The following is a 142,801-nucleotide window of genomic DNA, read 5'->3' on the forward strand; positions in this document are numbered from 1 at the left end:
CGCAATTAAATAAGATCAAGTGCAGAGTGCTTGTTTTAGTTCTATCAGGGCGCATTTTTCCTTTTGTGCTAACGTGTATAATGGCAAGGCACACAGCCACGAAGCCGCGGTGGCGAGCAGTAACAGCAATGGATTGCTCCGCGTACTTCTTTTGCACTATACTGAGTTGCACTGAGTTAGCAAGCTACTTCACTCCAGATGAGTTTCACTGAGTTTACATCCGGGTTTTTTCCCTAGGCAATGGGAGTCGTACTACCCCCGTTCCTTAGGCAAAGTGAAATAAATTCGCCGCACCGTCACAGAAAGTAGTTCTCTTTTTCAAACACAATTTATCTTCACGACATGGTCGCCATCGAAACAAACATCATCACTTTTAGCTTTATTTTATAACCACTGTATCGACTGGAGTAGCTACCGATCAATTTTGTGTCTTTTACTCCACAGTTTTCCTACCCCCTGCTCGCTCCCTCTTCCTGCGCGCATTGATATCTAGTGTGCTCAGGCCGGGGGTGAATGAGATTGAAGAAGAGTTCTTGTTTTGTATCTCAGTTTCTCTCTTTTTAGACAAATTAAATAAAAATCCAAAAATAAAACAGGAAAATCTGATCATACTCAATGGAGGGTATTGAAAATTAATGTAATTAAATTGTATCGGGGTAGGAATTCGGCAGAGAGATACTGGGGTGTTTGTAAATATTTATTTAAATAATTTGTGTGTGAGGAGAGGGTGGACTGCTGCTCAAGTGAGTAAAAGAGAGGAGGGTAAGTGCACCTCGGGATCTTTTTTATTATTATAAGAACTTTTATTTATATTCTTGCGGAACTTTAATTGGTTTCGGTAGGGATTTGGCTGCCTTGAAAACAATGCATCTATGTTTCAAGCGTATCAAAGCGGTCCGTAGGCTACTGTTTTTGTTCATTTATCCTTATTCTAGGAGTTGAGTGATATTTTCTAAGTGCATTGCTATTGGAGGGCTGCGAACGTAGTGCAAAAAGGGGCAGATTCTAACTTGATGCCATGCTTCGTGCTCGTGTTATACAATGAAAAAAAACGTTAGATACGAAAATTATTGTAAAGCACAAAAGAAATTGGACTCGTTGCTGTTGTGTAATGAGAGCTTTTATTTTTAGTTCACGCCGTGTGTGATAATTCACAATCATTTTTAGCTACTTTCTCCGTTTTTTATTTGTAATTCTTTGTTGCTAGCTAGCTAGATATATTTCATTTTCATACAGGAACGCAACTGACCAGTTAGCTAGGTGGCTAGCTACTCCGAAAATACGTTAGCTGCTACCGAAGTTAATGTATTCTTTATTCTACGAGTGACTGGCTACTTGTATGGAACTAAGCGGATTCCTATTGGACGGCGAGTGTGTGAGCGAGGAGGCAAAACTCTAGCTAGCTAGCTAATGATCTTAGGGCAACTTAATAATCTCTTTGCACCAAGTCGGGACTTCAATTATTTATCCGTGTGGATAGCTATGTATGTATGCCGTTTTAAAAAGATCGACACTTATTTTGATCGCAGCGTTCACGCTGGCCTATTTCTTTTTATTTTCTTCATATATCGCTAGCTAGGTAGGCCCATAAGCTTATTTTATTGTTTAGTGTCCGAGAGAAAGCTATCCTTGTCGCCGACTAGCATTCCTCCTGAAAAGCAATCTATTGATCGAACGAGCAACGGAAATATTTCTTTGAAATATTTCAGTTAGCTGTTCCCATAAATGTTGTTCATATTTTCCCCATAGTTTTGTTTACGTTTGCAGGCTAACGATGTTGCACAAGGTGGCAAGATAGCTAGCTAACTGTAACAGTTACATTCCACTCTCTACGTTACAAATGTCATTTGAAAAATTATTTAACTGTTTTTAACTAGCTAACCATCTTCTATTTCCCCAGATTAGTTTTATCACATGCTTCCTTTTTATGCGTTAAATTGTTATTTGCTAAGTTCACTTGAGGGACTTAAGCACCTGTTTTGAGGATGCATTCCAAATAGGTTAGTCTGAAGTTTTTGGGGAACAAGAAAGTACTCACTGTTGCTCATAGGAATAAAACCTAACAGAATCTATAAGATGAAACCTGTAATTAGGTTACTCTTTTCTAATTAGGAACAACTTCACTGTTTGCCCATGTGACCAAATAGACTGTTTCAGGGACTGTCTGTTTTAGTATTCCATATCTTTAGTTTAACAACGTAAAGTAGCCTAAATACTTCAAACCTTGTGTGAAAGGTCACCAGGATAACACTGGAGAAAGTGGTCTTATGGCCAATTCAAGTTTAACTCTACTGGTTTTTGGTAATTGTCAATTTATTCGATTCCTCATTTTGTCACAATGAATTTGCATCCAGTCCAAAAACATGTTCTGGCATCCAGTACAAAAAAATAAATTTTATTTATCGAATTTTTATATTATTTTACAGTTTGTAATACAAAAATAATGGAAAATGGAAGTGGCACTTGCCTGCTTTTCTGCATATTGCCTCCAATATTAGTAGTGATTTGTTTAGTGCACAGCATTGCTTTAGGTTTAAGGTTTGTTCATTTATGCTGACTAAGCTGACTCACAATTAACTAGTAAAAGTTTTTCTGGAAAACTGAAGGGACTAAAATGTTCATATATGGCTAGTCGCTGGATGTTAAAGCAATTGCAGTTTAACCAAGGCCAATTAATGTGGCCTTATTTTTGGTTTGTGTTTTGTTTGTTTCTGTGGAACTTCGTCTTGTGTCAAATTTATAACTCTTTATGGGCAGATTTGAAAATAATCATTACTTTGAAGAATTTCAGCATTGAGTACCTGGTGCCCACTAGGCCTGGTTTAGACTGTGACAGGGTAGATGAATCTTGCCTGCTAATCTTGCACAGGTAAAAACTTTCACATTTCACTTGATGGTAAATTTAGACATGCCAGATAGTCTTCAAAATTTTTGCCAGATGAAAGTGTAGGCTATATTGTGATTTAATTGCTGGTTTTCTCATAAATAGTAGCAACCCTTGCATAGTATTTGAATGTGGCCTACATCCAAGTCAAACACTGGATTACCAATTTAGCCCACTTGTTACCAGGCTAACCTTCGTTCAACAAAATGGAAAAGGAAAAAGTTAACATACTCTTTTACTTTGGTATAATTTTGTCTCTGCTAAAATCTTGTAAGGTTTGAAAATGTATTCATGGAATTAGTAAACTTAGGTATTCGGTTCTTCAGGTAAAAGCAAGGTACTGTTCTCATAAACATGGAAGGGCACATTAGCTCTGACAAGTCAGGCAAGTGAGCAACATGTTTTTTATTTTGGCATGCTGTTCCCAGTACCCATTGCTCACAACAAAAAGTTGGTTGCATAAGGGGAAGTTCTGTATATGAACTGCCTCTTGTGGTGTTTAAACACAGAATTACTACAAGTGCAGGCCTCTCAACACAAGTGCCTGAGACCCCTCCTTCACACCCCAGGCCTCGGAGATTAGAGATGCTCTTGTTAGTCTGTGAATGGTTGTGCTTTCAGTGAATGCATCTCACTGTTTATTTTTAATCCTTTAACTAGTTGTCAAGCCTGGAGGGAGGAATTAAAAGTGACTTTTGTTGGTAGGTCAATCAAAGCTTGTGTTGTACCTTCTTCAGCATGAAATGATGAGCGCAACCTTTACTGTAGTCTAATGCTAGCTGTGTCATTGTAGCTGTCTTGGGCAAATATTGTGATCATCTGATTATTACACAGTATTTTATAACTCAATGGTTCTGTTTCAAATAAGAATTCTTGGTATTGTAACTTTGAATATTATTCAGCTTGAAAATGTGTTCAGATTTATAAGCAACAGGCCTAATCCGCACTATGGCCTAAAGTACAAACACTGGAGCTAATTTAAAACCCACGTGAATGTGGAGGTGTCCTTGTTAAGGAGGAGGAGGTGGACTCGCAAATTAATTTTGTTGCAGGCGCGGCCTGTACAGGAAGTGGTCCACAGTATGTGGCAATAATACATTTGCACCCCTCTAAAATTTGCTGAATAAAATGTGGTTGCTTGACAGTCAGTTCTGCTGGTCCAGTCCCCCTCACATTCTCCATTAATTCTCCAGACATTGATGTGTTGCCGTTTTTTTTCTTGTAGCATGTGGCCAACAAAGTTTATTATTGGGGTGGAACAGTGTTTACAGATAGGTGATGCTTTATTGTATTCTGTGATTATTGATAAAACATATAAAATGCTTTAAATGGCTAAATTAAATTACACTTTCCAACTTTCAGCAAGTTTTGCATGTCATTCAAGTGTGACCTAGTAGTATTGCACACAATGAGTAAAGAATGTAAACATGTAACGTTGAATTAGTTGCATTTTCCCCTGCTCTGGTCCCATTTTCTGTATACCTTTAGTGAGCTGATTGCTAAAAAATGTATTTCAGTTATATGAGGAGAATGCAATTTTGAGGGGCATGTTTGCACTATGGGAATTATAGTTTGGTACGGAGACTACGGTGTTTCTCTAGGGTTGAAAACCATTTAAATTTAACCAGTGTGAAACCAAATAGGCCTACATTTTCCATCAAATACATTTGGCTTGTAATGCAATCATATCATTGAGCAGCTCTCATTCAACACTTATGTATTACCATATGCAGCAGAGGTACACAACTCCAGTTCTGGAGGGCCGGTCTGCATACTAGTTTTTGTTCTAACCAGTTGCCTTAGTTTTCATTTTCTGACAGCTCTATAAACTGTGCTGGTTCAGTCCTGTACTTGAGCACAGTAAAATCTTTAGGAGATGCTTCAATTTTGTGGCTGTAGCTGGTAATTATACGAATGTAAGGTCAAGATATGATTGAGGCAATTTAATAATTAAAATCAGAAGTTGAAAAATGAAAAACTTATTGGCCCTTGTTGCGCACCCTCGTCGTACAGTAACATGGACGGCAAACCATGGGAGCCATTGATTACATTCTTGCTTTGGACTGTTTTGTTGAAAAGGATACGTGATAAATAGGCCTGTTCTTTTATATTCTGATTCCTGCTCTGCTTTGTGGTATTAAAAATTGCCTTCCCTAAGGTTTATTTTTTAAAACTGAAAGTGGTATTACAAAACACTGTCTTGCAACATTCAGAAGGTAGGCTAGGTAACGCTATTTGCCAAAAATAGCTTCCAAACTCCCCTTACTTGTGCACACTTGCAAAGCTCCTATAAAGCAAGTCGCCATGGTGAGCAGAGATTTTGAACCTTGTTCAGCACTGAGATAGTGTCATGTGAGCTGTAGTACTACTGGAAGTCCAACCTCTGAGGATGTCAGAATTATTGAGCTTCAAAACGTGTTCAAATAAACTGGCATAGGTTTAAGTGGAAAGTAGCCTATTTGTTTGGTCAATTTGAAGTTTGTTCTCTAGGATTTTAATTTCAGCATAGCCTGCTGTGTTTGGCTGCTCAGTCCCTGGAGACGTAAGATTTTGTTGCAGAACAAGGCTTACGATACAGAGCATTGGACTCTTCAGCATGTTTTTTGACCGAACAGTATGAATATTCATAAAATTACGTGGTTGTACCATTTGAAAGTTTTGGTAAACACTGTAGTACTTAGAATGTTAAAATGTAACTGTAGCCATTTACTTTGGAAAGGTTGGATGAGTCCATTGAGAGACAATTTTTTACTGTAGAATAAACATAAGGAACCAGTAATTCACTTGGGTTGACTTTTGTTGAGACTCAAAAAAAAAAATGAAGGTGCTTTAATATGTTAAACATGCAGCGGTTGTCTTAGGTAGAACCCAGTGTGTTTCCCTGGCTGTGTGGCTCAGCCACTTTCCTACCCACAATTCTGTGGGCCTGCTGAACTGGAAGAGCCAGTGGTGAGTGGTCCTGAGTAACGGGTGCCATGTTTCCTGTTTCGCAGGGCGCTGGAGAGAGGAGGACCAGTTATCCGGCCAGGTGGTGAGTTCTGTAATAGCCCGTCCTATGATTGTTCTCCTGGCATGCGGCCCCAGCCGGAAATCAGGCAAATGACTGTACGGCTGTAGCACTGCCGCTATTCGACTCTCTGACTTCCCACTTTGAATCGCTGTTTATCAGTTACCCGCAACCTGAAAATCACAGAACCAAGTCGGCAATGTTGACCCCCCCCCAATTTGGACAAGCCAGCATTGGCCTTGAAATGCCTAAAGGATTTCTTCTTCTTTTTTTTGACTTGGCTAAAACTGCCTAAACGTGCTGAATCCCTCTATTGTAAGTGTGTGAAAGTCCTGAAGGGCAGGCCAGTTTCTGCTTTTTATTCCACAATAGATGTCCCACTAATCTGATTGAAGCAGGAAGGATTTATTCCCTTTCTTGATAGAACCCCTCATATTTCCAGGGGTAAATCAATCTCGCGTTTGAAGATACAGCACCCACAAAACCAGAGGGCCGCTGCCATCAAACTGTCCCCCTATTCCATGGCATGATATGAAACGAGGCCCCTACAACCAGCGGCAAAGGTGAAGATACTGTGCCTCCTGGATGCATTTCATAATTACAGCCACTTTAGAGCTGTCTTGGGCCTTGAAGGCCACAGGGCTGGTAGAGCGCTAAGTGGATGGTTATATTGTCTGCCTGCTGTGTTGAGAGAGGCATGCTCTCCGACGTGCTGTTGGATGTCTCTCCGTTAGAATATCAAAGTGAGGCGGCAGTATTCCTGACATGATTGTCTTTTGCCACAGCTATACTCTTGGGCGTGAATTGGATGGTGTTCAAAAGTGGAGACGGTGTGAAGGTAAGACGCAGATGGTGCGCCAGGGAATATATGGGCCGTCGCAGGAGACTAATGGCAGAGCAAGACCTTTCTCTGTTTGTAGTAGGCTCGAATGAAGAATGCAGCACAAAGTGCAACAACACTATATTACTTATGTATTGCTTCTTATATATCTATATATCTAGGTGTGTTTATATATATATATATGTGTGTGTGTGTGTGTGTGTGTGTTTATGTATATATATATGTATGTGTATATATATGTGTGTGTATGTATATATATATATATTTTTAGTGGTTTATATATATATATATATATATATATATATATATATATATATATGTGTATATATATATACTTTCAAAGCTGACAGTAGCCTATGTCCTACATATTTGCCGTTCTGTTCCCTTGGTTCACAGTTCCAAGGAATTTAGATGCCAACCAAGAAGCTCTATATTACCCTGTTTTTAGTATGACCTGAATGGTCCTCTTTTTTTTTTTTTTGGTCCCTCTGTAATTTTGTGCTACCTTGAAAAAGTGAATTACCAGTTCTAAGCTGGAATTACGCTACACCCAGACACACAAGTCAAGGCAATTATCAGATAACGAAGCAAAATTATGGCAAGAGTGACTGTAGATGGTAAAATAACAAAATGCAAATAAATGAATTCTGCAAAAACACTCTTTGGTGGGGGAAAAACACTCTTTGAAGCTGTTGTGACAAATTGCACATGAAAACCTTCATTTATTTTGCGTTGTCTTTATTTGACATATTCATGAAAGGGTGACACGTGACTACAAGATTTGGCTGTGGATAATACTTTGTAGCATCACTAAAAACAAAGTCAAAAAGTCTTAAGAAGCCTTGTTTCAATAAATACTGATTAAAATTTTAAATCCTTACATGTTTTCTTAGCCTGCTTCACACATTACAGCCTCACGTACAGCCCATTGTTCGTTACTTCACCATTTCTCTGCATGTAAATTCCTGTTGCAGACGACATTGCTACTCATTAAGATCTTGATTGGTTACTTAAATGTATAAATAAAATCTCTATATGTTAGTAAAGCTGTATATGATAACCTTTTCTTTGCACATGAAGCTATTTTATGGCTTATTGTGCGGAATAAATAAATGTTCATTTTAGCGGCTCTCGTAGCATATGCTAACGGGCATAAGGGGCAGCTTCACAGTGTATCCCAGGGAAAACAAGCACACTAAAAATGTAAAATTTGAAGAAAAACGAACGTTTCAATAAAATGTAAGTGGTTCTGGGAAGCACCCTGCGTATGTTTAGTTGCTCACGGAGGCCATAGCTTTCAAATGGAGGGAAATGGTGGCTCCTCCGATTTAAACAGAAGTCCTTATTTTTAATTCACAGTGGAGATGAAGTGGCATATGTGAGAATGAAACCGTGTCGTTGAGTAACAGATCTTGGGAGTCCAGGCTGAGCAGCCTTGTGTAATTTGATACTGAACACGGGAAGTGCTTCCTCCTGAAGGGACCGTGAGCTGTTAGCAATAAGCGGTACATTTGTTTAAATGCGGGTGAATTGAGAAACAGCATTTGGACTCCCACATTTTCGCTGCACCGCCTACTTTCTTATTTTTTTTTATTTTTCCAAAGAAGGAAAAACACTAGCATAGCAGTGGTAGTGTCATATTTTACAATTACTATACTGAAGGTAGAGCCACTAATCCTGTGTATAATATAATCTGTGAGTGGGTTATAACTTCAAGATGTGGACATTTAATTTATTATTATGCATTTTACATTTTGTGGATGATTTGCAGGTAGCATTTAGCTGGTTTAGCATTCAGGAGAAGACTTAATGTGTGCTGTACCTGCAGAGTAACACTTTAGTTCTAAGTTCAAGCTCCTGGATGTGTCTGCTTCCTTATCCCCTAAGTATTCATTTGGAAGTAGCAAGTGAAAAAAAGTGGAAGAAACTAGTAGGCAAGTGACAGTAAAAGTGGAAACGGGCAGTATTATTTCCATAGATTTATAATTAAGATTTTGTTGGAAGATGAATATGTGCTGTAGCGCTTGCCAGCTAGGCTACTGAGTAAGTTACTGAGAGTCAATGAACAGTGGAGAACAAAAGTAAGGACAGAATTTGTGGTTGCGGTGTACAAGTGGGGTGAAGGTATCGGTCAGAAACCTGGCAGTTCAGCTGTCATGGATGGAATTCACATCCTACATCGTGGCACGTACCAAAATTGTAAGAGTTCTGTGTTCTGTGCTTTGAAAACAATTTGTATGAAAATGGCGCCCTTGGACCTGGTATTAAGGGATGGGTACCAGAAAATGTGAAATTGTAATGCAAACACACTCGGAACACAAAAGGGAATGAAACCCATATGGATTCACTTTGTGGGTGAGCCCAGCAGATAATTGCCTTTGCATGTTTTAGCTGAAGATGCACATCATTCAGGTGGGACCCTTTAAAAATCGAATAAAGGGTCTGTGTCCTACGGGAGAGGGACCCTCTATTTAATGCTTGAGCAGTGTCAACATCCTGTGCAGCTTCGGTGAAATACCCTGCTGTATAAATGGGTATCACTTTTAATAGTTTGTTTGAAATGAAATGGAATGATTCATTAGGAACTTGTGCTTGTCAAAAGTGATTGAATTTTATTTTTGGCCCTTGTAACAAAGTCCAAAGGGTTTTAGGGGTGTGCGCCTGTGCTCCTGTCTTAAGAGTTCCTGTCTTCCCGTCTCTCGTCCTGCCAGTTATTTTTGGATTTTGATCTAAAATTACACAAATGTTGTCCAGAACCCTATCAGTTCTGCTCAGAAGGTCATCAGAAACTGAAGGTCACTCATGTTCTTAACTAAGTTTGCTAAAGCACTGCTTTGTTGTAGTGATGAGCCCTATGGTCTAGTATTGAGTCTTGACTGTTCCCTTGTGGACCGTCGTCAGCAGCGCATGGGGTGGCACGTGATTGGATGTAGCATTGTCCGGGAGGGAGGGTTTCATTCCGTTCGACTGTCCCAGTCTCATCACTGAAGAACGACTCCATATCAGTCAGCTTCACACAGTTAATTTCATTTACTCAGAAAAGGCCTCACGGTTTCCTATTTTTAAAACAGGGAAATAAAACCTAAGAATTGCAGTACAGGTGCTTCTAGGGGAAGAAGGGTAAACTTTGGGCTTCTTATTTCTCCAGTAGACCCCATTTGTAGTGAAGTGAATGGTTATATCAGTATATTATGGTGAATATTCTTCATAATATTTATCATCGGTCAACTGGTCAGGCTCTAGTATGCATACAACTGAGAACATGCGTTCTGTCACTGTCCTGCTGTTTGTTGTGCTTACACAGCCCGCCGTGTGGCTCGCACCTCAAGTCCAGTGTGGGCTGGGTTACAGGGCAGCGCAGTGCCAGTCTGTGGCCTGCCAAACTATACAACTGTATATGTGCCAGCAGCAGCAGGGATGCAGTTTGCTGTAAACCTGGAGTCTCTGGGCGGGGTGGAATTAACACTGTGGGCAACAGGTGTTTGTGCTTAATGTTCTGTTGAGAAAGAAAATCTCTCCTGATGATGTCACTTCCAGTGCAGTAAGAACTTGTGTGTGTCATTGCTGTAAAAAAGCCAGTTTATCTTTGTGAAAATGTCATGCATGTACTTGGCAGAGCGATGTGCTCATAGGGTACTTTCCATTTTTGCTAATCTTACGTGCAGCTGTTTTTAACCTATTCATGAGGTTATGCTATGTCATCCTGACAAATTGTCACTAACATAACTTATAGCCAATCATATTCTTTGACAGTAAAAGAAAAAAAACACTGTGATATAAATCCATTTCTGATTGGCCTGTGATCCAGGAGGGTTTTTGATAAATACGTTTATTAGGCCTATTTATGTGCAGTTAGTAGATGGATGGAACATATCCACTCTGGTGACACCCAAAGACTGTTATCTTGAGCCTAGACCCAAACGTTACAGGCTATGCTTCCGAATGATTGTATGATTGTTAATACCTGACCTTGGCATGAACACGGTGTTCTGTGCTTCAGGTTAATGTTCAGATTAAGCCACTGCAGGTGCAAGTCATAAGAGATCCAGGGAGGTGCTTTGGTTTAAAAAAAAATTTTTTTTTTATCCTCCCTCTAATGGTGTTTCAACCAAAAGTGTCTACCTGCATTTTCCTGCCACTGTTTTGAAGTCCCTGGAAACAGTTAGATCAACAGTAATGGTACAGTCATCAAACACAGTTACTGCAAACAGAGATTCACATAAGTATTTAACATACAAGTATTTAACTATATAGATTCTTTTGCTTTTTTGACAAACATCTTTTTCTTCTTCTTTCCCTCCCCTGATCTCTGAGCAGGCTGACGGCTCTCCAGGACTGAGTTGCAGACAGAAGTTATTAATGATGGAATTACAAACATTACAGGAGGCGCTGAAAGTGGAAATACAGGTCCATCAGGTAGGTAAATTGCCAAAGGCTTTTCTTTCCTTTTTTTCCCTCTTAGTATTTGCATAATTAAGTACTGTGGAAAAAACAGCAGTGTGTAAAAAAAGAGGGAATGCAACAGATAAGCCTTGTCTGTGCACGCGCGTGGCTTCTATGGTCCAGTTTCTTTTATGCTTCAGTCCCGCCGTTGAGCTGGAGCCAAACTGATACGGCTCCATTGTTTTTCCATTGTATCGCTCACAAATGGAGCCGTGGCGCATTCTGTCAAGATGAAGGCAGACCCCTAACCAGAACAAGATGGCTGTCTGGTCCCAGTCTGCAGTCCAAAGCAAGAGAACTAGACTTACATTTTCTGCATGGTCTTTGATATGGTCCATGATATTAGTATCATGTTGTTCCTATTGGTGATTTCGGTGCCGATACTTATGGGAGATGTATGCAGCTTACAGTGCAGCTCACATCCAAGTAGGCCTCAGCAATGCTAGAGGGCTGATCTGATGTGCTGTATCACCGAGAAGACCGAACCACCAGGAGCCTGAACTGCGTTAGCCAGCCTGGTCACAGGTATAAAGTTGAAAAGGGGTATAATGAGCCTGGTCTGGTTCCCGCTCTGCAGAGGGAAGGGGTATAATAAGCCAGCCTGGTTCCAATTCTCCAGAGGGAAGGGGATATAATGAGCCAGCCTGGTTACAACTTTACAATGGAAAAGGGATGTAATGAGCCACTGTGGTTACAGCTATACAGTTGGAAAGGACTATAATGAGCCATCCTGGTTTATGCTTTAGAATAGGGATAGTCGTATTGCATCTTCTCCAACCCGCAATGAAACGTTATGCCACATGGTCCATCCCTTCTTAAAAAGCTGGGTGTCATACAACTAAAATTAATATTTGCATAACTGCCATTTGAAATGTAAAAACCCTCCACTTGGTTGGACTCACAGAGTGTAACAGGTGTAGATCTGTACAGGTACCCTTGAAAAAAGTTTTTGCCTCTGATTTCCCAGTACCAATCATATGCAGACATTTAAGTCCCTGCCACTATTTATTAGGTGGTACAAAGGGCCCAGCTGAGTGAGGTGCATGCTCATCCAGCAGGTGAATCTGATGGACCCAACAAACTTTGTGAGCTTCCTGTGAAATACCTGACCTCAACATTTAAAAAAGGGCTAAATATTTATAAATAGCCTTCAGTGCTACCTGCTTATTATTCATTTATTTATTTAATTTACATTTATTTCCACTTTTTAAAAATTAATTATTTCATTGAATCAGTTTACATGAATAAAATAGTAACCCAGCACACATTTCTGTTTAGTTTTTTATCTTTTAGTTTTACATGCAGTAGAAAATGTTTTTGCAGAACTTGCTGGGTGTGCCTCTGCTCTTCCCTGGATTTGTGCTTGGGCAGAAGCCAGCAAACTATCCTGCATCTAATATATGAACACATGAAACGGCTTTTTAAATGTTGTTTTTACGGTTTTAAATTTCCTCTCATTTGTCAGAAAGACTTATTCTTTGAAAATAAATTGGAGCAGTGTCGGTTAGCCAAGCTTTTGAGGTTCGCTTCTAAAGAGCAGTTTTTCTGAATTTTCTGTCAGGCCTCTCAGCTTGTCATGCAACACAAAGCTCTGTGAAAAACATGTGAATTTGCCGAACAGTACTCCAGCAACATTACGATGTTATTATTTTTAAATGACTTGTCCATTGACTGGCTATCTTGGCTGTGATCGCTTTCTAATTTTCTCTGTTGGTTTGTCCTGTGCACGCATTCATTTTTCACCCGCTGTGGTCATGTAAGGTGCTTGTAGTCAGAAGCGCTGAATGCGCCTTTCAGAACGTGTCATGTCAGATTGGATACGAGCGGCCCTGTGACTGCGGCCGCGTGGGGGAGGGGCGCGCGCTCAGCCCCTGCAGTGCACAGCTGCGCCTGTAGGGGCCGCTGTTTCTACAGGCTGCAGTGCTTTGTAGTGGAGCTGTGGGCCTCCTGCGAGTGTGATGCAAGAGGAGCTGGAGGACTAAAAAGGAAAATGAAAACACATTGTTGGTGCAGACTCCGTTTGCCGTGTTTCACTATATTTTACCGCCTCATGTAAAAATCTGGTTCTCAAAAAAAAAACACTCTTCTAATTATGATTTGTGTTGTTTTACTTTCTCTCATTTGAAATTAAATCCAGCGTGTTCTTGTGTTTCCCTTTTTACAGAAACTAGTTGCCCAGATGAAGCAGGATCCACAGGTATGAATTTTCATTTTTAAAAATCTGTTCTTTTTTTTGTGAAATCACCACTCGGTTTACTGCTTTGCCACCCTCACAGAAGTTCCAGTCCCACTGTGGCTTTGTCTGTACTCGCCCAATGCATTAGTCTCTTAGCCGCTGACACTTTTAAATCACACAGTCCGCACAGTGCTACAGGAGAGGAGCTGTACCCGCCACGCGTCCCTCTAGACGGCTGTGTCCCCTGGCCGCTAATGTTGCGATAAACATATGGAGCCTGGCTGATTCAAACTTACCTTAACCCTGCAGTACAGGTTCCTCCCACCATTTTGGTCTTTGTGTGGTTCAAGCTCCAGTTATACCGCTCTGTGTATGTGATCCACTTAATTACTCAATTGCTAAGCTATACTCCATTTGATCCTTGCCGATCTCCGACCAGCAACATGCACGACCAGCGCATGACCCCCTTTTGCTGATTCAAGAAAAAAAAAACCTCACAAGAACGACGGGGGCGGGGCGGTGGAGCCAATGACTCGATCTGACGGCGTACTGCCTGACACGTGTAGCGCGGTTTACATCTGCTCACAGAATCAAGGAGGCGAACGTTCATTTGCGGAGATCGGTTAGCGCTAGCTTCAGTGGGCGCTGCGGTTCCTCGCGGCTCTAATAACCGAAAGGGGGTTTCTGCCTCAGCTCACTGATCGAAAACGCGCTGCGCTACGGTCCAGGCGTGCTGTAGCACGATCTATAAATGCCATGTAAAAAAAATAAAATAAAATAATGACCTAATAAAAGGCCTTTTCATTTCAGATCTGTGTGTCATCTTGTACGGGCTCCCCCTAGCATCTCCCATAAAATGTTTAGGCAAACAAAATCAAATGAAATAAGCCTCTGTTCCTCAACGAGGCGGCTGGAAGAAAGGTTCTCTCCGCCAGTGAAAAATGTCATCCGCTTGTACGGTGTGACAGTCTGAGAATGAGCACGAAAAGGCACCGAGTCTGAACATCCCCTGTCTGCCCTGTCAGAACGCCTCAGAGGCAAAAAACCTCTCAGAATGACACGGGCTGAGAATGGATCTGAACCGGCGCCGCTATTTAGAACGCATTAAAGATGTGAAGGAATTGCCTTTAACACTGGACAGGTTTATCAATGAGAAATGTTCCTGTGTGATTCCCAAATCTCGAGATTACACATGTAAAGCTGCGTTCGTGTCTCAGAAGTTCATTTGGAAGCCACAGGTGTTTGGTCGTATGTTTAGAATGTTTGAAATCCAGCACCGTGACTAAATGTTTAAATGTGCTAATTGTATGTTTCATTGAGTGGACAGTGCTGCCATGTGGCCAGTATATTTTGTGAAATTCGGTGTCAGCATCGCATTGCGATTTATGTGCTACAAATTGCTAAGCAAATCTTATGAATTAGGGTTTTATTGTATGCTGCTGTTACTATTGTATTTGGTTATGGTCAATTCCATAAACAAGTGTGGCTTTGTTCATCGATAATACATCTCTGAAATGTGCCCGCAATGTCTAAATATGTTCTCTTTAAACAAATTCCATTCGAGTACATTCCGTTTCTGTCAACGCACTGCTTGTGGGATTAAAGTCTTCAGGGTGGGATGCTATTCTTGCAAGCGGTTTGCACTGTATCGGGTTGTTAAATAGATTTTAAAAGCAGCACAAGTTAAATCCAGGGTTTGTCTTTGAGAGTTCATCTGCAGAATGCACCAAGCGGTGAAAGGTGCCATTTTCAATCAGAGCAGCCATACAGGACGGTTCATTGTTCACGGTGTACATTTAACCAAACCCTCCTTTTGCTTTTATAATGTATGCAGACTTTCTCTAGGGGCCCTCTACAAGCAATTTATGTGCGTTTTATTGTCAGAATGGGTCTGAGGTTTTACTTAGGTGTAGCCTTTATTGTTTAGGCAGATTGACTGATGGCCTTCTACTGGTTATGGTTTAATTGTGAAATAAACCTTATTGTATGTTATTTTCGCACCCAAACGAAATGTGAAGTTATAAGGTGTAGGCAGCCGTGCTAGCATGTCTTGTCTCTTGGTGTAACCGCAGGACGAAATGTGCTTTTTAAAAACCGACACTGTATTACTTCTGCATTTTCTCTGAAATTAGTTTGAAGAATAAGGCAAGCAAGGTTGCAAGCAATGGGAACGTGTCATTTCCTGCGCGAGAGCGATGTTTCGGAGGGTAAAAGCAATCTTCCGAACCGCAGGCTTTGATTTGCATGGTGACCTGAAGCGGAGCGGTGTTGATTACACGGCGGAACCCGTGTCAACAGGGAGGTGCGTCTGCCAGACGTCTGCAGAACCCCGCCGGAGCCTGCGCTCCGTACGCAGCCCGCGGCAAATTTAGACGCTCCACGCCGCTCGACCGGCTCCCTAACGGCGGTGCAAAGACCTCGGGGCCGTACTCGTATGCTGCCGTAAGCCTTCCGTGCTGCAGTGCATAGTGAAGCACCTGTATGAAATCACACGCTCGTTTCTTACGTTTGACTCGCTGTCCACTTGCGCAGATCGGGTCATACCGGAACTGAATCCTACGGGATTCGGTGTTCGAATCCCCCGAATATAGCCTGACGTGCAGTTTTGTGATCCGGCAAGCATGTACACAGAGATGGGAGTGCAAATGGAGCATATAATATATATTTAAATATATTAAATACAATGTCTTCTGGAAAAGGGAGAGACAAAGGGTGAGTTTCATTTAGATTTTTGAATAGGAAAGGGCGCGGTGGCTGACATCAAATGAATCGAGTCCTGTCCGTAATGATAAATGATCCATTGGGTACAATAGCGCTGATTTTGTTGGTCCTCTAGCATGGGACCACGGTGTTCTTCTGCAATTTTATGCAAGAAGGCCTGAGCCCTCACCGGGTTTTTCCTGGCTCAAAATACGGCTTAGGTGGAGACCTTGTGTGACAGTGACTGCGGTTGGCCTGGCTTTATTCCCCCCATAAACTCCACACGTCGTCTCCCTATATTTAGCTATATCTGGAATGTAAAGTTGTGGTCTTCAAGAGACCACCTCAGTGCATTGAGATGTAGGCTATAAAAAATAAAACGCATGGAAAAGATAAAAGAAAGTGGAACAGTTAAAATATTTATTGAAGGGTTACATATTGTAAGCGCCAGAATTGGGGGAAAATACAGCCTACCCTGAAGGATTTATGCATTGTAAAGGGGTCGTTCTATAGTGGCACCTGGAATTGACGTGTGTTTTGAAATGCCTTTCATTTTTGTCACTCAAAACTTAGGGTGCAATATTAATTAATCCTTAAATTTAATGAATCCACACAAATGCCAGCTTGCTGTATTTAGATAATTTTTATACATTCACATGCTTGCACCATACTTGTTTTTGTCAGTGGTGTTACTTGTGCTCTGCACAACAGGCTTTTCAGAGTTTTATTTCTCAGTTCAGTCTGCACAGTGTCAGTTAATGCTGTAGAATCCACTTAATTGCATAACGGATAATCACATAATTTGGGTATTTGCTTACAATTGCTAAATCCCAATTTCCCATTCATTCCACTGTAAAGAGACTGTGTATTTCTGTTAAATCACGTAAACTTGAAAGCGGTCAAAACTTTAAAAACTTTTCATGCACAGCGAATCATTCAGGATGAAATTGTACCAATAAATTCGGGGACCGTTTCTAATTGTTTTACAGGTTTATATATATTATATATTTATTTGTTTATTTATTTGCGAGATTTCTCCTGTAGGCATCTCAGGTGGCTTGAACGAACATATAGGCGTGGTTCTTAACCTGTGTGAGACGACCACTTTCAATGCTCATTCACGAACCTTCTAGTAAAAATGTGAATATGAGACTAGATGAGGGGCCTCCGGCGAGGCTCCACGAACCTGGACCGATCGACCGGGTGCATACAGGTTTTAAACTGTTGGGACCGTTAGCTTTCAATCAGGATCCAGCCGTAATTTGTGACCGCGACATCTCAGGAACGCCTTGAGGGAATTTCTTCAAATTTGGCACAAATGTCCACTTGGACTCAAGGATGAACCAATTTGATTTTGGTGGTCAAAGGTCAAGGTCACTGTGACCTCACAAAACACATTTTTGGCCATAACTCAAGAATTCATACGCTAACTATGACAAAGTTTCACACAAATGTCTAATAGGAAAAAATTATGAAGTGATGACATTTTATATCCCAACTGGCTACTGATTGGTGGAGGCATACAACCGCGAGGCGCTATTTCTGGTTTTTTATAATTCTTTTTCATAGTGTTTAATGCTTTAATGAAAAAAAGGCTAATACTTTTTCACTATTTTCTGCATATTGTATTTAAAAATGATGGATGTCATAGTCAATGAATACTTGTGAAGATTCTCACATTTTGAAGAACTTTTATTGCTTCTGCGTTGACTAACATTAATTACACTATGAAAGATGTCTTGCGGACCCTGGTGCCAGTGTGTCTGCTGGACAGAAAGGTGCCTGGATCTTATCATGATTACAGTGGTAGAATAGCGACCGGGAGTGAGAGATTAGGAACTACTCAGGTCAGCAGACGTGCCAATTTAATCACATCAGGACAGCCAATGCACTGCAGCCTAATTGATAGGTGTCACACCTAATTGATGCCATTCGTGTGCTTTGTCACTGCTGGTATTGGATTGAAACCTTGTGCGTTACATTGAGTTCCAGAGATGTCCTTTTTTTTTTACCTTGCTGCCATTAAAGTTTTTTTCCTTTTTAGTTCTACAGTGTTTCCCTGTATCCTCTGGCCCTTCGTCTGATCCCAGGTTTACTGCACTGAAGCAGCATTTTGGCTGATTAAACTACACATAGCTGCTTTTTCAATGTGCTTTGAGTGAGCTTTCTGCTGCTGCGCCAGATTTCGTCGCCCGTTTTGTGCCCAGTTTACCTTCAATCAGGCCCTGGGCACCCCTCCCCCAACCACCAGCATTGTCACTTCTTGCTTCGATGGAATTATCTTCCTTTTGACCTTTCGGGCTCTCTTCAGCATTTTCAAAAATGGGTCTGAAAGAGAAATGGAGGAACGCGGGAGTGTTTATTGCAAAAACCCGTTTCTTAAAGACATCATTTTTAAAGAACGCTGAGGATGATTGGAGCTTCACAGAATAGGGGAATGTGGATAATGAAAATGAAGGGATTGGAATATCTCTTCCAGTGCTAAGCCCATATCTTTCAGCCAGTTTCTGGCATCTAACAAGTCTATCCTATTGTTGCTTCATTGTCAGATGAAATATTGACTGCTCGACAGTTTCCTGTTCTTCAGTTCCCTTAATGAAGAGAAAATACCCTGCAGATTTGCCTTCAATTTTTTGGACTGACAAGCATGTTGAATAAAGTCACGTATATCTTGTATTGGTCCTTTAAAAATTGAAAAAGTTTTTACAGTACTTAATAAAATCCGTCTATGGCTTTACTAGCATGCTTTTATTTGTATTCATAGTTGTTGTATTAATAAAAACCTGTTATGATACTGAACATGATTGACAGCCTGCCTGTCTCTTGTGGTATAAATGTGATTTTATTCTACTTTTAGGTGCACATTTTAAATACTGCCCTTTCCTGCTATCTGCGTTGTCTTGGATACAGCCGAGAGACGATAGTTAATAATAAGGGAGAAGACCACTCACAATTCATTTTAATTGCCATTATTTGCATTGGCTCGTGTCAGCAAGGGTGTATGAGGAGATGAGGCAAATAGATTATTGAATAATTGATAATTGTCAAATAAAGGAGGAATGCATGCATGGGAGCGAAATGCATTTTGTTTGTGGATCAGACTGATTATGCTAGCGTTTTCCATCTGACCGAGTCTGTACGGTTTAGGATGTAACAGGCTTTAATAGGCTTGCCTGCATGTTGAAACGTAGCGGGCCCATTCCACTGATCCCAAAACATCCTCCTGGCTCTTTAGATCCACCTGGCGGATGAGGGATGCATCCTCCCTCCCCCACCTCAGGGGATGAGACATTAATGATTTTTTGGGGGGGGTAAATTATGGGCAATCCACATTTGTCCATGAGAGAGTGCGCCAAGGAGACGCTCGCACAGAAGTTATAACATGAGATGCAATTTCAGATCATGCCTTAATCTCCTCGTTCTCTATAGGAGAGTGCTATTTTGTCATTTTTCTTAAAAATGTCTTTCTTTATTGGAACGACCTTTCGTCCCCATTTTTGTTTTTGTTTTTAAAAGTTCTTTATGGTGATTGTCAGACCGCCCCATCGCTGCAGTGTCACCCTGTCAGTCAGGGAGGCTGCAGATTGGCGTTCGCTCCTCCGAAACGTGTGCGCCTAGCCACCACTTCTCACTCTGCAGCCCAAAAGCCGAGCGACACAGTCATTACCCCCAAGGATTGCACCGCTTGGCGTAGCTTAGCATGGAGTGGAATAGAAAGGGAACGAAGGTTAACACTTCTGCTTGCACTGGTTCTTATTACTGCTGCCACCATTGTGGTGAACCGGCCCTGAGCCAGCCTTTTGTCAGGCAACGGACTGAAGATAAGGCGAGGAAATCTGACGCATCTGATCTGTTTGGCGGTTTCCAGTGGTCTACAGCCAGAAGATGCAGCCATTAAGACCTGTGAGGGCCTGCCACTGCCTTATCTTCGCTGGGCCACCGGACAGCCCCATTCCTCTGTTCACAGGAGCTTTATACAGAGGCCCAGGAATAGTAGCAGGCGCTAGCCAGATCCTCCCCCTGTGCTGCCCGTGTAGCTGCCCGGTACAGTGCCCAGTGTACAGCGAAGGTTAAGACCGCACTTTTGGCTCGCGGTCCCGCCTCGGAGTCGGACCCCTGGAGCCGCGCCAGTTTAAGTGCTTCCAGTCTCGGTTGTCAGGGCATACGGTAGTTCTCCGCTCGACCATACCGAGATACCCTGCCGTTGGAAGAGTAGGCTAAACCCGTGGCCCGTGTCTCCTGTTCAAAGATTTGGCAAACCCTTGAGTTTGACACGGTTTCTGCAGCAGAGGGCTGGAGAACCGCACGCCAGGCCCTTATCTACACGGTCACAGCCGTTCGGTCCTTCCAACCTGCAGCACACCCAAGTGTTGCTTTCCTCTCCGAGAAAAAGAACCTCTCCACCAGTTTAAATTCCACAGTCTGAAAGTTGTTGGTTAGTGGCAGGACCGACAGCATCTGTTCATCTGTCATCCTGTTAAGTCATACCCCCCAGAATCTGTTTGCCAGACGTGATTTTATTCCAAATGGATGATTTATCTGTATTGCACGTGATTCCAGGTTTCTGCCAATGTATTTATGTGCACTTAAGGCTTTGCTTATTGCAGTAAAATATGTTCTTAAGCCGGTTCACTGATACGGACTAGCATTCCCGGTTACAGGGGCATCAAGCATAGCGTGTAGTGATTTATAGTACCAAATGTAGTATTACAAACAGGCAATAAATAGATCGAAAACAACATGACTTCACAAGCACTGGTATAATTTTTTTTACTTCGGTCAGTGGAAGATGAATGAAAGTATCTCTGGTGCAGTAAGAACTCAATCATGACTCTGGCATTTATGGAGGTTTTCTGGGGAAGTACTCATCCACAACCGTGACTGGTCTGATACAGGGATTCACAACAAGGGCTGACTTGTTTCAGGACTTTATGCCAACTTCTGCTCTTAATGATTTAATTATATAATTATTTTACATTCAATTCAATTATTTTAGCTAAATAGTTTAGAAGTAGTTAATATAATTGATATTACAGTTAATAATATAGTGAATGAATGATTAATATAATTAATGGTTCTTTATTTATTCATTAATTGTTCATTGGTATTATTGTTAGGCATAAGTTTCATAAACCTCACACTTCTTTCGCATAGTTTTAGCTATGACTGCAACTTTGTTTCAGAACCAGTTAGATTTGTGGCAAGTGGTATTCTCTGCATGACAAATGTTTGGTTATTGTGTTTTACTGGGTGTCTGGTGGTCTGTGTTCAATATAGTTTCTGTTTATTGTCTAGTTCGGTGATACTATTAACAGTTAATACGGACTTCACTGCAGACCTCTCTAGCAAGCAATTGTTCATGGGATCTTTGTGAAAGGCAGTTTCTTGCAATTCAGACACAAGAAGAAACAAGGCCAGTCTCAAAAGCGGCAACTATACCAAACCTCTGACCCTACTGTCATAGTGAGTCATAAGCACCGCATTGTGGTGAGATCCAGTCCCAAATCACATCATCTCACCATACAAGGTCTTTGAGGTCCTGATGTGTGGAGACTGAACATCGGCAGGAGGGGATTAATCATTCAGTCTTACAGTTCTCAGTGGCACTTTATTTGTGAGGCAAAGTGTGAATGAGTCCAGAACCATGAAGGTGTGCGATCGTTCCCTTACAATAGCTCTGATTGTTTCAGCGTTCCTCCATGGAAAACCTAAGGAGGTCACGCTGTGTTTGGGGGTGTGTACCTCTTTGTTGGTCCATAGGTGTGTGTGTGAATATACATATTTAATATACATTTTCACAAATGTATATTGTTATTCTAAATTGTCTTAATTGCACATGTCCTCCAGCAGTACAGAAGGCACTACCCGAGCTCCACCTACCTCCTTTCTGAGGGGTGTATGATGGGTTTTGAAGTTTCTTGGGCTCTAACATGTCGCTTTTGTCCTTTGCAGAATGCTGATTTGAAGAAGCAGCTCCACGAACTTCAAGCCAAGATAACAGCACTGAGCGAGAAGCAGGTAGGGTCCTGAAGCGAATGGTTCTGGGAGTACACACACACACACACACACACACACACACACACACACACACCTCTCCCACACACACACACACACACACACACACACACACGCTTCGCTCCAATCACTCAGTCTGCCCACACATTTAAAATCTATGTAACCCCTTGTTCGGGATTTCCCTGGGGCTGGAGCAGTGGATCTCCGCTGCGACTCTGTACTTTCTCCCCAACACTCCCTTAGTCACTGTCAGCAGTATTCAGCAGGGCCTGCTGGTGAAGGAGTGGAGAGACGGAGCCGGGCGCCCGCAGTTTCCTTTTTAATTAGCTCACCTTTTCTCTCCACCTCATAATTTAGCGGCGCAGAGCTACGCTAGCCGCAGCCCAATCGGGCGCTCCGTTCGGGTCTGACAGGTCGCAGAATGCCAATCGAAACGCGGCTCCCGGCGTGAGCCAGCTGTCAATCAGACTGATGTGAAGTACCTGGTGCCTCTGACAGACATTCATTAACATTTGTCTCTCTTAACACTTCCTCCCGTTGTTAAATGGCCACGCGTGGGAAGGAGAAGAGCAAGACCTGTATGTAGGAGACTAATGCGTATGGCCAGAGGTGAATTTAAAGAGCTGGACTTATTTGAGGAAAGCAGCACCTGCAGGATTTTGAAAATGACTGCATGAATATGAGAACTGAGATATTCTGTTGACTGGATTGAAGCTTTTATCATGAGCGAGTTTGTATATCACAAACACAATATGGTCATCAGGCTGAGCACTGTGGTACCTTGCTTGCTGCATTATGTGAATTCTGAGACGTAAAACAAATTGGACATTTTTTGAGAATGAAATGAAGGAGTTTTAGATGCTGCTGGTCCTGTTGAGAAGTAGTTGCTGTTTTATAATTTGCTGTCATATACATGTATGTCATGTAGGAGGTTTTGGTAAATTTTAAGGGGTCTGAAAGTAGGTGCTTTTCACATAAAGCCAAATGCATGTTGAACTTGGTAGAACAGCTTACATTATTCTCCACTTGTACAGCTGGTTATGTGCCGAAACACTTCAGTTAGATACTACACTCAAGGGGACAATGACAGTCGCCCCATCTGGGATTTGACCTTGTGGTCGCCAGCGAAGTTCCTTAACGATTAAAATACTCTGACACCCTGTAATAACTCTAAAGGAGAGTGGAGAAGGGTGACTGTTAGCACTACAATACTGGTGATGGTGATCTCTGAAGTATGTTGCTTCTGCTTGGTAGAATTGAAATATTTGTTGTATTCTGTGTGTTATTTTTGTAAGCTGGTATGTTCCTCTGAATTTAGGGTTATTCAGAGTCAAAGTTGTAAAATCTCTTGTCAATTCCCCTGTGGCAATTTTTTTATTTTAACAGAGGATTGCAATTTCAGTTTTGTTTGTTCGTTCATGTAAATGTGTAGATATATGGTTCATTTCTGCCCTGCGCTTATATTGATTTCACGTTTTCTGTACTCGTTTGACTGAAGCAGCGCTTGAAATGTCGAGTTAATTGCGATCCGAAAGCCATATTTGCCTCCGAAAGAGACACGCTTGACAAGAAGGTCGTCTTAAGGTTGCCGGCTTGTCGCGCCTTAATGCTTTTTTAGTACCGATGGCTTCGAGTCAGAAACGCAGCACAACAGAAGCCCCTTCCAGCAGGACGGTCCTCACAGAAAAACGAGGAAAACAGAAAGGCCCATTCAGGCACGCTTAAGCCATCACGCTGCAGCTGCACCAGAAGAGACACTCGAGCGGGGAGAGCGAAGCAGATGTGCCGCTCCCGAAATGGTGTCCGCGAAAACGCTCACAAGACCCCGGCGCTCCTCTGGCATTCAGCGGAGGTGAACACGGCGCGGCTTATTTCTGGTGACATTCATTTATCGCCCGCGTCGGCTGCTGCATGCAGATGAGCGCTCGTTTGAAAAGGAGCCCTATTCTCTGAGTGCGTGGACTTGACACGCACATGTTGCGTTTAGTCAGGCTCTCCCCGAGACCGCGTTTGTTTTTGCGCTGCGGATGATGCCGCTCGATTCTCGGGTTTCCTCTGAAACTTGCGGGGCTGAGCGTGTGCTGTTAATAATGAAAAATAGTGTAGGTCTACGCGTATTTATTTACAAACATCCCTTTACACTTTGCTTTGTGCCTATCTGAAATGCCCATCCTGTTGCTTGGTCTTCCTCTGTCAGTTTGGTAGACTATCACGCGCGCGTGTTTGAAAGGTGTGGCTAACTGCCGCTCCTTTTCATTCTGCGGGCCATTAACTGATGGCCAGCTGAAGCTCCGCCTCCTTGGGCGACGCCACGGCCAATTGTGCGCCGCCCTGCAGGGCTGCCTTCCAGTCAGAATTGGCATGCGCAGACCGTGGGCAATCGTCACTGTCACTGGAAACGTGAGCTTTCTCTGCACATGCCCACCCGGCAGCCCCAGTGCAGATCGTTTTGTAGTTTAATTAATTTAATCGCGTCAAGTGAATATTTCCTGTAGGCCAATTCAACGAGCGTACATGCCAACTCCATACTGACGCCTGCTGCAGTTAGGCGTCGAAGTGTCCTTGCGCTCTTTAACGCAGCTTTTCCTGTCTGTAGCCCGCTGAAGGCGTTTCAGGTGTTTTTAAAGTTAATCGGTTTCACTTTCTCTTTGCGTGAGCTCGGTCTCGGCTGTTTGTGTGTTTCCTCTTAGGGGGCTTGGTTGTTCGGCAAACGGCTCGGCTGAAAACGGGACCCCAGTGCCCCCGCGACCGGCGTGGGAAGCTCGCGGCGGCAGCTGCTCCGTGTCGGAGACTCTGGTATATAAGCTGTGGAAAAGGCACCGCGTGACCCGGTTCTTTGCTATATTTTGGAGTTAAATCCCCTGCCTCCCCCGGAGAAATCTCCCTTTTGTCGACTCGGGTCATTTAGCGATCCAGCTCGCTAAGCGGCGCGACGCTCAGTAACGGAGCCTTCTGTAGCGGTACGCCATGGGTTTGGAATGATTTGCCTAAGTATATAAGAGACAGTTAAACTCTATAACTCTAGCAGCTTAAGATGGACTTTTACTAGATGCCATTTTCTGCTTAAAACGTCCAATGCGCTTACGGTGCTTTTAATATTGCTGCCGCGTTCTTGTACGAATTGTGCCGTTTATTTTTGAACATTTTTTATTGAATTTACTGTTCGTCCGCTTCAGCTGATCGTCACTATTATTTTAGAAGTCTGAAAGTATGAGCCTCGTCTGATTTCACATCGCGTTTGGGTTCTTCAGCTTCATTAGTTCGCAGTGCTTACAGAAAGCAGGTAGCGTCAGAGGCTACAGCTCAGGATGCTTAAGCGCAGGGCTCTGTTCTCCCGGTGGGGACGCGGGCGGAGGAGAGAGACGACGCCTCTGGGGCGAGGTGCGGAGCTTCGCTCTGTCCCGTCGGGCCGCCGGGGTAAGATGAGGATCGAGGGCACGGCGTCGTTCCCACCCAAGGCCCGCCCCGCCTCGCCCCCCCCCCCCCTCCCCCGGGCTCATAAATCTCCGGCTGATTGTTATGAATTAAAAGCAAGGGGGAACGGCGGCGGCCATCGCTGGGTGATTCATGACCGTCATTTTAATATTTATTGCGCCGGCGTCCTCGTGCGGGTCGAGGCAGAGCGCTTGCCCTCGTGCGGCTGGGTTCACTGGCTCGGCTACTGTAGCTACTGGTGCCGCACGTGCTCAGTTTGGCAGTAAAGCCTAACTGCATTGTGCCTCTGCTACCCCCCCGGTTGTATTGATCTGCCCGGCTCTGCCTGGACTCCATTTCCCTTCAGCGTCATGTTCTGTGGTAGCGGGAGATGTTAGGGAGTCAGAATTGGATCGTGTGAGAGAACTGGACAGTGAAAGTGAGAGTGAATGTGAGAGTGGTGGCAGCAGGGTGCTGACTATTTTCTCTTTTTTTCATGTTGAGGCAGGTCTAGACCCAGCCCTAAGCGGTAGAAAGGAGGAATGCAGTGCGGCTGTAGAATATAACAGGCTTCATTTCTCTCTCTCTCTGTGTCTCTCTCTCTCTCTCTCTCTGTGTCACACACTGAGGAAGTGGGACCTCCCGCTGCTCGCGAATAAGACCGGGGTCATCGTGCGAGGGGCCCGGAGCCCGAGTCCGGGCGTATTAATTTTTAAAAGTGTTTTTGCGGACCTGTGAGATCAGGCGATCCGTATTCAGCGGACTCCGCTCAAAGAATAGCAGACGTGGGAGAGCCTTTCTGCAGGGGTTTCCGCACGCTGAGGCTGCAAGGCCAGGAGTAGAAGAGCAAAACTGCGAAGGGAATGTAATGAAGAAAGAACAAGCAAATGTTACCGAACAAGTGTCTAAAACATTATGTTCCAATATCGAGGAGGGCCATACTTCCACCCAGATTATCTCTATGTACTTGAATGGTGCTATTCCATTGAAGTACATGGATTTAAGTGTTATATTGTTTTAAAATATATAACGTGTGTGTGTGTGTGTGTGTGTGTGTGTGTGTATATATATATATACATACATACACTGTATATGCACATGTACTGTATATATATTTTACTTAATTATTATGCATAAACACATATTCACCTATATATCAGCCGTACTCATTTGGTTGCTGGTTATTGAGACCAAATTAAATAAAAAAATCAGAACAAGAGCAAGTCATCGAAGGTCAAGCTGACTACTTCATACAAAACCTAGTGACTGTCTGAAAGGCCGTTAATGAACCCGGGCTTTTGTAATTCCCGTGTTTGACTCGACAAGGGAGTGCTCCAGCTAAATGAGCTCCATGGGCAGATGGTATGGTGCACGTTAATTGGACGTTTCGGATCAGTAAAGCCGTGGCTGAATCGCTAGGACAAAAGAGGAAACATCTGCATATCTTTAAAGGCATTTTTTTTTGTATTTTGTTTTCAAAAATGTTTTTTTGTGCAGGGTTTGTTTGACATATGTAACCTCTTTGGTGAGGTAGTCAGTGTTGTGATGCCTGATGTAGTTGTTAATGAGAGACTGGCACCAGTTGGACACTCCCACACAGTGGGAGTTCTTCATTTCCTGTCATGTGACGTAAATAAGATTGCAAGTATTCCAGATTTATATCAGTTTTAGATTGTGAAGGGTAGGTTTACATAGAAATCACGGTTTATTTGTATTGAACAAATTTACATGTACAATTTGTAAGTTATTTGGCAGATGCTAGTCATTCAGCAGGTGCTTTTAGCCCAGTGACGTACAATAGTTTCATTTGTAGAGACCCACCACTGAAGCTAGAGACACATGAAATCCATCAATCAAATCAGTGCCATCACAGACATTCTTGCTTACAAGAAATGTTACATATTTCTGTCATATTTTCAAGTTCACTACCTTTCAAACCAGCAAAGATATGCATATTTGAATGGGTGTTCTAGTTTTACCGTCTCTGCCGCAAGTAAGGAGAGCGTAAAGGCAATGCAGACTTGCTGCGTGTGCATACAGTTGTCCTGCATGCGTCAAGTCACTTTCAATGATGACATCACCATTCCTTAAAATTTTGCAGACGAGAGGATTTTTCCCACTCAGCAATGCATAGTTTTTGCATGGTTCAGGGCCTGATAGTGTCTTAGGGAACATTGAGGTTTCAGTAAGCTGGCTGAAAAAATGAGAAGCCTATGAACGAGAAGCATTGTAATGCCAAGAAATGTTATTTTATTTTTAGCTTGAACAATTCTGTCAGCAAAAATGTGTGCATCCTTGCATTCAAACTACAATAAGGATGAAGAGTAACATTTTATAAATGTAATGTAGGTGAGGAATGGGAGTGAGTCAAAGCCATCGCATAAATAAAAGAAAATACTCTGACTTTAAGAAGCTTCTGTAGGTTCTTGCATTTCCTGAGGGGGGAAAATGGAATTCGCCAAGCAGAGCGTAGGTTTCTGGCTGTTTTGGCCCACACGTCATTAACTCGATGAGCTGGATGAAACCTGAAAAAACCTTTTATTCATACCGTTTCAGTCGTGGCCTTGCGTCTGGTAGAGGCACCGAGAATTGGCATTCAACCAGGCTCTGCTTGTGTGGATTAAAATGAAATTAAAAGATAAATAAATAAAAAAATGTTAATGACAAAGATGAACTCGGTTTGGGCCCAGAGGGGGCATAGAAGTGCTGCAGCTAGACTGTACCTAATAAAACATGCTGTCGTGATTGAACAATTCATTAGAATTTTTTTATTTCTTGGTTAGTTTTTAGTTGCTTGCATAATGGTGTTGTTTGCAGCTGCTGGTCTTGCAGTTTACAGTGCTTTTTCACCTCTGGACATTTTAATTGGTGACGTCTGTAGTGCGGAGTTGTACTACAGTGATTCTTCATTTCATTAAGTGCAGAGAAGCCCAAAGCTCCTTTCTTCCAATTTCCCAGCATTACAAATCAACAGGGAACGGGAATTTGAATGTTTCCAAAAAACCGCTTGTTCTTTGGCAGTATGCAGCAAGAACACTTTGTCCAAATACAATTTCTCCCCGTTCTTTATGTATGAATATGTTTCGTATTAGTTGTCACTTTTCTTTTTTGATAGCTGGAATGCACATGACTATTTTCTGGGTGCGCCTGTGTGATTTGTACCCTTTGTTTTAGTGACACAGTACTGCAGGTTGGAGATACAGTGTTTTGTTTTTATATATCCACTTGGTAAGCGCACACTCTGCAGTGTGCTGACTTGGCTCTAGTTTTGTACTGTAGCGTAAATGTTTTGTAGTAAAAATGTGATTCCTCTACAGCATCTCAAAAATGTTTTAGGAGAGAGAGTATTTCTCTTCTGTGGTCGATATTGATTTCCAAATATGTGCTTAACACCAAATGCACCTCTTTTAAGCCACAATGGCACTGTACACATTGATGGGAATGGGAAATGACATGTACATTTCTTCAGCCCAGGCTAACAGAATGTTGTGAGGTTACTCGCAGGAAAAATAACGACTGTAGAGATCTGAGAAGGTTAGAGCTCAGCACTGTCAAGCCGGCCGCTCTTTTTCCGCAGTGGGTGATGTGCTGCAGTTGACAGGAGCTGATCATAAGCATCTTGCAGGGTGACCTCTGAACTTGGAGCAGCACTGGCCCCGCTGTCCTTGGCAAGCAAGAGCCGTTCGCCTGTTCCAGAGCCCGCGTCTCGGTCGAACTGCACTTCATTACACCTGTCTGGACGGATAACCTTTCTGGGATGAAATCAAGCCCTGTCCGTCCCGCGGACGTGTGCAGCACAAGGGCCGATGGGAGGAGCCGCCACAGTGATGGTTACCGTGGGGGTGGGGGTGGGGGCGGGGTGGGATAGTGTCGCCCTTGAACTGGCAGCGCCGTTCCCTGATTTACAGCCGCTCATTGAAGAGCATTCTCAATTAAAGGGAGATTTTCCATTTGCGCCCTCTTTCCTACCACGCGGAAGGCTATTTATTTCAGTTTAATGTGACACCTGGGGATTGAGCGCTTTCCAAACGGCCGCCCCGTGTGAATCGCGCCGATCTTTTCCCCCGCTCCATCATTTTCGACACACGGAAGCTCTCAGCGGCCCATCAGCCCAACTTTTCCCGACCGAGGGGCAGAGAGGGAGAATTTCTTCGCCGTCGCCTTCAGCAAAGAGGAAACGGGACCGTTTGATTTCTCCATGCATCAGCTAGATGCCAGTTCATTACTTCAGGTGGCAGGGTAATGGCGGAATGTGCTTTTACAGATCTCAAGCAGATGGGTGCGGAGGATAGGCATTATTAATGGAAAGGTTGTCGTAGCATTTTACAGCCGACATAGGTTATTTCCGTCACTGATATGGGTAGCGTTGCTCTTTCTGGTTGATGGCACTCGATACCTCTAAATTATTGATGCGTTCGTTTGGGGGGAGAAAAGTTACGAGCTGTTAAAACAGAGGAGGGACCTTAAGCCTCGTGGAGAAATTAGACTTCGGTTCTCTCGAGGGTGCGTGGGTGACGATGGCCTTTTTCATGTTTGGCTGCGTAGTTTTTTTTGCACTCGTGCGCGTGGTTCTCCCCCGCCGTCGCTGTGCCTGAGAAGGGCGGGTAAGACGAGGGCGTGAGTCTCGCCAGCTTGAGACAGTCAGCAGGACCTGTTTGTACGCGCGACCCGGCGGCCCCCCGCCCGCGGAGCGCGCAGCGTGGCAGCGCCAGCCGGTACGAGGCGGGGCCTTTACAGAGGAAAGAGGTGCCCCGCAAGGGCACACCCACCGATACTACACTAAACCGCTGCCCCTCCCGGGGGACCAGGGCCGCTAGTGTGCAATCCTCACTGCCCCCGCCCCTGCACCGTCTACACGCCTGACGCAACATAGGAGTTCTTCCTACAGTGCTTCTTCAGCCCCACGACGACACTGAACCTTCACCCCGGTTACACAAACGCGCTCTCCTGTCTTCACAGAGAAGCCAGACCCTCAGACCGTTGGGCCACCTGCAGGGACTTTCCGAGCGCTCTCTTTTGTTCTGAAAATATGAGCTGGGCGATGCGGGGGGAGACAGAGGGGGGCTGGACACAATGGCGATGCTAATGCTTCTCCTGTGCGACGGCCGTCAGCAGGACGGCGGCGTGGCGGATTCCTCCGGTGGCGGTTGCGTGATGCGCGGTGTGTTTTTTCCGGAGGTGGAGGCCGCTGGGCTCGGGCCCGTGCGCTGGCTGGCTGAGGCCCGCTCTGACGGCGGCGAGCTGGCGCTTCGCTGGCCCCGCATTGTTCACTTCCTCTAATGAGCGCCCCTGCTGAGCGGCCCAGATACGGCCACTGCTCCGCCATGCGTGACAAAAACTACAAAACTGAGACGGGGGTGGGTAGGGGGGGGAGGGAATACGGAATGGGGTTAGAAAACAACAAAATCAGAGAAGACAGATGAAAGGGGGAGGAAATCCCGACGTCTTTTGAAATGGCAGCGCGGGGTGTCAGGCCGTGGCATTAAGTTTTTGTTTGCGGCTCCATTTTCTCCCAAGCCGAAACCTTGGTGACCTAGATAGCTTGTGTCACCAAGTCACAGTTTGCCATATTCCTGTAAACAGAAGGCATGCAGATTGTTAGAGCTGCTTTGATTTCACTCCGTCTTCATCAATATGTGTTAGTTATGATGCCATCAAAAAAAAGAAATCATTGTCCTGTTTTATTTATTTGTTTATTTTTCCCTTTTTGGCTGGATATCCATTTTGTCCTGACAGTTTTACTTGTATTTAATTTGTCATTTTTTTCCCTCACTCAGCTTTATTAATCTATATATATTGAATTGGGACCAGCATGATTGGTTTCCTGCAGTTTTGCTAAGTTTCAAAAATGAATGAGGAATGTGCTGATTCAGGGTCCCTTTTGCCAGCGGTTGGGGATACGAGGAAGCCTTTAAGTCTTCCAAAAGAAAGAAAAATACATGTTTTCCCTTTGGAAACAAGATTTAAATGTGTAGCATTAACAGGTCATACATTTAGACCTGTAACAAATGATATTTGTAAGGTGCTAGTTTGGAACTCCTCGGAGAGCGGGGGGTGATCTCTCAGCACGAAGCTGACCTGCCATGTCAGTTCCAGCACTCTGTCTGCACTGCGGGAGTGCCCCCCGGTATGAACCTCCAGACAAAACAACCAGGCAAATAAACAAACAAGTAGATGCAGCAGACAAAACAACCAGCCGATTGCAGATATCCCCTACTGGCACTGAATCGTGGATGCTTCAGATATCGTCTCCATGTCCCCTTTGTCCGTCTGTCCATCCTCTCCTTTAGTGCTTCTGCACGGCTACCTTCGTAGTTAATGCTGCTGCTCTCTCCAAAGCTGATCACACAAAGCTGTTTGGAAAGGGAAGGTTCTGCTTTCCAGTGCAAGCCCCTTGACCCAGTCGCATTCATCCTTTCAAGGCTGGGCGTTCAAGTTGTTACATCAAGCAATCTTCCCTTTTAATGGAACCAAAACTCAGATGTAATGACAGTTTCTTTGATAATCTTTTCATAATGCATTCGCGTGGCACGCTAAACATAGCCCGTAACACACACCTTTACCCTTGTCGCTTGGTAACCTTGGTCAGACTACTGACCGACTGATGTGCTGGAAACCCCCTGTTCCATAGCAACAGATCTGACAGGCCATTATCTAATAGTCTTTCATTGTAGCTGGTTAAAACCTTTTTCATTGTACCTTTGCCTGTGACCCTCATTGAGTGGGCAATTTCTGAATGATAACACTTTATAACAGGTAACATCATTTTAAAATGCCTTTTAAATGAGCTGTGCCAGCAGGTGAAGTGCTGGCTGAGGTGATCCAGGACAGCTCAGGAAAAAAGAAAAGAAAAAAAAACTTGCTGATTTTGTTGCCAAGGATACTTTTATGGCATTCTATTTCTGTTTGAACATACGCCATGAAAGAAAAAGAACATTACAGCACCTACAGCACATTCATGCATGTGTGTAGGTAGGTTGACATACTCATACCAGCCATTTTGATAAATCGTCTATGCAGACTAAGCTGTGTCTGAAGCCTATAAGCACATACGTTATATGGTTTGTAAGGAAATTCTTACTGGTAGGCACACTATTACTATATGACATCCATGTTTGGTTTGAAAGGGTGATTAAAACTTGCTCTACGCTGCAGTGACGGTGCACCCGCAAAGCGATCGCTGAGGCAATACTTCACCATGTGGTGAATGGTTAAGAGCCAGTCAGGAAGATGCTGGTTTATCAATCGGGGGAGATGATGCAGATAGCACATTCTGAAAGCGTGAAACGCATGAGAAGTGTATGATGAAGCTCTTTATTTGTCAGAGCCCGTGATGGTTGCGGGCCCTGCACACCCTCCTGGGCATTGCTAGCTCAGGTCTGCCGTGGTCTGTCATGTCTGGTGGTCTACAGCAGCAGGACGCCGCCAGCCTCATTTGCGCCTGGTGGGGTGGGCTGAATCCAGCCAGGTTTCCATGGGTTACTGTCGAATAATCGCCTCTTCTGCAAGTGATTCGCCGGGCGCACAGCGAGGCATGTGGCTCTCACCCAGCTGGCGCCAGCTCCCCTGTAGTATGCGGTGGGGATTGTGCTGTGGGTAACGGCGGCTCGCCCCTGTGTGTGAGCGCATCTGAACGGGTAAAAACCCTCAGCTGCAGTAATGCATTCAGGAGCGCAGGTGGCATAGTGGAGCGTTGCTCTGCTGTCAAAAAGTTTAAAAATACATGAATATTCCAGAAGGGGGAGGGGGGGGGGAGCGCGGTGCGGCCCTGCTTGCGTTTGTTGTGCGGGAGACGAGCGGGGCCACCCGCACATGCCCGGCGGGCCCCGTCTTCAGAGGGCGGATCAGGCACAGACAGCCGGGAAAGCGAAAGCGCGCCTTCAAAGCGCCCGCTGAAAAGCGCGCGTCTCAGCCACGCCGCCGCCGCCAGAGCCCGTGTTTATGCGCTCATCCCCGGGAGCAAAGCGCCCGCTCGCAGGCCCCCTCTTTCCGCCGCCGCGGGGGGACGGCGGGGAGAAACAGACCCGGGGCGAATGGAGGTCTCCCGCAGACGGCTGGCTCTGCGCCGCGCCGCGCGCCGGGCCGAAGCGAGCGATGCTAATCCGCTCGGCGGGAGATAACGCCACCGGCGGGCCGGAGGGCTCGCGGGTTCAATTCGGCGCTGCGCCTCCCGGCGTCAGACGCCTGATCCTCTGTTGGGCACGGACGCCCCCCCCCCAGGCCTCTGCTCCGCCACGCCCCGGGAAGGCGGTGCTCGGAGCAGCGGGCGCTCAGCCGGATCAGGGAGGGGGGGAAAACAAGTGAGCAACCGGCGGGCGCACGCGTGCCCCTCTGGACGCTCCCCGCACCGCGGACGCGTCCGAGGGTCAGTTCGCAGCCGGCTCGGTTTCCGTGTCCCAGATGGCTCTTTTCTGCAGTGCCACAGGAGTCGGAAGCCAGTAGGGCGGGTCGACCCACCGTGTCTCCCATCTCGCCCCCCGCGCCCCCCCAGGACCGCCCCCGCTGATCGCTGCGCTCCGGTCGCGTCAGGTTTAATTACCTTAACAGCGGTGGGGCAACGCACTGTCGCTTTGGAAATTAGGCTGATACTTCAACTCTCACCCCCTGGCTCCCATCCGTGCCTGCTGACCCAAAACATAACCCAGCATTAATGTCAACTGACACTGAAATATATGTGTTCTATACATACGCATGTGTGGGCATTATAATTAATAATGTATACATATATATGTGTGCGTATGTATATTTTTTATTTATAAACTAAATGTATGTGTGTGTATGCATGTAAATTATATGAGTATACAGTATATCTTCTGTATTTGTGCTCTTACACACACTAGTGTGGAAGGCAGGAGCTGTACAGCTGTCAGCATGCATATTGGGAGCAGTGTGAAGAGGGCTTTGAATCCTCCGTGACTTCTGCTTGGAGACTCTCGGATAGCCTCAGGGGACAGAGCTGAGATCCACAGCGTGAGCCAGGAGAACACTAACCAGCTCCACCCATCTCCATCCATCACACCCCACCCTCTGACTGCCTCATGCTTCTTATGTGGGGGGGAGCTGTGGCTGTGGCTGTGGCATGCCTGCATGGCAGGCCGCTGTGCTTGCTGCTGGAAATGGTGTAGGGAGGGCACGTAGGAAACAGTCTTTCCTCTGGGCCAATCAGAACACCCAGTGTTCCAGGGCAATGATAGGCACACTGTGCTATACGAGATGCTGATGTTTTAGCGTAGCGTGTAACAATGATTCGCAAAGTAATTTATTGTTGAAACATGGCAACCTTTAGCAAATCAAGTTTTGTGCGAGTAAATATCCAAATTGGCAAATTTTAATGTATAGGCATCACAAATACTGCATTGTTACTTTTTATGATCGTGACAACAAATGTTTGGCCTTAATAATTAATTATAATTACTGTTTATATTGTGCATTAGCAATGGAATATTACTGCTAATAATCATACTGCTTTAAGTGTTACTAATTTTATCATGGACGATATGATAACCCAAGGCTGCACTAAACTTTAAGTATTTCAGTTAAAGCACGTTTAGTTTTGTCAGCACTGTTCTGCAATTGGCAAGTTTGTCACACTCCAGTTTGTCATCAGTGTAAAAGTAAGCTTTTATCAATGGACAATAACTGGTAAATTCTTTCAGCATTACTACAGATGATGTGCTTTATTTTATTTACTTAGATTTATTCCTACAAATTATTATTTGTTGATGGGGAAGACCTCGAGAGGATTGTGTGGGGATTGCAGCCCCGTGTTTTGAGTGGAGAAAAAAAAAAGCAAGGATGGAATTGCTAAGCATTTCTATCTGGCGAAGAAAAAAAAACGCAGGTTTGAAAGCACCTGGTGACAGGAACAGAGAGAGCCAGGGATTCCTGGGTGCGTCCTCGTGCGTTACTGCGAGCAGGTGCGCTGAATAATTGATGCCGCGTTTCACAGAATTTTTACCTCCGTTGTTAGCCCGGCAGTTTGCCGCCTTGTGGCTGGCCTGGAAGCTGTTAATCCCCTGGAAGTGCCCGGCTGGCTTTGGGGAGACGGGATCAGAGGACGTCTCCGGTTCAGGAGGAGCCGGAGGGGCTTCTGTTTCACTCGCGCTGAATCAGCGCTCCGAAACCGCCAAGCCTGAGGTCTGGGATCCAGCTGCGGCCACACCCATCGCTCCCCTCTTTGACCCACGGCTCTAGGTGGCTGTGCTTTTGTAAGCATATACAAAACAGTTTAGATTTCAGTAGCATAAGGGGTTTTTTGTTTTACCCCCTTCTTGTTGACCTGATTTAAACTCGTTTATTTGTTATTCATTCCGAAGCAGGCTTTTTTTTTTTTTTTTTTTTTTTACTGTGTTTATAAACAAAAAGGTGTTCAGTCACCTGCCAAATTCCTTCAGCGGCGGTGTTTTAGAAGGCGAAAGGTCCAGGAGTCGAACCCTCGGGAGTACTTCGCTGTCAGCGTTCTGAATGCTAGCGTTCCGCGTTCTGCTTGGCGAGAGCCAACGCCGCTGAATGTTCGCGTGTGCACGTGCCGTCACGCACGCACGCATAGCCTGATGGGAACGGCCAACGTCCGCTGAAATTGTTTAAATTCTAAATCCGTTCCCCCCCGAGAGGAACTTCAGGGGCAGTCCGATATGAATCAGTCCTCCAAATAGGCCTCTGGCTGCATTGTGCGGTCTCACAAGTGTTTCCAAAGCCAGGTCTTTAAAAGCTGAGGCAGGGGTGTTCTGTTTTGGCTGTAGTCGATGAATGGAATGGATTTTTTCCCTATCATTATTTTCCAGAGGAAATCATGCAGGAATGTATAGGGTGGCAGCAGAAATCCATTTTCTTAGCAATTGCACTCCAGCTGGAGTTTTGCAGCAGGTTTACTTTTGTAAAAAATTAGTTAGTAGCTGCATATTCAGTGCCCTGTAATTCCTTGTTGGAGCATATCTGCAGGGAACTGTAGGCTGGGCAGAAGTGTGTTTTTTTTTTTACCTTCATAACCCATTTTGTGTATGTATGTGTGTGTGTGCGTGTAAAGGGGGCGGGGAGGGGGACGTGAGCGGTTCATTGTGCCACGGGCATGCGTGTGTGCTACTCTCGGCGCATGCAGCTGTTCATACCTAGATCTGGCAGAGATGCTCACTGAATCAGGGGTGTGTATGTGGGTCTGTGTGCCCATGCTCGTGTGTACTTGCGTTTATGTTGGGGAGCTGCTACTATGCTGCATGTAACGGCTGAGCAAATATGGGGATCTGGCAATGCACCATGTGTGCGTTGGGTGTTTGTGCATGCTGTTACAGCTTTGTGTGTGCGTGTTTGAGTGTGTGTATGTGAAAGAGTGAGGGAGTGTGGAGGGTGTGTTCAGTCAGAATGGCAGGAGCGGGAGACTGGAGCCCGCCGGTGTAAGTTTGGGAGCGGGGCCTGACAGGGTGTGAAAACGGACCCTGGGGCCTGCAGCGGTGCTTTGAGAGAAACATAATCTCGCTAATGACCAGCCGTACGAGGAGGCCGTGCAGCTGCAGCTCTTTTTTTTTAAAAGGGCCGTGCGCCGTCAGCGCCGCCGCTGCCCGGTCCCCTGCACGGGTTCCCTCTGAACCCGCGCGGCTCTTTCCCCGCTTCCTTTAAAGCGCATTCATAAAAAAACATTACGCTGAGCGCGGCAATGTCCCGCGACGATAAGCCGGCGACCAGATAAGCGAGCGTCGCGTTCGTAATTCATTTTCGGTTATCGTTTTCCCTCCCGACGCTAATGCGTCGCTGAGACAGTGGCCTGAAGGAGAAGCGCGGCTGACGAGGCTGCGGTGCCATTCTTCACACCGCTGCGGTCCCGGGCGCGTCTGCGGGTGTCGGGGCACCGCCAGGGGGCATGCGGAGGCCTCTCACCGCCCTGGCGCTCAGCTGGGCCGTGCCCTCTTTGCCAGGATGACCCTTGTACAGAGAGAATGGCCACTGGCTGAATGAAGAGCCTTGGAGAGAGAGAGAGAGAGAATGAGCCTGTTGATGCCTCTGCATCCCGGCCGCTCCACAAACACATTTTTGGGTTCGGGGGGGGGGTTGGTACCCGAGGGTCTCCGGCCGCTCTTTCCGGTCCATTAGCCGTTTTGTCTGCCGCTGAAACGCAGGCCATTCATTCGCCGGGCCGCCCGCCTGGGCGGAAGGACAGTTGCACAATGCTTGCGTAATCTCACGCCGCCCCAGCCAGGGCCGCCGTGCAAACTGTTTGGGGAAACGCGGCGGGCCGGAAATCTGCAGGGGCCGCCGTCTGGGGGGACGGGGGCGGGGGCGGGGGTCATCCCGATCGGCTCTCCGTGGGGCACAGAGAGAGTTTAGCTACCCTCTGCCCCTTTTTGTGACTTCGCAGAAAAAAAAAGAAGCATTATTGAGTGTGGACGCGATCTCGGAGCGTCGGAGCTCAAGATTCCATTTCTTGTTCATGCGCACGAATTTGAATTGTGGCAGTTGAACTAAAGCTCTCCTTTTGTGTGCGCTGCTCTGTCAGCCCGCCAACTTCCTCCTCGCTGGGTGCCGGGAACATTCTGCATTAAAGCGTGCCGTCAGCCGGCCGCGCTCGCGCTCTGAGGAGAGAGACGCGTGTTCGCGAGGCACACCGAGGGCCTCGGCTTCAGAAGAGGCGGGTTTAAGAAAGTTTATTCCGCGGGTTTATTTATTATCCAGGGAGAAGTCGTACTGCCCTGAAGGAGAGTTAGATACGGGTGCTAAAAGAGCGCGATGTTTTCTCGCCTTCGCGCTTTTTGGCTCATTGGGAAGCTCGCCGCTGCGGCGAGGTGCTCTGTCATTTATGAGGCCCTTTTTTTTCCTTCGGGCCACGACTCCGCGCTTTTACTCTTACTGCACAACACGGTATTCCAGTCAGACTGCGCGGGCTGAATTGGAGCTTATTTCTTTTTCGTTTTCCCCCCTTTCCATTCAGGCTTGTAACAATTACTGTCTGAGGGGAAAAATGGCTACTTTCAAAATCTGATAACCTGAAATTACTTTTGTAAATGCTGAGGGGGGGGTGTTATGCATTTTCACTTTTGGCACGAATTCTCTCCTGCTCCGCTCCGCCACCTTGACAGAGACAAACGAGGGGAGGCGGGCGTCGGCGTTTGCTGCGTATTTTTACGGCGACGCCGCTTCGACGGAATCGGACGGAATCGGACGGAACCGGACGGAACCGGACGGAACCGGACGGAGCCGCGCTCGGGGCAGAAGCTCGCGAGAAGCCCGGCGGGAGAGGCGGGAAAACTGGGCAGTGACGGAGCGCCCCGGATAGCGGGTTTTTCTCAGGAGCGGGTCCAGGAAGCAGGGAGGCCGGAATCGCGGTTGTCGTGCGAGCAGCATCCCTCCTGGCCACTTTCCCAAATTGAAAACTATTAATTTGTTCCCCGAGTAATGGGGCGGGCTTCTTTTGTTCTCATGCTCAGGCAAGCCTGCTGAAGCATGGGGCTAATTTACTAACCCTGCTTACCTGCCCTCCGTTCTCACGCAGCCCCCCCTCTCCAGCTCCAGTAGCCACGCGTCTGCTCAGCACACACTCTCTGCCATTAATTAATATTAATGATTATCCTTAATGATGCAACAACAGGCCGGGCGTCCCAGAGACCTAGTTGCTGTAAAATCCTCCCATTATTCACTGTCAACAAAAATTACAACCCCGGCGGTTTCGTAGCTTCAGGAAGGGGACCGCCGGTATCATCAACTCTCTCTCTCTCTCTCAATAAAGAGTCTCTGCTGTGAAATCGGGCCTGGCCTTCCGCGAAGAATGAGGAAAAGGGCCCTGTCACCACGGCGCTGATGGCCACCTCGAGGGATTGAATGCAGAACGGGGCGCGAGCTTTTACTAGGGCCTCGTCAGGTTGCAGCATAATAGCATGAATAATAACGTTAGCGGCTTCTGGTGCTCTGTAGCGGTACCTAGCAGCTGTCTGATCATTCTGTTCAAACGCGTTGTGATTTTATGAAGCAGTGACGCCCGGCTGCCGCTGAAATGCTCTTTCGGTAGCGGTGGAACGCATTGCAGCGCGTGCATTGCCTTAAAAAATCCCATAAAGCTCTGTTTTCAGCAGACTCCCTTCTCTCTCTCTATCTTTCTCTCTGTCTCGCTGATTGTGCAAGACATGCAAGAGCTATTTTTTTTATGGGTCGTCATTTGTATTATTTTCCCCCTCTTTCGCTATTGTGATTAAAGTTGGCGTCTGTTCCGTGTTGCCTGGAAGGCTCGGATTTAATTTGTTCATCCGTCGTTAAGGTTCTCCCGGTGGTTTAGCTTCGTTAGATCCGCTGCCTAGGTTTGATCCATGACCCATTTCTTACAGGAGAACAGCTGATTTTCAGTTTTTCCCCCTCAGAGCAGACTGAAAGACAGAAAAAGGTAGTGGAAACTCTGAACATTCCCCATTTGAAAGTTCTGATTGGTTCTCTTGGGAGTGTAAATGGGGGGTCGGGGGGGGGGGGGGGGTGGCATGTCAAAGAACAGCATGGCCCGAGTGCCAGAGCATACCTTAGTATCTGTTATGCTAGCATCATTAGCACGATTAGCCAATGAAATGGTCCGGCTAAGCCGTAAATACTAAACGGCTGTTTGTCTCCTGCAAAACTGGGCCGTCCGTTTCCAGGCACCAGGCCACAGCCGCCCATGTCCAGTCCCATCCCATCATGCATTTGCATTTTTTTTTTTCTTTTTTCTTTTTCCCTTGCAGAAAACGCCTGTCACATTTTATTCTCCCGGGCGTTGAGAGAGGACGGGTTGAATCACGATGACTAAGACGGCTAAAATCGGCCGCGTCTTGCTTAGCATAAATGTCGTCCCCATCATTTTGTTCTGGTGTCAGCGGCGAAGGAGAGCTGGCTGTTTTACGACGCTGCGCTGCCCGTGCGTTAAGCGTACACGGGGTGTTTGGGAATGGGAGTTCGGCACCAGCCCCTGCCTGCCTGCCTGCCTGCGTGCCTGTGCGCGTTTAGGCCCAGCGACTCTCCCTTGGATGAATGACTACCGCGGCGATAATCAGGACGATGATGACACGGGCCATAAAAGATGGGGCGAACGAGGGCGCCGTGGAGAGGGAGAGGGGGAGAGAGGGAGAGAGAGAGGGAGAGAGAGAGAGCCGGGCCAGCGCATCGGGCAGCGTGCGGGGTGAAGTGCGGTCACCGCCTGTCACTCGTAAGGCGATACGGGTCCTTCACCGGAGCCCGCGGACTTCGCGGCGGGGCGCGAACTCTCCGGCGAAAAGGCCTGCGCCGATTCCCTCTTTCCGGTTGATTTACGGCCCCCCGCCTGGCTCCGAGAGAAGCCCCTCTTAAAACTCCCGGGACGTAAATCTCCCTTCAGCCGAGAAGATGATCCGGGACGTCCTCACTTTTAGAACTGGCAACCGAAGCTCGCCCGCGTTGTTTGGCATTCTGTCAGAATTCCCGTCCGTTGTTGCGTCTGTCGGTTCTTTGTTTACATTTGCAGAGCCTCTCTAGTCATCGCGGGACCCTGTTTTGTTTGGGGTGGGGGGGGACTGGGCCGGCAGTTTGGGGCCTCCCGCCGACCCGTCGACTTTAAAGATGGGCGGATTCGCGGAGCGTCAGTCGGCGGCGGCGCGAGGCTTTTGAAAGGCCGCTAAGCCCCCTCTCTGCGCTGGCGGAATTTGAAAAGATGACGTCTGCGTGGGAGCGGCGGGGCGGGGAGAGGAGAGGCAGCCCTGTGCTGTGCGCCTGTCTGCAGGTTTTTCTCCGGGCTGCGGGAACAGAGGCACTCAGACGCAAGCTCTCTCTCTCTTTCTCTCACTCTCTCTCTCTCTGTCTTCTGCCGGGGCACCCGCCTGCCCGCCTGGCGTTTGCCACTGCGGGTAAACGTGTGCCAAAGACCCTTTAACGTGGCGCGCCCCCCCCCCCGATGCGCTGCAGGACCCTGCTCTTTACTGTCGACTCCAGCAAAAAGCCCCGTTCAAGGTCTGTCGCGAATGCAAGTTCAAAAAAAAAAAAAAAAGCGCCCTAAAATGGTGAAATAATCAAGATGTCCCGGATTCTTCGGAGAGCATGGAGGGTGCGTGTAAAACACGGGAGCAGCCGCCCCCCGGGCGCTGATTAGCTCTGCGAGCGGAGCGGCACGGTAGCCTCACAAAAAGGGGACTGCAGAGCGCCTCTGCCACCAGGGCTGGGGAAATAAATCCAGCACGTGCCCCTGCGCCCAATAGAAGCTGGGCTGCGTGCTGTGTGTTTGTGTTTGTGTGTGTGTGTGTGTGCGTGTGTGCGCTTAGTGTGTGTGTTTGTGTGTTTGTGTTATGTGAGTGTGTGCATGCCTGTACGTGTGTGTGTGTGTGTGTGTACCGGTGTGTTTCTGTGTGTGTGTCTGTGTGTTTATGTATGTGTGTCTGTGTGTGTTTGTGTGTGGGTTTGTTTTTGTGTGTATGTGTTTGTGTGTGTGTGTTTGTTTGTGTGTGTGTGTACATATGTGTGTTTGTGTGTGTGTGTCTGTGTGTTTCTATGTCTGTGTGTCTGTATGTGTGTGTATGTGTTTGTGTGTGTGTGTGCACGTATGTGTGTGTATGTGTGTTTGTGTGTGTGTATTTGTGTGTCTGTGTTTGTGTGTGTATGTGTGCGTGTGTGCATGTGTTTGTGTGTGTGTACGTATGTGTGCGTGTGTGTATGTGTTTGTGTGTGTGTACGTATGTGTGTGTACGTATGTGTGCGTGTGTGTATGTGTTTGTGTGTGTGTTTGTGTGTGTGTGTGTATGTGTGCGTGTGTGTATGTGTTTGTGTGTGTGTACGTATGTGTGTGTATGTGTTTGTGTGTGTACACGTATGTGTGTGTATGTGTTTGTGTGTGTACACGTATGTGTTTGTGTGTGTGTACGTGTGCGTGTGTGTATGTGTTTGTGTGTGTACACGTATGTGTGTGTATGTGTGCGTGTGTGTATGTGGCGGCAGTGACACAGCGGCTGAGGCGGGGTGTGTCTCTGCTCAGACTGAGGGAGAGAGCGGAGAGCTGTAATGTGTTAATGTGTGTCTGTGATGGGTTTAGTTCCAGCCCAGAGAGGTCTGTGAGGCAGGAGGCAGTGTGAGAGGAATTTCAATCAAGGGCTCTGCGCACCGTTTAAATACCGTCAGCGCGAGGGGGGGGGAGCGGGGCTCTGTCAGGGGGAGAAATCCGCCTACCTGAGAAATCAGATGCGGCGAAACACCCCCACCTTCCTGCTCTCTGCCGAGGGGGGCCCCCCGGTGAAGGGGGGGAGGGGGAGAAGGAGGGGCGGGGGGAGGGCGGGGGGGAGGGGGGACACACTCCAGATGTGGTGGCTGTGATTTATTCATTTAAGGAATGGAAAAAAAGGAAAGGGAATCGGGAAGGGGTGAAAGCCGGAATCAGCAGGTCTTAAACTACTTTATAAAGCTGCTCCTCTTCACTGGAGAATTCTCCGTAGTTGCTGCCAAATCAATAGTGTGACTACTCTGAACACACACACACACACACACACACAGGCAAGCAAATATTCGCGCACAGCCTATTCATCTGGATCTAAAAACCCTTCGCCAGTGGCTCACTCTTTTATCATTTGCATAAAATATGCAGGGAGGGGACTCTCGCCACGGCGTATGAATTTGTCATTTAGCGTCTTCCCCGCGACGCGTAGCGTGACATTTAGCGCGCGAGCCGCGCCGGTTGAGCCGCGCGGCTCAGCACAGAGTGTGCCGCTCCTGCCATCTGTTGTCCTCTTCCCCCTGAGATGGGAGATGGGTGTCTGCACATATAAAGAGCTGCTTTATTTGCAGGAGACCCTCCCTCCCCCTTCTTCCCTCGTTCTGCCCTTTTGAAACGGCATTGTAAGGTGCGCTTCGTGACACATAGTCATTGATGTCCCCGGAGATGTTCTCGGTGATGTGAAGGGAGAGGAGAGGAGAAGAGGGGGGTGGGGGGTGGGGGGTGGGGCGCGAATCGGGTGGGGGCGAGAGAGGCATGATTCTCACACGATACGTGCCGCTTTCATTTCGTCCACGCGCTCCTCTTCAAGGAGAACAGAAGACGGGGAGGAGAGCGATAAAAAAAAAAAAACAAAAGGGAGAGAGAGAGAGAGCCGGCGGTTTTTCGCGCACGGGCGGCCATGTTGGGCCGGGAGACGCGGAGCCGGCGCGACGCGGCGCGTGTTTCCGCGGCGATAACGACACCCGGAGCGCCCCGGAGGGGACCGGCGGCAGATCAAGCGCCGCCTCCCTCCGAGATACGGCAGAGCGTTCAGGAAAAGAGGGGGATGGGGGGGTGTGGGGGGGAGGAGAGAGAACCCTCCGGTCTCTTTGGCTCCGCTCGGACCACGCAGAGCACCAGGTGCATTCGTGAGGGGCAGGCTTGCTTAACGGGAGCCGCCACCGGTCCTTTACCCCCCACCCCCCCACAACTCGTCTGAGTGCTGACTGCGCGTCTTGCTTGCTGAACCTGGAACATTGCCCCCCCCCCCCACACACACACACACACACACACACACACTGTCGATTCTCTGTGTACAACATCAACCAGTAGAGGCGGGACTCTGCTTTTATAGAGCTACCTGGCTTAAATTGTTTTGTTTTTTTCTTTTAACTGCTTGCTTTAATTGTATATAGCTTTTTGTTTATTGTCACTGTGCATAGGCATATTTGTTTGACTTTCAAAGGGAAAGTCTTGCAGGTTTAGCAGGTTCCAATTCACAGTTATACTGAATTGACACCCTTCCACACCATATAGGAGCAATTGTCCTCGTGTTTGTGTGTGCATTTGTATTTGTGTGAATGTGTGGTGGTGGTGGTAGATGGAGAGTGGTTGCTAGTTGTAGGATGGCTGGCGTGATTTACTCTGAGTCTTATTTTTGTATTTAACTTTCACTGTGGCGCACGCCCAGATGGTGCGTTTTTAATATTTACTGAAAAATAGGTGAAAAGATTGCTCCGCTCGTCTTCTCGCCTGCGGGGTTAGACAGAAGGCGAGGAGGGAGGAGAGGTAAATGGGTTTGAGACGGTCGCAGCTGAAGAGAAAGAAGTGAAGTATTCGCCGCAGCTGCAGAAGCGTTAGCCCTGTGTCACACTGAGGCCTTCGGACAGCCTCTCTGTTAAAGAAAATCTCACACAAATACCTTGCACAATATGTATTTTTAATAGCTGTGGATAGTACAGAAAAATCACAGTACGATGCATGTGTTAACCTGCTCGACAAGGTGACACTCCCAAGGATTTAGACAAATTACTCACGACATGGTTGGGAAGAACTCTTAATACAAAAAATGTAGTATATGTACATCGGCATTAGGGTTGGACATTGTTCCTGAATATGGACGATTTTCAATTCCCGGGAATTTAGAGCGCCCTCCCGGGAATTCTGAGATTCCCGTACAAACCGGAATAATGTTTTAGAAGCTTTATTGCGGTTGGATAAATGCGTAATAAGCATTTCTGCCACAAGTAGCTACAGTTAGAGACTGGATTGTAATTTCCACAAAAAACTATAAGCCTATCAGAAGGTAAATATTCTTTGGAAAATTAAACTAACTGTACTCGGCACAACCAGCCAGGTGATAAATAGGCATGTGTAGCCTATTTCAGAAATGTGACTTGAATCACAACCTGTAAAATGAGGGGTTAAATAGTGTCATAAAAAATCCAGTTATTAAACGCACTTTATCATTAGCCTGTTATGAGAAAAAGTTTTCATCATGTATTCCAATAGCCTACTGCACCCTAGTTAAAAATTGCAAGTGCCCAAAAAAATGTACACTGACTAAAATACTTTAAGGAATTGTCTAACTTTTTGAGAAATTCACTTTTTTACCCATACTTGGATGAGACGGTCGATACCAATTTAATCCCTGTGAGTCCAGTCCAAAAATATTAGGCAGCCTCTTCGGACTGCATGCTGTGCTGCCTCTGTGAATGGCTTATTCTTTCACTTATTCTGTCAGAATCTCTCCACGCTGACGAGGTAGACATGTTTGTATTTTTCATGAGATCGAACCGGCCTATTTCATCCACAAACCCATGTGCAGGAAAACCAACGCGCAGCCGTTTAAATCCGTAAACGTTTCAAGTAGTCCGTTAGGAGAATACATTTTGCACCCGTTTTTTCAAACGTATCGTGTCTGTTTATTTGTCAGCTATGCATCGCGTATTGAGATTTCTTCCATTTCCAGGAATAATTATCTGTGGAGACCAGACTGAATATGAATCCTGGGTATCTGTGATCCCGGGTCTCGAGATGCAACCCTAATCAGCATCCATGCTCTTTGCATTATCATTATAATTTAAAGTAAATGTGCAGGTATCTGACAGTCCAGAAATTCACCATGTCAATAGAGCTCCCAGAGTTTATTGCAAGCATCGTCTACGACATCTATGAAATGTAGGTGAAAATCTTAATGAGAATTGCATTATAGTGCCAGACTGGAACTGCGTTCTGCAGAGCTCAATGTAATTTGAAATTATTTTATGTTTTATAAATTATGAAATGAGTCACGCCGTGAACAGCGAATGTTTCCTTTAAGGCGAGAGGCACTGCGACGGTTTGTCGGCCGAAACGTTCAAACACAACATGAAAGGAGAGTGTGCTCCATACAGCGCGTGCAGTGTTTTCATTCGCTTCGTTACGAGCGCGCTGATTTGCTGTGTGGCGTCAGCGTGTTCAGCCCTTGGGCTTGTTTTCGTGCGAAGGTTGCACACGCGTCAATGCGGAGCGCCTCAGACTGGGGCTCCATCGAGTCCTGGTCGCCCTGGCTGCCGCGCGGTCCTAATAAGGCGCACGTACGGTCCGAACGCTGGCTGGACCGGACCGAGGGTTCTGCTGGCCTTGAGTTGTGTATCCGTCTCCAGAGCAGTTATTTATCTTTTATTTCCTCAGGATATCTTTGATCTGCAGATGTTCAAAACATTTGCTGCATATTGATAGAAAAAGAATGTAAATATTTATTAGAGAATTTGACAATGGAAGGTGGGAAGGTGGGATCAATGTGGAGAGTGTTTGTTTAATTTGTAATATTTGGGCTGACATGCATTCGACCCACGTTTCTTCTTTGAACTAGTCACAATATGTCACAGAGTGCATCCCGACATCTGAACTTTGAAGGGTTGCGATGCGCTGTTTTCGGAATGGGTTCCTGGAGCCCGACGAGAGGGCCTGGTCTCTTAGTGCTGCTCGCACGTGCACGTGTATGTTTGCACACCAGCGTGCTCATGCATGTGGCAAGCTCTCCGAAGGACTGGCGCAGCAACGGTCGCAGAGAGGACTGGAGTGTGCCCTCTAGAGGTCAACTTTGGGTCTGCAGGCATTGGGAAAATTTGTGTGTTAGCCCCCCTCATCCAGGTCACACTCCTGCAGTACACTGCAGCGGTGGTTTTAAAAGATGCCCTTAAAATCCCTGTAGGGGGGGGAGGAATGTGTTATGGCTGGTGTCATATCTAGTATTTCATTTTTTCCCCACAAAGCTATTCGAAGCTGTTTAAGACATCATGTGCTGAAAAAGCTTTTGTACTAATATGTATGGAACCAGCCTTGAGAAGCTATACGCTTGAGAAATGTTGTGTGTCTGAACCAATGGGTTTGTGCAGTTTCTCTTGGCAACAGCTCTGTTTTTAGAAGGCGATTCATGCTTTGTGATTGCACGCGTGCTGTATGTGTGCCCTCTCGGTGGAGTCGTATTAATTTCTCAAAGAGCCGCTAATTGAAGTAGCGGAAGATCGTGCCCTTGGATTGCGCGCAGATCTACTTGCGCATTCAAATGTCTGCCTTTTTCATGTAAGAATAGGCTACATATTCAGCACAGGACTCCTGCAGACAACATCATAATATCAAGCCCAAGTTGTGAGAATGAAATGGAGTGATCCAATTAACGCTGTATCTGCCACGTGATTGTTAAAGCAAAGCCACAATGCGCTCCACAGGAAAGATGGAAATAAGCATTCGCTGAGTGGTGTTAAAAATAGCGCAGAGTGAAAGTTATTGAAAATGGGCTTTGAAATTTGATCGGAGTCTGACTTGACGCTCCACAAGTGCTTATTAGCTCAGTGCATTTTCTTTCTGACTTGCGTGTTGTCTTTGTTCCCGAAACGCAGTTCTGACTTGCGGGTGCCGGGAGCACAATCAGAACAGAAGGGTGAGGTGACATGCCGTACTGAACAATTCTGCAGGCCTTTCACACCATTTAAGTTTCTGGTAAATAAACGATCAAAATTTGCTTTGCACGGTTAAATAATGTGAATAGATATGAGGTGTGGGGAGGGGGGCAGACTGAACCTCAGTTTCTCAGTATGAAAAAATGAAAATGGAGAATCTGAAACACGCACAACACAAGTACACATACTGACAGCTCAGGAGGTAAGACCGATTGGCTGGCAGTCGGAAGGTTGCTGGTTCAAACCCCGCCCTGGGCGTGTCGAAGTGTCCTTGAGCAAGACACCTAACCGCTAACTGCTCTGGCGAATGAGAGGCATCAATTGTAAAGCGCTTTGGCTTTGGATAAAAGCGCTATATAAATGCAGTCCATTTACCATCTAAATCCCTCTGTCTCTCTCTCTCACATACACACATGCACACGCTCACTCACTCACTCACTCACTCGCTGTGATGCACACTCACGTGGAAGTAATCGGATATAACCTGCGTGGCGGCGCCTGATGCGTGGAGCGGGTTCCCTGTGACGGCTCGCCTCCCCGGCGCAGCGGGGCCGCCCCTCTCTGCCGCTCCGCCGTAATTCAGGCTGACGCTCTACCGGACTCAGCACCGAGGCCGTCATCATTCCCCGAGTGGGCGTGTCCCCCTTCGGATGTCACCCGCTGCAAACGCCGCTGCCCGGTCTGGCAGAGGTGCTTACCCTGTCCGTGGGCACGCTTCTTTCTTTCAAAAACTGAAACGGGTGGCATGGGCGTGGGGTCGCCAGGGGGGCGTCAGGTCGTCTTCGTGAATATTCATAAGCGGGCTCATACGCGCTTATACACATATGTGCTCTTCACGGGTCTTCCTGAAACCAAATGCCTTACTTAAACCGAGCAGGTGTGCGTCCAAAATCCCACCTTTTCATTGGGGTCTGGTTCGGATGTGATTTTGAATACGCACGTCATCCCTTTGAATAAAAGGATGATTGACTTTAACGAAATTGTAAAGTACCCATGTGTTCAGTTCACTCATAGTGGTTTGAGATGGAGTCAGTGTTAATTGTGTACAGTGTAAACTGTATAAAGAGAGCTGCATTATGTGAAGTGCTTTGCAACTTCCTTTTATGGTAATGCTTCTGTGAATGTATGCTCCGCCTTCCCCCCTTCTCTTACTTTCAATTCAGCTCTCTCTCTCTCCATCAATCCATCTCTCCGTACGCATCTTCTTTTTTTAGTCGGGGGCTTATGAACGAGCGCGGAGTGCGTCTCTGACCACCTGTACGGAAAATGAGATTTCTGATACTTTCTCTCAAACCCGCGCGATGAGGCGAAAGCCGTCTGACGGACGGGTTCGCGGGCGGCCGGGCGCGGCCTAACGGAAGAGCGGGCTGAGGCGCTGCAGCGTGACGGACGCAGTCCCGCCGCGCGGCCTAACGGAAGAGCGGGCTTTGTCAATGGCCTGCGTGTCACACGGTGTGATTTACCGCAAACCTGTGAACAGACACAGGATGCACGCCCTCTTTCTCACACACACACACACACACACACAGCTAGCACACGCACCTAACGCTGGCCCATGAGGTAATGCACTCCGATCTCACAACTCGAGATGTCATCGTGCGCTTTCTGTTCATTTAACGTACTTTTTCCCCGTGTAAAATACGTGACCTTATTCTTCCTGAAGGGTCGCTAGAGCACATTCCTCTCTTACTGCGCCTGCATCACAACTGTAGGATGGTGTGCTGCCGGAGTCGGCGGGCCCCGCCCCTGCCTCTCCTCCGCCAGGTGATTGGGCGTACGGGGGAGGCGGGACGCGTGACAAGGAGGCTGGCCCGACCTCCCCTAGGGGCCGATGCCACCGCAAACAAAACCCTCCCACGTGCGCTGGCTGCCACTCTCTTCACGGTCCAGATGTGCCCCCTCTCAATCTGGACCCCCCGCTCCTCTGACAGAGATGAACTCTGTGTCCCACTAATCACTCTGACAGGTCTGTTGGTTCACATCCGTGCTGGGGCACCACTGCGAGCTCAAATTGCTCCATTAAAATTACAGCTGTGCTAATAATTAGGAATATAAGGCTGTAAATCTGAATGAATATATATTGTGTTGCTCATGCACAGACTAGGGTGGTGAAGTCACCGGAATCTTCTGGATTTTTTTTGTAGCCTTTTCACTGTAAAACTCCAGTATTTTAAAAGTCTTGTAAGAAGAAGCCGTGTTTTTATAATTGCCTTCTGGTGGGCTTTGTATCGAGTCTAACGGATAAGAAGGGACATGATCATTTTATGACAAATCAGTGTAGTTTTCATGGGAGGAAAAGGACCTTTTTTTTACCAATCTATTTTGTTTTGAAACCGTTTTGTTGCTATGACAAGGTTATCAGAATATCAATGTTTGAACCAAGATATGCATCTCATTCTGCTATACTCTCACCGTTTTCTCAACTCTGTTGTGATATTCTTCAAGGTGCTTGGTGTTGGTAATCTCAGTCTTACAATTTCTTTCTTAAAAGGGTAGGAAGCCATTCACAAGTCCATGGTCGCCGGTATGGCTTTGCATTATGCTGGTGTTGAAGCTGTTTGACAGTCGGAGAGAATGAGCTGAATGAATACTCTCCAAACTTTTAGTTTCTGGGGACCTGTGACGCCTCTCCCACGCGCTGTGGCTTCGGTGGCCGAGGTCACGCGCAGTTCAGCTGCAGATTAGATTCAGTCGAGTAGAATCACATTTTGAACACGGTCGCACGCTGCGAGGAGAGGAAGCGCGGCTGGCTTTGTGTGCCTGTCCTCGGCTCGTTTTTACCTCACTTCCTCTCGCCGTGCCAGTAACGGCCTTTCTGTTTGTCTGTGAAAACCGAGATCAAAGCTCGCTTACGATCGTCCTTCGGGTCGGTTAGCCGTCAAATAGGACCGGGTCGCGCCGCGACAGCTCATTCAAGCCGAGCCTGCCCATCTGTGTCAATTTACGTTCTGCCAGAAGGTCTGGCTGGAGAGAATCATGCTCCTGGAGCGCAAAACTCATGGATAACACTTATGGGCAGGACCTGCTCCCCTTCAGGTGTATATATACCCTCCCCAGATATCGTGTGTGTATCTTCACCGAGCTTCAGTATGTATCGAGAGGGCGTTGTGTGTCTGTGTGGACCCGTCTGCATGGCAGCGTCTGAACAGGAGAGGTGCTCTACAGACCCGGACTCGGCTCGCTCTTATCATAGGCCGGCAGCGTGGAGCTCAATGGATTGTCCTTGGGTTCGCTGAAAGGTTAATGCACTGAATTAACGAGAATAATAAACTGTCCTCTCATTGTGCTGCCTCCATCAAGTGCCCGGGCACTCCTAGCTGGCAAAGAGATGGCCCACAGGAAGCAGGTTAGTCGCACGCTTCCCAGGTCAAGGCTTTGAGGTTGGTAGGGAAATGGGTAAACAACGGCAGCAGTTTAGATTTGGAGGAGGGCATGCATATGACTCATATGTAAATAATCTACCCCAATTTCCCTTCTCTACAGCTGAAACATTCTGCAAATGATACAAGATGTCTGGAAGTTAAAAAAAAAAAAAATACAAATCTCTTCCAAGAGGAGAATCGTGAATAATCAGAATATTCATGCTCAGGCTTGTTGGACTGATCTGCGAAATGAGTAACATGAAGAGAACAACCCTCAAGCATTAAAATGAGTCCAGGACCTTTAAATAGTACTGAGTAAATGTTGAACCTAACATTACAGGGTTTCGGTAGATTTAAAAGTGAAGTTTTCACTCGTAGAGACACCATGAATCTCTTTTGAATGGTAAATGGAGTTCAGAGGCTTTGTGGTTAGTTCTTCCACTGGTGAGCATGTGGGTGTAGGCTATTTGTTTCAAGAGTAAGAAGGGCCAGTGGTATGGACATGGCAGCTGAGAGGGTTTCCTTGTATGTGTGTGCTCTCTGAGGGGAAGAACTGCACTGCATCATGGGAAGTGTTGGGGGTCAGAAGATCAACGCTGCACTTACAGATGGGATGTATGTCACCAAGCATTTTTGAAGAAGGGGGATACAAGTTACCCTGGGACTAAGAGGCATCACATGGTCTAGGCTAATCTGTTGGCTAACTGGGGTCCATTCTGTACTTAGAACATGTTAATCTTCAGTAATTTCTTGCTGAATGCTGAAAACTGGAAGTAAGAGGAATTCAGTGAGCTGCTCTGTTCTCGGCTCACATCAGTATTGATGTCTGTAGTTTCTGGAGAGTGGGTCAGATTTCGTAAGTAGGTTGTAAGTAGGTTGTAAGTAGGGAGGAGTGGGTGTTTGGGTGGGTGGGTAGAAGGGATGGGGGGGGGAGGAATTGGCATGACTTCAGTGGTTTAATTTCCTACCCGCATTTATGTATTGCAGTCCTATATGTTGTTGAGATGACTCCTGAACCTTTCCAAAGTTATTGCAAACATCGAATTTAATACGACGAGCGTGAAGATGTCCAGAGACGCGGTTGTGTGGCATTTCTGAAGTGTGGAAAAAGGCGGCGAAGTGAAATCTTTGTCGAGTAAAGCGGTATGCTGCCTACTGTGCCCCAGGAGTGTTGTCATTCAGGAGCTATCTGCATAATTCGGGGCGCCAGCTGTCCCAGAACAGATGTGCAATGGGGAAAGCCATTGTGCGGTACCACCGGAGGGAGGTGCTAAACAAGTCAGGGCTGTCTGAAGAGCACTAAAAACACACTCCCGCCTCGCTCAGAACTTGTTCCCTTGTAAAGTCAGAATTCACTCCTGGTTAGTGCTGCAGAGATGGGTGAGGCCCACAAACCAAATGGATTCCGCACACCTTGCCCAGCCCATAGTCCCCAAACACGTGACGACTCACAAAGTGCTACTAAAGACCTGGGACTAAAAATGTTGTTGCTGTTATATTGTTGATGGGAGAGAACTTTCAACAAGGTGGTGATTAATAGTGATCATGCCAAAGTGTGGTGGAACTGACATATTTTTCTCTGATGTTCCCGGATAATGTTCACTGCGCTCAATGGAAACAAAATGGAAACCGTTTTGGAATGCAGAGCAGAATTTGAAAGAAAATGAAAACCGTTTTAACAGGGGTTCGAGACTTTTCTTCCCCTTCTAAAGTGCAAATGTACATCCTTTAATATGGCATAAATGCTATTCCTCTTCCCCTCCCAAACAAGCCCTGCACTGAAGTGCTATGAATCTAACTTTTCAATACATGGATGTTCAAAATTTATATTGCATCACCTCCCTTCTGTCCTCTAAGCACTGAGCAAGTGCAAAGGGATTACGAGCCAATCCTCAGGCTTTGTAAAATGTGGCGAGCAAACAGCTGGGAGCATTTCTGTTCAAGGTTAGCCCTTAGGCAGTATTTCCCCAGGGCTACCTCATCCCTTTCTCCCGAGCTCTGAAGAACGCCCCCCCTCCCCTCGCACACGTGCCTCTCATACAGTCTGAAGAGTTAGACAAGAGTTGGGCCCTACTTTTGTACAGAACGGTAGTTTGGTTTTCAAAATGCGCTAGTGGACTGACTCAAATTTGTTTTGTTTTTTTTATTCCTGATTTGGAAACAATATGGTATATTTTCCAAAGATATGTGTAAAAAAAAAAAAACCTAAGCGTTTTCAATGTGAAGTGTACAAAAACTTTTAAAAGTAGCCTATTTCTGAGCAAATCTGTGTCGGAAAACCAGGGAAATGATTATCCCCACGCCGTCAACAGTTTTCCTGTGGCAAATCTGGCAAATGTAACATTTCCACACAAGCAGCTTTTCTGTGGGGGCGGGGCCGAGCGCGTCTGTCTGCTGTGATTCTGCTTCTTCTTTTTTTTTTTTTCCTTTCCCCGCATCCCACTGTTTGATCCACTCTCTGACCTCATAAGAGGATTAACTGACTGTATAATTTCAGCCCACTCCTTTGTTTTCAGGCAAGGCAGTGATGTTGGCCTAGTGGCTGGGTGAAGCCAAACAGCACTTGCATACCACAGAAATTTCCCAGGCCGGCGTGGAGCCGAGAGCGGCCCAGTTTGAACTGCCGCCTCAGTGTTCCCCGACCCCCGGCGTTGACTGAGCCGGCGAGCCGGGTGTAATTTGGACACGCCGGCCTGTAGCCTTTCGCTTTGGGGACTCAAACCAATTATGTGCTGGATTGAGAGATTTCCTGTGGGTGAAGCATTCACTGTGGTGTATTCTTGTGTAGTAGGGTTTACTGCATGTGGATTTTACATGAAAGGCCTGTGAAAAAAAATGTGTCGCACTGAACTTGCAATCATGCCAAGCAACAAAAAACAGTGTAATCACAAAGATAGGTCACGGTTTTATGAGTGAACTTCCCCCCCCCTCTATCCGTGACTCATTTCAGAAGTCTTGACTTGGGGCAGGTAATGCCAGTATCTGCCTCCGACTGTTAAAACAGCGCCCCCTGTGGGTCAGTCTCATGATGCAATCTTGTTGATAAATGAATAAGATAAGGTGCCCTGGTGCTATGTGCATGGAGGGGCTGCGTGCTGGGGGTGTGAGGACTTCGCCAGTAAAATGGATGCAGGTGGCATTGGGAACAAACAGGTGTCCGTTTCCCTTTCCAAGGAAAGAAAGCGCATTATCGTTTTTTGTAGTTCAGTAATGAAGAATATGGTGCCAAGCTGCAAACTGTGAATCCCCTACTGTGAAGCCTGTATCTGTATATGTGTGATATAAGGTAAGCGCCTGTGTGTGGGTGTGGGTGTGTGTCTATGTGTCTGTTTGTCTCTGTGCCATTTCTGTGTTCTATTTCTGTCCTCCTGTGCATTGTCTGAATTTTTCAGTACTGTATCTGCTACATTACAGACTCGAGCCCACATGCGTTATGCTGTGCTAGCTCTGTGCATGCGACAGTATAAAAAGACGGCTTGTTTCATTTGTAGTCAGGCTGTTGTGAAGTTTTTGAGCTCCTGGTGAAAAACACCTGTCTGCTGTCTCCAACTTTAGAACTGCCAGTCAAAGTATAACTTGTAGTTGCAACACCATGAATGCGTGTATTTTTACCCACAGATTGAATAGGCCTGTGTTCAGAGTAGCCTAATGGATCCTGTGCCTGAATTCTGTTAGCAAAACAGCAGAGGTTCTCAGCAATGACGAGGATGTGAAACTACTGTAGATGTTCTCTGAATGTCTTTTTCCGGGGCACTCAAAATAATCGTAACCACAACCAACCGTGTCCTGAAAATGATATACTGCCTTCAATTAGACCAGTTTTGTTCTATTATATATATACTCTTCATTGGATATTTGTTGGTCATAATTGGGGGGAACTAATTGGGATGGCAGGCATGCCATCCGTCCAGTTATGTTGGGAAGGAAAGTCGAGCAGAGTTGTTTTAAAAGCCAGCTACTGCAGTTGGTCATCTCGCTACAGTAGGCTATTTATTTAATTGTAACCAATTTAGAAAATGACAGTCCCTTGGTCACCTGCTGTGTTCAAAATATCCAGCTGCGGTCTCAATGTCATACGAGTAACGCAGATATATTATCTTTATCAAACTAGTTGAGACCTAATTTGTGGTCACACACCAGTTTCTCAAATCAAACATCAAGTCTGGTGCAGGCCGGTGAGGAGAATTTTTGATTTATTTTGGAAGGCACTGGAGGCCATGCTGAGGGTTCTTTTGGCATTGAAACATGCATTAACGTTTGGTGCATCCACGGCACGTGAATGTCCTGGCTACATTCTAAATGTGTAGCTGTGCAAGCCATGAAATACGATGTTGTTCTATTCATGGTCTTTGTTGCACCTTCTATGGTCATAACCACAGACCGATCGCCATATTTTGTTTACATCAGGGGTGTTGTTTTTTGAATTTTCCTGTCTTGTTGAGAGACATTGCTCACTAGCGTCAGTGCAGTTGGCTACAGTATAGGTGTTTCAACCACCCATTTCCATGTAAGTCAATGGTAACAGTACGGTCAAAATATGAAGCCAGTCATTTTTTCCCCACAGGAAAATGTATTCGCAATAGGTGTTTTTTCTTTGTGTAATGTCTCCCCATGTACCGATTTCTTAATGTGTTATTTGGACAAGATTTTAATATTTTGTGGATGAGTCGGGGACAATTTGCATCACTGCTGAGTCACTGTATCTCACACACTTAGTGGATGACCCCGACTTGGCCGGACTTTATGCCCATATAAGTATATGGCTTAGTGGTAGGCAGCACACAGTGTTAAGGCAAGTGCAACAGTGGCATACTGTGGGATGTAGCTACCTAACTTAGCTTTTGAAGGATAACTCTGAAGTTTTCAAGGATGATAACTCTTAACCTGTTTTTATTTATCTATTATTATTATTATTATTATTTCAATGAAGAAATGAACTGAATAACATATCAATAAATATGTGTTTTATATATAGCATATATAGTATTTTCTTTGTGTCATTAATTTGTGTAGTATATGTAGTGGTGGCCAGAGCACTGGAAATAGGAGGCGTAAAGCATTACCTTTAATTTAAACACTACCCTTAACCTAGCTGTTCCTATATATTTATTTTATTTTATTTTATTTTTTTTTGATTAACAATCAAACAATTAATTTTCTGAATAATCAAGGTGAATATGTAGACTAGAATATAATGATAAAGAAATGACAATGGCAAAGAGATGACTAACGTGAGATTGTTAGTCAATGGTAACAATCTGAATAATGGGCAACAAAAATTCCAACGCTTTCTCGGAATTGTATTCCACGTTCTAATGTTTTCTTCTCATTATGTTACAGAATGTAATTAATTTTAGGATGGCACATAGCCAAAATTATTTATAAATATTTATACATTAGACATTTAAAGAGGAAAACCTAGAAGTGTATCAAACCAACAATGAGCGCAATACAAAATTCAGGATAGAAAACCAATTTATGAAAATCTGTGCTGTTTCATGGGCATTTAAACTGCGGAATCTTCATATGATATATTGCCATTTTATTTTACGTCATAAATGTGAATGCAGGAAATGGCCTACTTCACAAGTTTATGATTCAAAGAACAATAATGCTATCTCAAAATAAATTGGTATTCATTGGTTGTTGAGTGAATCAAGGCTAAGTAAACAGGAAAGCGGGTTGAGAGTGATCATCCGTTAAAAGGTGTGGTAGCTAAAGGCCTGTTTTAGATCCGTACTGGAAACCTAAGAAATTCCAAATAGCTTCCTTTTTGGAAAATTCGCTTTATCATATAACCCTAAAAAACACTTTTCCCCGTGTTTTAGTGACTAGGTAGCGTGAACTGCGTAGGCTACTGAGAATCTGGGATGCGGAGAAGAATCCCAGAAGAAAAATAGGGGTTTCTTTATTTATTCAATTTATTTGACAGGGACAATGTACAATTTCAACATAAATTTCAGCAATAGAAATTCGATGCATTTTAATTTAATTTAGTTTAATTTAATGGGAGTCGAGGAGTCGACTCCAGCGATTCTGAACGATAGAGTCGGAGTCGTACATCACTACCTAGGCTACTGCTAAACTGAACAATCAGACAGCATTCGCAACAATATATCGAGAGTGACGTCAGATATTGTTCTATTCCGGCCATTATTTGGCCCATATTTCTCTGAATAAGTAGTCGTTTATAGATGGGTTTATAGCCTACTGTCTTTATTTAGTAATTTTCTAGTTGTAACTGTGTTTAAATATAAACAATAGTAAACCATTTTAAACCCGACTTTTTAGAATTCTGATGGCTGTGGAAAATGTTGGTTGTGTATGTCATTGTCGTCCTTATAAATCCGGAATAGGCTGTACTTTACATGATGATACTTGTTGAAAGAGTAGTCTTTCGCAACGTTTAACTCCCTTTGCCCGAGATGTTTACGACGCTATAACACAGTCTGTCAATAACAAAAGGATGTGTTCAGTTTATTAAGTGCCTTTTTCTGTGAGCCGATGGGAGGCAGTGGTACGCTTGGATGTCAAAAGGACTCGACTGCTAGTCTCGAACGATTTCCGCTGTCCCCACGCAATTGTGCCACAAGAATGTCTCTATTTACATCATAAGCTACAAAAGCTAAACTTGGTACTGTTTGTCAGCGGTTCGTAGAAATTAAAAAGCGGTATTGCTTTGACTCCTATAATTCATAAATTGTGTCTTAGACCGTCCTTTGTAAATGTAACTGTCAAACGCAAAACGCGCGATTAAGTGCACAGCTTCTAAGAGAAATAATATAAAATCTAGGAGAAAGGTTGGTTGGCTACACCCAGCAGAGAAAAAAAAAAGTAGGTAGATTTATCAAGTAGATCACCGAGTTCCATTCTCTCGCGTTGCGGATGGTTTTAGTTAGCGCTGGCTTCTCTAACTGGGCGCTTTGCACTCTAGAAATGGGTTGTATTTGCCTCCACGTTCAAACCCACAGGGGTAGCGATGCTTATCCCTCACTCTCACACAGCTACTTGTGATTGGTGGATTCTCTTGTGTAGCCAGATGGCCGTGGCCGCTCTGCCCAATACCCCTCCCCACCTCCCTTTTACTATCTACAGAAATATTCCACTGGAGTTTTTGTTCAACAAAATAAGCTAGCTTGCTTGTCTTTTTTCTCCGGATTCTTGCAGTGTGGATTTTATTTTCCGTCGTCTTTGGAAAGGGAGAAAGGGCTCCATCGTCGCTTTTGTGCTTGGTAATTGCTTTTTTCCTTTAAGGCCTCCAACATAGACTATTTACTGGGTGAAATGGAGGCAGGTGCAGTTTTCTCCGTTTTCTCCTCCACTATACTCCCCTCCCCCACGCCAACTCCTGCCCAACTGTGGCTGGGATTCTGCCTCGCCTGCGTTGTTATGCATTTATAGTCTATTAAAGGGAGCTTAAAGTCAAAGATTAGAATCGCGTTCCTGGTTGTTTTACGAGAACAATTGTGCTACAGTGTCAGAAACTTACACCGTACAATTTCACGGTTTTGTTTAATTTCGACGATATTTGCGCTTCTTGAACGGCGGCTACGTGTCTTTGGTTGTGTGTGTGCGCGAGTGTGTGTATGTGTGTGTACGTGCGCGTGTGTGTAATGTCTTGACCTTGCTGGTAGCTGAAGGTGATGGTATACTGTAGCTGACAGCATTTTAAAGATGAAGTGATTCTCTGTCAGGGCTGTTAACTTTTTGTCACATCAGGGATGTTGTTCATTGTGAATATACTACTTTGCAAAATGCCAAGAATCCAATTTAGTCTTCCCTATTTTATCTCCCAAGAATATCTTTCTATGACCCAGTTGTTCCCCACAGTGTTGAGCTTTTCTTCCTGAAAAATATCACAGCTGGACATGTTCACATTTGCAGTTCTCTCTCAGAATACCCTCTCCTCTTTTGATGTCTTCTTAAATCTTTCCATGACCTTACAAAATGATGTAATGTAACATTCTTGGTAAATTATGAAGCTACAATCAGACGTCTTAAACAATATGTGGATTAGAGGACTAGTTTAATGAGAAGAGAAGGCATTGCTTATTTTGCTGTGCTCATAGCAGAGTTTAATAAAGGGGTGGAGTCCTCTTCTAGTATGACTATGAGATGCTAAACCTTTTGGCTTCTGATGGCCAGGGACTTTATTATTTGCACAAGGGGAATCCAGAAAAGCTTATGTTGTTGTTTTCTTTCCCCCCTGCCCAGTTTTTTGTTTTCGCCCCCAAGGTTACCTTGTATTTATTTAAACTGTAATGGCAGTAATACCAAGTAGTAGCGGAATGTGAAGGTGACATTTGTCAGGTTGCTAGGTTACGCTCTGTGTGAGGCCTTTGATGTTTCCTCTGAAGCATAAGTGAGTCTACGCTCCGCCCTACAGGGAAATTCATGCAGTACATTCCTCTCGCATCACTCAAAGTTTTAGAATGCATGTATACATTCATTTAATTTCATTACTTTCTTTTTGTCATCTGTTGATTTGTTAATTGCACCCTCTGTTCCCTCATCTGTCTGCAAATAATAGTAGTTTTTATACTTGGTGTTGCCAAGGACTGTATACAATGAAACCATTTTCTGTTTAAATGTCATTGTTATATGATGCTTGAATTTTCTTTTTTTTTTTCTTCCTTCTTTTTGGAATAACAGACCATTTACTCTTTAAGCAATGCATTCCAATAGTTTTTAGCTTTTGTTCTTTTGTGAGTCTTGGATTTATGTGGTCACCAGTGTTTCCAGTAATCTGGTCTGAGGACGGCATTTCTGATATATGCTGCCTTCTGCAGTGCAGCGCTGTGTTTGTTTCTCTGCGAAGGGTTCTGCATAAAAAGCGAGTGGTGGGTGGAACGAAATGGTGCATGTGTGCAGTGTGCACGGAAGTGTAGTAACGCAGCCTGCGTCTCCCTCTTCCAGAAAAAGGTCGTGGAGCAGCTGAGGAAGGACCTGCTGGTGAAGCAGGAGCCGCCGGAGATCAAGGCGCAGGCGCAGCCGGCGGAGAACAAGCATACCGCGCACACCGCGCAGCCGGACAGCAAGGCACAGGCCCCGCCCTCGGCCCAGGCCCCGCTGTCCCTGCCGCCTCAGAACCTGAGCGCCCACCAGGTGAGACGCGCGGTCGACCCCGTCGCTTCCCGTTCGTTTTTAACCGCGTCCCGTGGGCTTCGCCGCAGCGCCCTCCCAAGTTTCGCCTCGCTTTACCTCGTTTCCCAGCGTCCCGTCTTCTTTTGGCCTTAGTTCTTCTCTCTTCCTGTCTGTATTCTGGATCGCGTCCCAGGGTTCTGTGTTCTTTGGTTGCGTACGAGTTCTGTATTTTCTCCACGCGGTTCTGTTCTTCATTTGTGTCTGAACCGTGCGTCTTCTCCTCGCGGTTTGTTTTCCTTGGTTCTTGCCTTACATGTCTTCCACGCCAGTGGGCTATTTTCACAGGTTTAATAAACGAAGCGGCCGCGTTTCGCCGCAGCCAACGGTGTCTTCTCCACCTCCCCCGCTGTTGCCACGCGACTTTTTCCATTCTTGCGTGAAGGCCCGGCTCGGTGTTATTTCCATCTTTTCACTTGCCAGTTTCTTACCCTGCCGGGGTATGAATTTGGTCAGCCACAATTTAAAAGCTCAATTTTGTGCCATTTGTTCACAAACAAAACTTTTAGGAGCTGAAGCTAAGCCGTTGTTGCTACACAGTATGTCACCTTGCCAAAGTTCCTCAAGAGATTTAAAGTCTGTTTGGTATTTTCCTCCCTTAATAAGGCATTGGTGTAGCACTGCAGTTGCAAAGCTTAGAAACAGTTACTTCAGTCAGTGTGATCACCAGAGTAACCTCATCCATACAACACAAGAGCACCTTGTTAAAGTTCTCACTACCTAGCTTGTTCAGGTAAATGTAATCTAATTGTTTAGTTTGACAGTGGTAATATGTCATTTTAATATGTCATTTAAGGTCCCTGAGCATGGAACAGTCCCTACCCAAAGTAGTACTGGTGTCACCCTAAATTGGGTGTAATTTCAGGTTGACCCTTTTGTGAACTTAATCCTGAATACTTTTACTGTTTGGCAGGTACTCCAATGTGGAGTACCTTACAATGCCATTATGACACAATAAGTAATGTACAGGTAGATAGCAATTTATTGCCCTGTCATTTGTTGGTTAGTGCTACAAAATGTATGTTACTCTGCTGGTATTCAAGCAAGCTTTGTCCCGATAGCTTTCTAATGAAGGCATTTTTAAAAGTTGTGTTCAGTGGGAGGCATTGAACACAACTAAGCATGTCGTAATCAGTAAAGGTGCTCCAGGCAGAACAGCACCCTTCCTCTCCCAGTGCAGCTGCACTAAACATAGGCTGGCTGGCTGTTAACGCAGCTGCTGCTTGTACAGTGATCTAATTAACCGAATCTACCTGTTCAGGAGCCCGTGATGGACCTTTGCGCTGTTCTGGAAAAATGATTTTAAAACTTGAGCACTTTTCAATGTTGTCCCTTAAAGTACTTGCACCATGTGCCAGGTGGCCTTCCACAGCAGTTCAGTAGCTCTCTCTGCATTGCTCTACTGGACACGCGCTGAAAGAAGTGCATAGGAGATCAAGGGAGTACCTGTGGGCACAGAGGACAGTGATGAATGGTGGAGATCTCCCCCTCGTCTCAAACCGGTTTCCCAGAGTTCAGCGGGCCGTTGAGGAGGCGCGCCGTGAAGCAGACGCAGAGGAGACGGCGGCGTCTCGAGGGGAGCCTCGCTCCTGCACATCAAAGCCGCCGCTTCCTCCATGGCGTCAAGAGAAGACAGGACGCGGAAAGGCGGAAGATCCCGGCGTCCCTCTCGCAGGACACGAATTGGCTTCGTATTTTGGCTCGTCCAGTCGGGCGCAAACTGCTCCCTGATTGGCCACGTGCATTTCGGAGTTCTCAAAAGGCACAATGGAAGCTGTGGAAATTTTCTGAAGTAATGGGATGTTTTTCATTGTTTTTTCCTCCGAAGCTTGAGGGGAGGCTTTGCGAGTCCCAGGCATGTCGCCATGAAGCCCTCGGAGGACAGCGCTTCCACCGCTGAAAGGAGCGGGAGTCGTTTGGACCCAAAGGACGCTGTTGAACGCTGCAATTAAAAGCGTTTGAAAGCACAGGAGGCCCCAGGCTGAGGCTGGTTGAGGCTCCGGGCAGAAGGTGGAGAGCGGAGGGATGGGGGTAGGGCCATCTTTCTGCATCAGTATGTTCCTCTGAGTGCCTCTCTCTGGGCACGGCTGTTGGAACACAAGCCCCTCATCCAGGGAAGCGGTTCAAAAGGCCCCCTTTTTTCTGCGCACGAGGAGACGGCGATGGGCACCGGCTGCTAAGCCGCGCCGAGGACAGATTTTGGAACGGGGCGTGAAATTAGCACGCGGCGCGGAGCCCATGAATGGGCGCGACTGTGTGGAGGCGCAGCTGCATATCGGCGGCGTCTGATGGCCCGCCGGGCTGCGGCTCTCCAGGGGCAGACGGGACCCTGCTTCTCCTCCAGTGCTTCGCCTCCCTGCTTCGCCTCCAGTGCTTCGCCTCCCTGCTTCGCCTCCAGTGCTTCGCCTCCCTGCTTCGCCTCCAGTGCTTCGCCTCCCTGCTTCGCCTCCAGTGCTTCGCCTCCCTGATTCGCCTCCAGTGCTTCGCCTCCCTGCTTCGCTCATCTCCGCCTATGCCCAGCTTCTGCCTCCATGTTCCTCGCCACGCTCTGCATCCCTCCTCCGAACCAGATTTTCATCTCTCCCTCTCTCTACTGCCTGGAGCGCGAACGCGAGATTTAATGAATTTGTCTGCTTATTTAATTTGAATGTTTTTTGTGTTCATTACAAATTGTAAAAATACAAGTTTTTCGATGCAAGGCCGTAGTTAAAACTAGTTTTCATCTGCAGTCCCTTCGGTGGCTAAAGCAATAAAAAGTGAACCCAGTCGCAGCACCGTAGAGAGACCAATAAAATAAACACAATACAATTGCCATATCATAGGCTGAGCCAGAGCATCAGTACATACTGTGGATTTCCATAAAGATATTAAATTATGGATGGTCATAATTCAGAGGATGTGCAAAAGCCTTTTTCCAGACTTGGAGTCGTGGTTGAGTATGGGTTTTATAAACCTGGCCGCATTGTGACCGCTGCCGCAGTTTCAGTTTAGCACTGTAGACATGAGTGTCAGAATCCTCCTTATTCATTTTATTTCAATGCTTTTAGTACACTTGGGGGTTGTAATTTGCAAGAAGGTCGGTGACCATTTCCATCTTCAAAGGGTACACCACTAAATAAGATTTGGTTAATATTTTACAAGCCGCTTTGTTCCCCCAATTTTTATTTATTTTCCAATTTGAAATGCCAGGGAATTCTAAGGCTATCTGACAGTCTGCAGTGTTCTCCTCTTGAGTAAGGAAGCCACAGACTAGAGCGTACTTTCTCCAGAATGTTCTGCCAGGCGCTGCCTCTGCCCTCCATCATCTGAGCCGCGCAGCTACTGCGTCAGCGCAGCACTCTGCCTGCGCAGTTCCTGCGGACTGGCTGCAACCTCTCCGCCCACCAGAGGAATCCTTACCGCGCGACGCGGCGGAGAACCCGCCGCCGGCTCTCCCTCGGCAAAGCCGCGGCCAAAATCTGCAGTCGTCCCACCGGATTCCCGGCAGCAGATGGCGGCGTCAGGATATCGCTGCTCCAGAAGCCCGCGCTTTCCCTGGATACGCCACCAGAGATCCCCTAGATTAGTTCGATTTGAGCAAAGGTGACCCAAGGTTTAGTTTTTCACGGTGGGGGGGGGGAAACAAAAGATTTACTGTCGACGGCTACCGACAGCAGGCCCAGTCCTCCCCTTCGTAGGTGCGTCGTAGCGTCGCAGGCCTGAGATTTATGGCCTGCTCTTAGCGGAGATGAAACGCTGCGCTGGCTGCCTCCCGGAGCACTCAGACGCAGGAAGTGCTTGCGCAGGGGAAACGTCGGGGGGCTGCTTCCCGAACCGACAGAGCCAGCAGAACGGCTGATGAAGTGCTGTCCCTCTGACCCACTTGCTGGGTGTGGGTCAGTGGTCCAGGAGCCCGGGGGGGAGAGGGGAGGGAGGGGGCGAAGGAGGGGAAGGAGGAGTCCGTTTTCTTTCAGGCCTGGCCCTGGCGTAAATCCTCAGGCCAGATTGAGCCTAACGCCCCAGACAGGTGCAGACTCTGCAGGGGCACACGGCACACGTGCCCCAAAATGTGACCATCCCACACCCCCACCCCCACCCCCACCCCTGCCACACCTATCCACTCTGCCTCAGAGCCAACTGTATCTCATTTGGCCAAAAATCCTGTTCCTGCTCTTTTACTGGTGTGGTCTTAAAAAAAAAAAAACCCCAAAAAAACTTACTTTAACGGAGCTTATCCTCGCCCCCTTTATGCAGCTAATTAGAGATGGAAAAGTTCCCGCCACAGCCCTTGATGAATGGATGGAGCATGGTCAGTTTATTCCCCCTGCATATGATGACTTGAAATGGCTTCCTGGATTGGACATCTGTACATATCTCAACTCAATGTGCAGGCAAATGAAGGGCTGAAACTGTAGCCGAAGACAACACCTTTTTATAATCGGGAATACAGCTATAAAAGAACCACTTAAAGTGTACTTAAACTGCAGTTTAGTAAATGTATGTGCTGCTCCTCACCTTAATTTAAGCAAAACTCTTCGCCAAAGAGCCCTTCGTTTTTTTTATTAAGCGATAAAGCAAGCTAATTTGAAATGTTACTGTGGTTCTGTAACTGGACCTACAACAATCAAAGTCTTAAAAACCTCTTCACCATGTCACCATTCTCAGCACTGTGTACTGAGCAACCTCACAGTATGTTGGAAACTGAGGGCAGAGAACGGGCAGTGTTGAAGGAGTCACTGTCCGTTTCCACAGAACATTCGCTGAATAATGTCCTTCCATAATGAATGTGGGACCGTTGTTCCACAGCATGATTTGAGGGCTAGTATTCAGTTTAAAACAGTCACAACATAAAGGTATTCCGAAGGGAGTAGTAACATGTAATTGGCTAAGAGGGAAAATATACAGCGCCCATCTGAAATTGTCTATTCCCCTTAATAAAGATGAGCAAAAAAGCCTGTATAAAATAAGCAATGCAGATAATGAGATATATTTTATGCTCAAGTATATGTATATGTATATGTATATATGTGTTTTTTTTTTTTTTTCCCAGAAAAGGTGTCAATTATTCACACCCTTGTTTTCAGTACTTTGTGCACCCTCCCCTTCCAAGGATAATACTACTAAGTCATCTTTTATAGTGTTTAATGAGATTGGTGAGCTTGGTGTGAATAATTTCAGAGGCCACTAATGCTGAGACATCAGAACCATTAAATCTGGACGCGTGAAAGCTCTCTTCCCCCGAGACAGCTTTTACATTTTTTATTTTGATGCCCGCTGAAGGTACGGAAGAACTTGGAAAAAGCCTTCGCTTTGCGGTTTAGTTTCTTTAAGCCACGGTTTCAGCATATTTCCGGCACCAGAAACGACTCGAGACGAGAGCCAAAGGAAATATGGGGAGGCCTCTGCGGACACGCCAGGGAGGATGAGAGCATGGACAGGGAGGTGGAAAAGTTCAGCGGATAATCACATTACCCGCGCGCTTTGGGCCTTCTCACAGGCCGGTTCTTATCATTCTTACATGGAAGTACAGACTGTTAAAAATAGTAAAAAGAGCAAGTCATTACTAGCTCAGCTGGGCTAAGATCTGAAACATTAGAGACAGCGGTCTAGACTAGCAGGCAGGGGTCTTTAGAGCCGGTGAGCACTTGCGTGACCGCTGTGCCTGTCCTAATCTTGGCTTCCCCGTGTGTCTCTGCACAGAGGACCGTGACGGTCACCCCGGTCATCACCACTAAGACTCTACCTCTGGTGCTGAAAGCCGCCACCCCGACCATGCCCGCTTCCGTGGTGGCGCAGAGGCCCACCGTCGCCATGGTGACGGCCATCACCAACACGCCCAAGCCCAGCGTCGTCAACTCCGACTCGCAGACGGCGCCAATCAACCTCCAGACGTCCGGCAAGCTGACCAATCAGGGAGCCGAGTCCATGCGGATCGTCTCCAAGAACGCCGTTGTCGTAAGTTTCCCTCCCGCGCCCCCCTGCCTTCGCGCCGTCTGTCTGCGGAACAACCCGGAACACTTTCGAAAGGTCACCCGAGGGAAATCCACGACCTGAAGAAAACTCGCTTTACATCTGTCTAATGATTTGAGTGTAACGCTGCCAGAATACACCCTGAGGCAGTTCCAGGAGAGATGTTTGTCTTCTTTGCATGAACTGCCTGCCATACAGGGTGAAAAACATTTTTTAGCAGGCTAAAATTAGTCCTGCTAAAAAAGAATATGGCGAAAAGGAAAACGTTTTTAATTGAGCACTGGTGAGTTAGTGGACGGAGTACTGCAAGACTGGAGGGCACTTGAATTATTCCAGTACTGGTGTAACTGAATAGCTAAAATCATGTTAGCCTGAGATGTGAAATGATGTAGTGCGTTTAGTGTGCACGTGCCGGGCGATACAAACGGTGCCTGCGTGTTTGTGTGTGTGTGTAATGCCCCCAGTGGAGGTGTTTGGTTGGACTCTGGGCTGTCTGTAATCAGGTGGTTTTGTCACAGGTGCAGGCCACCGCCACCTCCGCTGCCCAGCCAATCAAAGTCCCGCAGTTTATCCCTCCCCCCAGATTGACGCCTCGGCCCAACCTCCTGCCGCAGGTGAGTGCCCGTGGACCCGCCCACACCCGGTGGGCAGTGAAGCGGGAGCTTGCTCCAGGGTGGGGTCCCACTGTGGGAATACAATTCTCCTTGACCCAGTTAATTCATACACTGCTGTGCAGGGTAACATTATACTGTTCAGGTAGGCTTTGTTGTTAACAGTTTTGTTTGGAAAAACATGGTGGCTAATTTAAGAGACACTAATTTTAGAGATGTCTCTATTCAGTGTGTTCATCGGTAGAGAGGGTCTGTGCATTCTAGGACTCAGTGTTCATAGTTGATAGAGTCAAAACAAAAGAAATGTTGAATTTTAATGTAGCATTAAATTACATCCAGTATCTCCATATTATTATTGGGGAAGACCATGGTATATAATGGAGCAGTGTCCTGTAGGCACGCTAAATCTTTTACAGAATCATCAAGTGATTCTGTGGTTATTTCTCCACGCTTCCTTCCAAAGAAATGCACATACATTTTCCAGAATTATTGTGTTGTCAGGCATTCATGAAGCAAGGATTATGTTGTGGCTGCATGTGAATTTCATTTGATTTATGTCACTAGGCATTCTGAGACCCAAATTATTGCTCACATTTTATGCTAAACTTGCAGCATATAGTGTCCTTGTCCAATGCATGCAGTAGTAGAGGAATAGAGTTAGTAAGGAAGAATTTTATACTCTTGTGTATGCGTGTGTGTGTGTGTGTGTGTGTGTGTGTGTGCGTGCGTGCGTGCGCATGTGATGTTATACTGGATTATTGATAGGTTTAAACTTTAAACATTTAATTTCAAGGTTTTACTCCAAGGCATTTTCCACAAGAGCAGTTTCTGCAGAGAAGATTAAAGGAGAAGCCACAAATATTATTATAGACTAACCAGATGGTCAGTTGCATATGCTTAACATTGGGGTTAAATCATTCCAGTTTGGTGCTTTTAAAACATTGTGAAGGGACATGACAAAATTACTCTGCATTTGCCATGGACATTTGCCAGCAGCGGCAACTGTCGTTACCAACCGGAACCTGCTGTAGTTACGAAACAACTGCACAGAAGCAGTGTAGGAGCTGGCCATTTGGTCTGTTAGAAAATCTGCATAAGAGCAAAGCTGAGAGGTGTTAAGTAATTCAGGACCAAAGCAAGATTTTAGATTTAGATGTAGATGCACTGGCAGCACAGACTGGCATTAACTGGGTCTGCAGCGTCGGTCAGTTATGCTACGGTCTGTGAGACGCGGCCAGAAAGCCACCCGATGAGCCCTGGGGTCGACCCGTGCGCTCCTCCTCACCCGCGACCTCTCCCTCCGCCAGGTCCGGCCCAAGCCCATCACGCCCAACAACGTGCCCATCGCCCCCGCGCCCCCGCCCATGATGGCGGCCCCCCAGCTGCTCCAGCGGCCCGTGATGCTGACCACCAAGCTGACGGCCACCTCGCTGCCCTCCGCCACCGGCCCGATCCACCAGGTGCGCATCATGAACGGCCAGCCCTGCTCCACCGTCGCCAAGACCCTGCCCGCGGGCCAGCTGACGGGCATCGTCATCACCACCCCCGCCACCACCCGCCTGGCCAGCCCCCAGACCCTGCAGATCAGCAGCCTCAGCCCTGACACCAAGGTAAGTACAGCGGGGAAGGGCCCGGACAGTAGCACTAGGCCTCAGGCAAGGACAGTGCACAGGGAACCTCCACTAAAAGGTTAGCCTTGAAAATTAGCATAATTTGAATCCATTTGACTGCATTCACTGTACTGTACCAGCATCACACTGATCGCCCTATTCAAATGAGTTGGAAATTAGCAGTAAGCCTATCTCTGGCACCCAGTTATTTCTATAGCAGGTATTGGGGTGCATAATAAGTAAGCTCTGGTTTAGAGGCCAAGCTGGGTATCGACTAAGAAGCATTTCCAGATGCACCTAATTTTGTTTATGTGAATGTTTTTCTTCTTCTGTCGGCATGAGTGATGCATATTCTCCAAGGAGCCTTTCAAGGGTGAAGATTTCATTAAAAGATTATCGGTGGTCAGAAGTTGGTGCTCTTGTGTTTAAATTTCTGCAAAGATGTACATTTATCAGAAGTTTGGGGTAGTCTTCCATTTTCCCTTTCTGAGCAAAGCTTGCTTGTGAAGTCTATAATTCTTTTCTCCGCGGACAACGTGCTCCTTTGAGTTTTCTTTTCATATATTGAATTAGAGTGCTTCGCCAGCATATAAATCATTAAATGCATTTCCTACCACCTCTCAGTAATAGCACTGTTTTAAAAATCTCTGCAAATATTTAAAAAACGCTTTGCGGGGAAACATTCTTTTTATGCCGGACATTAAATAGATTGTAAGTAAATATGTGCAGATTTGCATTTGGAACGCCTTGTTAGCTGGTCGCTGAGCAGGCGAGGTGCTGCCGTTTCCCTTCCAGACTGTTAAAGCGCAGGGAGGGACAGATCGAAAGGCATCGGCGACCACCCCGTCCTCCCCCAACACTCCGCCTCCCCCGCCACCCAAGCCCAAACACGAGGAGAGCCCCCAGGTAGGGCTGTGCAGTACCCCACCCCCTTAAATAGACCACCGGCTGCAAAAACTCAAATGTCATTCTGTTACCTGCAGAAAAATGATAACAAAATCTGTAGCGATGTAATCGGTATGTTAAAAATATGATTACCAAATTAAATTTTATGTTCCTGCGTTACATTGTGAGTAGTTGGCATGCAACTACAGATAAACACAATTATTTGCTAATTTTTTAAATGTTCGTCTTCGAAATATTGTTTATGTTCATAGTTTATAGGAACTCCACTCACTGGAAAGCATTCATTTATAGATGTGCGTTTTATTTTGCTTGCATGAGAGTGTTCGTTACCCTGGCTCAAGGCTAGGCTTGTGCAGATATGGTTGAGCAGTTATGTGAATATTAAATATTTCTGGCGTAGTGGGTGAAGAGAGCACAGTTAACAGGTGGTACCCCTGTTGTGGATCTTGCTTCAAATAATACACCTAAGTCAGGGCTGGTCAATCATATGTTCATATGGATGTTCATCCATTCAATCAAGTAGTGACTCTGATGACTGAACCATCCTTGTAATCTCTTCCTCAGAAACTTGCCTTCATGGTGTCTCTAGGGCTTGTGACACACGACCACTTGGAAGGTAACAGAATTTTAAGTGAATCCCAGTCTAAGTGAATCCCAGTCTAAGTGAATCCTAGTCTAAGTGAATCCCAGTCTAAATGAATCCCAGTCTAAATGAATCCCAGTCTAAATGAATCCCAGTCTAAGTGAATCCTAGTCTAAGTGAATCCCAGTCTAAATGAATCCCAGTCTGTTGTATTCGGCGGCGTTTTGAAACACGTTTTCTGACCTCGCCCATTTTCCTTCACGGCGGAGCAGAGATCCAGAGCCGGAGACAGGAACGCAAGCGGAGGACGACGGCGAACCCAGTTTACAGCGGGGCGGTGTTCGAACCCGAGGTACAGTCTCCCGTGGGGTCCGTGCTCGAGAATGGACGGAAAAGTGTCTTGCATCCTCCCTGTCTCCCATGAATGTTGAATGAATCCCATCAGTCTAGCGTAAATGAAACTGGCCTTCAAATTAACCTCAGTTGAATCATGGTTGAAAACCATTGCACTTTATGTAGAGTATGGTCAGGTATTGAACATCAGGCTTATGGGTTTGTTGAATCCTGGTGACAAAACATTATTGGCGAACATGACCGTTCACCTGCAGCTAAACTGTGAGCTGCAGGCGAACGTGACTGAACCTTAGGCTATTGCAGACGAGCATGTCTGCCCGCTCTAACGCAGTCTCCCCTTTTGCGCAGCGCAAGAAGAGCGCGGTCACCTACCTGAACACCCTGCACCAAGGCACCAGGAAGAGAGGTCAGTGCAAAACCACGCCCGCCGCGGCTCGCCGTATCCCAGCGCCACCGCACCGCGTCGGCATCGCAAGAGCTCTGGCGCGCGCGCGAAACGCAATCGCTTCTCAGAGGCGGCGCATTGACGAAAGGGGCCGTCCTTCAGATAGCTCCGGACTGCTTGCAGCACTGAATCATAAAAAACCGAATCACACTTACGTGGGGATTACTTCCTCTCGGCCGGTGTACAGGCAACCATATAGAGCAATGGCGCCATGTATTATGTTGAATTAAATCGTCGCAAAGTTGTTAATAGTTTGTTTACATCATATTTAGTGCCGCATGATCGGGGTGTAATTGGGTGCCGGTGCACTAGGCATTACCGTTTTATTCGCCGCACGCGATCGGCGGTATGGGCGGGCGGCCGCTGGCCGAGCCGGTGGCGATGGGCACAGTAATCGTATCCCTGTTTTTTGCCTGCAGCTTCTCGTGTTCGGTGCCACGGTATTAGATAAGAGGCTAACTCTCTCGCCTCTCTCGCTTCTTCGGGTTCCACTGACCAGCTCTTCCCGGCTCTCTGCTCGCATCGCGTCCTTTCCCCCCCTCCGCCACCTCGCGCCAGGACGCAACGGGCGTGTCCTTCCGCGAGAGACGGCCTTCACCTCCCCAGTGCATGTCGCTGTGCAGTCACAGTCTGAGAGCAGCCACAGGCAGGCAGTTACAGAAGTCTCTCTCGTGTCCGCGTGACTGAAAGACTAAAAATAATTACCTTTGGTGGAACGGAACTTTTTTCCTCAGATAATTCAGAAATTTTCATTTGCATTTTTTGCACAATTTTATGAATCACATAGTATAGTTTTTTCCCTCAAAAAAGAATCACGTTGATTGGAAAATGAGGAAACATTTACTTGTTGGTGTGACTATTTTAAGGATTTATTTATTTAAAACGTTTCACATTTCACAAATGCAGGTAAGATTGAGGGACAGCTATAGCGTTCCTTGCCCTGTCCTGTGATTGGCTGTCGGCTTTGCTCAGTAGCTCCTCCCATTTGCAGTGCATGCAGCAGCTTTCTCTCCGCCCCTTTGCACTAACTCTGCCGTCTGTGCCTCTCCGCCTGCTCTTTTCCCCCTCCACGCTAGCCAATGAGGATCCCTTGTCAAAGGTATGTCAGACAAATGTTTGTGTTTTTTTTTCCCCCCTCCCTTGTTTCCATCTTTTCTTTTCTTTTTCTTTTTCTTTCTTTTTTGTTTTTTTTGTTTTTTTGTTTTTCGTTTTTGTTTCTCGTCTGTCTCATTTCGCTCAGGTCGCCCTCCCAAATACAGCAGCGTTCCGGAGCTGGGCTGCCACACCCCGACCTCCCCCTCCAGCAGTCATCCCGCCTCCCCGGCCCCCGACAAGCTGGAGACGGGGGGCTTTCACTTCCCTGCCCACCCCCACACCCTCCCTCTGCCCAGCCCCAGCTCCGGGGATGTAAGTAGCTGCTGGAGTTGCACAGTAGACCAACCGGGAGTAGCGGAAGCCCTGCTCCAGTCCCGCCCACTACCCCCCCCCCCCCCACCCCAACCCCCACCCCCCAATCGGACCGCCCCCTCTTTTTCTGGGAGAGGCTCTCGTTATCACAGAGCCTCCACGTACACAGTTCCCTCCCAAAAGTAAGGGCCGAACTACACACCTTTATTGATTTTTTTTTTACCCCCCCCCAGTCTTAATGTACCATTACATCCATTGTCCATTATTTTTCATTATTTTTGTTTCAATGGAGTCTGCAGCCTTACAAAGTGAACAGTCTTTCCCCTCAGGGCCCTTAACTGAAGATATTTGTGTCATCGTCCCTGTGTGATTGAAGCAGGCTCTTGTGCTGGAGGTAGACTCACAAGGTTTTATTTCTGCCCTTTCTGATCTGCCCGTGTTCGCAGAACAGCTGGCTGTTGGACAGCAGCGCTCTGTAAAGTCGGTTATAAGACGGTAATAAACCCGGTCTTTAACGGTTGCGTTCAAAGCGAGCGCCACACAGGCCCAACCGCCGTAGAACAAACAGACGAGCCCCTAAACAAAGTTTTTTTTTTTTATTAAAAAAACCCTGGCACCTGCCCTCCCAATTCCCAGCCACGCCTCTCTACCTCTGATTGGTCTGGGCTAGAGCGGCAGTAACACTGATTGGTGCAATTCCTCCTGACAGGGAGACATCCATGAGGATTTCTGCACTGTGTGCAGGCGCAGTGGCCAGTTGCTCATGTGTGACACGTGCTCGCGTGTCTACCACCTGGACTGCCTGGAACCACCACTGAAAAGCATTCCAAAGGGCATGTGGATCTGCCCCAAATGTCAAGACCAGGTAAATACAGCACCTGCTGAGGTGACCTTGCTTGCCCCTGTTACCCCCTCTTCCCGAGCCCCGCCCAGCAGTCCAGTGTCCCACGCAGGCCTATTCATTTTTGGGGTGGAGGCCACCTACCGATACCCGTTGTGGATGTGACGAAGCTGACCCTATAATCCCCTGCGTCTTTGAAGGTGATAAGAGACTGTTCCGTGCTTTGTAAGTTCCAACATGGTTTTCCAAAATCTGTTCTTTTTTTTTTCTTTGGCTCGTTTGTTTTTCAGTTTCGAGGGTTCATTTGTTCTGTAAGTGAAAGATGGCATTTCATTCATTTGTGTTCATCCTCACCCTGGCAATGGGTGAATGTTGGGATGAACACGAGGGGGGTCAGTCCCCTTGTCCATTCTGTGGTTTTTGGGGGAGAATATGGAACGGGTTCGCTTTCCTTTCATCTTGAAACCAAACTGTCACCACGATGATGTTGCTTCCTTCTTTACGTTCTAGATTTTGAAGAAAGAAGAAGCCATTCCTTGGCCGGGAACCCTGGCAATAGTCCATTCCTACATCGCGTATAAAGCAGGTAGAAAACCCCAAGCAGAAGCCGTCGCTCTCGGCTAATCTTTCTAGGTGTTCTAATTCAGGCGTGCTGATCACCCAGGAGTCATTTTTCAACCAAGAGAAGGAGCTTGTGTTACCAGCATGAAGCGGACGTTGTTCATGTCCCCTTCTTCCTGTGAAACCAGATGCAGTACTTGTGCGATTTCACCCCCTCTCTCTCTCTCTCTCTCTCTTTGTCTGTCTTTCTCACTCGCCCTCCGTCCCGGGCAGCTAAAGAGGAGGAGAAGCAGAAGCTGGTGAAGTGGAGCTCGGAGCTGAAGCAGGAGCGTGAGCAGCTGGAGCAGAGGGTCAAACAGCTCAGTAATTCCATAACGGTGAGCGTCTGCCCGCGTGCGCCTGGGGTCACGCAGCCTCTCTCTCTCTCTGCGGTCAGCTCTAACGTGTTATTGGGTACCTGCCGCTGAGATGGACGCCCTTAGAGTGTTTGCGACCAGGGCTGACACACTGCTGGGTTGCCTTAAGACAGGGAAAATGATGAGCCCCATAATAAATCCTCACCCTCAAATGTTCTCAAGTCTTATTTTGCGTTTCCTTAAAGATATGAAAAAAGGTGAACAGTTCACATGCATTATGGGGTTCTTTGTTTTGAATAAGTGTGAATTTGAGGTTTAAACTGTAGGGCATTTGGGCCCCGGCTCTCCCAGCCTTTGGTAACATCTCTCTTTTCTTCGGCCCATAGAAATGCATGGAGACCAAGAACACCATCCTGGCCCGGCAGAAGGAGATGCAGGCATCGCTGGAGAAGGTGAAAGGCCTGGTGCGCCTCATCCAGGGCATCAACCTGGTCCAGTCCCTGCAGGCCCCAGAGGGCGTGGCCAACGGCACGACGGACTGCACGAGCGGCGGCGGCAGCGGCGGAGGCGGAGGAGGCGGCGGGGACGAGGGCAGCGGCGATGGCGACGGCGCGGGCGACAAGGACGCGGAGAGCGACGCCGTCGCCGAACCCAACGCCGAGGACCCGGAGCAGGCCGAGGAGGACGAGAAAGCGGACGTCACAAACAGCAGCAGCAGCAACAACAACAACCTCAAAACTTCAGAGCCTTCCCCGCCCCCCCCGCCCACCCCCGTCGACAGCTCAGACAGCGCAAAATAACACCTGGCCCTCCCCACACAGGACAGGAACCCCCCTCCCCCCCCCAAAAAACATCGGAGAGACAGCCCACTTGCACCCTGGAATGGTGCCCCAAGTTGCCAATCAATATATATGTACATATAAATATATATATATATTTTTTGTTTTGGTTTTTGTTTTGGTTGTTGTCTCGTATTGTTGGACTGTCAACAGTAGATCTGCATCCAGAGTGCCAGCCTTGGGAACAGGAGAGGACCCAAAAGAAAAAAAAAGAAACAAAAAAAAGGGGGCGGCTTTTGTACCAGCGTCATGCCAATTAAACACAGAAAAGAAAATGATGAATAATAATAGAGATGATGATGATGATGATTATAATAATAATAATAATTTAAAACATCACACCAGAGTGTGCCTGCAACAGTTGCCCCCCATTCCCCCCCTTCTCCTCCTCCCCCTACCCCAAGAGCCTCTTGCGTGGATTGTTTTTTTTTTGTTTTTTTAGGTCGTCTTCGATTCGGAGGGAGAGTTGGGTCTAAAGATGTCCAAAGACTGTTTGCCATGGAACCCTCCCCCCCCCCTCCCTCCCCCGTGCCTCCAGTGCGGAGAGTGAAAACCAAAATGACAACAGCACAGCAGCCCAGGGCCAGGGGTAAGCACGGGACAGGAGCATCAGTATTCTTCGACAGTGTGTAACTACCACGGTATTGCTGTATTTTTGAATCCCGAGTTGGATTTCGGGCGGTGACGAAAGAGGACGGTTTGCGATTTGAGCCCCCTCCCCCCCTTCCCCACACACACACCTCCCCAATACCACCTCACCCCATGAAAAAAAAAAAAACAGCCGGTAAATTTAGAAGGTTCCAGAGATCACACCTCAGGCACTACCAACATCCACTGTAACTTCCACTTCCTGTGGACCCAGACACACGGGACCGAAGAGGACAGGAGCTGGTGGCACAGGCTGCGTGAAACAAAAGGACCTCGGAAGTCAAGAGCGTGTAGCAACAGACCATGCATGGTAACTTCATAGGGAAAAAAAAATTGTGTCAGTCCAATGTAGTGAGTGAGTCATTTTGTGAGTCAGTGTGTCAACTTTCTGGGCAACAGTTACGAAACTGCAAGAAACGCAATCTCAACAAAAAAAAGGTTCAATTCCTGGGGAGTTGTATACAGGAAAAGATTCAGGTCTTCCTCATGTTCAGAAACATCAAAAAAAAATTGAAAAGTGCTTTTTCTGTTTGATAAAATCATTTCTAATAAAAGGTGTTAGAACTGGAATAGTTTTCTGTAAATATTTTTTTTAAGAGATGATATTTGCATATAAAGTCTTACTTATCTGTCAAATTCTGAACTGCCAAATGCTGTTGGACCCCAATCTAGCAGGGATGGATCTTCTTTTATTCAATATTAGCGATAATGGAGAATTTGTACCGCATAAAAAAGGGCATGAATGTTGCACCACCCTCAATTCAAATTAGCAAAATAAGAGTAGAATTCTTAATGTCTGCCCAGGATTTTAATATATAGGAGCAAATAATTGTTGGGGGGGGGATGGGGGGATGGAATCCTGGAATTAAAGCACAAGCTTGTTGCAGAAATTTGAGTCATATAACATTGAATAGCACTTTTTCAGCTTCTAAGCATTCAGATGAACAAGAATGGAGATTCTGCATGTGTGTACATGGTTAAATATGTCCATAATCGTTTATGGAGTGTTGAAGCCTGCCATTCATTTATGAAACAAAAGAAATCAGGAAAATGTTGAGTCACTCTTCAGACAGTTCCGCTGGTACAGAGAATATTGGTTAATGGAGTGAAGTGTACTGAGTAATAAGTTAAAACCCGCTTTTCTAAATAATGTCACAGAGAAGCTCTGAAAATTCCTTTTCACAAATGAGCAAGTATCCCTACAAAGCTTCCAAAAAGTTATTAGTGTTTTACAACTTTTGAAACTGGTATTTGTATTAAATCAAGATTTCAAAATGCATCATTGAAACACAGGCTATAGGTAAATTGAGCACCCCCTGAACTCTGTTATGCAACTGTACAAGCAAGCTTTCATCAAATTAGAGCTTGAGAAAATGGAGTGGGATTGTGGGATTTGAAGTTTAAAGTTACTGAGCTTTCGTTGATCTCTCTCCAGTTGTTGAGTAGCATTCCGTTTTTCATTTTCACATAGTGTGACCTCTATTGAACCACTCTTAAATGACCCGTAAGAGCGCTTTAAATTGGGTCACTGTCTATCGCTACTGCCCTGGACAGAGAGCCTACCACTGGTACCACAGATATGTTTTTATATCAATTTCCATGTCATATCTCCATATCCCATAGTAATCCTCATTATGCTCGGGCAGAGAAAGCGAAATGCCAGCCACCTAATTTCTGTCATCTTAAAGTGTGTGAGATTTCACTGGAAGTAAAATCCCTCACCTAAAGTGGAGCAACGTTTAGGCCTTGTCGTGTGATGAGAGGAACTGATTTTTTTCTAAACACAGTTCTGCGCCACAGGAAAAATTTTAGTTTTCCCTTTTTTAGACATTCATTTAGGAATACATTGTGTCCATAATAACAGCTGGAATGTTGAAGGAGACATTAATTTGTTTTAGTATCAAATTGTTTATGAGTAAATCCAGTACAATACTTCAGGACGTGTGGCCAAGAAAGACGAGGGAAAGGACTGGAGAACGTTTTATTCAGAGTCCAGATTTGTGTGTCTTAGAGCTTCACCATCTGAAACAAGGAAGAAGAGAGTGTTGTTTCAAACCTGTATTATCTTTCTGAAGGGAAGCAAACAAATACACATGAACAAAGTTTAAAAATCCAAGTGAATCACCGAGTTGCATAATACTATACGCGGTGGACTGCCAGACCTTCAGGCACAAAATGGAGTAAGGGCTTGTATTTAGTTTATGTAACCTGTCGGTACACATTTACTGTTTGTCTGGTTGAATTCTTTCCAAATTCAAGCTGGACAACCTATCCGAACTTTGAAACGTGCTGTGACTCCTCCTCTCCGTAAAGTGCATTGAAAAGGACATATCTTCACCCCCGAAATAGCAGCGCTACCTCACAGGATTTCCCCTTTGGTTCCCAACCTTCCCACATTTCGCCAGACGCTCAGGTGTCATAAGAATGGAGCACGTCTTTTCATCGATCCCTCTCGCCTTTTTTGTTTCTTTCCATTATATTGTTTATGCCGAGTGCCTTCTACCCACATCATACTCATCGTAGTGTTTCGATTTGCACTGTGGTTCTGATGCATTTCTCTACATATCCATAGTATACGGACAGGCTGAGTTTTTGTTCGTTTAGCTCATTTTGTTCACTTTGTTTTGGTCATTAGTTAATTTTGTTTGATTTCCAGTCTCTTGCCCGGTCTCAATCTTCCCGATGCTTCCCTACAATTTGCCCACTTTTGAGAAGGCCGAAAACAAATCGGACATTAAGCACAACTGCAGATTCTGAGACGAGACGTTCTTATTAACTGCTGAGAAATAATCGCAGGTCTGTTGTGACCTTTAGTGGCACTGATGGTGTGGACGTATTGCGTCCGGTGTGTCTTGCCGTTTTCATAGTAGTGTGGACACCACTCCCTCTGTCCCTCTGTGGTTTGATGCTATTGGGATAAATTGTTGTGTAGCAGTTGCCTTAAGACGTTTATACTTGTCATAAACATGTTCTGTGTTCAGAGTATTGTGGGTATGGTTCTTTAGTATCACAAGTGAGACGTGGAGATCCAGTGAATTCCTGAGCTAGGCATGTATGAATGTGTGTATAATTGCGCGTATACACATGCGCACATGTCTACCAAAAAATTCACGTGTTGCACAAAGGTGAAATGGTTCGTTGTAACAGGGCAGGGGGACTTGCGTCTACACTTAAATGGAAAGATTTGTTATGAATTTGTGTGAGAATCGGAGGTTTAAAGTTGTCAACTTTAAGGCGTAGTTGGTTTAGTGAATTTCTGCTTATATGAGTCACCTCTGGCTTCGGTATTGCAACTGGGATAGTGGCGTTGTAAACTTAATGATTCAAACGGATAGATAATGCACAATACATTGCAAATTAAATGCAAATTAATTAGATGCAATTGTTAGCATGAAATAGGTTTGATTTACACATGTTCTGATGCACTTTTTGTTGAGCGCATTCAAAGTATTATTTTGATTAGTTGGCCTCTGAAAGGCATCTCTATACACATATACATAATGTATGTTGTAGAAATCTGGGCAATTATATTCCTTTTCTGAATTGGACCGCCCAAACCTTTCCAGAGATTTCAATGAGCGATTACATTGTGTTAAATGCTCTAGATTGGTGATGTCCCAGTGGTCACGACCTTAATTTTTTTGTATGTTCTTATGTTCTGAATGGGGTCTACCTGTTTTCCATTTTGTAAACTCGGATACAGTTCTGATGTTCAGAGAGCCCTGGCCTGTCTGAGTTTGGGAGTTAAACTTCACAGTAACCCAATTAGAAGGCCTTCTCACCATTACTTCACCTCTTCAGTCAGTTTGAATGCCTTCTTATGCAAGTGTTCTGGGGAATTTAATTTACTGTTAAATATGCATTTATGTTCAAGTGTATTTTATTCAAAATTTTTGAACAGGAAATTTCAGTTTTTTTTTTTTTAATAGCAGCAATATCTTTTGCTAAAACTGTTTTAGAATATACATTTTGAATGATAATTTCCTAAATGAACAAACTGATAACTGGCACTTCCAGACCCCTATAAATGCTGGAAATTGTGCACAGAGAAAAATGTGTGTAATCTAATTTCATGAACTCTTGACTTTTTATTTTGCAAAAAAAAAAGAACGACTGAGCTCAAGGAAAATGAGAATCTTTGAGCTTTAGTTCATTCCTCTCAAATATAGGTACTCAAATTATGCCTTTGCTGATGCACCATGCTGAATGTTGATCAGCTTAATTTCTTTGGGGAAATGTGTTGGGGGTAGGGGAGGGGTCTAAGATGAATATTGTGAAGTACATTGTTCTGTGTGAAGATTTTTAAAAAAGAAACAAAAGCCACACTTTGTATAAATTCATGCGTTCATGCTCAGAAACTGATGTACCCAAAGAATATCTCCGTGTGTGTTCTGCTGTTTGAATCCTTAGCTATTTAATATGCATCATCATTCATGCCAGCCAAATTTTTTATTTGAGACCATGTGAATTTGTGCTTCAGCTGAGCATTTTAAGTCCCCATTCACTAAGGCTTCCCCCCCCCAAGGGAATTAAGCCTTATAGTGCTCTACATTCATTCTTACCATATTACAACATTATTGGTTGAATACAGATGATGTCCAATCCTAACTCTCCTGCTGGGGTGGATCATTTGATATTCTCAAATACTTGCAGCCATTGTCAAATGGCATACAGAACAACCCAAACTGTGTGTAGAGCATTACTATTACAATAAAACATGCATACATAAAAATGGTGCATTCTAAATTGCATAGGCACAAAGATGTCGTCCATAGACTTTAGCTCGTAATCTCATCGGTGCATTATATATCCTGTTGACACCATATTTCAGTATGGTCCCATTAGTTCTCATGATGTATCACGTCACACCTGTGGCCTTCTAGTTTTATTATGTCTCATCTTCACAATATTTGTGTGATCTCCCAGATGTTCACCACCTGCTACTTCTTACCTCACCATGATTTTGATTGGAAGATTCATTTTAAATGTGGGGGGAAAACAAAAAAAATTAAAAGGTACAAAAAATTATAATCTTCCACTTTGTTAAAAGAAAACAAAGACGCATTGTAGCGATAGGAAGAAGCAGAGGTACGCCTGACGTGCTGAACTATATGTAAATGAATTACACAATCTGCATATTCTCTTGTAAGATTGTTTTTTTTCATAATTATGAAAAAGGAGTGTGTTTATTTTTCCACTTTTGTTACAGATCTTTTTTTTTTTGTTCGTTCGTTTGCCTGACATTGTTAGTGAACCGCTGAGTTTCTTTGCCTCTCTCCTGTATTTGAGCCTTCTCTGTGATAAGTTATTTGTATGCAGTGTTTAGCAAAATACTCTAGAGAACATTGGAAGCAGAGGAGATTAGGAGCATTTGATCAATTTGTATTTATTTATTTTACCATTTTGCTAAATAAAATAACAAAAAATCCCCCCTGTGTGACATTGTTCTTTCACTTCACTCCAGAGGCTTGTGTTTTGTTTTTTGTCATATTGAACTCTTGCTGGAATGGGAATATCCCCCTGTTGAATGTCGCATTCTGCACTTTTAGCATAATTAGTACTCATCGGAATTTTAGTAACAGACAACGGACTTAATACAAGTTCTTCCTCTTATCATATTCTGGAATATTGTGATGGTATTCAAATTTTAAATATTAAATAACATGGGTCATTAAGGTAAGACTTTGGAATTGCAACAGTTACTCAATTAAGTTTTTTTTTAAGTGGCATTAACCCAGCTTTGGCACAGATGTCTTCACAGAGCTTTTTACTCAAACATTTCTAAATCCAAGAAGGGTGTCTACAGCAGTTTTAAGCTCGTCTTGATACCACCTGAACAAAAAGGGCTTCAGTCCAGCTTAAGCTATCAAGCCATTGTTTCATACTGTATAAATAACTGTGTTGCATATTATGTATGAAATCCAATTTCTAAATGAACTGAGGAGGAACCAACATAATACAGTGACAAGATTTGCAGGCATGTCCCCAATGTCAACTAGAACATTAGATGCCCTTAGTGCACCAATCTCCACCAGAGGAAATGGAATGGCAAGACTAGTCATGTCAGCAAAATAATGGCCACAGATGGCTGGCTAGGGCCTATCCTTCTGCCTGCTGTCAGTGAATTTCCAATTATAGTAGACGTATAATGCTTACCAAATGATTGCCAGAATCAACAGGAGCTTTGACCTAACTAGGCTGCTTCTTGGCGGGAGTGGGGGAGGTTGGTCCCATGGATTCATAAAAATGCACCACTATAAACCTCTGACTGACAAAGAGGATGAAGTCCACTTCACACATTGGCTGATTTTTCAATGCGATGGTATCTTGAAGGCCTACTTCTACAAAAACATGACTACAGCAAAGGGGATAGGAAAGCAGTTCTTCCAGCAGTATAATATATAGGAAAACTTAGGCATGCGTTTCACCAATTACCAACCCAGCCAGGGCCAAGTATTCAATCCCATGGCAAAGGATATTAAAAACCTCGGGAATTTGGGCTACCAAGTACAGTAAAGGCACTTCCTCTGAGCACAGATGATGTCACTGTATGACCAGAAACACATAGAAGTGGTGGAACAGAACGGTTTTGTCCCAGGGGGAAAACGGGCTGAAGTCTACTGACATTCTTAAGGAAGCTGTTAAATAAGCACCCTGGCGCATCCCCCTTACTAGGTGACGTGACAGTCAATTATGTGTTGCCTTACAAGGCTACCAGGCACAGCTGGTATTGGCACAATTCAGACTTCATATCAGATCATTAGACCCATTCACTTTGCCGTAACAGAACGGGTAGTGCATTATGCTCTTAGCACTCCTACTGTAAAGTGTCTAAGAGGTGTTTTAACCCAAGGTGACAATATTTCCTCTCTCCCTAATTCAGAGCATTACATCCCAATGCAGTGGTGCTACTTATGAAGGCTGCAATGGACCAAGTTTACATAGTCTTTACTAAGGGTCAGCTAGATAGCCAGTAAATCTGTTGTAGGCAGGAGGCAGAATCAAAACTGCACTGGCACTTAATAGAGAATGTGAAGAGAAAACAAAATTTTACATTTCACGGAGCTCTCCACCAAAACTTTCTGATACCTCACGTAATCCTTAAATGATTAAATGAATCCTAAAACAAGAAAGGTAAAGATGGTTTGCTTCCTGAGTACCTGAGTATATTTCCACTGTGCAGAGGAGTAAAAGTCGTCATTATCAAGTTCATCTGTAATTGAGAAAATGCATCCAACCCTGCATTATTCACAATTCTATCTTTGTGATAAGAAGTGGTCCTCACTGGTGAATTTACATCAAAGGGACTTACTCAATAATATGACATGCAAAAAAGGGTGTGTTTGATATCTGTACTCCACTTGTTAGTATTGTATTCTTTGAAGATCAAATATTTCAGGGCCTCAAATAAAAAATATCAACCAAAAACAGACCTTAGGATTCCACAAAAACAACTCAACATGTGGAATGGAATTGAATCCATAGGGAACCATAAAAATACCATGTGTACCCTGTTTAACTATGTACAAAACCTCACAATACCTGTAGGTCCCAGAAGCTGTAACCCTACGAAAAGATATGGTTAAATGTTTCTTCACACTGCACATAGCCATACTGCCCAATGAAATGCATGGTGATGAAATTGACATTAAAAAAATACTCCTTGTAAGTGCCTCAGACTAAATAACATTAATTCCTTGGTCAACTGTATGGTGGGAAAAGTTGTTTGAAAAATGAAGCCCCATACAGTACAGGACCAATGTGAAATGTATGTTGAAAAAACACCACAATGGAATTAGTAAGACTGCTGTGGGACTTTTACTAGAACTCCCTGACTTTCAAGCTTTGGCAGCCCCTTCAATTAAAATGGATTACAGTCTGCAATTTGTCCTACAGTGAGCTGCCTTGGGCAGCAACAAAACATAGTATAGTATTAGAATGGAGACCTCTCCCTGTTTCAGCGGCAGTGATTTGCAAGCAATTCAGGATGGCAATGAAAAGATCATCCAGAAAAGCATCCCAAGAACCGCAGGCCTCTCTAGCCACAGCTAAGGTCAGTCTTCATGACTCCACAATTAGAAAGAGGCCGTGCAAAACGGTGATTCATGGGAGAGTAGCAAAGCACCTGCATGATTCCCAAGCCCTTTCGGATCATGTTCTATGTACAGATGAGACAAAAGCAGAACTTTTTGGACGACACAGGCTCCATTATGTCTGACATAAAGCAAATACAGCATTTCACAATAAGAACATCATTCAAACAACAGTCAAACAGAGTGATGGCAGTGTGGTGGTGTGGGGATGCTTTGCTGCCTTGTGACCTGGAAGACTTGCCATTTTTGAAGGAACAATAACTACTGCTCTGTATCAGAAAATTCTTAAAAACAATGTCTGGTCACCTGTCCGTGTACTAAAGCTGAAGCGTAATTAGGTTTTCTAGCAAGACGATTAAAAACACAAAAGTAAGTCCACATCTAAATGGATGAAAAGAAACCAAATCTAAATTTTGGAGTGGTCAAAGTCTTGACTTGAACCTAATACAGATGGTGTGGCAAGACCTGAAATGAGCAGTTCATGCTCAAAAACCTACCAATATGTCTGAATTAAAGCAATTCTGCAAAGAGTGGGATAAAATTCCTCCACAGCGAAGTGAAAGACTGATATCAAATTATAGGAAGCGTTTGGTTGCAGTCATTGCTGCTATAGGTGGTACAACCAGTTATTAAGTTGAAGGTGGCAATTACTTTTCCCCCAACAGTGATATAGGGTGATAACGTTTTTCATTAAATAAATGAAATAATTTTTTTAATGTGTTTTGTGTTTATCAGCTTCCCTTTGCCCAATATTAAGCTACATTCTGTCTAATGATCTGAAACCATTCACAATGTGACAAAAATGTAGTACTAGAGGAAATCAGGATCAAATACTTTTTTGCAGCACTGTAAAAGGTCCAGTCAACCCTATATGTGTCAACCCTCAAATTGTAAAAAATAGCCCAAAGGCTTGTAGCACAGCTTTATCAAGATATCATTGATCCTGCAGGTCCAAAGCAAGATCAGACAAGATCAGACATGAGCAAGTGCCAGTTCTCCTGCCTCCTAGCAATGAACCAGCAGAGTACAGGCACCCTGTTGCCCAGAGAAGTCACACTTACATAATGAGGTAGGGAGTACCTGTCCACTGAAACTGTCCCTGTCTGGGTGGTGCTTTTAGCAAATTACATGTGCAGACTGCGCAGCTCTGTTGGTGGACTGGAGAAATGAAAGAAGTGGGAACAGGCTCTGTTCATTTCAGAGTTGGCACATGCTAGTATCCATGAAAACTTGTTTTTGATTTACTGTGGTAGACAGAGAGATGTGTACCTTTGCTGGTCTTTATGACTTTACCGGTCCTTAAATATACTTCAGTAAAGGCCAGTAAGAAAGGTTTGGCCCCACTGTATAAAACATTGTTTCTACCGGTTCTGAAAGAGAACAGCTTATGTCTATAAATCCTCAGGACACAATGTTAAAAATAAAATAAAAATACTCATCAAAAATATTTATTCGGGCTTTTTTGCAGGTTAAGCTACAGTACTTCATTCCCACACTGTGGGGGGAAATACTGTGCAACAGGACACAACGCACCCCAGATGGCACAGCCACAGACAACCATGCAGTGTCACGAGGATGTCTACTTAATTTGCATCAACATTCCTAACAAAACTCTGTTGCAGCAAAGTGCAACGAATTGCAATTAATGAAGGCGTCTCCCTTAATACCATGTGAAAAACAGTATAGCCCAGCTTACTTTAAGAATAATTTCATAAACTTTAATGATACTTTATTTCGAGTATGCTTCAGCACAATAGTTTTTCCACATGGGAATACACGTGATGGTTGATCACATACCAAGGACATGTTTTCGTGATCTGACCACACTGTGATGAACGTGTAAGATCCATGCTGTTTGCTAAAACTGAAGAGACTGGGATAGGTAAAATGTAAAATTCGGTTAATACCCAGCGGAGAAACATAATTTTGTTGACGATAAATAAATTCGAATAGTGGAGTGCAGCCGATGAAAATAAAAGAGCGTAGTCGGTTGTTTGAACCAAGTTTATGGACAGATGCGAAACTCGACTTGCCGAGCGTTGTTTTTCATACTAGCATGTTATTGTCACATACTACAGTTCGATTGAGTATTTGAGAAAACGTCCCCCCCCCCCCCCCGATCCTCTTCTGTACGGTCTCCGTAACCAATGAACCGTTAGTTAACGGTGTTTTGGTTTTCTTGAGTGATCCCCACCCTATATTAACGCGTTCAAAAAGCATGCAATGCATTTGATAACAATGAAGGTCGTAATTTCGGTAAAGCGCTAACTTACTTATCAACGATGGCTGGACAGTAGCATGCTCTACAGCCACGTCGACTATGTAATGTCATGCATGAACACGAGGTTAGCTATAAAGGCGAGGTAATGATTCGATACCTTTCGAGCATCTTGCAAGCCAGCTATATGACATGACTCCTTGCTTCCTGGCCAGTATGTATGTACATGGCTAGCTACAGTATGCTATGCAACTAACCAAACAACAGCGTCATTATTGTTCTATATGCTTGCTAGCTATCTGGTCTAGTCTAGCTATATTCGGAAACACGGGAAACAACTTTCAACCTAGGAACATATTTTATTTTATTCCCCAGTAATACAAACAGTTTTGTGAGTTAGCGATGTGATTTTACCTGACTAGCTGCTGGTTAACTTTAGAGTTACTAGGCCTGTGGTATTTTTGTTTATACGAATCACATGGTGACGTGTTGGCAACTTCGTCACGGGACTAGCACTTTCAAGATTTCTAAAATGCGTGTTCAAATTGGAATACACACGCATAAATTTACTACATGCTCTTTTACGATACATAATATAATCGTAATATATATATCCATGTAATTACTATGATTTATTTAAAACGGGTGATTTTTACATTTAACGAAAGCGGCGAACGTAAACGAAAGCTTCAAAATACACGTACGTAGATAGTCTGTCGTATTGACCTAGCTGGCTAATGAAAATAAACAAAAAATGGGGCAGTTGTCATACTCAGATTTGCTGGTCGCTTGATTTTTATTAAACTTAATCTCTCAATTCCATGTCACCTGGACGCATTAAACGTATTGGTTTTTTAAATTCACCAGACGAAGCATCCCTAAAATACCGACGGCGAAATCTGAATTTGTAATGAGCTGTAAGTACCTGCACGTAGCTGGCTAACAGCTAGTTGGTTTATGTTAGCTGTCTGGCTAACTAGCTGGCGATTTTAAGCTTGAAGTACTATTTTAATAGCTAACTAGCTCACTGTTTCAACTATATTAACTGTTTTCATATGCTATATTGCTGGCTTTATTTTTATAATGTTGACGTTTTAAATCAGCCAGCTAAGCTATGTACGCAGCTATTTATGAGCCTGCTATATTTAATGCTGTGCCGTTAGTCTAACTAGCAAGTTAGTGACAACATTTCGCTAATGTCAAGGAAGTGTAGCTAAGCTATCGAAATCGGCGGCTGATTCATGGTTTCAGTCGTGTAAGGACGCTGAAGGCTATGTTGGTTCGGTACTGTAGTCTGTGTAAAACATGCCAGCTAGCTAAATGGAATGGTAAAGTAAACAGCAGCATGTGTGTAACAGAAACATACATCAGCTTAAATATTTATTGCACTGTGCATGTTCTCCAGTTTGACCTGAATGTATTGACATTCTCACAGGCACCTTCCAATATGGAGAGTGATCTCAGCCCGCAGGACAAGAAAGACTTGGACAAATTTATTAAGTTCTTCGCGTTGAAGGTATTGGATACTCTTGTTTGTCGTGTACAATATACGTATTTATTCTCCCAAATTATGACAGTTTTGCTGTAATAGGATAAACTGCATCAAAGGTTCAATTCCCCAAAGTGTTTATTTTCTTGTAGACTGTACAGGTGATTGTTCAGGCTCGCCTAGGAGAGAAGATCTGTACTCGCTCCTCATCTTCGCCCACGGGCTCGGACTGGGTAGGCCCCTCTGATCAGTTCAAAGGAACTACTTAGCTGCCGGTCCATACATGGCACCTTTCTCAACATATTATAATCTTTATGTATGCTTTGTCTTGTATGGATGCACATCAGGGCATAGTCAAAATTAGATCATAGTAAATATTTTATTACGTTTTAAACTGTGTGGGAATTGATAAATGCACACATTTGGTTGTGACCTGATTTCCATGTATTTCCTCAGTTCAATCTTGCAATAAAAGATATACCTGAGGTGACACATGAAGCTAAGAAGGCATTGGCTGGGCAGCTGCCTGGCATTGGCAGGTCGATGTGCGTGGAAATCTCCCTTAAAACATCTGAGGTAAGAGCATGCCAATAGTCTGGGCACTCAACAGAGCAGATGATCACAATTGGCCTGATGCCCTGCTAAACTAACATAAAAATAATTTAGTGCCACTATTGCGATCAGAAAAGAAAAATCTAGATAGTTACAACTTTTTACCTCTTGCTTTTGTCATTGTACAGGGGGATTCAATGGAATTGGAGACTTGGTGTTTGGAGATGAACGAGAAGTAAGATATCTTTTGATTGCCTGTTCTTCTCATACCATACAGCAATATATTAAAAGCAGGCCATGTGCAGTTGCGACAGAACCAATTATTTGGTACAGCTAGCATGGAATCATTTATTATATAGATATATATATATTTCATCTACCGTGAGAGAGAACTTATTTTTGCTATAAAGTTGTATGCATTATGCATTAAACATATATACATTAGAATTGAATTGATCCTGGTATTAACTGAGGACCATTAACATGTGGCTTGTTGTATTCTAGGTGTGACAAAGATATCAAAGTCTCCTACACCGTTTACAACAGACTGTCCTTACTGCTCAAATCACTGCTAGCCATCACAAGAGTGACCCCAGCCTACAAATTGTCACGAAAGCAAGGCCATGACTATGTCATACTGTACAGGTATATTCACATTTTCTGAAGTAGATATCTGGAAGATGCACCACCTAATGACTGAGGTGCAGGCTAAAAATAATGTCATTTAGGACATTGTAATGCTTAGAAATTTGTCTTTATTGATGATAAAACGAGATTGTTTTGGTAGAAACGGTGCCTTTGCCATAGTGAGATACTGCTTTCCGAAGCAAAGAGTGCTTGAAAGTAAGTTAGCAGTAATACGATGTGCTGTATTTACAAGGCTCGTTTATGATCAAAACCTTTATGGCAAACCTTTAAAATCCATGCACAATGCATTGGTTTGCAACAACTGCTTATTACCACGCACATGTTTGGACAGGTGTTCCTATTATGAAGTAAGAGCATTGTTTACTCATATGTATTCAGTCCCCTCTGATCTTTCTTCTCCTTCAGGATATATTTTGGGGAAGTTCAGCTTGCAGGACTTGGAGAGGGTATGTTCTTCATCTGTCACAGCATATGGTTGATTTTGCTACATTTTACAGCAGGACTTATACCTTTCATTACAGATTGCTGTAGAGCTGTAAACTGTCAGTTCTTGTTCATTCTAAACTACTTCTGTGGAATAACCTGCACTCAATCACCTTTCAAATGGAAAAGTATGTACAGTAAGCCTACTAGAATATGAGAAATGAACTGTGATGTCTTGACTGAAATGCTTCTCTAGGTTTCCAGACCGTGCGCGTGGGTGTAGTGGGAACTCCCATCGGCACCATAACTCTCTCCTGCGCTTACAGAACTAACCTGGCCTTCATGTCCACCAGGTAAGGACATCAGTGCTTATGGACCGTATTGACCTTAGTGAATGCACAGCTTAGATTTTTGCTACTGAATTGCGTAGCCAGCATCTTTTCCATGGGTACAAGCTGAATTTGTGTGCATTGTTTTTTATTTCACATCAGTGTTGTGTGAAACCATTTGTCTTCAAAATTGAATTCTCAGCAACATCAAAACCATTATTTATTGCTGTTTAGTGAACCCGGCATTATGATTTAATCGCAAGAGGGTTTTACCCGGGTTTATTTGTTTTTGAGTTGTGGAACAAAGGGATGGATGAGAACCTCCAATACGTGCAAAACCCTTCCCAAAAATGCTTGACCTTATTCAGTGGTTCAGCACTATGGAGTATAGAACCTACAACGCTATGATCTGGACCACCGTGTGCTCATTCCTTACTGGCTGCTCCCAGCATGCTTTTGGGTTTAGTACTGCAGCTACATTCCCCCCATAGTAGCTTACTATAGTCCAGGTGAAGCACTGAATTCGATTAAAGGCTGAGGTGGTGCAAACGCTCTTTAGGTTACACCAAAGTCACATGATTTACGGCCAATGCCATTTTGTCCTCCCTCTGATCCCATGGTTTCTGATCCGGTGGCCTAACCCTCTGTCGGCTCTTTGCCGTTGTTCTCCGCAGGCAGTTTGAGAGGACGGCCCCCATAATGGGCATCATCATCGATCACTTTGTGGAGCGTCCCTTTGCCAATGTAGGACACATGCACCCGTGCAACTATAGGTGAGAGGATTTGCTGTTGTTCAGACGTGATATGGCTATACAAATAAAAGTGAAAAATTGGGGGCCTAATTAGTATGCTAAATAATCAGTACTTCTCTGAGGTAAATCAAGGGTTGTTGAGAGACCTTTCTTGAGTTACTTCAGGCTAGGACTGGGTGACATGGCCTGAAACCAGATCTGTCCACAAAATGCTAATGGATGTCTGAGCAAGTTTTTGTGAGCATGCCTCTGGTCTGACCGAAATGGTCTCTAATCTTGTCCCAGGACGGCAGGCGAGGATGATGGAGTGACATATGCTGGGGTGGAGGACTCCCAAGAAGTGTGCACCACCTCTTTCTCCACCTCACCCCCTTCACAGGTAAGTCTCATTGCTAGGTGAAGCCATCTCAGTTGTTGTGTGTACTGATGCTAATAAGCCTATGCTGTGATTATAGTGACCGTATAGTCATTGGAGTGCATGCGTGGGGTTTTAAGGTAAAATAATTTTGACACACACGTATTTTTGTCTGCAAGGTCAACCTCTGTGTAACTGTTAATCAAATGGGCTACCCTTTGATTGTCTTTTTTTCCATTCATTCTCCTCTGAGGCAGTGGTTCCCATTGGCTGATCCAGTTAGCCAATGACACTGATTCAGTGGTTCGAAGTCACCTGCCCACAGAGCATTGGATTCTGGGATTTTAACACAAGATTAGCCATTCCAGTCAAATTTAGTAGCTGTTCAGAGTAATCGTGTTTCAACTCCATCTGGTGCTTCTGTATGGTTTTCAAATTGAGTTTCCCTTCATTTTGAAAAAAAAAATCAGTTTAAAGTGAGAGCGAGGACAGACTGTTGTCCAGGTAGGATTAACCAACCATAATGCACCAGTTTTTATATTTTCATAAGTGGTGTTTGGTTTTTTTTTTTTCCCCTTCTCTTTTGCACCTTCTCTCTCTTTCTCTCTCTTTATGTCCGTCTCTGTGTGTAGTTTGTGTTCACTGTTGGTAAGAAAAATTTTAAGAGCCCTAAACCTGCAGTGATGGACACTCTCAAGGTCCCAACCATGGGCCTGGCCTGTTCGCACCAAGTGAGTTTCTCATGTGGGAGGACTGGTTTAAAACCACATTCGCTCTGATGCTGCTCCTGCCTGTTCTGGCCTAGCAGAAAGAAATAGGTGTCCAAATAACACTTATATCCATGTAAAATGATTTTTAAAAATATTAACCATTTACATTTAATTGAACTTGGATTGCTTGGGTTTTCATATTATATGCGCTTTAGAAAAGAGCCCTCCCTTTAACCCACTGGCAGCTGGTAGAGTCCCAGCCTGACCCCATGGCCGCATTTGTTTGTTGTTCCTGCCTTACTAAACGAATGAACTCCCTGATGGTTGGCTTTGATTGGTTTATTAAGGCCAAGGTAAGTAACGCCCACGAAGGCCTGTAGGCTGCTCGCCTCACTCAGCCTCTGCATCCTCTGCGCTTTAACCCTGCAGTTACTTCAGGCTGCCTCTCTCTCTCTCTCTCTCTTTCTCTCCCTCATTCTCTCTTTCTCTCACTGTTTCTCTCTCTCTTTCTCTGTCTCTCCCTCTTTTTCTCTCTCATTCTCTCTCTGTCACTCTCGCTTTCTCTTTATTTCCCTGTCTCTGTCTTTCTCTCACGCTCTCGCACTCGCTTTCTCGCTCTCTTTCTCCTGATCGGTGTTTTCGCCCTTGTCTTTCCTGTCTTTTTTTCCCTTCGCTGTCGTTTTCTCAGCTCTACAGCTCTCGTCTTTCCTATCAGCCCCCTGCGCTCGGAGTGGCCGATCTCTGCTACCCAGCTGTCTTTAACACTGCCCACCCGCACCAGGTAATCTGTTCCCACCCCAGAGGTCCCCACAACAGGTGTCACCACCCGCCTTTCTTTACGGTCATGCTACTTATGTCTGTTTTTGTATGCGCAATATGCACTTGGTGAATCCCACGTAGTTATTGAATATAATCCCTCCCATCCCCCGAGTCCAAACTATGTTTTGTCATGTCTGTCACATTATGTTCTTCCAAAAGAGTCTTCCTGCTTTGGTGGACGATGATCAGGTGTGCCCATGTTCCGTAGGCCAATCAAACGCCTGACAGTTTGTCAGTTGTGGTGCAGTGAACTGAGTGACAGCCGCAGACGTGACGGTGTGCCGTTGTGTCGTCTCCAGATGGTGATCCCAGGGAAGGAGGGCGGTGTGCCTCAGATGCCCGTGCAGCCGTGCCACGGTGCCCAGGCGGAGCACGGACGGGTGCCCTCGTGCCCCCCTGCGGACGCCGCCCACCACAACCCTGCCACACCCTCCAGCGGGTGGGCGCCCTCCCCTCTCCGAGCTGCTGAGAGATTGGCCTTTAGTTACAACCCAATCCTATGTTCTAATGATTAATTAATGATTGAATCAGTTAAATAATACATATAACTTATATTAATACATACACACACATTTCATTCATTCATTCATTCATTCATTCATTCCTTAGAGGCCAAAAACTCGAAACATAAGCCTCACTATATTATAGGTTGTCTTTATTTGGCTTGAACTGTAGTAGGAGGTTCTGTCATCTCATTTGGAACCATTCTAGAGTGTTTTGGTATCTGAGTAAGTAAATGTAGGATAAGTTCACTGGAAATGGCCACATCATGAGGTCTTGTGTTTGTGGACTGGCTGTTTTGGCCTTATTTGGTCTGATGCTACCATGTAAGAGCTTCAAGGATGAACAGAGTTGTCAAGTCTGGAAATGTGGGACTTTGGTAAAACAGTAAAGTTATTGACATACTTAAGATTCATCCTGTTTTTGCACAGCTGCGATGACCCAGACACCTTGTCCAGGAGCAGCGAGGTGAAAAGCGTGTCCCCATCCAACGCGTTGGAGACCACCTTCACTAGGAAAGTGGGCGCCTTTGTCAACAAGCCCACCACACAGGTAAGAATACAGATGGTGCCTTCCCATCCACCCCTGCCAGAAAGGCGCCATTGCTGAGCTCGCTTTGACCGAGCAACAGCAACGTGGTTTACGCACGTTCGACAGGCGTGACTGCTTCACTGCGGTCAAGCTGGTTCCTGAAGCAATCCAGGGATCCGATTGGAAGACCTGAGTGTGATGTGGATTCGTGTTAGTGGTGGTCAAACAGTGAAAAGTCTTTGTGTTTGACACAGGTGACCATGGCCAGTCAGGAGCTGCCTTTTGCTGCGTTTGCTCCGAAGGCTTTTGACTTAGAGGAGAACGACCCGATGGTGAGTCATCCGTACAAAGGGACATGCAATTATTTGAGGGTGCTCCTTCATCTTGATTAATGTTCTAATTAATTTGAATACGGTTCATTCAGTGTGGCGATGCTGCTGTCATGCATCACTGTCTAGCTGTCCGTGAGTTTGTGCCCTCAACTCTTGACTGAAGAACCTTAGTTCAGTATATTTTATAACATACCTAGGGGTGGGCAATATGGACAAAAAAACATCATATCGCTGATTTTTCAGATGTTTGGGTGATTACACAATGCGTATTAATAAATAAAAATTATTATGCTAACATACCGTAATTTATAAATACATTTTTTAAAAATGTTTTGCTATAAGTTTGACATCTTTCAGTTTCATTAAATATAGTGAGTGGTTCTTGGGATAAGTACTAGTACTATATTCTTGAGATATTTCTTCATAAATCAGAAGCATTGGGGCGTGTGATTTTTACTGATGTTGATGATGGAGGTTAAATTGTGGGCCCCTCCGACTCCCACCCAGGTGCAGCCCCCGGAGTCCCCCACCACCGCCTCCCCCTTGCAGGGCAGCCTGCACTCGCAGGACTCCAGCGACAGCGGCGGGCAGACGCAGGACGACTTCGTCATGGTCGACTTCGTACGTTACCCGTCCCCGCCCCCTCCGTGCCCTGCGCTACGCACAGGGCAGCGTTTGAGCGGAGGCTCCCACGTGTGCTCAAAACAATGAAAGCAAAGATAAACACACCATCACATTACTCTAGCGTTCCCAAGTGATTTATTGCACTCTCGGAGAATAATGTGATAAATCGGGATCGGATCAGGAGGAAGCAATGTTCAATTATCTAAGGTAGGTTACAGTACAAGCTGTTATCGGGCTGGAAAGGGCGTTGCGGCATGATGAACTGTCACACTGCGTGACCTGTGGTGACCTTTTCAGATTGCGCACATTCTAGGTCTGAAGTATATTTAAGAATTTGTGTCGCATTAGTGATAGAAAAAAATTTGCTGAAATGTCCATGGTCGCTGTATTAAACCTATAGTTATCACTCTATTGTGTCAACCTCAAAACAGGCTAGTTTATGGTGGTAATCTTTCATTTTTAAATGAGTTGACAAATGGTGAATTATATAAATCCTTATTTCAGCCAAAAGCAAATGATTATGACAAATCAATGTATCACTGCCAAGGACTGATGTAGCAAAAGCGGCTAAAGTCCAAAAAAAAAACATCATTCAAGGGAAATTGTTGCCTTTGAAATGGCACACACAAAGGAACAATGGATTTCCACATTTGAAATAAGTGCTTTGAAGCAGAGAATGAACAGCAAAATGTCTGGGAGCTAGTGTACTGAGAACACCGTCATAAATGGCTTAGGAGCTTATAATGTAGCATTAGTCATATTTGATATGCGCTCAAGTTTTTTTTTTCTTAAAGCAATATTGCAAAGGCTCAAAAAATAAACTAGCCTTTGCAATACTGTTTTGGATAAAAGTTGTAAACTTTGTTTAACTTCATTTTCTAAATCTCGTTTGTAAAGTAACTTAAATCTTCAAATGAAATCAAGTTAGTTTTATTTGTGTAGCACTTTTTACAGAAATTATTTACAGAGAAGCAGAAAAATAGCAAACACGGGGTGAAACCCCAAATAGCAAGCGCACAAGGTAAAAACAAATTTTAAAAAACTCCCAGTGGGGAGAAAAACCCTCGATGGGAAGACATCTTGGGAGGGAAATGTTGAAAAATCTAAAGGAATCCGGCTATAGAGGTGGAGCCTGTCCTCAGCTGGCCAGCCTGGTGTAAAGTAGCGGTAAATCTAATTTTATTGTATAAATCTTAAGTATAGGTAAGAATATAACACCAAGACCAGGAAGCCAAATGAAACCTTAGTGCTGCATATCCCCTTCCAGTTGATCTACACACATTGCCATGCTGTTTCAGTCACAGCTTGAGGACACCTCTATACACAGGCTCCAGCCAAAGATTAAAACGGGTAGTTCCTGAATGCTGATTGGCTGAGACCATGTTCCACAGTGATTTCTAAATCTGGCACAGTAACAGTTATTCAGGCAACCTGTTTGTAAACAGTATCACTCTGTGTACAAACATTACTTACAATAATATTACAAAATAAGTAATACTGTCTCATCAATTAATTGTTGTAACCGTTTTATAAAAGCAAATGGCACTTGAGGCCGTGCTGTATTGTGAATACAGTCACGGTTACAGGAGATTGCCGGCACTCTGTTTCGCGACCCTTGTAGCCATGACTATTCATGATACAGCACTGCCTCTCATGCCATGTTGCTTAAGTATATACTTGCCTATCTGCGCTGGTTGAGCGGTGTGCCTTCTCCCCTGCTTCACCATGGAAACGTTGCCGTTGCCGTTACCGTCCCCAGCCCTGCTAATGCGAGGTTGTCATTGGCGTCCCCAGCCCCGCTGGCACCAGGTCTCTGTTCGGCGGTGCGTGACTGTGACCATGCCTGGCTTCGTCTCATTTCAGAAGCCTGCTTTTTCCAAGGACGACCTGCTTCCCATGGACCTGGGAACGTTCTACAGAGAGTTCCAGAACCCCCCGCAGCTGGCCAGTCTCTCCATTGACGTCAGCGCCCAGTCCATGGCTGAGGACCTGGTGAGAGGAATAGCAAGGGGGGGGAACAGACTCATTTAGAACCTTTTCACAGATGAAGTGGAACACACTGCATTCTTGCATCATAGCCGTGAGCCTGTACCCGAATCAGGCCGAAGGCATTTACACAGTAATTGACCAGAGCCAGCAGGTGGCTAACCCCCTGTTACTGACTAGAAGTAGGTGCAGATATGGATCCTTTGTAAAATATCACAGCCAGAAATATGTTCTCAGTGCTTTCTCCCAGCTCAGAAGCACAGTAAATAAATGTTCTCTGTCCCCAGCTGTGCGAACCCGCACGCAGTCGCCACCACTCGCCGTGCTCGTTATCTTGCAGTCCCTCCAAATAAAAAAACAAAGGCCCAAGCATAATAATGTAGTTTCTCCCAGCACGAGCGAGGGAGCACCAGCAAACATTCAGTGAGGAATCTGACAACATAATACCCTGTGGTTTTGGGTAGTAACTAAATATGCCACTGGGTTTGGAGGAACCTGAGCAGTAGGTGGCAGTGCAATAGTTTAAACACTGACCGCCATATTGGGTTGCATTTTAATGGCAGACTTAAAGCTCCAGTGGATTAGCGGGAATCATGCTGTGTAAATCATGCTGTACTTTTGAAGGTGATGATCTATCTCAATTCATGTTTATTTATTGTACAAATGCCATGTTTTTACACCAGGACTCGCTACCTGAGAAACTGGCCTTGTACGAGAAGAACATTGACGAGTTCGACGCCTTCGTTGACACCTTGCAGTAGGACCGTACAGGTCAACCGGCCCCAACTCTGTCGTCTCACTTAACGCCAAAAGAACTCCTTCATCCATCCCCTGGAGTATACTTCTCTTCTTTATATTACTTTTTTTTGAAAGATAAGGCCATGTGGGACTATGTTTTTAAACCTCAAAGGAATAAGTGAATTGAAAAATGATCTCATTAACTTATACCCAGCACTTTGAATCAGCTGACATAATTGAATTGTTTCTTCGTTTGAACTCCTTTCTGATTTTAAGCGTCGTGACTCGCATATGGTCCTTGTTCTTTACACACCCGAAGAGTTGCGAAGGCCCTGCTGTGCACCGTAGATACTGTAGAGGCTTCTGACGTTGTACAGGCAGCGTTTCTGTCATAAGTCCCAATGTAAATACCAGCCTCTCCTTTCTGTATTGTTATTTAACTGAACCAAGGCAAGAGAAACTCGTTTTTATCATCGTTTGAAGAATGTCAGTTATCTCTGCTAGCTTGTGACACTGAAAATGTCCTTCGTATCAGTGATAGAGACAGGCACAGTCATGTATAGACATAAGAGAAGACAAGTAGACGCACAATTAACTGTGGGGTGGACAGAGGCAAACGGGTCATATTTTCATGTTTATTCCATAATTGAGACTGAGCATCAATTGCTAGGGGCTTCAAATTAGAAAGGAAACAGGCCAAGTAGTGAAGTGCTTCTTTTTAAAAGCAGCAACATGACCTTTCGTGTTGACTTACTCTTCTTTCCACACCAGAGATATTAGTTTAGGGGCACAGTCACAGTCAATCAAGAGGACGAGAATATGCACTACTGTACAGTCGCGTCTGAATCATTGTGTTTGATCATAATATGATGCTACAGATCTTCGCCTCATTGCAGCAGCTCTTTAGCCTTAGAGTGTTCGTATCCTGCACTTGCCTCATCAGTGTCAAACACCTATAACTGTTTCCATTGCTACCACAGGCTTTGTTTATAAGGCATGGCTGTGTTGTATAATAAACCTGAATTTTATGTTAAAAATTAGTAGTTTTTTTTTTAACTAGCCAAAATGGTGTGACATTGGTAGACCAGCAGTTTGTAATATGCAAAAAGGGCATTTGACTACACACTTTTTTTGTCACGTAATCTTCGGTATCCCATTTCCAGCAGCTTTGTAAATAAAGTTTATTATTTTTATTTAAGAACCAGGCAGAACCATAAAGTTCTGGCTTTATGGTTCTTGCTGGATTTCACTTCTAGTGAACTAAGCCAGAACTGTGGAGTCTCTCCCCTGCTGCTCATACTAGTAAACTGTGACCAAGGCTGTGGGCGAAGCAGTGTGCCCACCTCCAGGCACAGCCAATCAGATGAAAGATGGAGGCGTCTATTTAAAAACATGATGGACAGCCTTTCATAAAAATGACAGTCTGAGAGCTGTGTTTTGGAGATATACGTGCTCCTAGATTGATATGGAGTGTTTTGAGCATGCAATCTTTGATTTAACCAATGGCTGAGATGTGTGCCGGTATCTTATTAAAATCTTAAATGTTATTTGAAAGTTCACTCGCTGTAGGCATAAACTCCTCCACTGCCTGATTTATGAAGTCTTCATTCCAGTGCTGTGCAGTCTTAAAAGATTAAAAACATAGCTTCTTGGTCAGAATCGCAAGAGCACTTTTGTGTAAACAGGCAGACTTTTTAAACTGCCACAGTGGGGGTTAGATGAGAGTGGTCGATAAAGCACAATGGATCATTGTGACCTTTCTGGCAAGCGGCAGTTGGGATTCTGATTTAAGCAAGCTATGAGCACATTATTTTTGCCAGCAAACACCAGGACAGACCGTCGATACAAGGCCTCACACCTCAATAGATTTGAAGTGCAGACATGCATAATGTGTATACAGTACTTCTGTGCTGTCTGGGCTGATAAACCCTGCCATCTTGCATAGAAATTTTCAAGTTCTGGAAATGTGATACCTTTCGGTCTTCTCTGATTGTGAAATGTGAAAGGAAAAGCAGAAGAATAGAAAAACCCACTAGGTTTTTATGGTTTACGTTCATCTCCCGTGTTCCAGTTTTCTTCCAGTAGGGTAACATGGCTACTGCTGTGCAATATTGCCAATCCAACATTTTTCTTTAATCACTACAAGTAAAAATTCAAACCAAAATAAATTTTGCTGTTAACTGGATTTTCCTTCATTATGGCTGAGCATCAGTGTCCTGAAGGGAAGAGTGGATAACGTGCAAACAGAAAATCCTATGCATTACTGACCCTCACAAAACTGCATATACACACCAATAAACCAGCATCACTCTGTACAGTTCAATTACGTTTATTGACCACAAATAATATAAAAAATAAGACTTGGAAAAATAAGTTTTCAGTAACATAACCAGCAAGAATGAAACAAAAAAAATCACCATCTCTAAAAAAAGAAAAGCATACACGAGCATCTCATTTTTATCATGGAAACCAGGAAAACAATAACCACTCACCAAGACAGATAAATATAAAATGAGTACTGAAGTAAAAGCAAGGAGATGGCATGATGATTATCATGAGTACCAGACCAAGATAAGGACTGACTGTTACTCTACTTGCCTGTGTAGTGAAATAAGGCACACAAGACACTTTGGAATTGAAACAGTTTCTAGTAAGCCACATCTGAATTTCAATTACTGGAATGCTATGACATTACTAGAAAGGTTTTCCATACCCACATTAAAAAAACGGATATCTTTATAAGATGCAAAATCAGGTGTCATACTTTCAAGTACAACAGGAAAAAAGACAATGTACCTTGTAATTTATACTAGCCTCACTCACTCAACCCTAAAATATTGGTAGTTTCAACAGACACTATCAAAGTCATACTGAAATAATCAAGATTAAAAAGCACAGATTCACCCTCAATATTTTGGCAAAAAAAGGGTGCAGCAACACAGCATATAAAAAACCATTAGTAAAGAGGCCAGTAACGGGTTGTGGCTGTCTTAACTATAAGTTAATTTACTATAGAAAAATATTTCAGCCATTTTCAGAGCATCCCTTTTTCTTTGGTTGGGTCTGCTCCACGTTTACCTAGAGAGGCCACTCTGAACCCCTTTTTCAAACTATGCTGTGGCGATGACCTCAAGAAAACAAACGGTCTGGGTAGGAAGTATAACTAACACACAAACGGTGAAACAAACTCGAAACCTCACCTCACAAGTATACAATCAGACAAGGACTCAAAAATATTTTGTCAATATACAGGGCACAGTAAAGATATATTCTGTTGTAGAGGAGGTCACCTACGGGACAGTCAAGTACAGGGAATGTATTACACTGAACTGTAGTTCTCAGAAAGAGAAACAGGACTGATATCTGAAGATGATTTCAGCTCCCCTGAATGCGGCACTTCAAAGACACGATAGGCTAGCAGGTTATGCTAGCACGCATTGTGTGAGAGATGCCACATTCACTTTGGAAAGAATTCCAGAGCTTAGGTACTTCAAAGGTCTTGTTAGTAGGTTCTATATAAATGGTTTCTGTTTTATTCACTGATAAAATTGACACGACTCCAACTGTTTAGTGTAATGCACCTTGTGATGAGCATTTAAATTAATTTTTAATTTCACTATTGTTACATTTTAGATTTGGGGCAATTACGACATTGTGTGTGGAGAAGGCAAATCAAGGACGGGATGAAACGGAAAGAGAAAAAGCACTTCTTGTGCTGTTGCACCTCTTTATGTTAGAAAAATTTGAGTTATAAAATCAGTTAATGCTGGACTTTCCTTAAAGGAATTTTGTTTGGATTATAATCAACTGATTTTCAAACTGGGATTATTACAGGGCAATTTTGCATAAAATATATGCTTGTACACACAGTATGCTTAAAAAAAACATAACACACACTTAAAGGATTCAGAGCTGACTTAACCTTATGAAAGTCTGAGTTCCCATAATTAGCTTTTACTTTATGTGCACAGCCCACCGCAACAATGCATTCCCCACAGTTTTTTAAAATGCTTAGACATCGTTTTTTCTTTTTTCAAATTAATTCAAAATGTCAAAAATTTAGATTAGCTAGAACCAGAGTTCAGGAGAATTGATAACATACCTGTGGTTTTAGAATACTGATAAAAACTGCATTTTAAATATCTTCAGACTGTTAGCTCAATATCAAAATCACAGTGAAGAGAGAATAACCAAAATCTGTAATTAAGCAATATTAGTCGTAAGTTCAGTGATGTGTAGTACTGTGTGACACAAATTAAAAACTGAAAAAAAGAAAATGTTTTTCAAAGCAAGCTAGTTTAGATGAGTAAATTAGTAAGTCCGAAACTTCTTTTATCCATGTTTACAAAAACTACAGCAAGTGTTTTTGTGCGCATTTGTGCACCTGTGGTGTGTTTCTTATTGTGGAGGCAAAAGGCATATTTGACTGCCTTTGATTTTAATTTTCCCGAAAGGACAAAAGTACTAAATGTTTTCACACGTACCTTTTCGCCAGAGGTGTCAGAGAAGTGCAGGTACTTGGAGCAGGAAGCCGGCTTCCCGCTTTTATGATTGAACTACTTTTCCGATACCCAACCCCACCTCGTCTCATTATGTGTCCTAAGCTTCGATTACAACGCTCTCTTTGTGTTTCATAGAACTAGTTACATGGGGCCGGTGTGAAGTAACAGGGCAGAATGTGAAACAGAAGAACCAAAGAGGGAATGGTCTGATTGGACGGTGCCGAACAGAAGGCCCGGGCAGGGGTGTGTTCAGGGGCTGAAGATGTCAGCGTGCTGGTCCAGCAGGGTCCTGGTGTAGTTGTTGATGGGCCCGATGGCGCTCAGGGTCATGGCGGCGTCCCGACCCCAGAGCAGGTTGGGGCCGAACACTACCGCTAGGTTGTTGTTGTTCATCTTGTTTACCTCACACTGACCGGACACCTGCAGACAGTGGACATGACGGGAAAGGCAACGTGCTTTTAAACCGGTTGAAATTTGTCAGAGTACCTGACAGGAAGACACAGCGAAGCTCACTTTTGCTTTACAAAAAAGGACCTCCTTAATGCCCCTGCTAAGCTTGCACCTGGAAGATGGTAGACGCCGGGCCCATACCTGCACAAGGAACTGGATGAGAAACTTTAGAGAGCTGTAGTTCTCCTCTGGTAGCGTCTTCAACATGTCCTGGATTTCCCTGACCTGGGAACTGCTCTCGACATCTGCAGATCACGAAACAAAAACTTTATAGAGTGCTGAAGCCTCTTTGAAGCTTCAAAACCACATGGATATTACTCCCATTACATTTATCCCAGCCATGGGTGGGGTCAACTCCATTTCAGGTCAGGGAATTGAATTCAACAGAAAAATATTTTTTCTATTCTATCATTTCCCTATTTATTGAATAGGGAACTACCTGAATTTAAATGGACATATTTTTTGCCCCTTGGTGACTTTAATGTTTTTGTGAATTAACTGTCAAAATTCAATTCGGTGGCCTGCTTGAACGAGGAGTCAAGCATAATGTACTGGCATAATGTACTTCAAAAAACTACATGGCCCTGTTGCCCCTGTGAAACAGACAGTGTGACTGCGGCTGGTGGCGGAGAGCTGCCGTAGACTCACTGTGGAAATTGACGATGCCGTTATACAGCCTGTATGTGAGGATCGGCTCTGGAAGCTCCCTCAGAAACTTCTTCAGAATTATGGCAGCGAGGTGGACGTCTCCCTGCTCTGAGAAGTTCACCCTCTCCCCTGGAGTACACAAGCGAGCCAAAGTGCGTTATATCCCAGATAGCTGAACCGGACAGTGTTGGAGCTCAGCGGCTAAACCAGGCCAGGTTAGAGCCACTGCTACGTTCAATAAAATCTGCATGCCTGAATCCATGTCCAAACGTGTAAAGATGTGCAGCTAATGTGAACATTCTCACAGAGAAGTATTAATAAGATGAGAAAACATCAGATTTTCAAGAAGAATTTATAATAAAAAGAGAATACATCCGATTTCACAAAAACATTTTATTCCTGATTTTTTTTTCCTGGTTTTTCCTTTTGTAGCTTTATGCTATATCTTTTATCCTGTGCCTGGCACCCACCTGAGTTGTATTTGTGCTGAATACTCTTGACAAGGTTCACGTTGGCTGACCTGCGGAATATGCCCTCTGTTTCCAGACCTGACAGAAGGAGGAGGGCGTCGTTAGGAGAAGAGGGGGAGGACGGTACGGCTAGCCTGTCAGGATCACTCTTCCACTCGGTGACTGAGCTTCACGCAACACTGGGCTAAATTAGCCCGGTTGCCATGGCATTTCCCTGACATTTCACTTTTGAGGGTAAAAAAAACAAAACAAAAAAAAACAACCTCCCATGAAAATTCTGCCATAACAGCATATGAGACTCTGAATTATGAAGAGAGGGGGAGAGGACAGAGGTCCGGGTCACTGCGATATCCCAGGATTCATTTGGACAGCTGCAAGTCGCCAAAACTGAAAGGGTGACACACTGTATGGTCCAAGTGATGGGTACTGATAAGTGGGACAAAAGTGGCCAGGAGTAAGGCGGGGGCGGGGTAGGGAGAGGGGGACTGGACGGGGGGAGATAGCAATTTGAGGGCATCTGAAACAACGGTGTACTGCTAGCTGCTGCTATTGGAAGGCTCCGTCAAATATTCATACAGATTTAGAACTGTTTATTGATAAATAATAAAAAAGGCCCATATCAAAGAGTACTTTGAACCTGGGAACCAAAGCACACACTGTATATGGTAGAGGATGATCCAAGGAAATAAAAGCAACACCACTGGTCATGAAGTCTAAGATTTAACTCACCGTGTTCTTTTAGGAAGCTGATTGTCTCTCTCATCACCATGGGAACACTATCATTGTCAGCACTTCTTGCTTTTAACCTTTCCACAAGAAAAAAAACACAGGCAATCTTAAAATCAGGAAAAGATGAATCTACACATATACAGTTGTATAAATACTAGAATATGATTTCTTAAAAATACATACTTCATTATGATGAATTGATACAAGATTTGATTTTGAACTTGCTAATGCAGCAGCAGCATTCTTGCCCAATTTATAATCAGCAATCTGTGGCCTAGATTCGAATAGCTTCGACCGTCCTGAATTTTAACTTAATATGAATTGCCATCATTATTTTTTTCCTTCTGTTTTCAGTTTGAGGAAGGTAAGCCATCAGTGAAATCCAGATGAACTGTTCGTGGGGGAGGGGAACTGAATCCAGAACGGACACCTATATATGGGAGACGCGTCTCTCCTCCAATCAGCAACAGCTCCCTTCCTGTACTGTACAGACTCCAGGGTGTAGAACAGTCAGTTTCGTAGGCGAGTGCATCGGAGGTGTGAATTTACATTAGCTGCAGGGCATGTGTGTGCCACTGTGGCAAAACAGAGGCAGAACTAGCACTGAAAATTCAATAGAATGAAAAAAGCGGTTGTCGGCTGTGGGTGGAAGTCAGGAAAACGTGAAAGGGAAGTGCAGGTACCCACACAGACAGGGCAACGCCAAACTGCTGGTGGGGCAGCGGGGGGCTGGGAGGGCGGACACCGGGCACCTCAGGAGAGGGCTTCAGCGAAGCCTTGATCTTCTCATCGTAGCTGAGGAGAAAGAGGGGAAGAGAAACTAACTCTGATTACCTCACCTCAAACCCAGCCACTGAAACCAGGTTCACCAAAGACTTACAGTAAGGTGAATGACCTGCCCCAACCACAGACCACAGCTGACATCAACAACAATTCACTGTTTCATCACCAGGCATAAAACCCAGACCTTAAAGCCTATATTGGCTTTATAAAATGACATAGTTTTAATACTAAACATTGTTCAAATGAGCCACTCAGCAACAGTTTGTAGTGCATTTAGAAGTGGTAAAAAAATGATGCTTATAAATGAGTTTGTGAGGCGAAATCCTTACTCTCTGACTCGCGTGGGAATCACCAGCTGTTTACACTTCATAATGTCCTCCAGCTCACTCAGGTAGTTGATGTAATTTATCTTTTGTCCAAACTTAAAGCTGAGGAGAAAATGTATTTTTACAATCGTTACCTGACAATGGTCGATTATCCACCTCCTACTCATCATTTGCTAGGTTAACATGCAATTCCAGGACTTTTCTAAATGAATTCATCAAAAGAAATGAAACAAAACAGCCTTTTACATAATAGACCAGTGGTTGAAGTTCTCACACCACTAGTCCACAGGAAAGCTATGTGGCATTTGTGAACAAATTTTCAGAATGAGAAACATGTAGTCAGATATTACATTGCTTTGCTCAAACAAACAGGTGCAGACAACCACTGAAAGTTTGTGTCAATACACATTTCAAGCATGATAGTTTTCTGTACTTAAATTTAAGATTAAGTGGTTCTCAATCTGAACCGGTGCAAATAGTACACACACTGAGTTACTGCTGTACCATGTTCAAACTACACTGTTTGGAAATCATACCCTATTCAAATTCCCAGTGCACCAAGTAATGCTTCTAGTAATCTTAACCCCATGCACTTACGCCACTGTTCTTTGTTCCTAATTTTAAAGACACGTCAGGCTTTTCAAACAGTCATTTCAGACCCATTGTCCTGGCCAAATAAAGCGAAATGTGAGTCATCTCACAAAATGATTGCACGTGATGATAAAAACCGCTTCATCCATCTGTATTCTGATAACAGATACCTGTAACCGACAGCTTAAAGGTCTCCGTTTGGTCATTTACCTGATGAGTGGTTTGAAGAGAATGAGCATTGTCCTGATGAACATGGTGGGGTGCACAATGTACAGAGCCTTGATGTTCTTCTTATATCTGCAAGCAACAGAGAGCACTGCGGTCAGAGAGGAATATTAGATGATGGAGCTGGACAGGAACATTAGATGACGGGTAACCGCTAGTAAATATGGCGCTGCTGAACAAGAAGGGTCTCAATTTTGTGTGAGCTTACAAATGCTGTAGTAATACATATGAAATATACTCTGTAACAGACCGTCATTGTTTTCCACTTTGATTTAAACCTATAAATATCATCCCATGGTGCTGAAAAAGAATCCTGATTTGAGATATTGAAAAAAAGCTGTAATAAAATATTGGATTTTCCATTTTTGTAAAGATACTGCCCAAGAGGATAAGGCTGTCTTAAATCCAGTCTATTTCTTGTGATTGAATCAGTTTTAACTGGAAGGCATCCCATCTACCAATATCTTTCCAAGTCTTTTCAGCGCATCCTCCAAACAGAAAGCACATACTTCCTCAGAATTAGGGACACAGCACAATCTGCGGTCCTTCATGATTTGGTCACTAATAAAGCTGTAGAAAATGAAAGTTCTGGCAACAGAAGCAACTTTTTATGTGACGTATATGGGGTTTGACAACCTGGTACCACAGATAGTGCTGGAAAGTCAGAGCATTATTTCAGTGAAGGGACACCACAGAAAGCGATGTGCACAGACTCACTTTCTGTCAAACTCTCGGTAGGCCTCTCTAAGCCAGGTGAAAGAGGGCTTGTTCCTGCTGGTGAGGCCATGGTGGAAATAGATCAGGGTGTAATCACTCTCCACATACTGGTCCAGGGTTTGTTTCAGGTACCTGACAGTGTACAAAATGATCACAATTGCTAACTTCAAATACTACAATATTCCAAAGATGAGCTCTATACTTTGTTAAATTTCTACACATAGCATCTAAATAACTGACGACTAATAGTGAACAGCTATTTGAACACATGCATTTAAAACCTTTATTAACCCCCTCCACAGCACCCCAGAACACAAACCATTCAAAAGTGAATCCATCACATTCCATTACTTAACATTCCACAGGCAAAACTCTACGTCAGGATTAAAGCTGACCTTCACCTAAAAACACTTCCTTTTCCGCAAAAGTAGTTATGAATGCATTACATTGTTCTATGAATACCATTCAAGTCTCGTACCATTTTAAGATTTTAAAGATAATGTGCCACTGCAAAGTTCTGTTAAGATATTTGCGCTCACATTTTTTAAAAGTCTAGCAATATGAGCATTAACGCTGGCATTCAATTTTGTAAATTAATATGCGACGCGCAAGATCCACGCTGAGTGCAGTACTGTAAAAAATAATAATTCTGTCAATTCAGTAAATAATAGAAGTCATAACAAGTGCTAACTGCAGATAACTGTGACACTGCTGAGCTGAACCTCTCACTCCTAAGTCTTAATGCGGTCAGGGATAAGAGCAAAGCAGGCGTGGGGAATCACCCAGGAACTGCTGACCGTGGCAAACTGAAAAGCAGGCACTCACAAGAGAAGATGTCTGTGGTTCAGCTCGTGCTGCGGGGGCATGCGACAGGCATTAAACACGATCACCTTCCTGCCGAAGTTGTCGTCACCTAGACGCCACAGGGGAAAGGAGTGCCACGTCAAGGCATTGTGGGTAAAGAACACCGCCGGCGAAGCCACGGATAACAACGAGAGGGAACTCCAACACCGCGGTAATGGCTTTACCTCATGAGACGTGAGATTTCTGGGTGGTTTGGAGAGGCTGAGAGTTTGAATCCAGGCTGCAGCAGGGCTGTTGTGCCCTTGATTACGGTAACCTCACACGACCTTTGCTGCTTCAGCCCGTATCCAGGGGTATAAATAAGTAATGTTCAAAATGTCAGCTGGGTAATTCGATCTCCATAAGAGCATCTGCGATGCCGATAAATAATGTAAACAATATATGCGTAATGGGATTCAGCTTAACGCTCCCCCCGGGAAGTTAATGTTCATCAGCTGCCAAATGTAGTGTAACAGTTTTACAGAACAAACACTTCACGCTGTGTCCCTGAGATTCCACGCAGCGGAATCATCCTTCAAACAGTGCATACCGCGGCTCTGGAATGATGCGTAGCGGTTTTACAGAACGCACGTTTCATGCTGTAGTTCCTGAATGCCTGTACAGGAGTAGCACACCATTACTGTTTCATATTGTAGTCTCTTAAATTCTGTGGAGCTGTACTACAACATAAACATTTCACGTGGCCCTGAAAAGCTGTGTTGCAGTATGAAAATATAAACAGTTCACACTGTGGCTCCAAAATGTTACGCTGCAAAACTACTGAATAAAATTTCAAGTCAACTACATTTATCAAATGACTTCCCCTAAAAATTCATCCAAGATTTCAATCCCTTGCAGTCCTGTTTTCTTAAAGCAATCTCACCTGACATGAGAGTATTAGCAATTAATATGTAGATGTAATTGTTAGCTTCAAAGCACTCAGTTACTCCAATGAACAAATTAACCCGATAGCACAATTCTGGTCCAAAACTCCCAATTTATTCTCAGATTGTATCACAATTTGTATCAGGCATAGATCTGTATCAATGACAAGTTCTATCAGCTTTCATTTTTAGGTTTGCAAATGCTAATAACTAATTAATATTACAGAAAATAAAGTGAACACCCCTATTTTGGTTTAATCTCCATCTGAGATTAAAATAATTTCTTTCAATTTTAAGTTATCCTTATCTTCACATGTGTATAACATATTCTTAGCATGCAGCCATGCTAAACAGAAGAAGAAAGAACATAAACTTTAGAAGCAGGTGAAGTATTTCTACACTTGGAAAGGACTGAATCATTACAAAATTAATCCTGGCAAAAACAGAAAACTACTCGCACTTACAGGAGTACTCAGCTCTACGTACATACTGTACAAATGAAATTTGAGACATCGTTTCATTTTCCACGGTTCTGTTTGATATAAACAAGCCTTTAGGTTGATAAATTCATCATGGTTTATATCAGCATTCAAATATGTTCCTAGAAAAGCAATCCTTGTCATGAATAAATTCTACATACATTCCCGGCGACGTTCTCCCCAAATAATGATGGGGTGTGAAATTAAGCAGGCCACTGGGAAATCTACTGACCGCTTGTTTGGGACGGTGACAGAACAAAACGTTCCTCCTTGCCCCCTTTTTTTTTTTTTAGAACAGCCAACGGCATAACTTGCCCTTGATTTCCATGCAGGTATGGAATTTAACTCATTTAATAGTTCAGGAGGCCTATAGCAATGCAGTTAAATCAAACCACCAATTCATCTCCCAAGAGAAGGCAAGAAAGGGCTTAAGCTCAGCTCAGCCTATCCTCCGCTGAACTTAGCCTGGTAAATGATCAGATGGTAAGACTTGGATATGTTCTGACAAAAGAAAAACATTTCATATGATGAAGACCTTACCTGCCACCTCGACGATTTGGTGCCTGGCAATATCTTCATACGTCTCAAGCGGTTTTGGGTAGGGCCCTTCCCCGAGCTGACTGGGGATGTCTGTGTCTGTGAGGATCAAAGTTTTTGGAAATCAGAAATGGTATAGAACACAGTAGGCTTATACCTCATGTGCGATATTGGCTCAAATACATTCTGTTGTCTTATTGCAACATGTCCACCCAGACAATAAACCATCTGGCTTGAAAGAACAGCAAATATTAGTTTAAAACAGTACTCAAAGCTTTATATTTGGAAACAGATATAGAATAGGCGTAATGTACACAGGGCACAATCTCCACAGAGCTGATAAAAAAGAATAGGAATCAGAAGGACTCCTGGCTCTGACCTATGGCCTTGGAATACAACTCCCAGCAAGCTGCAGCGAGCCAAGCTTCTGTCAACACCAATCTGCGAGCAGGAGCCGCGCGGAGTAAATGCATGCAGGGGCCTTCTCCTTGCATTAGACACATACGAGGAGCAACCTAAGGGCAGAGACAGCTCGGCGCACTTCATTTGTTCTGGTCTCCGATTCAATTAATCTCCTCCTCGTCTCTTAATGAGACGGCCCATTATCACGCTCCCGTTACATAGCGCTGCGGCTGCTTCAAGACGAGGTTAATTCAGCAAGACTAGCTGAGTTCCGATGATGTCACCCCCCGACCCCCCCATTCGCCTCCCAGCCCCCGTGTTAGAGACTGATTCAAACGGTACTGAACCGGAACCTTTACTCTTGCCTTCGCTGCCCATTAAACGTGGGGTGCATAATCAGCCTTGTTTCACCCCGTACGAGCGCGGCGAATGATCGCACTGGAGAACGGCGCTCTACGCCAGAGCCGCAGTTAACAGGACTGCTTACCGAATCAGAGGGCGGGAACAGCGACCTACACAAACATTACAGAAGGCCCAAGTTAGCTAATGCTATCCTAGCACCGCGGACCACGAATAACAACGTCCGCAGCCGGACTGGCGTGCAGTATGATGGGAAGGCTGGTCACTCCGAGAAACCCTTACATCTCATTTGTCAGAGAACCTTATGTGGAATGTTCGAACATCCACACTTTCATTTCTCCTTTCAGTTAGGAAGGGCCAAAAGTGCAGTCTACATGTTTCACCTGATTCTGAAAGGTCCAAATACACAACACAATATAAAAAATATTAGCAGACATAGAAGTACATAAAATAGCACCATAGCTTTTGTGCTCCTTTAATACAGGCACCCATGACATGAGTCAATGACTCCTCTCTACAATACAAACCACACACATGCTACACTACCTCTCTCACAGACAACAGCTCACCTTTAATTGGCCAGAAGCCAGAGGACACATATACAAGGGTGACCCAGGTACCCTTGAGTACACCCTACTCCTGACAGGATTAAACCAACTGTGTCCCAGCATAGTTAAATTACCTGAAATATACAAATTCCTACTACAGACACATTGGTAACACTCTCAGCGCAGCTACATCTCAGTTACAGAAAATATTTTGTTCAACTTTGCGTGTAAAAGCCACCGTGCATGGCTGTGAAACGTAGCAACACCTGTTCCACTCAAGTGGTTGAGGTTGAGGATGCAGAATTTATCTACCAAACAGTCAACACAGACTAGATATCCCATAATCTCAATTCTCACACTTAAAGAGACGTGGAAATCCCAGAAGTATGTTCTCAGGCCAATGTCCTCTCTTTACTTCTCCTTTTAAATGTCTTATTTTTACCTTTTTCATTACAATGCCCTTTGTAATGTTATAATGGTGCGCTTTATTTTGTAAAATGCCCATTTGTGTTGATAGTACTGCAGGCATTTCTGTCTCTACACTGGTGTTCTGTACTAGTACTAGTATATGTACTATTTTTAGGCCGCTCTGTGAAATGAACGAATGCAAATGGCGTAGTGGACACGCAGGCAAGTGTCAGGGCACTTACCGGACTTGCTCAGGCTGTCCATTTCATCCGCCAGACATTTCCTGTCCTCCATGGGGGACAGCTTCAGCTGGTCCAGAGCATTATTGGGGGTGTCCTCTCCCGCGAGGTCCTCCTGAAAATCAACGAGCAGTTCCGAAGCCATGGCATGGACGCCTTCTCTGCAGCAGCCGGCGACAACGGCCGTGTCAGGTGCTCAGTACACCCCTGTCAAAAACACACACCTCCTGTTACAGGGAGAAGGATTAAACACAACCACCAAAAAACGGGCAACAATTAAACGCACACTTACTTCGAAAGGGCATTTGCTTAAGGGATCCAGGACACGAGCATGTGTTTTTCATCTACTATGAGAAGAGATATGCGCAGTTTCTGCAAACGTGAAGCTTATGTAGTGAAAAGCTTCACACGTCATTTGAACATGTGCTGTGGTCTAAACTGCACCTCGCAGTGAGGAACTAAAAGTGATGTCTTATTATCTGAACGGAGTTCATTCTGAGAAGCCGTGATTACCATACCACAGATCAGTCCACAGCTTCCGATGGTCAGCTCAGCTGAGAGAGGCTAAGGGCAGATCAGTATGGACGGATGCACAAAAATATCATTGCATTATGAACATAGGCTTATTTTGCACCTTGCTGATGGTGTGCCTACTCCAAATGTGTCAGTGTTTCATGCAAGAACATGACCCATTTTTGTAGCACATTATGCACAAATCTACTTTGGTTAACACCCCAAGCTGAAACAACCTTTAACCTTGATGGTCACATGCTTAACTTCCTCCCTTTTCCTGTTCTCTGCAAAACCAGTTCACTGTATCAAGTTCAACAGATCTGATAAGATGGACCTTAACTGTAGACCAGAAGCGCAAGTACTGCAAACAGAAAAAAAAAAAAAGATCATATCATTGGAAGGCTGCATTTAAAAAGATTGCACAAATTCTTCACATATGTAGGCTAATCCAATAACTAGATAACAGTGGACTCACTCACCACTTTTTTCTGAATGGGGTGAGTTTTTCAGGGCCTTTCGCATATTTGTGTTTGACTCATTTGCGCCTGAAAATAGTTTTAAGCCCATTTTGGGTCACTGCAATTGAAACTGAATTTTGAAGCACTTGTGCTGGACAAAATTATGTTTAAAATTCAGTAACAGGTCAGCACTGTCATCTGTGTATGATAAAATGCAATGACTAACCGACTTTGAGCATATGCTGACATTTTTAAGAAGGAGTCGAATGGGATGGACACGCCTCCCAGTGTGGGGACAGCGTAAGGATTCATGGGTAAAATGCTTGACTTCTGTCCCCAAATAAGGAGCCATTTCTTTCTCTACACAGACTGAAAATCTAAAAGCCTGACTGGTTCAGCAACGCAGCAGTGACTTCCAATCAGGAGACAAGCCGGAGCCACAAGCACCTTAAGGCAATGCAGACATTTCAACATTGCATATAAATAAGGGTTGTCAGTTTAGCAGACTTAATAAAAAATGGCAGCTCCTTTGATGGACCCTGGCTAGGACCATCTTCAGAGGCAGTGTTGCCTGTCCTAAATCTGCTGCCTGTGCTTCAAGGCTTGAGCAGGAAATAGGCTTGGCTGTGCAAACAAGTCCTTGCTGTTTTTTCAGATGCAATCTGCTGCGACATTTTGTTTCCTTAAATACCACAGCTGAAAACAAGCTACGTGCCCGTGTATGCATAACCCGCTGAAGACAACCTCATTAAGAGAAAAATGTTCCAAGAGTTTGCAGTGTATTTATGCTGACATGCATCATTTTAACTTCAGTGCAGAAACGGGTTTGCATGTGACCCAAACAAGGGAGGCCACAGAGTTTTTGTATAAGGTTTCTCCATAATCCATGCTGCAATCCTGTACTCAAAAACCATGCAATTACCTACTCTTCAAGTCCATCAGCAGCTGTGGCCTTTACTTTACCAAGAACAGAACAAAACAAAAAAGAAAAGCAGCGTGGCTTTGTGTAACAACGTAGTGTACCAATGTATGATAACTAATCTGCCAAATCATCCACCTAAATCCTACTTTGGACATTAGTTAAGATCACACTTCATTACATGTAACAGGTTGGCGACCATTTGTTTTCCATACCAACATTAGAATACAGTAGGTAAATTATCAATTGAACACGTATTCGCTTATCTCCCCTGCGAACAAATGCAGGTGTTCACAAAAAGTCCCATGTGTTCAAACAGATTTCTGCAAACAGATTATAAACATCTGCTTCTTAGAACTCAACATAATATTTCGATGTGCTTCGTACTACTCGGTTCATTGTTCGTCCTTGTTATGTTCGGATCCTTCAATACTGTTAACATTTTAAACATCTGGCTAACTTCATTCATCTACAATATAAATTCATGTGGTATGCCGTATTCGTACAATTACCCATGTTAAAAATGCTCATAAAATGCTGTAGGTAACGCTAACGCTATATGAACCAATGCTAGCTAAGATACAAATGCTTAGCATTCCTAATGCTATCTAAGCTTATGTACAAATGTCAATTAGTTCCTACACCAGGACTTTCTCAGAAAGTATTTAATGCAATGAACAGATTTCTGATTTAGCTATTGATACAAGGCATATGCATCGTTAGAAAATAACGCATCAAATATTATTAACGTTAGCAAGTTGCCACCATGTTGAGCTAGCTAGTTAGTTAGCCATATATCGTGAAATCTAGCAACCATGACATCAAGAATGCCACAGCAAGGGTGACATCATGGACTTGGAGAAAATAAATCATTCGGTGCAAGTCGCAGGAGCTGCCGCTGTGCAAAGAAGAACACAGCTAGCCAAGTTAGCTTCGCTGTCAATACCCTCTGGTCAGCTAGCTAAACTAACGTTAGCTAAGTATACCTGCTACCGGGCATCGCAGCTACCATTGCTCATACTGGGTGTGTCTGTCAGATAAATTCGATATGTCTAAAATAATAGGTAACGGCAATATCTAGCCTTAGCAAATCAATCCTACTAGTTTGGTTTAGAGACCTATGTGTTTCAGTCAACAATGTGTCTGTTGATTGACACATTTTTGAATATTTCTAAACGTTAGTTAGCTGACCATACAAGCTACAGTTAAACTGTTTAACGTTAGGTACATAGCTACTGTAAGTCAGCTAGGTAGCTAACTTCGCTCGTTCGCTGCTACGACCACACCAATTTTGCTAGCTAACGTTAGCTGTTCGCCATTAGAAATGAAATGTATACCTAACTGTAATACACTCTGAAAGGGCGCAGGCGCACGTGGAACCAAAGCTGAAAACAAAGAGCGAAAATGAATCTTGCCTTCTCTTTAAGTCTGGCGGTTTTGTTGAAGCCGAGCTGAGTTTCACGTCTCCTTCGTTTTCCCTCCTCAGACAACCCACAGTCCTTCTGTCACAAACATCCGGTTAGTGGGCGGATACAGATACCCTGTCAGCAAATCCGTAGACGGTTGGCAAATCATTCTCTCAGCCATAGAATCAATGTTCATTGCATAGAATACAGTACAGTACTCCCAGTCCAGAATACGGTTCTGTTTCCCAGTTTCGCTCAGTGTGGAACTGGTGTTAGTTTACGACCCTGGTCAAATCCGGGAATTTGCAGCAGCCTGCGAAAAGGAGGCTTTATAGCCAGTAAAAACTAGATTTTGGATTTAACATTTTTTGACACCAGTATGGATTATTGGGCCTCATTCACGAAACGTGTGCGATCGCATTTGAGCGTAAACTGTGTGTAAGAACGTTTCCGAGAACATTTCGGCATTCACCTTTTTTCTTATCTGTATTTGTTAATGGCTATTTCCTTATGATGATCACACAAACAAGATTGCGCTTACATTTTACAGTCAGCATTCATCACGTCATATATCTGGGATACACGCAAAAACAAAGGTCTGCACATGTGTCATTAATCCAATATTTGGTTTTTCATAGGAACATTTTAAAGAACACAAGTACGAATAATTTAAGAAAGGTTTTGTGACAAGGTTTTGTATATATCAGCGTATTATTCTTTTATGAAATATAATGGTTATGGTTATAAAATGTCTAGATTTTTCAATAAAGAATGTCAAAATGTGAAATGATTCTGGTATAATGCCATTTGGTTTGTTTAGCAATTAAAATATAACAGAAACAATTATAGTAAGTTTTAACTTTTAATTTTTTTCGAAAAAAGTATAACATTTGATTTCAAGAAATCACTACATAATTAGGCTGGCCATCTCACACCACTGTGGCATTGATACAATTTGCAGTAAACCAGATACATGAAAACAAATGGTTGGCAATTACTTCTGCTGAGCAGGATGTTAAACTAATATGTATAACACACAGCCAGTGTAACTTGTACTATGACATTGTGCCTTTCTCTGAACTTGGGAAGATGGGAATAAGAGCTTTATCACAAGTAAAAGGACACAAACGACTGGTCAATAATGACAGCACCTTCCTATCAGTCTCTTGCATAAGTACATAACAACATTGGGCACAGCATAAAGCTAGTGTGATATTGTAAGCACTTGTACAGTTTGGCTGTGTGTTGTCCTCACGTATCCCAAAATTCCCTTTTGCCAATCCCTCTATTAGTGTATTTCCAACTGGAACCATTTTTGCTGAGATAGCAATCATGTGCCTTTGTGGATTGACCCAGTGTATTATATTGTTTTGTAGACTTTAGTCTTAAATTGAAAAAAAAAATCATAACTGTGGGCTGTGGAGAGGTGTCAGTAGACACACCCTACAGCCTGATACTGAATCCTGAGCATGCATTAGTGCTACCAAGGTAGAGAGGGTTTTAGATCAGATGGCATGTCTCTGTGAAACTCCTTTGGCCAATAGGATGTAGCCTATGCAGTCGGACCGAATCAACTGCAAATGAAAAATAGTTGTCTGGCATAATGACTATACAGCTCAACAGTTTATGTGCAGAGTGAAAGGGTTCAGAAGCTAAAAACACTTCGGAGGAGAGTGTGGTAGTTGGCACTCTTCCAAACGGCCAAAGGACATTGCAGTGGACATGCACACACACACACACACACACACACACACACAGGTCACAGTCCTTACAACTCCAGCATGTATGCACAATAACAGAACAGAATCACTCAGAAGCCCATTAGTTAGTGCGTGTTTTGTTTATTTGTTTGTTTGGTGCCTGTGTCCCTCATAGTTTTGGAAGCAATACACAAAATTGTGACAGGAAGAGAGAGCGGACCTATTTTTGAGTTATTATGGGTTTCTTTTTGAAAGACTAGAGGAAACGTATGCTTTGTGTCAGTAATTTGACTTTTTTTTACACAGAAAACTTTTTTTGTTGAGACACTGCATGATCATTCTTCCCCTCTCCAATGAACAGTAGATGGCGATAAAAGGAATACAGATTAGTGCAGTAAATCGTGGAAGGAGAAAGGAAAGAAGTGAGGTAACGGTGGCTGAATAACGGGCTGTTTAGACAGATTGAAGCATTTGCTCCTTGTGCCTGGAAGCCTCAAACAGTACAGGAAAGGGCAGGCCAAAGACAGCAGCCGACAGCCGAGCAGAGGTTCATCATGGACGGGAAGATTCGAAAGCATACATAGTTAGCTGGGAATTGTAACTGCATGTGACAATAACATTTTGGAACTTCTGTGGTTAATATGTATCCGGACTTGCTGGTTTCTAACGATAATTTGCTTGCTGGGTAGTCTGCAATCCATCTTTGGAGCAAAAACTGTACAGCAGGAAGGAAATCAGGGTCGTTAGCTAGCTAGCAAGCAAGCTTAGCCTGCTTCAAGAGCTGGGTTGCTGGGCCACGAAACAATCTTCTTAACAAGATATCAAACTGGATGAATAAGTAGAAGTAGCAAGCCAGGTTATTATACGGTAGCGGGAATAAGTACCGACGTGCTTACATTTTTTATAATGTGTAACATTTTTCTTGTAGGTTAGCTGGCTTTTAAAAATAAAGCTTCACTCCATTTTGTTATGCAAGGAGGTTTTGCAAGGTGGCCAACGTGTTAGTTTGCTGGTTGGTTAGTTAGCTAGCGAGTGGCTGCGAAATCAGCTGCTTGCTTTCGGGCTTGTTTCTGGTGTGGAAGACTATTAAAAAGGACCTGAAGCTAACAGTTACTCTGTCGAATTTAGAAGACGCCTTTGGCCATGGCAACAGAAGTGGTTGAAACCGAAACGGAGCTGGGATACAACGTTAACGTTACAAGTGATATGGATTTAAACAAAAGTAATCCCGAACCAGACACACCCAGGATATTTGAGAACCTGGAGAACGGGCCCACGGAAACTTTGACTTCGGAAGAAGAAGAACCTGAAATCATACGAAAAAAGACGGAGCCTTTGTCGGAGAGTGCTGGGGACACATTATTGCAGAGTCCAACCAATGCAGGTGATCCACTACAGAAAACGACAGCGCTAGACAGCGGAGAAAAACCAGAGGAGACGCGGGTGCGAAGCTCGAGTCCAGTCGGGCTCTCCCAGCCGTCCCCACCGGGAGACAGTGGAAGGTGAGTGGCACCTTTGGTTTGCTTGGTGTCTTACAGCTCGCTGGCTAAATATTGCCGGGCCTGTGCATTGTATCCAGGTTAAATCAAACAGCTGTTGGGTGGAATGTTCTTGTTATTTCGATAACTGACGTTAGCTAACCTTACCTGACATTCAAATGATGTTGTGGTTACGGGAGGGGTTTTCAAACTCTGTCCTGGGATATTCTGGGTATGTTGGTTTTAGTTGCAAACCCAGTCACAATCCTTGAAAGCAAGCTTTTAATTGTTCTCAGTTCAACACTTTTTTTGTCTATCTCATGATTTTTTCTCTCATTTCATATGATGTCTAAAATAGGCCTACCTGTGTAACATGCGATGAAGCATCGTCTCAGTCCCAGGACTTCTCAGGCATGTCAACTAACGTATGGCCATGCTGTCATTATTGAACGTGGCACATTATTTTTATTTTTTGTTTTAATCATAGACTGACTGGTAAAAAAAACTAAAAAAAAAAAAAAAACATTAAATAACTGAATTCAACAAGTGCATTTGGTCAAGTGATTAAGCCTTCATCAGATTCTCCCCAGGACTGGATTTTAAAACCATTTAATGTAGGGAACACTAAATTACAGCTCTGAGGCACGCATGAACTAGTCGTGGTGTTGCTGTAGTTTCACGTGTTGTTCTCTGCCATATTCTGGGTTTTTGTTAGGCAATGTTAACCCCAATGATTGTGCTAATAAATAAAAGTGACTCAAATGTTCTGATAGTAAATCTACACGTCTACACAGCTTGGGTTTCTTTTGGGATGTATTTGAAAGCAGCACTATTCTTCCAATAAAGCAGTAGGCCTACTTTGTACTGTCATGCTCATACTTAATATCTGAATATCACAGTAGTTACTGCTAGTATTTTCACTGCAGCCATGAACCCCCCCCCCCCCCCCAAATTTTGTGATGCTACTAAAGAAAAATTAATGAATTAACAGGCTGTTCCACCCACATGTGGACATATCATCTCAAAGTGACTCCCAGAGAATGCCTGTTTGCTTAAAAAATGAGTGTTTTAAGCTTGGAAAATCCACAGAATGGAGCGTTTTTCATACTTTAGCTGAAGTCTTTTATAATCGTGTCCCTCGGTGGTTGGGGTGAGCTAGAGGCCTAAGAGGATTTGAGAAACTCCACAGGCAGCAGCCTTTACAGTGGACTAATATGTTCCAAATAGACCTACATGTTTTCATTATTTAAATGATAACAGCAGCCAGAATTCTCCTTCTGGGCCCTGGATTTCCACCCCCTCTTCTTTCTATATCAGAAATATTTTTGCCAACTATTAGAGTGTTACCAAGAGAAAATAACATTTGCACAGCAGGAGATTGTGACCTAACCACATGAGCAGGTACACACTGAGTGCATGGTACATCCTTGACTCCTTGTCACGTTATTTCACTGAGTTGTGCTAACCGTAAAAGTTGTGCTTTAATTAGTGGGCTGTTTTATCAAGGTAGTTTGTTGAGGTTGTGCAATCAGGATTACTGGTTGGCACAAGCTTTGACAAAAAGCCTGTCATACTTTTGTTGGTGGAAGACTGAATGACATTTGTAAATGAGAATTTGTTCTCAATCACTTTTACCTGGTTAAATAAAGGTTAAATTAAAATGAAATTAAATCTGCGAAAATAAGCAGACTTACTTGTGGTCCTAGTCATGGACGTACTGATTCTGAGCAATAGTAACGCATAAATATCACTCCAATGTTTAAAACAAATATTTTACAAAGAAACATTCCCTTATCCTATCACCTTTATTAAATTTATATCTATCATGGAATTTTATACATCATTTTACACTTTCTTTCCTCTACCAGCTTTCTTGTGTTTTTCCTTTATTCTTTAATCTCCTCATCTCCATTAACCATCAGGGTTCCCCTTCTGGGTTTTTGTCATTGCCTTCTATGCTCTAAAGATCTGACTGGATTTGAATGTTGAAGGGAATACCCACCCCACAGAAGTGGTGGACAAGTCTGGTTAGATTAACTTCTAAAAGCAACCTTTACCCAAATTTGGCAGGTAGCCTAGGTCTCAACTTCAAGCCCTTTTTTGAGTTTTAGGTCCTAGATATTTGCAAAGAGAGTTTGCAAAAGCCGGATTTCAGTGGAAACACAAGTCAGAGGTTTCTCATTGCAAAATTATCTAGGTCAAGAAATTTTACTCGCTCAGAAAATAAATTCCTCCTAATCTGTTGGTAGACTGTGTTCTAGGAAAGAGGTTTTAGCATTTGACTGCAATTAAAGAGAACTAGGCCAGCAGTGTGGACTTGTGCTTAGAGCCCCAGACTCCTAAACAGTGAACTGCACATTCAAATCAGAGTTGTGACGCTGCTTGTGTCACTCTGAGAAAGGTACTGTAATCCACTTAATATCCAACTGTGGATAATATGTCAAAACGGTAGCTTTGCCAAAAATGCAGGATACAGTGTCAAACAGTAAAAGGAATTTCTGTAATGTCCACACTTTTCCTCCTTCTCTTACAGTGGCTGTTTTATGTCATAGAATGAAATTTGAGGTGGAAACTCGCAATTTACTCATTGTGAAATTGCATTTATTGCAGAAAGCACAGTGCAAACTTTGTGTAACTAATGTGTCTGGAAGTGAATATTATTGTAGTTTTCAAGATTAGTGCTTTGAAGGGCTCTGCACTGTAGCAAAATAGAGGGCCTGCTGAAGATGGTGGGTGTGTAAGGTGATTTTCCTTCTCATCCAGTGTAGGAATGACAGGCATATCTAAGCCTTTATTCCCTGCTTCTCCCCGTTGTTCATTAAAGGTGAAAGGCAATCCCTTTGTCTAAATGTGCACTAGGGGCCAGATTTACTAAAGGAATGTGATTGTTTTTCCAATGCAAAAGGCAGTTGCTGCAAGGTTGTGATAGCTACAGTATGTTGGATTTAGGCTACTAAACAGTCACAATGGGACAAATTTGCTATTATGATGTCATTTGCAGGGATTACATCACTCTGCAACTTTTTATTGATACATCGTTAAATGTGTACATGCATTTGTTTACCTGTAGTGAATGCACTAAAACAGGGTGGTGATTATGTAAAATAGGCCAATTAAGTATTCCGTCTAATTTAATAAAGCATACATTAATTGCAACTCCTCTCTTTGCATGAGAATTTTAGAACTCCTGAAAGCAGGCGGTAATTTGTCTGTGCTGATATAGCCTATATAGCTCACACACAGGATGCCAGGGAAGAGTGTCGGGCTGCAGCAACACACCTTGTGGGCTGCATGGGGTGGAGGTAACCGAATGCATCCTCTGATGCTTAACACTCTGGAAAGGAGACAGGATTTGAAATGTGTTTCATGCATGTTTCTACTAATCACTTCTCTCTTATTTTCTGGTATAGTATGAAATTGTATTTGTTTTATTGAAAAGAAACAAGACTCCTCAAAGTCATCAGCTAACAGTTAGTTGGCTATAAAAAAGCAGTTCTGAATTTGAACAATTGAAAGAAATGTACTGCGTGTGACAAAGTGATGTCTCATGTTTTCAAAAAAAGAAAAGAAAAGAAACTTACAAAGGAACTTTACTTCAATGGGAGGAAGTGGGCTGTGCAGTCCAGAACTAACCATACAGAAGTCAAAGTTGGGAAGGTTTTTTTTTTCTCCCCAGACCTGCTTTGCATTGGCTTAGAAGCTACAATCTCCCACTGAATAAATTATACTTCATACAGTGCCTGTTTGAAACTGTCTTTTCGTTTGGTTACAGCTTGGAGTGTCAGGAGTCGGTGGATACCACAGAGGCATGTCTGAGGCTTGAGGGGGTGGAGCTTAAGGAGGAGTGGCAAGATGAGGACTTTCCCGGGTAATCATTACATACTGTGTGTATGACGGCTAGATTAAAACTAAAAATCTGGTCATTTGGTGGAATGGTTGTACCCTATAAATGTTTGATGAGTAAAATTCTGAATATTTGGTAGATATCTGAAACAGTCTGAGTGGCATGATGTTGATTACATTTGTGTTTGAGTATAAATGAAGAAGTGAAAGAAGGGGTATTACCTCTCCATTTTTATCCTGTCTGACAATAGAACCATTTCTGATAAAAGTAAATGGACAAAAAGAAAGGCAATCTGTGAATTCCAGTGTAAATCAACCCCTTGAGATTATTTCTAGTGCTGCTAGCTGAGAAGTAGCTTCTTATTACACTAAGCACACTTAAATACAGTAAGTTGTGTGATGACACTGCAGACTAAAGTAGATTGGCATTCTCAGACTGTATAGCTTCTAATTACATTCTTTACTAAGCAGGTGCACTTATACAGAGAATCTTGCATAGCTTGCATATTGCTTATGTAACGTTTATGCAGACATTCATTCCATAGAGGGCCAGCTGGTGACTGTGAGGTCATGAACCTTGCCCACCTTCAATAACTTGCATACATTCAACATTTCATGAAACATTATCTTTCAATTCAACATGCTCTTTTGCATTGATGCAACATTCACACAGCTCAAGTTTCCTGAATAAATCTGGGCCAAATCCATTCCCCAAGGGTTCACCTGTCTTGTCACGCCCATGATTTGAACCTACAACCTTCTGTTTACGTTCTTTTTTATTGCTTGTGTTCATAGACCACTGCCTGAGGAAGAGGAGGAGGACCTGCAGCTGGAACCGGAGCTTTTTATTGGCACACCCACGGAAGTCAAACCAGGTAAGTCCTCACAAGACCTTTCTTTCAAGTGGTAGCTTTATGGTTGACGGTGCCACTGTGCGCTTACTACAATTCAAAATTATGGGTTCCCACTGTCTTTTTGAATGCCCTTTAAAAATGATTTTGTCAAAATATAAAAATAAAGTTTATTTCAAAAACAAAAATGCCTATAAAAGAATCGGTGATAAATACAGTTTTTACAGTGAGAAATATGCTGTCTTTTGTACTTGATGCCATTATCAGTTCTGCTAATGTCAGCACACAGATGTTACCTCAGTGATTTCCTCTTCATGTGAATAATACATATACAAGTTATATTTTCAAATTTTTGTTGATCCTTAAACATATTTGAAACATCAAGGAAATTTTTTAAAATCAGTTTTTAGTGGAAACCGTTATTTTGGGCTGTGCATACTACCACATTGCAATGGCTGGTCTTTCAGAACTTTCCAAATATTTAATTCCCCCCTCATTGTCATGTAAGGAATTTGGTATATATTTGGTTTATATTATTTATTTTTATTTTTGCAATATTTAGCCATTCTCACTGCTTGTCTTTATATTTAGCTGAAGTGTATCCTATCTTTTGATAATTCACGTGTGTTTTCAACCACTATTAAAAGCAGAGGCTCTTTAATATTTGGATTTTAAACACAGTTCTTGACCTCATTACAGAAGGACCTTTGATAATGCAGTGTGAAAATGGTCTTTTTTAGAATGAACATTTTTTTCTTCTTTCAGGGACTCCGCCTTATGGATTAAACAGTGACAGCAAAGCCAAGAAAAAGCTGGAGGCCCCGGACATCAGCTTGACTCTGGACCGCACCGGAAGCTCAGTTCTGTCCGATGAGCTGGAGGAGAGCACTGAAATGGATCTGGAAGATATAGATACTCCGTCTGAAAACAGCAACGAGTTTGACTGGGAAGGTAGGTCTCTTGGATTGTGGAGCTTCCAAAGACTGCTCTTGGCTAGCTCTGCTAGCTCTGCGTTGCATTTGAAGTTGCATGAACTAACTGGAGTTCCTTTTTGTTGAGAAATTCTCCTGAAAGAATAATGTTACAGTAGTTTCCTCCTTTCTGGTCTTATTTCTGACTCATTTTCATTGTTAAGCATATATCTCCTCTTTCAGAAATCCAATTGCAAGTAAAATTAGAAATTTTTTATCTCAGCCAGGGCAGGAGTGCACTTATAGTCACCGTCTATGTGATTGACGGCAGCCATTTTGTGCCATTACCCTGGGGAGAGGAGTTTGTTTTCTTGCCCTGGGGAATAGCCAGACTGAGAGACTGTCATTCAGCCAGGACATTGTGCCCCAGGTTAAATGTGAAGTGAACTGCGTAGTGTAATGGCAAGTTGTTTTAAAAGGTGTTTTGTCTCTATTTCCATTTCTGTTTTCTGCTCACTCACCTGGAAGGATTGTTTCCTTGCGTTATTTGGAAACAGGCCAGTAGCGCCGTCGTGTTTCTCTGCTCCATGTGGTAAGGTCTTCAAGACGGAACCTCTAATTGTCTCGCAACCAAAAGTGACCAAATCTAAAAAAAAAAAAAAGTGATTTCATTTATTCTTTCATTTTGCCTTATGCCCGTCATCATCAGCGGTGCAAACAAATTTGGGTGCCTGGGTATTTCTTCTATTGTTTGTCCATGGATTAATTTGTTATTTTTTACTTTAAATCCTGCTTCTTTTTGCATGTTGCTTTGTTCTTAATTGAGATCCAGTTTCAGCCATTATGGGCTTTTTTGTTACTGTTGTTAATCAGACGTATACCTGCACATGCATCATACTTACATTTGTTATGCCTGTTTGTTGTAGTTGATTTCAGATGTGCTTTAAAACGTTTGTACTGCAGTCAGTGCTTGTGGACAGAAGTACTATGCTGTAACCCATACCTGGCCGTAGCCACGCCCAGGGATGGCAGCCCCTCCCCCCCTCCTTAGATCACTAGCAGGCTCACGTGATCCGCCTACATCAGCTGCTTCAATTCCACTGTCTTCAGTGGGGATATTCACTAAATAATACGGTGGATGTTATTATATATTAAATAAGAACTTGGCTCTCATATTTTATTGTAGTACCCCTTGTTTTCAGTCTTAAGTGCCCCCCCCCCCTCCCTTCCACTCACAAAAAGTAGCACTAGAGACCCTGGCATGAGCAGCCATAGCGTAATAAATGATGAAACAGAGCAGTACTTTTATAGGATGTTTTACATATAAGTGCCTTCTGAGTAATGAGGTAAGTGCAGGCACTAAAGGTTGGAAATAGGCTGCGTTTGTCATTGGATGATACTGCATGTGAAAAGAACAGAATGATCCCTTGCATGCTTTGTGCTGCAATCAAATTTTGATTACGTGTCCTGGTGGATAACTGAAGAGTTTGTTTAATCAGGGAGGGCTGGAAAATAAAGTGTTCTGTTCACATTGTAGTCCTCTGTCATAATGACATCACCTCACTCCAGTGGTGGAGAGATTATGATGACTGCTCTGCCCTCTGTAAAGACCAGTGAAGTGGAGCAGTAATTAAGCATGGACATATGGCCACAGGTGTGATCAGTGGGATCAGTTTTGATGCAGTAGGCCTCCTGGACTGTTCTGTGAGCCTTTAGAGTAAATGAATGAATGAAAGAAAGAAGGATGGAAAGAAAAACTTTCCAGCAGTCCGTTCTGCATCAGTGTAATTACAGATGTCTTATTCAATCATGGCTTTCACCCGCCTTCCTCCTGGCGGCACAGCCGAATGTCTCTCAGTGATTCAGTGAGACCCTGGAATCCTCAGATCACTTCAGGCCACAGGTAAAATTAGAGCTGGGCGATTGAGAAAGCGCAGAGCTGTAACATTCCCCGTTTCGCTTCTCTCCTCAGACGACCTCCCGAAGCCCAAAGCCACGGAGCTGCTGCAGAAGGGGGTGGAGACGGTCCAGGAGTACTCCAGCGCGGAGGAGAGGGAGGAGGGCCGCCGATGGAGGGTCTTCAGGATCGGCGAGCAGGAGCACAGGGTGGACATGAAGGCCATCGAACCCTACAAACGGGTCATCAGCCACGGAGGTCAGTCGCGGCCTCGGCCGCTCACTCTAAAATGCCCGCGGGGTTTCCTCTTTGAGAGCGGGTTTGTGTCATTGGCTAACTGGTACTGCCAATCTGCAGCAGTGACTCAGTCGCTAGGGTGGGGTGGTGTAAGACAACTGCAGCATCGGCGCCCCCTAGCTCCTCACCAAGTACACACTTCAGGTGCTGCTAAAACAGAGACAGGCCCCACTTCCAATGAGCGCTCGTTCTCCTGCAGTCCGCCATGTGGCCTGTGTTGTGGAAAGCGATTACCGGCCTGTGGCCGAGCGCATTGGTGGAGTGATTCAGCTGCTAGACTCCCTGCATGGGTGCCCGACGGCTTAGTAGTGATGCGACAGAAAACCAACTGGAATTCAGAGATGGGAGAAAGAGTGAAATGGGGGAGAGAGAATGCGCTCAGCTGCAGCTGTTGTACGGGTCGTTTAGCCACTCGTGCTGGGCTGAGTGCAATTAATGGCCATGGTAACTGAATTATAAGCTTCTGAGGAGAGTCGTGGCTATGCCCTGAATAAGCGTGACAGTGAAAGAACCAAAGTGCGTCATATGGTGTAGTGTGTACTTTTATTAAAAGCTACAATTATCATAGTGAGAAACCAAAAGATATTTGCTCCTTCTTCGAGACTCTCCCTTCTGAAAGCCTTAACCAATCAGCGATGTTTCTGGTAATAGGTCACTTCTATGGTAATAAGTGGATGTTGTCTTCATTCACTGATTTTCCTCCCCACTTTGAAACTGCCCAAATTTATTAAGTGTGTGTGTTTGTATGCATATACACTTCTACAAGCATTCTTCAGCAGGACCAGGATCACCATCTGTTTCACTCAATCAGTGAGATACTGAGAGAGCGAGACACTCACTTTGGCTGCCAGCTGTTTTCTAAGGCCTGTTTAGCCTTATGAATATGCATATGATTGCTGCTTTCATTGAGACTGGATGGAGTTTAATGGGTGAAAGCCCCAGCAGCCTTGTGGCATTATGGTCTCTTGCCCATTAAAGTATGTCACGGTTACTTTCCTGTGATGTGATACGCGTTTACTCCTCTCATTCTCTTGGCACACGGTTCTATCTCTCATTAGGCTCTGAACAGGTTGTGCTGCTGCAGTCCAAGTATAAAAAGCCATGGAAGACTGCAGACAGCCATCCATCCCATTTTCTGTACTGTGGGCTGATTGGCCCAGTCCTCTTCCAAAGTTGTTTTGTGGACTATATTTTGCATATGTTTTGTATTGGCTAAGCATGTTATCAGCTTCACTTTGGTTTGCTTTGTTATAGTTTCAGGTAAATATATGGGAAAATTGTGGGCCAAACTTTTTGTTGGGGGAGGCTGGGATTCTTCAAACTTTATTTATCTTTGCCGATAGTATTTTATAAGGAAAACTACTCTTGCACTGTGCTCATGTTTGAAATGGTTTTCCACTCTGGGGTGTCCGATTGGAATTGGTTCACTTTACTATATTTCCGCTAAAGGCTAATTCTGTAGTTATTGTAATGTAGAGGATTTTAAGCTGACAGCTGTGTTTCAAAGCCTTCCCTGGAGCAGCCTTGACATAGATTCAGAATGCCTCATGGTTATGTTTCTACATTCTGTTTGGAAGGCCATATGTCACTTTACTGTATGTCTTAATTTCACTTTGCCACTTAGCAGGAAACTCATTTTTCATGCTGTATTAACTATTGTCATTTTTTCCAGGTTACTATGGAGATGGTTTGAATGCCCTCATTGTGTTTGCTGTGTGCTTCATGCCTGAAAGCAATCAACCAAACTACAGATACATCATGGACAATCTATTCAAGTGAGAAAGCGTTTTATATTTTTGGCTGCAATTTAGCAACCCTAGCTAGTGAATGGGTACTTTTCAGTTCAGGTTTCTTTTTTGATTATGAGAACAGGTTTTGGCTTGTCATCACTGTCTATCAAGCCTGATCTTGCACACCCAAAGAGTCTCAGCTTCAACATGACCTGACAAGCTGTTTAGCATATTAACAAGTCTAACAAATACATCCAGATATTAGTGCAAAACTTGTCTTTAATGGATTTTCATCTCTACTCCCTTCTTCTGATGACCGAACTCAAATTGACAATGGCCCCGTCTTTTAATCCCTTTTAAAATTGCAAGCAAAAAAACTCCAAGCAAAATCCCCCTTAATCTCCTTTTGCCGAGTCGAATGAGGTGAATTTTTTGGCTGAAGGGAAACTTCAGCCATTATCGACAGCAAACAGCTTTTCACTATTGTCTCCATGTTCGTTTACACTTAAACAGAGGGGTTGCAGCTGCTGGGTGGCTCGTCTTTCTAAAGCACTGTTCTAGGGTATGTATGGGCCCCATGGCCTAGTGCTGAAGCTGGGCAGTGCCAGCTGTGGCTGGAAGCCCCACCAGGCGATTCACAGTTAGCTCTGGCATTGCCCAGGGATGGGAGGGTATAAGTTGACCGGATTTAGCATGCCTCATCACACACCAGTGACCCTCAAGGGTCGATGGGGCACCTGTGAGTCTACCTGTTCAGCTGCACACAAAGTGTCTCACTCCTTCCCATGTCTGTGCAAGCCCAGCCTGCTGTCTGAAGAAGCGACGCCTTACATCACAAGCTTTGGAGAAGCTCATGCTCGTCTACACCTTCCCAATTTGATGGCAGACCTTGAGGCAGTGTGCGCTGATAGAACAATTGGGTATTCAAAAATGGAGAGAAAAGGGAGGGGGGAATTTTTTTGTTTACACTGGTAGTGTCCCCGCTCAGCTCCCAGGTATGCATTTAGATGGGCACATAACTGCATAAAGTTTTGGTTATTATAGCCGCCGAACCACAAAATTCCTGTCATCATAAATTTTATGCTAATTACCAAACTAGTTTGGTTTCAATTCCTTTAATTTTTTCAAGAGCTTGTGTAGACTGTGTCGTTGTGTAGTCAGATCCTTTGAATACAAGGATTTTATGTTGAGATGCTTTTGGACTTAAAGGAGTCAGCTGTTTTTCAAATGGCCATTCTCTTTTCCGCTTTGCAGGTATGTGATTGGGACACTGGAGCTACTGGTGGCTGAGAACTACATGATCGTATACCTGAACGGGGCTACATCGCGCAGGAAGATGCCCAGTGTTGGCTGGCTCAGGAAGTGCTATCAACAGATTGACCGCAGGTGAGGACACGCAGCTGGATAGCATTGGATCAGGCTCACCAATGCTGAATAGCTTGCCAACAGTTGAAATTACACAGTAGAATTTCCAAAAGAGAATAGTTCCCTTTTAAATAAGTTCTCCTCACATTTTTAGAATGTCTGAATTCTTAGAATGTCAGTACTTCATTTATGACTCATTTACCAAGTGATTTTATTTAACCTCACAGTATGACAGTATGAGTAAATTAAGGGAAGAGGAAGTTCCTGAACTTTAGTCGTTAGTAGATCCAGGTTGTCCTCGTGCAGAGAATCACAGTGATCCTCAGACCATAATGAATACTGCTGATAGGTTACGGAAGAATCTGAAGGCTTTGATCATTGTCCATCCCTCCTGGTTCATCCGCACAGTTCTTGCCATCACAAGGCCCTTCATAAGGTAATGTGTTTGCAGTGACATTTACAGTTCATGATTCTGACCATTTAATCAGAGTTGGTCTGTATAGTAATTGGATGTAATTACTGTAAACTATCTCCCAAGTTCCACCATAATTCAAATCACTAGTTACACCAGTAGATACTGATCACTTTTTCAACAAACTGTAATATAGGCATCTAAGTTTTTGTTTGCATCTCAGTCTTGACAAAATTCAGGAATCCATATAGATGCTCACAGAGAGTTGACTTGGTGGAAGTACAGGGCAGTATCAGTGGTTCTGTATGATTTTGTTACTTATTATGAGCCCTAAAATATAATTGATCCAAGGCTTTTCTTTTTTCCTTATAGTTCAAAGTTTAGCCAAAAAATCAAATACGTGTTCAACCTGACAGACCTTGCTGAGCTCGTCCCAATGGAGTATGTGTCCATACCGGAGTGCATCAAACAGTGAGTGCTTCGGACTGTCTCTACACACAGTGTCCATTCGGACTGTCTCACTTTGGCCTCTATATGTTCTGTTTTCCATTGCCTGTGAAGAACATTTTCGAATGAGGCTATATGGTACATATGGTATTTAAGGTTTTAAGCCACCAGATGTGTGTTGAGCCTATTTTTCCCTGTATTCATCTAGTTTTAAAGTGACCGCAAGCTACTGTATTCACTGTATCATAGCTTGGATATGGTGCCCTAAATACTTTTGACTCAATTGTTCTGACAGATGTTTGTTTACTGCATAACCAACATTTCCTTTATTTGCTAACCTCTTCTCCTTGCCCTTCAAAGGTATGATGAAGAAAAAAATAGGAAAAAGCGTAAAAGGTATTTGCACTCATACTTCAGGGGTTAAGCCTGTGGACATTTTTTCTCGGCCTTGCACAGAACTAACAATTAATTTATTGGTTTGCTTTGCGGAATGTCACTGAAAAGTCAGTTGCACCCCTTGGGGTGATATATCTGAGGTAAAACCTGAGCCAATTTATTCCAGAGTCAATCACTGTCTTAACCTTCATAATGAGTGAAACATCCTATGCTCCAACAGACAGAAGTATTATTGTAATCCTCTGAACTGTTGATTTCTGCTTGAAACCTTTAAAGTTCTGAATTTAACAAGCATTGAACAGCTCTGAATTCATTAGATAAAAATAACTAGACAATCATTAACCTTTGTTTGAATGTCATTTCATATATTTACTATAATGGAATGTTATTTATGAAATGTATGAAATTCTAAGGTACTTCCGATGTAATGGTTTATTAAAAAAATAATGGTGTCTAAAACCCATTTGAGTGAAGTGACCCTTCAAGTTGGTTCTTTAATACCAACATGATATGCCATTGGGGTTCAACTTCTGTCCATAATAGGCCCTTTTTGTGCTACATTAGTGCCTCAGTCCCAAAGCTAACCAATACATAGATTTTTCTAGTAACTGAAGTGTGCTTCATGTGAAATTTTCTCAAGTTCAATGAAAACCTTATCTGCTGCTAATTTAGTTGATTTTTCTGAAAACAAATCAACTGTAATGTATTTAAGAGTCTGTTTATAACTTCCTAGACTATGCATTTTGTACAATGTGTTTCGTTGATCCACTAGGATGGATGTTCTTTTGTTGCATATAAATTCTGTAAAACGTGTCGATGATTTTTGAAATCTGAAATGGATATTCTGTCATCATTTGCCTTCAATTTGAAGTTTTGATTAGCCAATTGAATAAACTTTGCTTTCTTTGTTACTTAATACTAATTAAATATTTGCAAGATGTCCGGGCTCCTTATAATCTATGTATTCCAAATGGGACATCTTTTTTTCATCAATCAGTTCCTTTTTAAGCAAGCCGCACCTAGGGATTGCAGGCATGTTAGCATTCTCTGTTAATGATTGAAGAATTGCTGTTTGCATTGACAACCTAAAAGAAAGATCACAAGCAGTGTGATAAATATGCTCAGAATAATGTGCACTGTGTTTGTAAGAGAGAGGAGAAAAATCAGAAATCGATGCAGAGAAGTCTATTCCATGCAAGAATGGATTCTCTGGATTGGTCATGAAGGTTCTGTCTGGTGTTGGTTCTGCTTTAACCAAGGGTGGAGGGAATTATTCTAAGTGGTCCTTGGGAACTTTGTAATGTGTTGTTTCAAACATCAGTATCACCTAATCATGGGAATTTGAGTCTTTTCTACACAGCAGGTTTTTGTTTGCCTTCACTGCTGCTTGCATGCTTGACACCCTTGGCCTACTGCAGAAAGAGGGAACTGTAACTGTGAATGTTCACTGGTCTGCTACTGCTGTGCTTGTCTACTGCAGAGGGCTTTGTGTGGATGGCCCTTTCCTAGCACATTTATAAAGAACTGGCAGGTAAAGCAAAAATTACAGATGGCTTGTGTGCCCCTAACATATTATGAACGGACATTTGCTGTGGACAAATTGCTTCTCCTTTCAACACGGAAGTGCAACTGTGTTTTGTATTTGGGCTGAATCTTTCAATCATTTTGCTTTTAACCTGTTGTGCAGTGGAGACAGCCATTTTCAACAGCCTGGAATTTGTTGATGGGTGTGGCTAATGATGTGGGTGAATTTTGGTTTGGCCATGGTTCAATAATAAGTGTCATCAAGTAAATGGCAATTATGTAATTGTAAGCAGGGTAAAATTATACCCACACTCCTCTACCCCACCCATACACAAATGATGAAATTGTTCATTTAGATTAGGTGCCTCGTCCAAGAGCACTGCAGTCCTGTCCTGCATTATTCTGGATTTGAACCCACAGCTTTTGTATTATAGACTCAGTAATCTTTTGTACAGTAAATCTGTGCCATATTTACTATACAAAATGGAGTTTCTCCAAAATGGAGAGGAGTTCCTTATGCAAGTCATAGTAACTCCATAGTAACTCCAGTTCAGCCAGTCTGCCAAGCTTACACAAGCTTAACTGAATAACTGCTGTCAGATTTTTTATTTGGTAATTCCCAAAGAAGTAATATCATATTGTCCCTTCCTCTGATTAATTTAAGAGCTTCAGTCTTATATTTTAGAAAGATACTAGCGACTGTCTCTGTCATTTTACAGGAAACAACACGATTGTCAATTCAAGGATGAAGTTTGGCACACAAATCAAGTGTTCAATATTGGGTAGTCATCATCCAGTCAAGAGTTTTAATTGAACTAATTTAACTATTTGAACTACTGAGAATTAATTGAACTATTTGAGAGGGAAGAAATGGTTAAAGTGTGTCATTGTAAGCACCAGTGTGCCTTGAAAGTTGATTCATAAATACTGTGTCACTCAAAACACTATTTTGACCACAACTAGGCGTGCTCAGATCTGATAGCGTTCTGAGTTTCCTGTCTGAGTGAGTGAACGGCTCCTCAAAGGCAGTTGTAGCACCTTGGTTTTGGCACTGTGCCTCTTGTTTTTGGCTGCCACTGAAGAGTCCTAGAAACTCTGTGAGTCATTCAGACTGAAGTAGGCGGTACACTTCGAATAAGCTTCTCACCCAAGGTAAACACAGTACCTTTTTACATTCCATAGCATAGCACAAAAGACACAGCTAAAGACAGCAGTCCGAGTCAGTCGCATCCTCAAAATTGCTTTATTTTCTCTGACAACAAACCACAGTTAAACAGTTTCTGTCAAAGTCCTGGCATTTAATTATTTGAACATTGAAGAGCTCCCGCCCATAAACAGTGAATGGACTATTGTTGTACTCTGCAGGATTGATCGGGATATGTGCGGAAAAGTGGAGATAGCTACCGCAGCTGTGCCAGAGTGAGAGAAGACTTCCCCACCCCTCACTGGAAACGAGGAAGACTAAAGAATGTGTAGAACCACTGCAGCTTTTATTACTTTACAGCACGTTTGTCTCACTGCCTGTGGACTGTAGATGCAAGTGCTCAAGAAAGTGCTTTCCTTGATATGTTATGGTTACATGTTACACGGTGGAAACCCTTGCTGTGTCAGTTATGCCAAACACTCGATGTGCATTTGACAATCACAGTGCAGTGATTCATGCACTGTAATAATCTTTTATCAAGCCAAACTGATTTTTTTTTTTTTAAAGAAAGTTGTAGTTACTGTTTGTACTGTGCATATATTTAAGGCACTATGTTTGTTTGTGGGTGATGCATGTTTGTTATAGCATTTTAAATGTATATTTATATTCCGAAAGTGATAAAGGACAGAGATTAATATATTTTTATGTTTTTAAGATTTCAGCCTAATTTGTTGGTCTGCAGAGCCACAGAAGGTGTGGTCTGTATCATATCACTTTTTGTGGCTGGGTTCAGCTAAAGTGCACTGGAACCCTGCATGAAAACTCCACATCGTGTCTTCTACTTGCCTGTCTGTAGAGAAAGTGAAACAAAAGCCGCGTTTCCACCGCAGGAACTATACCCCGGAACTAGGAACCTTTCGAGGAACTCAGTGCGTTTCCACCGCAGGAACTAGGGTCTAAATTTAGTTCTGGGGGCTTTGTTTTACCCCCCAAAACGTTCCTGCTCGGGGGGTAGTACTTTCCGAAAGTACAGGAACCTTTTGGGTGGAGCTTGCAGCGCTGAACATTTCTGATTGGTCGAGTACTCGTAGCATTTGTGTTGTATTTATTTTCCGCCATTACCCGCCATGTTTGAAAATATGCAGCGGCAAACCAATTTATTTTCATAATAACAAATCAAACTTGTATGTTATGCGGCGCAGTAGCCTACTTTTGGTTATAGCCTGTCAACGTCTTGGAATTATAACGTGTGCTCTTCTGTTCTTTTCTTGCTTTAGTATTCGTTTTATAAAATGCTAAGCATTCGTGCTGGGACAGCATATTACGTAGGCTACCAAAACATTCAAACGGATTAATTCGGTGGCTGAATATTTTCTTCCGGATTTTCTTTGTTAGCCCGTTGTAATTGACTCAAAACGTTTGATACAGTTATGTGAGGTATGCGGTAGTTCTGCATAATTAACATTCGTGATACAGTACATGCAAACTGGAAATCACCTTCCGCACTTTTTATCCGGGTAAAATAACAGGTTAATTCTAGTAATCTTCCCTTTAGCTTTTTCAGACTGCCGTAATTTTACTCAATTTTACTGCCATTTTTCAATTCCACGAAAAGACCAGGAAGACTATGGACTCATTTATGGTGCATGGTTCGCATCTGGAGGGCACACTTCGCTGCTCGGCTAGCAGTAACTTCTAAGGAAAGCAAACGGTGGCTGTACCACTACTAATTTACATTTTCACGCAAGTCCGAGTTTTCGTTCTATTCTTGTCATTTTGCGATTAGCCTATATGGAATTGACGACGAGAAAGTAATAAAACAGCAAATTGTTTACAACGTGTGCATGTTTTCTGCTGTTAATGAATGTGTTTGAGAGGATATATGAAAATCAATAAATACAAAAGTAACCATATATAGTCATTGTTGGTAACCCGTTGTATATAAGTGGAATAAACCCCTCCGGGCTGTCCCGGTTATTAGAAAATAATGTAGGCTACTTCGGTGGTAATATGGGGTTACAGAAGAAATCATATGACAGATGGACCGACGACAACGTCAGTGGGCTAATTTGCCTAATCTTCGCGGTACTTTAGACCCCGGTGGAAACGCAGACAACCATTGGCTGAAGGAACCTTTTAGTTCCTGGTAACGTAGTTCCTGGGACTGAAAGTTCCGGGTAATTTTGGTGGAAACGCGGCTAAAGCAAGGACATTTTACATATAGCTGTCATGTTGGCATGTGATTAAGCCATTTTAAACAAAGGTCAGAGATCCTTGATTTATATTTTATGGAAATGCTTATATTTTGAATGTATTTTCTGCAACTGAATTTTCTGGATAATAAACATTAAATTTCTGTAAACATTTCTTTTTGTGTTTTGTCAATCTCTGTATCAAGTACGCTGTTTAATGTGGTTAGTCTAGTTACAGATTTACTCAGTTGTCAACAATTGACTTGGAGTTAATACTGTAAAAGTAGCCTACAAGTAAACTTCCTGTTGCAATAATGTCTATATGTTTTCACTTAATAATTGATAATCTTACTTAATAAACCAGCGTAACATCAGACTGGAACTCATCACTGAATGAATGTCGTTATGTTCTCTGATATTTTCACAATGTCCCTGAAAATGCACCAGTTGAAATTTTTATTATTTATTGTTTGGAATCATTAATGTCTCTATCGTATTTTATTATTGACTGTTCTGGTTTCCAGCTATACATTTTGGTTTAAATTAGGTGAACATTATGATTGGTGGAGATTATCTAATTGGGGGGGGGGGGGGGTTTTGCCCCTACTTGGGCTTTTAAACGATCTCCTTTCTAATGATCTTTTCCTTTTTTTTTGCCAAACAGATTTTGTTCTGGCTCATGTTCATATGAAACACAGTTACTTGGTCGATGTTGTAGGCTATTATTCTGCAGTATTACTAGCTATTTCAGCATTAAAAATAGGCTTCTTTCAGTGGGACTCATGGATTCAAAAAAAGATTAATAAAAAAGTGTTTATAGTACCTACCTATAATAATTTACAGTGCCTATTTAATGTCTTTTCCACATAGGTGATAACAAATTTAACTTTGGTAAGACATGCTACTTCCAGTTTCATGCAGTGTTCATTTAACCATGATCATGTAAATAATCAATAATTATATACAGTTTTTATTGTGTCTGGATATAGAACTAATGGTTGAAAAGGTCTCCTCGAATGAATCGGAACTCACATAAAATGTAAGTGTCTTCCTGCCAGGAAGTTCAGTCAAGAACTTTGCGTAGGCACTGATGACTAACTTCACACCTGTTCGTACTGTCAAACAAGTAGTAAATACATTTTTGTAAATCTTGAGCACTGATGTTAATTTACCTTTAGGGAAGGAACTGGTGTATGGCAAATTAGCTTGGGCAGTAAACAATGTGAAATACTATCATGCACTACTGGATGCATTTTCAGTGCAATATAACATATTTGGTTAAATTTATACTGACAAATCAGGTTACATATAAACACTTGGTAAAGGCTCGAATGAGTAACAGACAGCAGGTGCCTGAAGAAGCACATTTTCTGTGAATGGAAGCGACTCAAGGCAACCGCCATTCAATTGCATTTCGTAATAGGCGTGTATGTCCACTACGCTGCTTCGTAGTTTGTCGTATGACTACTTCCTGTGAATTAGACGATTGAACCGGGGAACAAGAGAAATTCTTATTACTACTAGCGAAGCCTTCAAATTATACAAAGATAAGGAGTTTTTACATACTTTAGATTAGATAGTTCGGGTGAAAGCAATGGCTTATCAGCTTTACAGAAATACTACGCTGGGAAACAGTCTGCAAGAAAGCCTGGACGAGCTAATTCAGGTAGCTAGCATATAGCTTTAGTTGGTTCCAGCTAGCGTTACGTGTTGAGTGTTTATGTGGGTAAGAATGCTAACATTAGCTAGCAGGCGACGATAGCTAGGTAAGTTAATTTAGTGCCACCCAAAATCAGAAACGATCCCCTAGATAATGATGGTGAGATTGGTTGGCGCACTATGTTAGATGCTAGTTTCCGAGCTAGGTAGGTAGTCTATCCATAATAACTAGTTACATCAGGTACATGTAAGTTAGCTAGCTAGCAGGCATCACGGGAAATACCTGTACTATCACTGAGCTAGCAAACTAGCCGAAACGTCTCTAGCTAATTTACCCAAAGTAATCTGTGCAACGTAACTCATTGGCTGGTTAATGAACCTATTAACGTCATTTTTCTAAATCGGTGTACGAGTCATTTTACTTACATTTTTCCCCCAATTCTGATCATTCGGAGCCTATTTATTGAGTGGCTAATAATACTAATGTAACCTAGCTAAGAGTGTTTAAATCAATCATGCATATCAGTCAACGTCTGTAAAATGTGTAATTGTAGTTCGATAGCTAATTGAGTTTCTAAATAATGTCACTGTATTTTCCAATGCCAGATTGGCAAATGTACATATGTAGCTAATGTTTTGATTGTATGGCGGGCTAGTTAGCCAGACACCAAACGTTACCCAGTTTCTTCGTAATCCTATGTAGATGGTTTGCCTGTTAGTTAGGTAGATAGCTAGGTTAGGTTGGCTAGCCAGTTTGCTTTTGTACTTTCTAGCAAATGTAACGTTGCTTGTTAATTAACGTGTAATTTAATCATTCGCTAAATGTTAACATTATCAACTCATTTTGGCCAGGGGTTGCGTTGTTGAAAGCTCACTTTTCAAGAATGAAACCACTGGATATTACAAGTATTTGAGGCTGTTGGAATGAATAATAACGGAGGTGTCTATAAAATGAATTTTCGTCTTTTAGACCCAACAGATAACTCCTCAACTTGCGTTGCAAGTTCTGCTACAGTTTGACAAAGCCATCAACGCCGCATTGGCCAATAGAGTGCGCAATAGGGTCAACTTCCGGGTGAGTATTGTGCTTTGGAGCAGTTACACTGCATGCTTGCAATGTAAACATCTGTCAGGTCATATATGGTTATGACGAGTTTTCGCGCCATACTGTGGTCGTGTTAAGGCCGCCGTTCTTGCAATAAATATTACGGAAATTATCGAATCAGGATAATTTATCACTTTTAATACACTCATTTGTGATGAGATGGGACATCCCTTCTCTCGCTCCTTAGACAACAGTAGCTAGCTACTATACAGAGTAGCTATACACTAGCTGGCTAGCAACTATATAGAATCTAAATACATTCCTGAAGGGTTTTATTTGGATGTGCCATGACTTTGTTCGGGAGCTGACCTTTGTTCAAAACCATGAGTAAGAAAAGGTAGTTGGAATGCAAAGGTTGATGTATTAATGTTTATTTGTGCAAATAGTCTAGGTAGCAGCAAGTGTGAGGCCTTTAGTGATAAAATTCGGTGGTCTAAATTTTTGCTGTTCAGTCACCCCCGAAGTGTGTTTTTTTTTTAACACTATTATTATTAATATTATTTTTTCAAAGGAGTAGATATAAAGTTTGATCATGCTCGTGGGCGAAATTTTGAAGGGTACATTTGTGAGTATTTTACAGTAAATATATTGTAAAGCAGTTTAGTCTGAAATAGTTCGTTTTAATATAACTTTGAATGAGATGATAGCATGCAGAATGCCCCCACCCTCCATTGCGTATGACCAGATCTGAGTTCACAGGGAGAGCTACGCTGTCTGCATTTCTGAAATGACTGTAAGAATTTAGCGTTAAATTCCTTGGATTTGGAATGACCATTTGTCCTTTTCATTTCCAGGGATCGCTGAACACCTACAGGTTCTGCGACAACGTCTGGACATTTGTTCTGAACGATGTTGAATTCCGGGAGGTCACTGACTTGGTGAAGGTGGACAAAGTGAAGATTGTTGCCTGCGACGGCAAAAGTAAGCAAGATGTGTGGCTTGCCAGAGCTTCAGTGTATTTGGTGCTTCACATCGGTGTCACAGTTGTAAACCAAACCTCCCTGCAACAGGTTTGGACATGAGGTTTTCCGTTTCCCTGCTGAGCTGAATGTTTTGAGACACAAATGATTAAACATGTTTAATCTATTTTTTTGCTGGCTAGCTCACAGGAGAATCGTAGTTACCACCTGTTTTTGCAAACCTAATTATTATTTAGTAGTCCTGTGTGTAAGGGCTGAGAAGGGAATGCAATCAGCTGTGAAATTGCCAGAGTGTGCGTTAAAATTCAGTTAAAATATGATTACTACAAGTTGCACTGTCCTTGAATCTTTCAGATACTGGTTCCAATGCTGCGGAGTGAATGCAGAAGATGGGAGACCCTTAACCGTTACTGATGAAGAGAGGCTCACGTGTGTTAGGGAAAGCCACACAGACAGGACTGTATATATTTATAATTTATTACAGTGATTTCTGTAAAGACCTGATTGTTCAAACCTGTAAATAAGTGAATCGGTGGTAGCAGCAGAAAGATGAGTGGATCATGTCTTTTTTTTAAATGAGTTTCATTGCCCAGCTTTTTTCAGTTCATATGTTATTCAGCTTAAGAATTCTTTAATAAACTTTTATTTAAAAAAATATTCTTGTTTTCTTGTTTGATAATGTAGAAGTAAACTATAATATAGTGTCTGTTGTCGATAAGGTTCTGTTTTTTTAATTGATTGAAGAGAACGGTGTTTTGATGATGCTGCATAACAGTTGACAGGTACTGAATTTGCAACTGCCAAAGAAAGCCTCTCCTTGGCATGGAATTAATTATCATAAGTGTTTTGTTTTAAAATATGACTTTTTAAATGCTCGACTTTCATGCTTAAAAAAATATGTTTTCCAGGCAGATGCATTGCTTAAGACTCTTTGGGCAGTACTTTTGAGTGACATGTGCTATTGGGATACTCTTGCTTAACATAACAGTGTATCCTATGGGCCAGATTGAGTCCAGACATTTGTAAAAATTTCATTAACCACCAACTTATTAAATATCAATATAATACTACTGAGAGCAAATGTCAGTTCACTGGTAGAGAGCATTGAAATAGGGGTGTAATGCTTCTGTTTTAATGCAAAGAGAAAGCAATCACATGGACAATATGCTTTACATTACATTAATGCCATTTTGCGAACTCTAAAGGACAAAGATGTGGAAGTCTGTGTATCTGTACTCTCGTAATTCTGTGAATTTCTCAAAAAGTTTAATGTCTGGAGCTCTATAGTTCTGCATGGGGGCTTAATTACTATAACCAGGAAAATACGGTATAGCATTTTTCCCTTCTTACGCCCAGTAGTAGTAATGTTTTGGGAACTGAACTTGTAAATGTAAGTGAACTTTTTAATTGTGTTCTGTAGGTGCTGTTTCCGAATGGGGCATTGCCGTTATACTCTTGAGCAAGATAACTAAACTGAATTGGTTCCTTAAATATCCAGTTGTATAAGTGGATTGCATGTAAATGAATGTCACCTGTGTAAGCAGCTCTGTGCTTAATACCTTAAATATAAAAATGACATGATTTCCAATAAGGTTATAAGATAGATTTCCCTCTGTCTTTTGAGCAGTAATCACTTTTTTCCAGCAGATGGCAGACTTACACAGAATTTAAAATCCAGCAGCTCTCCAAATCCCTCAGAGATCCAATGAGAGGAGAAAACCGGTAGGAAGTGTTTTCACCTATGTCATAAATTGAATTACACAGTCATTACCCAAGAAAGGAATTGTAACAGTTGTTAAAGGAAGGCATTGTAAACAAAGTAATTGGATGAAATGGTAGCTTGCATCCTCTTGCATGACAAATTCATTTATCTAAAATACTCTATTTGCTGTTATGCATAATGCCACCAAATAAGGCTGAAAGCAGTTGTACAATTTGATATCTGTTTTTCTGTACGTCCGTCTTGTCTGTCTAGTATACAGACAAGTGACAAATTAAAGGAAAAACCAACATTAAGTGTCTTAGTAAGGTGGTGAGCCACCATCAGCCACCAGAACAGCTTCAGTGTGCCTTGGCATAGATTCTACATGTCTCTACTGGTGGGATGGAACACTATTATTCAAATAGATATTCCGTCATTTGGTGTTGTGATTGTATAGAAATGTTTCATCGTTGGATAAAAGAGGTCACTTCGTACTCTGTGTTGCTTTTATCCAGTAACTCTTCCCTCTAAGGGGACAAGTGGACCTAAACCATGCCAGGAAAATGCCCCCCACATCATAAAAGAACCATCAGACCCCCTCACTGCAGAGTCAAGCATTCAGGCCTGTACTGTTCTCTTCATGTACATCACACATGCACTCGCCCACTTGTTGAGAATGTGGTGAAGGATGACTCATCTGACCATCCCTACATTTCTAGGCCAGTGCCTATGGTTTTTGCACCACTGAACTCTCAAATGGTCATTATTATTTGTAATGAGGAGTTTATGCTCAGCAACCTTACTATAATATCCCTCTCTATGCAGTTGTCGATAAACCGTTCTTGCTGACACAGTCTGATCAAGTCCTGCATTGACATTCTCAGTCACCTGAGGGAGATATACATATTGCACTAATGCATGAGCATCATGGTCCATCGAATGTGTGTTTTGACCACAATTTCCTACCCTATTTACTGATGTCTTTCCCATAGATCTAAATGCAGATGTCACTATTGAAACGCTAGTCAGTTGAGCAGTCTTTGTGACTGAAGCTCCTACCATCTGTGCCCTGTAATAAACCCTTTTTCAAAGTCACTCAGACCTTTTCTTCTTGCCATCTTGATCCCAAATTGACAACAACAGGGCCTGCTCAGCATTTTTATACATTCAGGGTTTTCCTTTAATTTGTCACCCGCCTCTATATATGAACGATTCCAACTGCTTTATGTGGTGGGGCAGGTGCAGCCACAGCCATCGGGGACTGTTGCAAGCACTTGAAAGTTTAGGTCGGATCTGCCTGCTCAGGTTCTCCTGTAGAACCGGGGTTTGTACGTGGGGGGCTGTGGGTATCCTGGCTGACAGGGCATGCTTCCCATCAGGACCTGTGCCACATCTGGCAGCGCCATAGAGTATGGCAGGGCGATGCGTCACACAGCCTGTCAGATTTCAGCTCTTTTTGCAGTTTCCAGGAAAAAGAAAGCATCTCTATGTATTCATCAGTCCAGCTGGAGGCCTGCATCAGGAAGTAAATGAGTGTGTGCGTGCGTGTGTGCATGTGTGTGTGTGTCTCTGTCTCTTTTTTCTGGTTACCCATCTCGAGATCTGACAGGTGCAATGATTTTTAGACTTTAAAGGCTAGCATCCCTAAGGCTATTCTTTAACCAGTCAACTTCTTCACTGTTTGTCAGTGACAATCTAGGTCAGTAAATGTGAAGAAAATGACTGAAAAGCTGTAGTCATGCATCATGCTCACTCTTATTATGCCTGAATTTGTCTGTAGCTGGTTAACTGTCATATCTCTCAATGGCAGAAGGTATTTTTCCTTATTATTGAGCGCAAGTTCATAATGTTGCACTGGTAACGTTCTCTGGTGGAGAACTTTTTTTTGTTTGCAATTTGCAGTCCCTAATAATACTTTTAAGCGATTATTGCCTTTTAAAAGTCATTTATCACTTTGGGAGGGTGCACATTAGTATGCAGATGTGGTGTGAGCCACTGCAACCTTTCAATCTGTAATTCACCATCTGAGCTGTATAGCCATTGCATCTGTGGACTGAACAAATATCAGCTGTTTGCAGGCAGCAGCCAGATGAGTCACTACTGAGGCAGGCATTAGCTTTGCCCATACCTCTCTTCCTTGGGTGATATTATCGCCAGTTATGCACCACTTCAGGGTCCCAGTCACAGTGGGCACGAGAAAGATCTGGATTTGATCAATTCCATTCACTTGTGGGGGGTACCACTCCACTAGGAGCAAGCACCTCTGCTGGATCTGTGACCTGACAGCCTGAAATAACTTTTTTAGTTTATTGAGTTTGAATAATATTATCAGGAGAGATATTCTTATTGCATATTTGAAATAATACAGGGAAATCTGCGATTGACCTAAACAGGTGTTGATTTGACCATCACCACCAGTGCTTTGAATAATAATGAAAAAATGTCACAGTAATCAGGCTGCAATGTGAATTATGCTTGTGTGGCTGGGTCTGTGGAGCAATGCTGAGAGGCGGAGCCCCAATTGTAAAAACGTTCTCACGGCTTATTTCTGACCTCTTCTCCAGACACAGCACCTAACGCAATATCTCTGTCTCCACATTCCTCCTAACAGCCCAGCCGTCTAACTGTGACCCAAATCACAGAGAACGGAAAATTACAGAAAACTGGACAGAAAAACGAACAGAAGTGATATATACAGAGAGACAGACAAAGAGCAATAAAGGTGGATGGAAAGTAAGAAAGAGAATGACATAACGCTATAAATAGAGATATATAAAACGCCTACAGAAATCTGTACCGTTCGGTGTGGCTACTGTGAGATGCTAGGCGCATCCGTGCTTGTATTCATCTCTAACACTTCAGAATCATTTATCTGTGACGCGCTCTGCTGCATTTACACTGTAGCAGGGAATGATTCCCAATTTAGCATTTTTAAATAGCTCGTCTCTAAACGTTACTTATTTTAGATCATGTTTTCACATCGCTGGCTTGTGCACAGCCGCAGAGAAAATCACCCCGTCCCCCAAAGAGCACCGGCAGGAAAATAGACGGGATCGGTCCTGAAAAAAAGAAGGACATCATATTCTGCAGAGTAAAATTCAGATTTGATCCCTCGAAAGAAATATGTCCCTTATGCAAAATGTAGTACGCTGCAATATATTGTAGGTTTATTTCACAGCAGTGCAGTATCTCCTGTATCTGAAAGGGACAATAATTAGCATATTTCCCCATATGTTCAGAAGTGCTGCAATACCTTGATTTTTATTTCAATATGTTTTCAGAATATTCCATTTCCATTAGGTGCAGGTGATTTAAACACCACCATGCAGCTGCCTCGTCTTCCTTACTATGCATCAGAGAGAGTAAAAGCTGAAGTGCATAACATAACAATGAGGATAGGCTATTAAGCCCAACAGTGCTCTCCATTTTCCTACCACTGAGGGTACCTAGTGTAGCCCATCCAGCCGGGATTAGTAGATGTGTATCGGCTATGAGCA

The 142,801-nt window shown here is 43.8% G+C and overlaps 5 protein-coding genes across 13 annotated transcripts; 4 read left to right on the forward strand and 1 right to left on the reverse strand.

Moving 5' to 3' along the window:
- The first annotated feature begins 841 nt into the window (after positions 1-841).
- LOC135255313 (PHD finger protein 21A-like) lies at positions 842-80,622 on the forward strand. 2 transcript variants are annotated; one of them, XM_064336316.1, is made up of 19 exons: positions 845-1,484; positions 5,878-5,915; positions 6,677-6,729; positions 11,050-11,148; positions 13,340-13,372; positions 22,004-22,069; positions 59,860-60,048; positions 65,764-66,018; positions 66,552-66,647; positions 67,952-68,254; positions 69,050-69,160; positions 69,725-69,776; positions 70,016-70,095; positions 70,446-70,503; positions 71,783-71,949; positions 72,659-72,814; positions 73,301-73,376; positions 73,625-73,728; positions 74,094-80,622. In XM_064336316.1, the coding sequence occupies exons 1-19, from the start codon at positions 1,411-1,413 to the stop codon at positions 74,505-74,507; spliced, it is 2,424 nt and encodes an 807-aa protein (XP_064192386.1). In that variant the 5' UTR covers positions 845-1,410; the 3' UTR covers positions 74,508-80,622. The 2 variants fall into 2 exon arrangements, with proteins under 2 accessions (XP_064192387.1, XP_064192386.1); XM_064336317.1 differs by lacking the exon at positions 72,659-72,814 and having other exon boundaries at positions 842-1,484.
- A 5,589-nt stretch (positions 80,623-86,211) lies between these two features.
- atg13 (ATG13 autophagy related 13 homolog (S. cerevisiae)) lies at positions 86,212-97,331 on the forward strand. 5 transcript variants are annotated; one of them, XM_064336320.1, is made up of 18 exons: positions 86,212-86,422; positions 86,941-87,021; positions 87,147-87,227; positions 87,451-87,570; positions 87,735-87,781; positions 88,051-88,191; positions 88,600-88,640; positions 88,874-88,970; positions 89,621-89,719; positions 89,984-90,077; positions 90,686-90,784; positions 91,452-91,544; positions 91,882-92,021; positions 92,515-92,635; positions 92,869-92,946; positions 93,454-93,567; positions 95,434-95,562; positions 96,240-97,331. In XM_064336320.1, exons 2-18 carry the CDS (start codon positions 86,953-86,955, stop codon positions 96,315-96,317), a joined length of 1,641 nt encoding a protein of 546 aa, XP_064192390.1. In that variant the 5' UTR covers positions 86,212-86,422; positions 86,941-86,952; the 3' UTR covers positions 96,318-97,331. The 5 variants fall into 5 exon arrangements, with proteins under 5 accessions (XP_064192390.1, XP_064192389.1, XP_064192391.1 ...); XM_064336319.1 differs by lacking the exon at positions 86,212-86,422 and adding an exon at positions 86,688-86,833; XM_064336321.1 differs by lacking the exons at positions 86,212-86,422; positions 91,452-91,544 and adding an exon at positions 86,815-86,833.
- A 1,276-nt stretch (positions 97,332-98,607) lies between these two features.
- Positions 98,608-113,853, reverse strand: arhgap1 (Rho GTPase activating protein 1). 2 transcript variants are annotated; one of them, XM_064336324.1, is made up of 13 exons: positions 113,741-113,853; positions 110,439-110,642; positions 108,482-108,577; positions 106,561-106,648; positions 105,736-105,867; positions 105,004-105,090; positions 104,206-104,304; positions 103,781-103,888; positions 103,094-103,170; positions 102,365-102,442; positions 101,895-102,023; positions 101,388-101,491; positions 98,608-101,216 (listed from the first exon to the last, which is right to left on the reverse strand). In XM_064336324.1, the coding sequence occupies exons 2-13, from the start codon at positions 110,578-110,580 to the stop codon at positions 101,046-101,048; spliced, it is 1,311 nt and encodes a 436-aa protein (XP_064192394.1). In that variant the 5' UTR covers positions 110,581-110,642; positions 113,741-113,853; the 3' UTR covers positions 98,608-101,045. The 2 variants fall into 2 exon arrangements, with proteins under 2 accessions (XP_064192394.1, XP_064192395.1); XM_064336325.1 differs by lacking the exon at positions 113,741-113,853 and adding an exon at positions 110,728-111,868.
- A 1,960-nt stretch (positions 113,854-115,813) lies between these two features.
- LOC135255316 (BCL2/adenovirus E1B 19 kDa protein-interacting protein 2-like) lies at positions 115,814-132,285 on the forward strand. Of its 3 annotated transcripts, XM_064336327.1 has the most exons (12): positions 115,814-116,933; positions 120,682-120,777; positions 121,548-121,627; positions 122,369-122,554; positions 124,487-124,669; positions 126,381-126,483; positions 127,693-127,824; positions 128,153-128,239; positions 128,588-128,686; positions 129,023-129,058; positions 130,539-130,589; positions 131,948-132,285. In XM_064336327.1, exons 1-11 carry the CDS (start codon positions 116,575-116,577, stop codon positions 130,576-130,578), a joined length of 1,401 nt encoding a protein of 466 aa, XP_064192397.1. In that variant the 5' UTR covers positions 115,814-116,574; the 3' UTR covers positions 130,579-130,589; positions 131,948-132,285. The 3 variants fall into 3 exon arrangements, with proteins under 3 accessions (XP_064192397.1, XP_064192398.1, XP_064192396.1); XM_064336326.1 differs by lacking the exon at positions 130,539-130,589 and having other exon boundaries at positions 115,815-116,933; XM_064336328.1 differs by lacking the exons at positions 129,023-129,058; positions 130,539-130,589.
- Positions 132,286-135,338: 3,053 nt separating this feature from the next.
- gtf2a2 (general transcription factor IIA, 2) lies at positions 135,339-138,259 on the forward strand. Its single transcript, XM_064336338.1, has 4 exons — positions 135,339-135,584; positions 136,548-136,652; positions 137,477-137,603; positions 137,957-138,259. The coding sequence occupies exons 1-4, from the start codon at positions 135,513-135,515 to the stop codon at positions 137,980-137,982; spliced, it is 330 nt and encodes a 109-aa protein (XP_064192408.1). The 5' UTR covers positions 135,339-135,512; the 3' UTR covers positions 137,983-138,259.
- Positions 138,260-142,801: the final 4,542 nt, after the last annotated feature.

The sequence above is a fragment of the Anguilla rostrata genome, chromosome 5 (assembly GCF_018555375.3).
Source record: "Anguilla rostrata isolate EN2019 chromosome 5, ASM1855537v3, whole genome shotgun sequence".
Lineage (NCBI taxonomy): Eukaryota > Metazoa > Chordata > Actinopteri > Anguilliformes > Anguillidae > Anguilla > Anguilla rostrata.

Coding starts and splice junctions, on each gene's coding strand:
- gtf2a2 (XM_064336338.1), top strand. CDS start 135,513: ATGGCTTATCAGCTTTACAGAAATACTACGCTGGGAAACAGTCTGCAA. Junction 136,653..137,476: donor GCAATAGGGTCAACTTCCGG/GTGAGTATTGTG, acceptor TTTCATTTCCAG/GGATCGCTGAACACCTACAG. Junction 137,604..137,956: donor TGTTGCCTGCGACGGCAAAA/GTAAGCAAGATG, acceptor TGAATCTTTCAG/ATACTGGTTCCAATGCTGCG.
- LOC135255313 (XM_064336316.1), top strand. CDS start 1,411: ATGATCTTAGGGCAACTTAATAATCTCTTTGCACCAAGTCGGGACTTC. Junction 69,161..69,724: donor AACACGAGGAGAGCCCCCAG/GTAGGGCTGTGC, acceptor TCTCTTCCTCAG/AAACTTGCCTTCATGGTGTC. Junction 69,777..70,015: donor GACACACGACCACTTGGAAG/GTAACAGAATTT, acceptor ACGGCGGAGCAG/AGATCCAGAGCCGGAGACAG.
- LOC135255316 (XM_064336326.1), top strand. CDS start 116,575: ATGGCAACAGAAGTGGTTGAAACCGAAACGGAGCTGGGATACAACGTT. Junction 116,934..120,681: donor CCACCGGGAGACAGTGGAAG/GTGAGTGGCACC, acceptor GTTTGGTTACAG/CTTGGAGTGTCAGGAGTCGG. Junction 121,628..122,368: donor ACCCACGGAAGTCAAACCAG/GTAAGTCCTCAC, acceptor TTCTTCTTTCAG/GGACTCCGCCTTATGGATTA.
- arhgap1 (XM_064336324.1), bottom strand. CDS start 110,580: ATGGCTTCGGAACTGCTCGTTGATTTTCAGGAGGACCTCGCGGGAGAG. Junction 105,868..106,560: donor AACCACAGACATCTTCTCTT/GTGAGTGCCTGC, acceptor GTACACTGTCAG/GTACCTGAAACAAACCCTGG. Junction 104,305..105,003: donor CTCTTCAAACCACTCATCAG/GTAAATGACCAA, acceptor TTTTCTCCTCAG/CTTTAAGTTTGGACAAAAGA.
- atg13 (XM_064336319.1), top strand. Junction 88,641..88,873: donor GCTTGCAGGACTTGGAGAGG/GTATGTTCTTCA, acceptor ATGCTTCTCTAG/GTTTCCAGACCGTGCGCGTG. Junction 93,568..95,433: donor ACTTCGTCATGGTCGACTTC/GTACGTTACCCG, acceptor GTCTCATTTCAG/AAGCCTGCTTTTTCCAAGGA.